At 39.1% G+C, this 136,087-nt stretch overlaps 15 protein-coding genes and 4 long non-coding RNA genes across 28 annotated transcripts; 8 read left to right on the forward strand and 11 right to left on the reverse strand.

Moving 5' to 3' along the window:
* Positions 1–9,345: 9,345 nt before the first annotated feature.
* LOC121805271 (E3 ubiquitin-protein ligase RNF13-like) lies at positions 9,346–10,023 on the reverse strand. Its single transcript, XM_042205075.1, has one exon. It carries the CDS (start codon positions 10,009–10,011, stop codon positions 9,532–9,534), a length of 480 nt encoding a protein of 159 aa, XP_042061009.1. The 5' UTR covers positions 10,012–10,023; the 3' UTR covers positions 9,346–9,531.
* A 4,983-nt stretch (positions 10,024–15,006) lies between these two features.
* On the reverse strand, positions 15,007–15,492 carry LOC121792551 (RING-H2 finger protein ATL14-like). The gene has a single exon (XM_042190541.1). The coding sequence runs from the start codon at positions 15,490–15,492 to the stop codon at positions 15,007–15,009; it is 486 nt and encodes a 161-aa protein (XP_042046475.1).
* A 3,898-nt stretch (positions 15,493–19,390) lies between these two features.
* On the reverse strand, positions 19,391–22,341 carry LOC121801554 (probable enoyl-CoA hydratase 2, mitochondrial). Of its 2 annotated transcripts, XM_042201066.1 has the most exons (9): positions 22,295–22,341; positions 22,026–22,220; positions 21,050–21,219; positions 20,764–20,838; positions 20,509–20,599; positions 20,377–20,428; positions 20,182–20,285; positions 20,026–20,102; positions 19,391–19,673 (listed from the first exon to the last, which is right to left on the reverse strand). In XM_042201066.1, exons 2-9 carry the CDS (start codon positions 22,177–22,179, stop codon positions 19,503–19,505), a joined length of 894 nt encoding a protein of 297 aa, XP_042057000.1. In that variant the 5' UTR covers positions 22,180–22,220; positions 22,295–22,341; the 3' UTR covers positions 19,391–19,502. The 2 variants fall into 2 exon arrangements, with proteins under 2 accessions (XP_042057000.1, XP_042057009.1); XM_042201075.1 differs by having other exon boundaries at positions 21,077–21,219; positions 22,026–22,333.
* A 4,554-nt stretch (positions 22,342–26,895) lies between these two features.
* LOC121754803 (pentatricopeptide repeat-containing protein At4g18520, chloroplastic-like) lies at positions 26,896–29,800 on the forward strand. Its single transcript, XM_042150108.1, has 2 exons — positions 26,896–26,992; positions 27,631–29,800. Exon 2 carries the CDS (start codon positions 27,692–27,694, stop codon positions 29,525–29,527), a length of 1,836 nt encoding a protein of 611 aa, XP_042006042.1. The 5' UTR covers positions 26,896–26,992; positions 27,631–27,691; the 3' UTR covers positions 29,528–29,800.
* Positions 29,801–47,128: 17,328 nt separating this feature from the next.
* LOC121754811 (myosin-10-like) lies at positions 47,129–56,715 on the forward strand. Of its 5 annotated transcripts, none has more exons than XM_042150130.1 (11): positions 47,129–47,432; positions 48,336–48,448; positions 49,481–49,681; positions 49,783–49,905; positions 49,996–50,033; positions 50,109–50,202; positions 50,279–55,264; positions 55,348–55,452; positions 55,543–55,626; positions 55,705–55,847; positions 56,088–56,715. In XM_042150130.1, exons 2-11 carry the CDS (start codon positions 48,371–48,373, stop codon positions 56,365–56,367), a joined length of 6,132 nt encoding a protein of 2,043 aa, XP_042006064.1. In that variant the 5' UTR covers positions 47,129–47,432; positions 48,336–48,370; the 3' UTR covers positions 56,368–56,715. The 5 variants fall into 5 exon arrangements, with proteins under 5 accessions (XP_042006064.1, XP_042006047.1, XP_042006059.1 ...); XM_042150113.1 differs by having other exon boundaries at positions 47,129–47,407; XM_042150125.1 differs by lacking the exon at positions 47,129–47,432 and adding an exon at positions 47,507–47,536.
* Positions 56,716–56,926: 211 nt separating this feature from the next.
* LOC121801566 (membrane-anchored ubiquitin-fold protein 3-like) lies at positions 56,927–59,182 on the reverse strand. Its single transcript, XM_042201088.1, has 3 exons — positions 58,598–59,182; positions 57,538–57,708; positions 56,927–57,367 (listed from the first exon to the last, which is right to left on the reverse strand). Exons 1-3 carry the CDS (start codon positions 58,725–58,727, stop codon positions 57,312–57,314), a joined length of 357 nt encoding a protein of 118 aa, XP_042057022.1. The 5' UTR covers positions 58,728–59,182; the 3' UTR covers positions 56,927–57,311.
* Positions 59,183–66,300: 7,118 nt separating this feature from the next.
* LOC121792558 lies at positions 66,301–66,819 on the reverse strand. The gene has a single exon (XM_042190553.1). It carries the CDS (start codon positions 66,817–66,819, stop codon positions 66,301–66,303), a length of 519 nt encoding a protein of 172 aa, XP_042046487.1.
* A 2,358-nt stretch (positions 66,820–69,177) lies between these two features.
* Positions 69,178–70,791, reverse strand: LOC121801576. The gene has a single exon (XM_042201099.1). It carries the CDS (start codon positions 70,224–70,226, stop codon positions 69,624–69,626), a length of 603 nt encoding a protein of 200 aa, XP_042057033.1. The 5' UTR covers positions 70,227–70,791; the 3' UTR covers positions 69,178–69,623.
* An 800-nt stretch (positions 70,792–71,591) lies between these two features.
* On the reverse strand, positions 71,592–73,372 carry LOC121801587 (60S ribosomal protein L30-like). Its single transcript, XM_042201110.1, has 5 exons — positions 73,254–73,372; positions 73,009–73,114; positions 72,797–72,898; positions 71,915–71,983; positions 71,592–71,797 (listed from the first exon to the last, which is right to left on the reverse strand). The coding sequence occupies exons 1-5, from the start codon at positions 73,275–73,277 to the stop codon at positions 71,757–71,759; spliced, it is 342 nt and encodes a 113-aa protein (XP_042057044.1). The 5' UTR covers positions 73,278–73,372; the 3' UTR covers positions 71,592–71,756.
* Positions 73,373–76,761: 3,389 nt separating this feature from the next.
* Positions 76,762–80,140, forward strand: LOC121754841 (LRR receptor kinase SERK2-like). Of its 2 annotated transcripts, XM_042150137.1 has the most exons (11): positions 76,763–77,188; positions 77,279–77,411; positions 77,495–77,566; positions 77,676–77,819; positions 77,896–77,967; positions 78,032–78,103; positions 78,187–78,287; positions 78,505–78,639; positions 78,729–79,073; positions 79,154–79,557; positions 79,760–80,140. In XM_042150137.1, the coding sequence occupies exons 1-11, from the start codon at positions 77,122–77,124 to the stop codon at positions 80,072–80,074; spliced, it is 1,860 nt and encodes a 619-aa protein (XP_042006071.1). In that variant the 5' UTR covers positions 76,763–77,121; the 3' UTR covers positions 80,075–80,140. The 2 variants fall into 2 exon arrangements, with proteins under 2 accessions (XP_042006075.1, XP_042006071.1); XM_042150141.1 differs by lacking the exon at positions 77,896–77,967 and having other exon boundaries at positions 76,762–77,188.
* A 383-nt stretch (positions 80,141–80,523) lies between these two features.
* Positions 80,524–80,946, forward strand: LOC121792565 (chaperone protein dnaJ 20, chloroplastic-like). Its single transcript, XM_042190561.1, has one exon. The coding sequence runs from the start codon at positions 80,524–80,526 to the stop codon at positions 80,944–80,946; it is 423 nt and encodes a 140-aa protein (XP_042046495.1).
* Positions 80,947–80,948: 2 nt separating this feature from the next.
* On the reverse strand, positions 80,949–84,335 carry LOC121754854 (tRNA modification GTPase MnmE). Its single transcript, XM_042150150.1, has 10 exons — positions 84,068–84,335; positions 83,470–83,756; positions 83,240–83,378; positions 82,956–83,077; positions 82,613–82,816; positions 82,458–82,517; positions 82,163–82,301; positions 81,778–81,896; positions 81,432–81,650; positions 80,949–81,311 (listed from the first exon to the last, which is right to left on the reverse strand). The coding sequence occupies exons 1-10, from the start codon at positions 84,234–84,236 to the stop codon at positions 81,117–81,119; spliced, it is 1,653 nt and encodes a 550-aa protein (XP_042006084.1). The 5' UTR covers positions 84,237–84,335; the 3' UTR covers positions 80,949–81,116.
* A 1,518-nt stretch (positions 84,336–85,853) lies between these two features.
* On the reverse strand, positions 85,854–93,059 carry LOC121754868 (sulfate transporter 1.3-like). The gene is made up of 14 exons (XM_042150162.1): positions 92,244–93,059; positions 91,420–91,737; positions 91,288–91,336; positions 91,004–91,211; positions 90,740–90,914; positions 90,588–90,653; positions 90,407–90,513; positions 88,482–88,488; positions 87,586–87,702; positions 87,087–87,500; positions 86,808–86,998; positions 86,340–86,425; positions 86,170–86,246; positions 85,854–86,099 (listed from the first exon to the last, which is right to left on the reverse strand). Exons 2-14 carry the CDS (start codon positions 91,723–91,725, stop codon positions 85,956–85,958), a joined length of 1,947 nt encoding a protein of 648 aa, XP_042006096.1. The 5' UTR covers positions 91,726–91,737; positions 92,244–93,059; the 3' UTR covers positions 85,854–85,955.
* A 120-nt stretch (positions 93,060–93,179) lies between these two features.
* LOC121754865 (heavy metal-associated isoprenylated plant protein 24-like) lies at positions 93,180–94,032 on the reverse strand. The gene is made up of 2 exons (XM_042150158.1): positions 93,741–94,032; positions 93,180–93,603 (listed from the first exon to the last, which is right to left on the reverse strand). Exons 1-2 carry the CDS (start codon positions 93,892–93,894, stop codon positions 93,308–93,310), a joined length of 450 nt encoding a protein of 149 aa, XP_042006092.1. The 5' UTR covers positions 93,895–94,032; the 3' UTR covers positions 93,180–93,307.
* A 4,646-nt stretch (positions 94,033–98,678) lies between these two features.
* On the forward strand, positions 98,679–99,394 carry LOC121803964. Its single transcript, XR_006051103.1, has 2 exons — positions 98,679–98,839; positions 98,918–99,394. It is a non-coding gene; the product is annotated as an uncharacterized LOC121803964 (long non-coding RNA).
* An 807-nt stretch (positions 99,395–100,201) lies between these two features.
* LOC121754878 (exocyst complex component SEC6) lies at positions 100,202–108,200 on the reverse strand. 4 transcript variants are annotated; one of them, XM_042150171.1, is made up of 25 exons: positions 107,959–108,200; positions 106,512–106,550; positions 106,257–106,345; positions 106,054–106,144; positions 105,793–105,882; positions 105,631–105,710; positions 105,220–105,312; positions 104,812–104,838; positions 104,608–104,715; positions 104,343–104,451; positions 104,213–104,257; positions 103,782–103,837; positions 103,538–103,646; positions 103,235–103,375; positions 102,965–103,144; positions 102,445–102,528; positions 102,263–102,349; positions 102,115–102,159; positions 101,977–102,055; positions 101,686–101,755; positions 101,477–101,564; positions 101,298–101,387; positions 100,812–100,928; positions 100,665–100,727; positions 100,202–100,544 (listed from the first exon to the last, which is right to left on the reverse strand). In XM_042150171.1, exons 1-25 carry the CDS (start codon positions 108,088–108,090, stop codon positions 100,413–100,415), a joined length of 2,244 nt encoding a protein of 747 aa, XP_042006105.1. In that variant the 5' UTR covers positions 108,091–108,200; the 3' UTR covers positions 100,202–100,412. The 4 variants fall into 4 exon arrangements, with proteins under 4 accessions (XP_042006105.1, XP_042006116.1, XP_042006109.1 ...); XM_042150182.1 differs by having other exon boundaries at positions 107,352–108,100; XM_042150175.1 differs by having other exon boundaries at positions 106,512–107,832; positions 107,959–108,086.
* A 2,476-nt stretch (positions 108,201–110,676) lies between these two features.
* Positions 110,677–112,833, forward strand: LOC121754929. Its single transcript, XR_006040590.1, has 4 exons — positions 110,677–111,086; positions 111,160–111,232; positions 112,136–112,199; positions 112,642–112,833. It is a non-coding gene; the product is annotated as an uncharacterized LOC121754929 (long non-coding RNA).
* Positions 112,834–116,244: 3,411 nt separating this feature from the next.
* On the forward strand, positions 116,245–118,591 carry LOC121754915. The gene is made up of 4 exons (XR_006040586.1): positions 116,245–116,845; positions 116,919–116,991; positions 117,894–117,957; positions 118,400–118,591. It is a non-coding gene; the product is annotated as an uncharacterized LOC121754915 (long non-coding RNA).
* A 3,410-nt stretch (positions 118,592–122,001) lies between these two features.
* On the forward strand, positions 122,002–124,349 carry LOC121754922. The gene is made up of 4 exons (XR_006040587.1): positions 122,002–122,602; positions 122,676–122,748; positions 123,652–123,715; positions 124,158–124,349. It is a non-coding gene; the product is annotated as an uncharacterized LOC121754922 (long non-coding RNA).
* The last annotated feature ends 11,738 nt before the right edge of the window (positions 124,350–136,087 follow it).

The following is a 136,087-nucleotide window of genomic DNA, read 5'->3' on the forward strand; positions in this document are numbered from 1 at the left end:
GAAATTTTTTCCTTTCGCTTTTATCACTGCTTACAGTTCTGCGAAACAATTTCATCGTACTTGTCCTCGGTCTTATGAAGTAAACTTCTTTGACCGGACTTGGTCCTTGGTCTGATGAAATAAACATCTTTGACCGGACTCGTCTTTGGTCTGATGAAATAAACATCTTTGACCGGACTCGTCTTTGGTCTGATGAAATAAACATCATTGACCGGACTCGTCTTTGGTCTGATGAAATAAACATCTTTGACCGGACTCGTCTTTGGTCTGATGAAATAAACATCTTTGACCGGACTCGTCTTTGGTCTGATGAAATAAACATCTTTGACCGGACTCGTCTTTGGTCTGATGAAATAAACATCTTTGACCGGACTCGTCTTTGGTCTGATGAAATAAACATCTTTGACCGGACTCGTCTTTGGTCTGATGAAATAAACATCTTTGACCGGACTCGTCTTTGGTCTGACGAAATAAACATCTTTGACCGGACTCGTCTTTGGTCTGATGAAATAAACATCTTTGACCGGACTCGTCTTTGGTCTGATGAAATAAACATCTTTGACCGGACTCGTCTTTGGTCTGATGAAATAAACATCTTTGACCGGACTCGTCTTTGGTCTGATGAAATAAACATCTTTGACCGGACTCGTCTTTGGTCTGATGAAATAAACATCTTTGACCGGACTAAGCTTGTGTCCTAATTTGGCGAGTTTTATCGCTCGGATCGGACTTTCCGTTATCCTAATTTGGGGATCGGACTTTCCCTTGTCCTAATTCGGCGAGTTTTATCGCGTGGATCGGACTTTCCCTTGTCCTAATTCAGGCAAGTTTTATCGCGTGAATCGGACTTTTGTTGCAGTTCGTTTCAGACGAAGTGCTTGATTCTTAAGCTGAATTGTGGTCTTGTATCCTCTTTAGAAGCTTGGACTTCACAATCGTTGGCTTATTGCAGTTCGTTTCAGACGAACTGCTTGTTTAAGCTGAATTGTGGCCTTGTATCCTCTTTAGAAGCTTTGACTCACAATCGTTGGCTTGTATATGTTCTAAGAAGGGGATCAGCCTTCGAAGAACAAGATACCTTAGTAACATTTGTAAGAGACGACACGCACAGAGACAGACAAAACACACAGACAAAACGCACAGAGACAAACAAAGACCAAGCAAACCAAAGAAAGCACATTGACCGAACAGGACTCAAGACTGACTGGACTGTCTCTTACAAATGGAACTTTTTGAGGTTGGAAACGTACCATGTTCGGGGTACTTGTGCTCCTGACACGTGAGTCAATTTGTAAGACCCTTTGCCGAGGACTTCTGACACCCGATATGGACCTTCCCATGTGGGTTCGAGTTCGCCCAGCTTTTCTGCTCGGCTTACTTCGTTGTTTCTCAAGACGAGATCTCCCACTTGAAATTGCAGCTTTTTCACCCTTTGGTTATAATACCGGGCTACTTGCTCCTTGTACTTGGCTGCTTTTATGCAGGCCAATTCTCTTCTTTCTTCGGCAAGATCTAGTTCGGCTCTCAGTCCGTCACCATTCATTTCTGAGGAGAAATTGAGTTCGGGGACTGGGTATGCCGATCTCAACCGGAATCACTGCTTCAGTGCCGTACACCATCGAGTTCGGCTCTGGTGTGACTTCGGTCATTTCGCCTGCCTCTGACTCCGGCTGCTGTGATTGCTATGCTTGATGGTGCCGAACTGATTGCTCGGCACTTTTAAGCGCAATCTGCGAACACACTTGCTCTTTTTCGATCACCTCGGATGACCGCTATCCCTCCTTTGGTGGGGAAGGTGTTCGGCGAGGAAGCCTCTGATCGCTATGATCGGGCTTCTTTTTGTCTTCTCTAGATGAGCTGTCTAAAGACCGTTTTCGACGGTCTGCCTCATCGGCACGAGAAAACTTGTCCGCAATGTCCCACATCTCTTGAGCTGTTTGCGGACTGCATTCCACGAGCTTTCTGTAGAGAGCTCCGGGCAGGATTCCATTTTGGAATGCCGAAATGACAAGTAGATCGTTGAGATCATCTACTTGTAGGCATTCCTTGTGGAATCTCGTCATGAAGTCGTTGATCTTTTCGTCGCGACCTTGACGTATAGAAAGCAGCTGAGCCGAAGTGATCCGGGCTTCCGCTTTCTGAAAGAACCTCCTGTGGAAAGCCTCCATTAGATCTCGGTAAGATCTAATGCTGCCTTGGGGGAGGCTATCGAACCACCTTCTTGCGTTCCCGATAAGCAGCTCGGGGAACAGCTTGCACATATGGACCTCATTGAGACCTTGGTTCGCCATATTATACTGATAGCGTCCCAGGAAGTCATGAGGATCCACCAACCCGTCATAAGTCATCGACGGAGTTCGGTAGTTCTGTGGAAGGGGAGTTCGGGTGATATCGTCCGAGAACGGAGTCTTCAATGCTCCGTACATGGCGAACCCGACATCTCTTCGGTATGGAGGAGATGGAGATCTCCTGTGATTCCGGTACCGAGGAGGAACAGGAACATGTCGGGGTTGAGGATTCTTCTTCCTGGAAGACACGGCACTACTACTGCGGTAGTGACTTTCATGTCTGGATGAGGAAGGAGAACCCACCGTTTTCGTCTTCGGCTGTTGGCTCTTTTGCAGGAAAGCTAAGAACTCATCCTGCTTCTCAGCCAAGAACAGCTTGACAGCCTCATTCAAATCAGGCTGCTGGGAAGACTCGGTGTGTGGACCTTTTGAGCGGCTTGTTCCTTCATCGTGAAAACTGGAAGTAGATGTCTCCCGAGGCTGTTTTCCGGACCTGCGGGCTGGACTAGCTTCCTCATGGTTTTCACGAACGGTATTACGGGTAGTGTGTGATCTGGTATGCATTTTTTTTGGGGTGGAAAAAGGGTCAAAAATTCGCTTTATCACAAATTTGGTTCTCTGTTTCCCACAGACGGCGCCAGTGATGAATCCGCGAATTTCCGATGTTAGTAAATGCTGGTAGAGAATAAAGACTACGACACAATGAATTTACGTGGTTCGATTTACTGAAGTAAATCTACGTCCACGGGAAGAAGGGAGGGCAAGATTGTATTGCTTGATCTGGGATTACAGCTTACAACACAGACTTGCTATATGATATTTTATCTCTAGAGAGCTTAACCTTTTTCTATCTGATCTAAGTTCTATTTATACATTGAACTAAGATCGTGGCTTGCATCACCACTAATGATGGTTGTGGATGTCGTGGAGGTCATGGCCTAAGATCGTGGATGTAGCGTAGGTCATGGCCTACGATCGTGGCCTGAGTTGACACCACGTGGTAGTGGGTGTGTTGGAAGTTGTGGAAATCCTGTATGGGTCCACTAACTCCTTGTTCGGTCGAATACTGAGACCGAACTGCTTTGGTTGCCGATCTGAGAGTAGAGCTTGATGCCGACCTGAGAGCAGAGCTTGATTAGTTGGCTTTTACCGAGCTGTAGGCTGAGGCCGAACTCTTTGTTCGGTCGAATACTGAGACCGAACTGCTTTGGTTGCCGATCTGAGAGTAGAGCTTGATGCCGACCTGAGAGCAGAGCTTGATTGGTTGGCTTTTACCGAGCTGTAGGCTGAGGCCGAACTCTTTGGTAATGCCGAACTCATACTCTTCCTTGGGCTTTGGGCTGATGGGCCGTCATTGCTGTTGGGCTTGTTTAGTACGCACCCCATCAATGTTTAAAAAGTAGTCGTGATAAGCGGGTTTTTATTATTTAAAAAATAATAATCACGTTCTGGCCTAATTAATTGGAATTGTAATGATTAAGTAAAGTGATTTATAGTATAACTATAACTCAATTCTTACGTTACTAATCGCATTATTTATATTAACACATTTGTCAATCGCCCTCGAAAAAAAGTATTGGAAAATTACACGCGCCAGTCATATTACAATTTTTTAAATATTAATAAAATAAATTTTTTAAAAAATAATCACGTTGCTTAATAGTATTGTAGCACATCTCAAGTCCCGACTCCAAATCGTTCCATATCTTTGAATATCTTTGCCAGATGTAATAATCATTACTACTATTATGTTCTTTAACATAGAAAAATCGTGTTGAGAATATTTCGATTTCGACTCGATTTGATTAGGCTTGGTTGCGTGCAGTTACATAAATTAAGATAATTAGAGCATCCACATCCGTGCTCTTGCCGACGAGCACGGATGTGGGCCCGACCCCACTTTTTCTGCCTGCTCTTAAGCAAGAGCACAACACCCATATCCGTGCTCTTCCGCAAGGACGAGCACAAGAGTCCCACCATTCCATTATTCAATTTAAATAAAAACATTTTCACAAAATTAAAATGCATTAAAAATACTCGGAATAATATTACAAAATACATTACAAATTAAAAATTACATAATTAAAATCCTAAAAAATAAAAATTATATAATTAAAATCCTAAAAATTAAAAATTACATAATTAAACTTCTAAAAATTAAAAATTACATAATTAAATTCATAAAATTAAAAAACCCACCACTCGTGGCCGAATTTCGCCCACATGTGTTTGATTATGTCTTCTTTTAGCTCAACGTGGGTTCAGGTATCGCGCATTGTGTGGCTTGTTTCGATCCTCTCACCCACCGTCGTATGCACACCTTGGCGTGGGGGAGACCTCGCGCTTGAGCTTCCGGCTTCATCCTCGTCGTAAAAGCTAGCCGCCCTCGGTCCTTCGTATGCTATAATCATGTTGTGTAAGATAATACACGTGTACATGATGTCGGCGATATTTTTCACGTACCACAGCAGAGACGGGGCCTTCACAATGTTGAATCGGGCTTGAAGGACCCCAAAGGCTCTTTCGACGTCTTTCCGCATGGACTCTTGATGTTGCGCAAAAAGAACCCGTCTCGGGTCTTGCGGGTTGCTGAGCGTCTTCACGAAAGTCGACCACCTTGGGTAGATACCATCGGCAAGATAGTAACCCATGTGGTATACATTTCCGTTGACGGTGAAGTCGATCGCCGGTGCTACACCATTCAACACATCATTGAAGAGGGATGAAGAATAGAGCACGTTCAAGTCGTTGTTGGATCCGGCAACACCGAAATATGCATGCCAAATCTATAGGCGGTAGTAGGCGACCGCTTCAAGGATAAGTGTTGGGTCGCCGCCTTTGTGGCTGCTTAAGTGTTGCCCCCTCCATGCAGTCGGACAATTCTTCCACCTCCAATGCATGCAGTCTATGCTGCCAAGCATACAGGAAAAGCCATGGACTGTTTCGTGAAGACGAAGCAACCGTTGGCAATCATCGGTGGTGGGTGTCCGAAGGAATTCACCACTGAAAGCTGAACCAACGCTCTTGCAAAAATTTTTAAGACAAAGGATTCCAGTGGACTCACTGACATGCAAATACTCATCGAAGAGGTCGCCCGTTTGCCCAGTAGCAAGTTGTCGGATGGCACACGTACACTTCTGCAACGCCGAGAGACTTTGCCGACCGGCTGCATCTGGACCTGTTTGGAAGTATTTAACACGGGCGGACAATGTGTTGACAATACGCATGAACAAGCGCTTTGACATGCGAAAACGGCGCCTAAAGTAATCTTCCAGAAACCGCGGCTGGTCGGAAAAATAGTCGGCAACGAGCCTTTCGTGGGCTCTCTCCCGGTTACGATGGATGTAGCGGCGAGTTGATCTAGTTGGTTGAGGAGGAGGGGCGGGGGTATTCGCTGCGACATATGCTTCATAAGCGGCACGATGTTGTTCGTAGTATTCTTGTTCTTCACGCTCCGCTTCCGCAATGAGATGGGTGAAATCCATTTAAGATTTTGAGTGAGAGATGAAGGTGTAGATAAGTTGTATGAAAAATATGAATGAGAGATGATTTGATGTGAAAACTGGATGATGAATGTGTGTATTTATAGATGATTTTGGGGAAAAAAATAAAAAAATCAAAAAAATACAGAAAAACGGGCAAAAAATGGCCATTTTTTTGGGATTGTGAAAATATTTTTTTTTTATTTTATTTTCGATTTAAAAAAAATGATTTTCCAACTCATATATAGATTTTATCTTGATTCAAACATGTGTTTGGTAGTACTACTAAATATCTCAAAAGTCAGTGTTTGAATCAATTGCCCGTGTTAAAAACAACATTTTACATAGAGAAGCCCTCACAAGTCACAAGGGGATAAAGTGAATCAAGTATGCTATGTTTTCTTCAATTGAATTTGTGCATTCTATAATGTTTTTGTGATTCATGTGGAGATATTTTTCATAAATGGGTCAAAGAGTTGGTGCTCACATGAGAGTCGGAGAATAAGAATGAAGTCGCTTGTTCACACAGAGAAATATCCTGTCGGGTGAGGCATAAAAGTTTTTTCTAGAGAAAGGTGTCCAATCGAGTAACATTGTGTAGGAATTGGCACCCGACCGGATGTTTCATGTGACTTTTATCCATTCGGACTGTTTAATTAAAGACAAATATCAACTGACGGGGTGATGATTTGCATGGGTGAAGAAAAGTGAATCATAAACTTTTACCCAACCGCTGACCAGATAATTTATGTTACACGACGTTACCCATCCGGGTGATAATACAAGTCTCGTCATATATATTGTACTAACTTGTAAGGATCTTACCCCGCAAGTTACAGCATAGACCTATTAACTATTATAGATCTTTACTAAACTGGGTTTATAATACAACTTCATTAGAAATTAAAGAAGACAATATATCTATACTAATATAAAAGAGATTTGCAAATCATTACAAAGAATGAATCAAATATTTGTGGTTTAAATGTCGCATAGTCATAGAACTCTTTAAGAGCTCAACCTTTTACTGAGGATCACAGATGGATCAACACAAGTTGCCAAGATCTCAGGCCACACAATAATGGGCCTTAGGCCACCCGCAACGCGTTACGCGGGTGGCCCGTATTTCGTTCCTGCGTGACGGAACCGGGGTGGGACGCGTTGCAGCGTCTCGTCCCGTCACCAGCCCACCCCCAGCCCGTCACCAGTCTCGTTCCGCCGTGACGAAACGCGGGACGGCTCGCCACGCGCCGAGGCGACGTGGCACGCTCCCAGGCCATGCGTGACGCCCACTCGCCGTCCCGCGAGTGGGCATCGTCACGCTGAAGCAATAATTCATTTTTTTTTAATTCTGATTAAATAAAATAAATAAATAAATAAATAAAAATGTGAAACGGTAATATTACCGTAATTAGCCGTTTTTCCTTTTTTATTTTTTATTTTTTTACTCTATAAATACTCTTAATCCATCCTCATTTCACACACAACTACACATCTATTCTTCCCAAATCATCTCCATTTCCTCTCCAATTTTCATCTAACATCTCATCACAAAATGTCCGGCGACGGAAACTCCGGCGGTGGCGGCTCCGGCTCGTGGGATCTCAACGCGTTCGGCAACTGGGGGAACATGTACAACACATTGGGTGGTTCCAGTTCATCGATGTCGGGCACCCAGGGTTCGTCGACGCCGGGGGTACCAACCACCCAATTTTGATGTGGATGCATACACTCGTCCCTCCGCCCCGCGGTATTCGCAGGGACTCTCCCAGATTCGGGAGGATTATCCAGATCAACCCACTCCGGAAGAAGGCCGAGGCGGGTGAAGTTCCAGGGCGGAGGCGGACGAGGAGGAGGAGGGGGATCTAGGCCGGCATCCGTACGGCCCAAAAGAAACACTGGCGGTGTACAACGCCTGAATCAACAACCCTAGAAGTGCTTCTGGGAAAAGGTCACCGAGGCCTACCACGAGATTAAGCTGAAAAAGACCCGCCGCCGCACATATAAGATGCTTCGCGCTCACTTTGACCGAGTCGACAGAGAGGTCAAACGATTATGCGCCATCTACAAGCATGAAGCGGCTCAGTACCAAAGCGGAGCCATGGGAGCCGACATTCTGAGGTCGGCTTTGCGGGTCTACTTCGAAGACACCGGCAAATAATTCAAATATGCCGATGTTTGGGAGATCGTCAGGGACGAGGAAATGTGGGCTGGCGGTGTGCGGTCCAGCTCGTGCTCGACCTCGAAGCGCACGAAGCACACGGCGAGTGGCCAATACTCGTCTGGTGAGGGCGGTTCGGGCAGCGGGCCACAAGAGTTTGCCTCGCGGGATGAGGAGACCCCGACAAACGATGCCGGGGGGTCCTCCCGTGGGCGCCATCGGCCGCAAGGGAGAAATGCGGCGAAGGCGGCTAGAGGGAGGAGGGGCCGAGCCGAATCAAGCTAGGCGAGCTCGGGCTCGGGCTCAGGGGGACCCTCGAACTCCCTTATGTCCATGTACATGACCGCCACAATGGCGGACACTTCCCGCTTTACGCCCACCCAGTACCAAGCCTGGCTTAACGGAGTTACGTTTATGGCGGCACAACTTGGCATTCCGCCTTCCCAAGGCTTCGGTGCACCTCAACGCCTCCTCCGGGAGATGATTCGCCGGCGGAGTAGTTTTTATTATTTTCTATAAAATTGTATTTTAAATTATGTCATTTTTAATTTTTTAGGATTTTAATTATGTCTTTTTTATTTTTTTAATTTTAAGTTGTATTTTTTTTATGTTGTAATTTTATTTTATTTTAAATGAAGTGTGTTTTTTTAATTGAATTTGGTTGGAAATAAAAATAAAAAAATGAAATTGAATGAATAGTAATTTAAGGGACGGTTAAGGGACGGAGGGTTGCAGGTTCCTTCCCTTAGTTAAGGGATGGAGTAAAAAAGTACAGTGGGGCCCGCGAATAATAATTTCAGGGACGGATAAGGAACGATATAGTGACATGGTTGTGGATGAACTTATTAATTAATCTACCTTCCCCACTTTAATTTGGACCATAAAGATACGAGATTGATTACTATATATTTTGGTCTATATGATACAATTTTCATAAGAATTTTTAACAGTGTAGTGGATAACTGATAACCAGTTATTCAGATTATTTGAATTCATATATCATAGAGAAAATTAATTTGTCATATATTTAATTTATAGTAGTATGTAGTACATGTTCCTATACATAATCGATAAAATTTTAAGTACCATTTTTAGCAATATCACAAATAAAATAAACCTATATTAATGTGCGTGAAAAACATGGTTTTTGAAAATGTCAATTCCGGCCGATTATAGTACTTATATTCTTTACTCTTTAGGCCGAATAACCAATTTTATTCTTACAATACTACTACACGTGTGCAAAACACCTCAACATAACTGTATATATATATGAGTATATGACGTAATGACTTTTTTCTATTCTCACCCAAAATTCCGAGTACACACAAGTGACAAGACACAATATTAAATCTAGACATTTAACTTAAAAACCATCCACCATGGAAAAAAAATCGGTCACCAAAATATTCAGATTATGTCTATATATATTAAATTATAATTGACACATTTATAAATGTATCGACAATTAAAATCGAATACAATATTTATTTTATATTTTTTGCAATGCATATATGCATGCATAAATTTACACAATCATAACTAATACTCCCTAGTATATGTATGAATGATTAAAAGAATTAAACTAACAAATTTCAACTTAAAAATATCCATTATTACATCTCCCAACATTCAAAGCATTCAACAACACTAGAGCAAACTCCTTCTCAACAAAATCATCCTCCTCCTTCGCTAGCAGCCACCGGTGCTCCGCCGCCACCGCCTCCGGCACCACCTCCGCCCGGCAGAGCGGGCACGTCGAGACGTACCCCTTCAGCCACCTCTCCACGCACCGCCGGTGGAAAGTGTGGCCGCACGCTGCCAACTGGCAGCACTCCTCCACCGCAAATTCCGACAAGCAGACGCTGCACTCGTCGGAATCCGGCGGCGGCCGGAGCAGCTGCCTGCGGCTGCTCTTCACCTCCGCGGCGTAGCGACGCCGCGCCGTGAAAATTTGATAGTATTTGACAAAAATGCATAGTGATAATATGCCTAAATGGATTAATTCCGGCATAATTTTGAATAAGAAAATCGAAATATATTTGTTGGGATAGGAAACAAGTTTTGCTATAGCTCTCATAACTTTACGATCAAAATAATTTTGTGGAATCTATGTTTGTTGATGTTTGAAAACTAGTGGATATATAAGCAGGTTTTCAAATTTTTTAAAAAATAAACACGTGCAAGTTCAGACCCAAATGGATTACAATGATTGACTGAAATGATTAATTAATTTACTACTAAGTCAATTCTCATGTTACTAATCGCCTTATCGCTATTATATTTATACATTTGTCACTCTCCCTCGAAAAAAATAGTACTCCGTATAGTAGAAAAATCAAACGCGCCGTTCACATTACAATTTAAAATAACAGTAATACATAAATTAAAAAAAAATTAATCACGTTTCTCAATGATAGTAGTATATTGTAGCCTATCTCAAATCCCAATTTCAAATCGTCCCATATTTTTGAATATCTTTGTCAAATGTAGGAAGTTTATCGTCATCTTTGAAAATAGAAAAATATTGGTTTCCTATTTCATGTCATAGATGGCTCTTTTTTTATTATAAACTATAGACATGGATCAAATTACTAACCACTCTGTTAAGGATGAATGCATTTCATGTTACTCAACTAGACTCATTGATAGGACCGATGTTAGAACCGATGTTGATACTATCCTTGAAATTTACATATAACAAAATAGAAGTACAAAGAAATATGAATACCAATAATATGTCTCAGTGTTAGTATTTACTTTGACTCGATTTGATTAGACTTGGTTGCGTTCGATTATATAAATGTATATAGGGAATAAATAATATATAATAATAAGCATTAAACGAGAATAATGCACCCATAAAGCATGTAACATATGGGTCCTCTTCTAATGCTTATAACACCATAATCCAAAAGACCAAAACTAAGACTAGATCTACACCCTTGGATTTTGAAATGAGTGGATGAGATTAAAGCTCACAAATTTCAATAAATAGTAGACAAAATATCAACAAAAGGGTAATATCGTCATTATGTTATCATATGATAATTTTTGTGGGTGTTTTTTTACATCAACATAGTGTATTACAAATATCAACAATATGACATGAGAATATCAACACAAGTACAAGAAAATATCAACACAGTTTTATTGATATTTTACCTCCACTATATTGAGATTTTGCATATACTATATTGAGATTTTTTTTGCATTTGTTGATAAAATCTGCTTATCAACATGTACGAAAATTGAAATATAATTTATCAAATTTCATCATCCGAACATCGTCGGAACACATTCAATTGAGATCTCGTTGGAATCCTTATAAAATTATCTTTAGTTTGATATATTTTTTGCGAAAAAATAATTTAAATCGAGATAGTTACGTAAATTTAAAGTTGTAAGATGATTTTGATCAGAGAAAATTGACATTAACACCCTTTAAGTTTATTTAATAATTTTTTTAATTTAAAATAAAATCTATGTGACATTATTTCAACCACTAGATCTCTTAATCTAATGACTAAGATTTAATCTTAATATATAATTACTAATTAGTTAGCAATTGATCTCTCCTATGCAACATATATAACTTCTTATATTAAAATATCTATTAACGACTTGTATTTTTGTTTAACTAACTAAATAGTACTACTACTAGTTTTAAATAGTAAGTATATCATTTCAAAGTAAATAAATTAGTATATCATTTCAAAGTAAATAAATTAGACTAAGATTTAATCTTAATTTATAATTACTAATTAATTAGCAATTAATCACTCATCTTCAACATATATAACTTCTTATATTAAAATATCTATTAACGACTTGTATTTTAGTTTAACTAACTAGCTAGTACTACTACTAGTTTTAAATAGTAAGTATATCATTTCAAAGTAAATAAATTATATAATACGAAATAAAAGTTAGTACATAAATACACATAATAGTGGAAGATGAATTCTCGAATTATTAATTCAACCAATCACCGTCTGTGAATTACTGAGGGCCAATTTCCGTGGCCCAAGTTAAAAGCCCATAAAGGCAACCCATTATCTAGCTGCCCAAACCCGATACCCATCTTTCATCTTTCATATCTGAAGTAATTTTTACTTTGTATTTTTTCAGTACGTAAGTACTCCATTAAATAGAAAGTATTGTGATATTATTATTATTATTATTATTTAGTTAGTTAATTATGGATTTACATATTTTTTCATATCTTTTGTCTTGCTCATTAAGTTAGTATCTCTATTATAAATATGACTATTGGTATTCTCATTATTCAATCAATGAAATCATAATTATTTGTCTTTTATCTTTATCTAGTTTTCCGTTTAGAATTTTCGATTGTCGACACAGCACGATTTCTCTGCGACTTTCTTTATCTTTTTCACTTGATAAGGGTTTTTCCCATATCAATTGGTGCTTTCATCGTGTTCTCGTCCTCCAATTATTGTCATGATGTCACACAACTAGGTCGATTATCAGTCCGGACAACCCGCTTACACAGATTGGCAGCAGCCGTATCAATTCCACGCTGCCCTACAGCCGCTACCATACCATCCGGACGGACACCATCAACGTCACATCTACCACGCCCGACAGCCCACTAGTTGGGACCCACCATGGCTACGCCAGATCACACCATATCAGCAACCGCCGTCCTACCAGCCAGATATGTACTCGCCACCACCACCCGGACAAAGTCCTACCTGCTGGGACCCACATGCCTACTGGGAGACACCGGGACAACGTCCATTCCATGAGGTCTTAGCATACGGTCAGCCGCTGCCCCCTACCAGTAACTCAAGTTGGAATCAGCCTGCGCCGCAACATCCAGCCACAGCAGCGGCAAACCCGATTGAAGCGATGCTTGATCAATATTGGAGGCATGCAAAAGGATGGAGTATCGCCTTGATGCAATCGACCGCCGCATCGACAACTATGCAGTGTATGGCAGTTTGAAATCCATGAATGAGTTCATTCTTGATGAAGTTGTTGTCAATTGTCCTCTGAATTTCAATATGGTGATGATTGAGGACAATAAAGCCAATGATAGTGGTGATCAACCCATGGATGCTGCTTATCAGTCCATGAAATATGAAGAAGACACTCCTAATATATCAGTAGAGGCGAAATCGAAATCTGCTACTATGAGGCAGAAAGAAAAACTCTATGTGGAGGAAGAAAAACTCTAAGATAAGAGTAGCAGCGAAGTCATGCTCTTCAACAACAAGTCCTATGCCGGAGATGAGATGCTAATGGTTGCCCCGCCCCCACTCGACGTGACGATCTATCTGTCGTGCATCCCCGATATCGTTGGAGAGGAAGAGGCATTGGTAGATGATGAAGATGAGTATGGTTCTACCAAGGAAGTGAAAAAGATGGTCGCATCGCTCAATGTTGCTCAGGAAGAACATATTGAGTTGATGACGTGGATTAAATCCAATATGAATGGAAATGTTGTTGCTTCAATACAAATCATTTGTGGAGGAGCTGCGAATGATGTCAACTACATGGAATTGGCTTCACAGCCCAATCTGGATGGTTTCCTTATTGTTGCAAAGTTGTACGAAGGGAGAAATTCACTTGTTCTGTGCTCATTTGATCCCGGAGGTAATGCCTCGCAAAGCTTCTGTAATCTCATCGTTGCTTCTTGATTTTCACCTTGAGGACAAGGTGATATTTTCCATATCTTTTGTCTTGTTCATTAAGTTAGTATCCCTATTATAAATAGAACTATTGTTGTTCTCATTATTCAATCAATGAAATCATAATTATTTATCTTTTATCTTTATCTAGTTTTCCGTTTAGAATTTCCGATTGTCGACAGAGCACGATTCCTCTGCGACTTTCTTTATCTTTTTCACTTAACAAGGGTTTTTCCCTTATAATATTGTAATATTGTTTTAATTAGTGAGACGTATTCCCAACACCATCACCATCACAATGTAAATTAATTTTCATACATATATCAAATTATTAATTATCAAGTACGAGCATTGTCTAAAAGGTGCAAGTGTAAAAATTCACCTAGCTAGCAAAAACAAGGCATTTGTCGATAATGTCGTGTCACGCCTGAATCCGACTTTCCTTTAATATGGGTGGGTGCGAAGCGTGAATCATTTTGATCATAAATTAGTTAGTGTCTTAATTCATATCTAGTTACCTAGATTGAAGAAAAATTTCAGAAATAGTGGTAATAAAAATCTCGTAATTATTTGTTGTCGTATTTATACAATTTAATGCAGTAATACCGAAAAGAATAGTTGACTGGATGTTTGATTGGACCAGATTTGAGTATATACACATTTTGAATGATGCAAAATGTTATCCAAATGATCGAAAATGGATATGAATATATCATAAATATCTTGTCACCTATTTGTAACTTTTGTACATAATTTCATTTTCGTGGGCTCCGATCGTCACATGCTCTATCGTAAAAGAACTTCTATTCAGATATTTTTCGATACTCAAGCAAAATTAGTCAAATTCTAATTAAGCTTATTAAATTAAAAAAAAATTATTTAATTATAAAATTTCAACTTTTCTCAATTATTTTATCAATATATAAACGACGTCTTTTAGTGGAAACGATATAAAAAGTAAAAAAAATACATGTTTTTACATATAAATATTATTTTGAATATTAGAAAAAGACGATACATGAAATCTTAGAATTTGATCAGATTATATAAATTAAACAACAATATCACCCTTATTTCATAAATTTGGTTGTGTTTCAACGCCCAGATTTTACTCCTTTTGTACAAAACATTAAAGTTACATAATTGCAACATTAAAAACCGAATTTAATCAAATAAAGTTGAATAGAGAGGTCGTTGGTGATCACTTATTTTAATAAATCCATGCATATAATTGCACATACACAATTAAATATTCACGAATGATAAAAAAGGATAAGGCAGCTCAATGATTAAGATTCCTTGCCAGCCATATTCATCTATACACCAATTTCATTTACAATTTTACATACCAATCTCTCAAAAATAAAAATAAAAATAAAAATAAAAAAAAAATACAACAAAAATCCCAAATAAATTAATCAACTAAAAATCCCATGATTACATCTCCCAACATCCAAAGCATTCAACAACACCAAGGCAAACTCCTTCTCAATCCAATCATCCTCCTCCTCCTCCGCCACCCTCCGGTACTCCGCCGCCGCCTTCTCCGGCACGGCCGCCGCGCGGCACAGCGGGCACGTCGGCGCGTGGGCGATCAGCCACCGCTCCACGCAGCCGCGGTGGAACGCGTGGCCGCACGCGGCCAGCTCGCAGCACTCCTCCCCCTCCGCCGCCAATTCCGAGAGGCAGACGCTGCACTCGCCGGAATCCGGCGGCGGATGCAGCCTTTTCCGGCTGCTCTTCACCGCGGCGGCGTAGGCGCGGCGCGCGGTGAAGAGTTGGAAGTGCTTGTAGAGGATGCAGAGGGCGAGGATGGATAGGTGGATGGATTCGGGGAGAATTCGGAGGAAGAAAATGGAGAGGATTTTGTCGGGATAAGAGATGAGTTTTGCTATTATGCCCATTATTTTGCTATTATTTAGGATGAACAAAGGATTGTATTTATAATGTTTGTGGGGAATGTGATTTAGTGGAATCTTTGATTGTTGAAAAGTGGTTATGGTTACTATGAAACTATTTGGGTTGTGTGTTCTAGTGGATGCTACTAGGGGAGTATGTTTTATTTGACTTTATGAGGAGAAGTTTCTAGGTTGTGTCATTTAGTATAATAAATAAAGATTGCTTGATTAATGTTGTAGTTTTTTTTGTTGCAATTGTGTCATGTCTAAATACAAGAAAAAAGAAATGTGGAAAATGTACTTAGAGTGAAAGTTAAGTATTTTAATTTCATCACCCTCTCATGGGAAGGTCTTGGTATGTTTCATAATTTGTTGTATTCTATATAGGCATATACTCACTATTCGTGTTTTTTAAATGATTATTGAAAATTAAATATTAAGTAAATTATACATAAGGAAAATTATCAAACAAATCACATAATTGTCAAATTCTGGTCAATTTCATACTCTTTCCGTCTCATTATAAGTGATTAACTTTCCATTTTGGATTGTCATATATAAGTGATGATTTCTTTTATTTTTCGCAAAAAACACATTTATCGTTCTTACTTTATTCTCTCTCTTATTTTATTTTCTCTTTATCTTTCCTACATTTTTCTTCTCTCATATTTTATTCTCTCCATCTAGTCTCGTATTTCCAAAATCTTGAAAATTATGGACTATCATAAAAGATGAAAATTCCGCTTATCCCATTTGCTTCTTTTCAATGAAATATGAGATGGTGTGTTAGCCGATTATAAACACGCTACACACCATATAAATATGTATCCCCTTAAAGATGACAGTTACATAGTCATAACACTTCCACGTGTGTAAGAGCATTAGCAATGGGGCGCCCTTAGGCGCGCCCTATGCACCGCCACGTCATCATTTTTATCCTCCTACCCTCCCACCTGCAGTGTGGTGCCCTAAGGCGAGCCCTATGCATTTTATTTTATTTGAATATTTAAATAACTACAAAAATTGGGAAAAAACTTCATTTCATTTATAAAAATTAATACATTACAATAAGAATTAAAAAATACGCAAACTCAGCGACGGCAGTTACGGGCCCACACTTCTTCAATCATGTCGTTCATGAGCTGGGATATAGAGGAGTTAGAACTAGTGTCGTAGTCGTGGTTCATTTTGATATGTGAGAGAGGTAGAAATATGAGAGATGAGAGAAATGAGAGAGGCGAGATGTTCGTATAACAAGTGAATGAGAAACGAGGTTTAAATAGACAAAATTCGAAAAAAAAAATCAAAAACGCGTGCGATCGTCCGCCGAGCCCGCAATGGTGCCCGATGCCGCGGACGATGGCCTATCGTCCGCGACCATCGTCCGCCGAGCCCACTATGCTGCCCGATGGCGCGGATGATAGGCCATCGTCCGCGCTTCTTCCGCGCCCGAAGCTTAGGGCATGGGCATAGGGCGCGCCCTTTGGCGAGCACCCACAATGAAGGCATCGTCCGCGCCCGAGGACGATGGGGCGTGCCATCGGGCGCCCCATTGTGGGTGCCCTAATGCCGATTGCCACATTATCACATATTTCACCGGAAATTCGGTGAATGAGATAATTGCAAAATATTCATCATTCGTGATTAAGTTTATGATTTTATAATGTATGGGGCAGATCGGACAATCTATCGTGATTTATTTGCTCTATTATATTACTCCATATTACTGAAATTTGAAATAATCAACTCTAATAATTAAATGCTAACCAAAAAATTGGTGAGTTTTGTTTAAGAATGATTAAAATTCAATATGGGATTGAGAAATCAAATTGATTAACTATAAATAAACTAGCTAAAATCAAAATTCCTAGAGAAATTGCAAATGATAGTACTACTAATTGTTGGCCAGGCAAACTGTTTCGACTATTCAATGAACACAGATCAACTAAAGACTGCTAATTAAATGTTATAACCATGTTGGTAAGAATTATCGATGGTCAATTTTGCCAACCTTGTTTCTTGAAATCGCCCAAGTTAATTAATACTACTAGTTAGAACTTAAGATTATCTTAATTTTTTAATTGTTTTTGGTAGTTCAAAAACTCCAAAAATTCTTTCTTATCAAGTTGTTGGGATTTCGTTTAATTATTTTGAAAGCACATGCAATAGTTATGTTGAATAGTTTCTTCAATACTCATGTAACTACAACTGGGACGAAAACATTTAAAAAATAAAATGAAATAAAATCAACACATTTGGAAATATTTTAATTAGTGGATAGATAAGTTCGAATTGGAGTAGGTTCGTCTTCATCTAAATATTTCATATATGACCATCGTCATCAATTCTTGTATTGATCATGTTATTGTTATCCTATTGTATAATTGTGTCTGAAATATTGAATTCTGCAACTTGTTTTGTCCTTTTTTTCACTGTCCTATTAAGACAATTTATTATCGTCTCCGACATGTTTCTTATATCACGTACGATAGGATAATTATAGGAAAAAAACAAATGTTTTTTTTTCTCTTGAATATATGTTGACAATTTCACTAGAACCCATTTTGAATAACTAAGGAATTATTAATGATGTTAATCATTATTTTTTAACAAAACAGTACCTGTCCATAATTAATGTCCTGGTTAGATTTGATTAAATATATATTTTGTATTTTAGAAAAACAGTCTCGTAAATATATATAGTCACCATTTTAAACTTTATTGTTTGGGATGATCAGTATAATCCATCTTCAAAATTTTGATGTAATTGCAAATCGTGAGCTCACATGTTTAGGTACATAACAAGTATATCTTTCATTTCATTTACATATGATCATCCCTTTGTTATCAGATTGGAATTAATAGTACTCCAGCTTTTGATACAATTCATTGTAAATAAATAAAAAAATTATCTTACCGGATGTTTGATTGGATAGGAGAAAAACATTTTGCATCAAACATCTCATCACATGCTAAATTGTTGTTAGTGGTTAGTCCGTCAGTGAAAAATGGAGAGTTTAGAAATAATACGAGTTTTAATATGAAATTAATAAATTATAAAATAATATTCCCTCAGTCCTAGCTAAAATGACATATTTCTTAGCCGACACAAGATTTTAGGAGTTATTGGTTAAAGTGTTTAATTGAAGAGAGAAAATGTGAGTGTAAGTATTAAAGTAGAGAGATAAAGAAATATAGATATTTTAATAGGAGTGAGAAAAAGTGGTTGAGTGTATTAATTGGAGAGAGAAAGTTTTCAAAAAAAGAAATGTGTCATCTTAATTAGGATAAACTAAAAAGAAAAATGTATCAAAACATGACGGAGGGAGTAGAAAAAAAATGATTGAAGTAGTAATTGTTAATGAAGAATAAGGTTCGTGTCATTAGAAAAAAGAGTTAGATTAAAGTGCACAGGCTTGATGTGACTGGAAAAAAATAACGAAAGTGGACTAAGGAGTATTGATTGTTAGGCGAGAATAGCCCCTTAGATAGGACATTTTATGATCAATAATAGGTTTGGGACCGGTTTGCCCAATTCAAATGATAATACCACATTTATTATTGATTGTGATGTTTCGTAAAATTGGTCTTATTTTGAAATTATCTACTTCTAAACTCGTGAATTTAATTTTAAATTCATCAATTAAGGACTGATAAATCATTTAGGCAAATTCTTTTAATCTAATTATCCTTTTATCCTCGTAGTTTATTTTGTTATCTTTAGGTTGTTTTTTCTTTGTTGGTGTATTTATCTTGGGAAAAAATGAGAAAAGAAAATATGTATCATTGTTAAAATTGTGATAGTGCAAAATATTCAACTCCTATAATTTGATAATTTAATAAATATTCACCTGCACATTAAAATGTCCAACAATCTAATTTTAAACTTATTAGTAAAAAAAAATTCGAAGGAGAAGTGCATTTTTATAGATTTTGAGCTTATCGAGCCCCAGTCTAAGCCATCGATTTAAATGATGAATTGTGATTTATACAACAATATTTGTGCAAGAAGCATTTCATCGACCTATATAATTAGGTTTTCTTTTCTCAGCAAATGCAGCCAAACCTTCCAAACGATCCTTGGTGTGCATGATCTGTTCATAGCACTCTTCCTCCAACACCAAACCCGAGTCCACCTCCATTCCTCCATCAATCGCTCGCTTTGCCATTCTTATCGCCACCGGTCCCTGCAGCAAGAAAAACTATAATTAAAGTAGCCATTGATCCAGTGACTTCAGTTATGTGTAAAATGATTAATGTAAGAGACTACTGTGTGTTTATGTGTTGGCCTCGGGGATAAAATGGTTCATAGTTGAGGCGAAAAATCTCAGGTCCAAACGAAGGTTTTTAAGTATTTATTTATCCAACGACATCAGTGTTGTTAACATAGAAGTAAAAGCCCGTTTCTTGGAGTGGCATAGTGATAATATAGCGCGTCTTTACAACAGTGCATAACACCAACTGAAGAAGAATGTTTAATGTGCATCTCTATGATGGATAGAAGAGACAGAAATATCAAGATTGGAATTGGTTGGGTACCTTCTGATTTATAAGCCGAGCAGTTTCAAGAGCTTTCAAGTGAGCCTCGCCAGCCAGGACACAGTGATTAACAAGACCTGCAATGAAATCTTTCGTTAGTATGCCTCGTTTATGGAGCAGCATGCTATTGAAACCTTAAGTCAAATATTTATATACCCATGGATAGAGCGTCTTTGCCACCAACTATCCGACCAGTGAAAATAAGTTCCTTTGCTGTCGATTTTCCAACCAATCTAGGAAGCCTTTGTGTTCCCCCAGCCCTGAAAGAGGTTTTTCTCCGCATTTAAGATATAATAGCAGCCAAAAATGTGTGGTAGTGAAATGACACAGCACCATGGATATGAGTCATACCCGGGAATGATTGCCAGCCCAGTTTCCGGTAATCCTAGCAAAGCATTTTCCCCTGTTCGATTCAATACGTAAATGATCAAGATATTGCAGCAATTTTCCAGTGTATGTTTGGAAGCAAAGATGCAGACTGACCACATATCCGAAGATCACAAGATAGAGCCAATTCAAGCCCGCCTCCCAAGGCAGCACCTTCAATGACGGCTATCGTAGGAATACACAGTGCCTGAGATAATAATAATAATAAAGGATGGGAGACTAAGATCAATAGACACTCACAAACAAGCACTTTGGTTGAATCTAAGCCTTGATACTAAGTAATCAACTAGAACAATTGATCCATCATATTATGAAAATAACTTGCCACGAAAGAACAAGGATAAGCATCACCTCCAAGTAGGAGAAAGTGGAGCGCAGTGAGTTCACAAAATCCCGCACTTCAGATGGACTCATTGTCTTCCTCTCCTACAAATTCACTTTTTAAAGGAAGTGAATTCTTGAGCATATAAACCAGAATCATGCTAATAAAAAAAAGAGCAGAGTACCTTAAGTTCATTCAACCAACAAAAAAAACAGTCTTATAGTTCTAAATTCAGGTTAGAAAGGGGATAATCTACTTCAAATTAAAACTATACCGTTTATTAAGTTTTTACTAGTTAAGTGTGGTCCAGATTACCTTCAAATCGGCACCTGCACAAAATACCTTGGGGACAGAACTGCTGATCATCAAAACTTTTGCTGTCTGGTCTCTGTTAACAGATTCAAGGGTATGCCGCAATCCCCTCAGCATGTCTCTTCCAATAGCATTTTTCGAGCTAGGCCTTTCCAAGTTAACCTCCCAAATCCCTGTAGGTAATAGATGGCTGTTAGAAGCCAAATAATAGCTAAAGAAAAGCACCTAAGCTCAAAACATCCCTAACGTCAAGACCATGAATCATCAGCTAAAGTTTTCGCAAAAATACATCTTCTCCAGACTGTAATGCAGCATTTAAAATACAAAATCCTCCCTTCCCCTAGAGCTTTGGAAACTCCATCATTAAATGGATATGAACTCTAGTTATTCCATTCTACTTGTACATCACTTTCCCCTTAAAAATATCGAGTTATTCTATCAATCGATAATTAAATACTACTAATATTTATACGGATTTTCGAATTATTTTACTGATACAACATGCATCTTCCACTCTTCCTCTTCGTATGCTTCGAGAAGGAAAAGTAACACGATAATACTACCAGAATCAATTTACTGTAGAAAATATGTTACTTAATGAACACATTAAGAAAATGATCATTTCTAACACCCTTCTCCAATAGGAATCTTCAACACAATTGTTCTTCATATCCCAACTATATGCTCAGAATCACAAAATTTGATCGTTGCAAAATTCTGGTTCAAAATTCATAAAATCTGTTGAATTAACACACCGTCTTAAACATAAAATGACTATCTCAAACGAATATCCGTTGATTAACCACTCCAGCAAAAAAGATATTGATCTGCTCAAACCAACTAAACTGAATTCACTAATAATAGTATCAACATCAAACTCGATCACAAAAATTCCACCGATTCACCATTTAAACAACACCAAAAATGAAGAACAAGCAATAAATATTTCATCAAGTAGCACAATATAACAAACATTTACCAGAATCAGAATCAGCGAGTTTCTGCAGTTTCACGGACTCCGAAACAGACTGCACCAAGAGCGTTCTAGCACTCTGGAATCTGAACAGAGGCGAAATAGAGCTCTGAAACTTGGGATTCTTCAACGATTTCGATGCAGCGGCAAAAGCTACCATTTTTTCCAATCCAGCGACGAAGCTAGGGATGTGTGGAACTCCTAAACCAAATCCACAAGTGAATCAAACGCAATTCCAGCTCAATTTAATGATTGAATTATAAGTTGAACAATACCAAACGGAACTAATACTCGCAGTGAAGTTGGAAATTTTGATAGAGAAGATTGAAGATGATGCAGATGGAGATTGGAGTATTTATTTATAGAAGTCTTAAATTTGGGCCTATGATTGGGCCGATAACTCACATTAACAGATTAGTCAGCCCATTATACATCGGGCTGCGATGCGAAGGCCCTGTTTGTGAGTTTTGATAAATTATTGAGCTCTGGGAAGGAAAATATGTGAAAGTAATTAGCTGCGTGAGGAAATAACTTTTACACTACCTTAGTTTTATAACGAAATATAAACGTAATAATTTAGTGGAGCAAGAGGTCTATTTATTAAAAAATAAATTGTGTCTATAAATCGTGAATGTCCAAAATTGACAAAATTAGTCATTACGAACTGAGGATGTATCTTATATCCACTTTAGATATTTTTTAAGGCAAAATTAAGATCTCTATCATTGTTTACGAAAAATAGTTTTATCCGTGGATGAAATAAATTTTAATTCAAAATGGTGAAATGAGAGGTTAAAAAAATAATTTATATATTAGTATTATTTATTAGTAGAAAATGAGATTTACCTTACTTAAAAAAGGGACATTTATTATAAATAGAAAAACATATTTTATTTTAATGAATTAACAAAACTAGAAAATTGTAACTATTTTTTTGGACGGTGATTATGAAATAGTAGAACGTAATAAATGCTTTAATATGTGCACACGAACTAGGTAAAGTATCCAAATAAATCAAATGTATCACAACCAAATCTCTATTTGCCAAACATATAAGTATATCTTCGCATTTGTCATTCCTTTTCCATATTATCTGCCCCAGATTAAATCTCATTTTGAGTTGAATGTCAAATAGTATTGGGGCATACGCAAGGTCTAAGTTCTCTCGCATGTAACATTACCAATTGACCTTGTAGTCTGCGTTGAACAAGATATATACTCTATGACATGAACATGGGCAATTTAACTTGTTTAACTGAAGACAGCTTTACAATCCCCGGCATTTGCTCTATATAACCGTCCTCCCACTGAGACGCTGATAGGGGTTAAGTTCCCTATCGAGAGGTTTGTAGAGCACGCTAAAATTGAACGGAGCAGAAGAGATAATTCCCTAGTTGAAGTTCTAGGGTTTTTGGAACAAGAATGAGAATAGAAGTTTATTTCATATTTATCAATGAATGAAAATACGATATAGAATTTTAAACCCTAACATATGTCTTGCTAATCAAGAAACATAACTAAAATAAAAGATTACAAAAGATATAGAGAATAAATAAAGATAACCAACTAAAATCAAAGATACGTTAAAATATTGGAGATGATCTTCGGCGAGATTTGCTAGATCGAGGAACCTATCAGACGCATACCAAGCAGCGGGACGTTGCTTCCTCATTCGTAGCCGACTGCAGATACTCTCTTTCTAATGCCAATAATGAAGAATCCAACATATGAACGGACATTCCATTAACATCAGACAAATCCTGCATCAGATGGATAACAAAATCAGGGGATTAGCATTTCTATCAACAACATACATTGTGTACATTTTTAAAAAGAGCAAAAACCTACTTCTCACAGTTTCATGCAGACGCTCACTCATGAACTCAGAAGCTTGGTGACCACCGTACCCATCATAGATTCCGACGAATGTACCATTAGGACCAAATGGAACCAAACTCATTCACCCCGACTGAACCTGGATAGAGCTCTGTGCTGTGATTCTGTATTTCACAGCTGCCATAGAGTACTCCCCCCATTGGTGGCATTTTTCAGTAATATTCTCTATATTCGGTAATATTCGTTATACCGGCATACTTTAGGTAGACCGCGGTATAAAAAAATTTATACCGTTACCGTATCAAAAACTTACAGTACGGTGTTGTACTGTACCGAGAATTACGGTTTACCCAAAATTCGATAATTTTCGGTGCAATACAATCAATATACTACCATTTTTGGGTATTTATGCCCCCCCCCCCCCAAATTAGATGGGTTAAGATTTGTATAAGATCGCTGCATGGCTCAAGATTTGTTAGACACGTTAGGACTACCAGGTCAAGATTTGTTAGATGGGTTAGGACTCTGCCCATAACTACCAAACACTTTCCAAATTACAAATCCGTCGTATATATGGACTTGGGTCCAAAAATTCTATTTAATAAATTTTGACTAATCGTCGTCATGTTCAAATATTTGCTATATGGATTACGTATGTAGAATTTTTTACTAGATAAAACATTCATACATATATGGGTTAATAGGTGTGGGCATGCAATATTTTAAAGGGATTATTGATTTTGTCTTTACATATTATAAAGTGGGAATTAGGCACTATAGCTTTGTAATATTTTATTCTTTGTTTCTTATATACATCTTTTTTTTTTGGGTCCCAACTTCCCTCGCCTATTGTGAAATGAAATTTGACTAAAATGTGACTTCACCAAAAATTTAGCCATTGAATTTGGATCAAAACCCAACTAATCAGTCTTTAGGATTATTCAACTTTAAAAAAATCAATTCTCGTCACACATATTTCTCCAATTTAAGTCTGGTAACACTTGTATCGCATGCTCAATTTGGACAAATATCTCTCTCTCTCTCTCTCACACACACACAGAGTGAAAAGGAAAATGTGTGGTACAATCTATTTCCGAATATTGTCAAAACAATAATGATAATGCTATAAAAGGATTAAAGTAATTGTCGTACTGTATATGAAGAAACAAGGAAAAGGGACCAAGGTTATTGCTTCACATTGTGCTTAAATTTCCCTCTTCTTTCATCATTTATGCACCATTTTGATAAATCCAACCTTGATGTATTAATGCCTACATATGTTATTTTATATCAACTCTTTCTTCTTGTTTAGATTTGAAAATGTTTTGTGTTGTGTGTTAGTGATGTAATTCTATGTTGAAATATGTATTGCCTGTTGTGGAGAAGTGTGGTGTAGTCATTCAAGAAACTACTAGTACTATACATGATTATGCTCCATTATTATTGATCATGCTTATGTAATTTAGTGGAATCTCCTATTCAATTAATCAAGAGGTTAGGTTGTTGGAATCAATAAATTAATTAGGTTGTTAAAATGAGTTTTGTGTTTGGTGATTGGTTATATTTCTTGTCTTAGAAGACATTTGTGACTCTTGATTTTTTCAATCTTTTGACAAGGGCAGCTTGTTGTTTGGTCTAGTTCATCACCAATGTCGCTAAGATACTAAAATGGTAAGCTCACACTCTTAAGATCATCTACCTTGGTTTATTATGCTCAACCATGTTGTAAACTGCATGGAGCTGGCCAACTCACAAGCTCAAGCTCATCTACCAACCTTATGATTGGGGACTCAAAAATTAGCCTATTCTTACTTGTTGGACTTCAACTCCAGATATTTTGATCATTCAAACATCAAAGATTTACTTATTGGGAATAATTTAGTTTTTCTTTTCTACTTCACTAGAATACAAGGCTCTTATATTTATATTTTTCTAATACAAATCTTGATTTATTTGTTGTTTGGATATAAATAGTTAACACAATTTTTGTGATTTTAAATATTTCAGATTCATGCATAGTATACATTTTATGAATTTCTGAATTACAAGTTTCCAAAATTCTTTGAAAAAAGCTATGCTGGTGATATGATCAATTGCTAACTAATTAATAATTCAAAAATAAGATCAATTCTTAGCCATTAGATTAAGAGATCCAATGGTTAAAATAATGACAAGTGTATTATATTTTAAATTTAAATAATTAGTAAATAAATTTAAAGGGTATTGATGTCAATTCTCTCTTATCAAAATCACCTCAAAACCTTAAATTTACGTAACTCTCTCGATTTAAATTATTTTTCGCAAAAAATATATCAAATTAAAGATAATTTTATAAGGATTCCAACAAGATCTCAATTGCATATATTCCGACGATGTTCGGGTGATGAAATTTGATCATTTATATTTCAATTTTCGTATATGTTGATAAACAGATTTTATCATCAAATGCAAAAAGAAATCTCAATATAGTGTATGTAAAATCTCAATATTGTGTATGTAAAATATCAATAAAAATGTGTTGATATTTTCTTGTACTTGTGTTGATATCCTCATGTCATATTGTTGATATTTGTAATACACTATGTTGATATAAAAAAAACCCATGAAAATTATTATATGATAACATAATGACGATATTACCCTTTTGTTGATATTTTGTCTACTATTTATTGATATTTGTGAGCTTTAATCTTATCCATTAATTTTAAAATCTAAGGATGTAGATTTAGTTTTAGTTTTGGATTATAATGTTAAAAGCATTAGAAGAGGACCCAGCCAGAGTTGATGTACATCATAAAATTTTGCTCATCTTGTATTTAATGTGACCATGTAAATGACAAAAACAAAAATAAAGGAATAAAATAAATTTAGTCAAACGAGATATATCATTCGGATTTTGATAGACAAACCAAAATTAACAAGTAAAATATTAAAATCAGACCTTTATTTTGACGGCCCGGTGGTAGGCCCAATTTAGTTGTTAATTACCCAATTATAAGCCCAAATTGAGACAAATAAAATATCTTTCACACAAATGGAAAAATGCAGCATCACTCTATTCCCGCTGTCTCTCTCCCTCCATTTCCGCTTCTTTCTTCTTCTCTCTCCAAATTTATCTACACTCTATACGCATATTGGTAAGTACGTGATTTTGTGCTTGTGAAATACTTCATATTTGGGATAAAAAAGCTTCGAAACAAGGAAACCGTGTAATTTTGGCTGTTTTTTTTGGGATTTCATGAAATATGTTTCCAATTTTTTTCTGTCTTCAACTGTATTTGCTTCACAGTGAATAGCACAATTAGTTTCTGCTGTGTTTTTGTGGTTATGTAGTTATCCTATGCTTGAATTGAGCTGGAATTGCGTTTTTTTACTTGTGGATTTGGTTTAGGATTTCTTTGAATTTCTGTATGTGCTGTGAATTTGTGTTTTGTTTAAAAGATAAGGATTGAATTTAAAGACAGTTTATTCGAATTAGCCAGAAATATGTGCTTCAAGTTTGTAGATTGGTTAGGTGAACGTCTTTGGACTTAATATTGTGTGAATATGGCCACGGTAACAACTGGAAGGTTTAGAAATTTATTTTTTTTAGAATTAATTTGGGATTTTCTTTGAATTGTTTGTGTTTAATCTTGCTTGATTTGGACTAACCTAGCTATGTTCGGCGTAGTTAGTTCAATCTTTCTGATGATGCCGCTGCTTTTGAGGTTGTGAACATAGAATTATTGTGTGATTTGCTATATTTTGATTGGTGTTATGCATTTTCTTTATACAGGAAGAAGGTGCAGTAGATTATATAGAATCTCATCTTGGGAAAATCTAATACAAATATTTCAATGTTCTCTTCATCATGTACAATTACGCTGTTGCCGTGTGTATTTTTACGTCAAAATCAACCAATTTGCACAGTTGATGCTCATACATCGTTGAATATTGCCAATGGCAAAAGGCATTCTTGGAAAGTAAAAGGCTGCAGCAGTGTTAGCAGCATTGATGGCCTAAGTTTCTCATTATCTGAGGATTTGGATGGTGACAGTAATGTGAAATTGGATGATACCAACCCCAGTAATCGACACATAAACTCAATTACGATAGGCCGTTGGGTTCAGTCTTGTTCCAATGTACGCGAGGTTAAGAAACTACATGCTGTTGTTAGTAGGAGGATGAGAGATCCAGTAGCTTATGTTAATAATAACTTAATCAGTATGTATGCTAGATTTGGGGAGCTTGTGGCTGCTCGTCGGGTATTTGATAATATGTTGGATAGAAATGTTGTGTCTTGGACTGCAATGCTGAATGGCTACCAGAGACATGGTTTAGGTGATGAAGCGTTGAGGTTGTTCCTTGAGTTTGTTAACTCTGGTCTATACGGGAATGCGCAGACATACGTCTGTGTACTGAATCTGTGTGGCAGGACGTTTAACTATGAGCTTGGAAGACAGTTGCATGCTTCCGCAGTAAAGAATCAAGTAAGTAATTACATCTTAGATTGTACTATTTTGCATTTTTATGCTCAGTGTGGTGATTTGGGTAGCTCTTTTGAAGTCTTTGACCGGATGCAAAATCGGGATTTGGTTGCTTGGACGACAATGATCACAGCTTGTTCACAGCATGGGCGGGGACAGGAGGCTTTTGCATTGTTGTCACAGATGTTATCTGAGGGACTTGACCTTAATGAATTCACTGTCTGTAGTGTATTGAATGCTTGTGGTGAAGAGAAAGAGCTCAGATTTGGTGAACAGTTACATGCTACTGTCGTTAAGAAGGCGTATGATATTGATGTTTACGTGGGGACGGTGTTGGTGGATTTGTATGCAAAGTGTGGGAAGATTGAGGAGTCGAAGTCTATTTTTGATGGAATGAAAAGGAGAAACGCTGTCACTTGGAATTCTATTATAGCTGGATATGCTCGTAATAACCTTGGTGACGATGCCATAAGACTCTTCCGTATAATGAAAAGATTAAGGGTGCCTACTGACAACTCGACCATGGTCAGCATCCTTAGAGCTTGTGGCTTACTCAAGGCTTTATCGACAGGTAAAGAAGTACATGCGCAGATTTTCAAGAATTTCGAACCTAGCAATATCTTCATAGGGAGTGCACTTGTATGGCTGTATTGTAAATGTGGGGATTACGCCTCTGCGGCCAAGGTTCTTCAAAACCTCCCAGATAAAGATGTGGTTTCGTGGACTGCGATGATTTCTGGCTGTGCTCGCCTAGGTCACGAGCATGAAGCCCTCGAGTACTTAAAGGAGATGCTGGGTGAAGGTGTGGAACCCAACCCGTTCACGTATTCTTCAGTGCTGAAAGCTTGTGCGAATCTGGAAAGCGTAAGGCAGGGGGAGCTCATTCACTCATCCCTAAACAAGACGCCTTCATTGTCCAACGTGTTTGTTGGGAGTGCTCTGGTTCATATGTACTCGAAATGTGGACATCTTTCTGAGGCGGCTCAAGTCTTCGACAGCATGCCTGAGAGGAACTTGGTCTCGTGGAAGGCGATGATCGTAGCTTACGCGAAAAACGGGCGCTGTGGAGAGGCTATGAAGCTCATGTATCGAATGCAAGACGAGTGCATTGAGGTAGATGACTACATCCTCTCCACTGTTCTTACATGCTGTGGTAAGTGGGAGAAAGGGGAGTCGTTGCCTTCGGAAAACTGTCTGCAGCCTTAAAAATCTTACAAGATTTTAAGTAAAGTTTTAGCATCATGGATTTGAAGGGTGGGTGGTCAAGAATGCAACATCTGTAGCTCGAGATTTTCGGCTTAGCACGGTTAGGCTTTTCATGTCGTGATCGAAGTTGAGGGATGAAGATGAAGAAGTTGCCTTCTGTTTGGATGAATTCCTGTTGAATGATGTTTGTCTATAAATGTGAATATGGGTTTTATTTGGCAAAATTTGATGCAAAAGTATAAATCTTGCTGGATTCTTGTGTTACAAATGTTTCATTAGATGCAATAGAATTTCCGAAACTGGCAAGATCAAGATTCAAGCTGTAGACAATCTCATTTTGGAAAATGAAATTATGATTCTCTCTCACTCAAGATTGCCTGAATCAGACAATGGAATCCAAAGAAAATAGTGCAAGCCTTGACTTATTACAATAGAATCCAAATCAAAAAGCAACTTCGAAGGACCAGTGACGCCCAAATTTGCTTGCTTCCCACGCCCTAACTAATCAATAAATCCAAGTTTGTCCCAACAATTAATATAAATATAAATATTGCTCGATATTAATGAAAAACTATGAATTATTTTTGTTATTCTGGATTCTATTTGTTGTTTTTCATCATAATTTTTTTTATTACTATGAATTTATCTAGTCATTAGTTTCCATAAGAAATCAGGCTTCCAAAGCTAAATCCCAATTCATAAATAATAAGACAAACGAATCCCAAAAAAATACTCCCTCTGTCCCCGAATAAGAGTCGCTAATTTCCATTTTGGGTTGTCCCCCATTAACAGTCACTCTTCATTTTTACCATAAATGGTAGTAGGTCCCACATTCCACTAACTCACTCCACCCACATTTTATTATAAAACCAATATAAAAATGTGGGTCCCACATTCCACTAACTTTTTCAACCAACTTTTCTCTATATTTCTTAAAACTCGTGCCCGGTCAAAGAGCGACTCCTATTAGGGGACGGAGGGAGTAATGTTTTCGTATTAATAAAATAATCCTAGTAAAAAATCAACTCCTACGCAAACTAGAGACTATCACAATATTATAGTGGCATAAATTAAGACCATTTTGCTTGCCTCCCACGCACTAAATAATTTATCTAGACCATAACAAATCCAACTTAGGATTTTTATATTAGTTAAGTTGTTATCAAATTAGACTATAAAAGGATCATCCATGTTTTCGAATTGAAACCATCAATATATGTTCAAGTTTTTAGAGATTTTGAGTTTGTTGCTTCGTTTTGTCGGAGCGAAATCGTAAACAACGTTATCGACTAATATCGGGTCACAATGTCGGCAGTTTCCGGGCTAACAGAAGTTCACGTGATGAAGAAACTTCACGAAGAGAAGATGAGGAAAATGGATGAATCAAAAGTGAAATCAGGTTATGAAAATGATGAGAGATGTGAGAAAAGGGAGATAAAATGTTGTTTTTCTTTGTTTAGCTTCAAGAAAATTCGTCCAACTAGAGCTTCTGCAGAGTCTTGAAATCGACTACTTATTGCAATTTAATTTGGAATTTTGCTTCATGTTTGAAGAATGTTTGTAAAAATTGTTGTTAAATTATGTTTTATAGATGTGATTTCCTAGTTTTAATTTTATATACATTAATCTTCTTTTTGTTGGTTTCTGGATTACAAGAGATAAAAACCGGACCCAAAAGAAGGAATACAAAAGAAATAACTGAAACGAATTCTAAGGAAAAATCGAAACAATAAACCGTAAAATAAGTTAGCCGAGTCGATGAGTCATCTTTCCGCAAGACGAAATACGCCCTGGTAGTGCTCTCGGATTGACGTGCTGTCCCCAAAGATAAAACGGCTACGTCTCTGATGAAGCAGCACCGCTATTAGAAGAGCTCCGGCGAACTAGATGAAGGTTAGGGCAGAGCTTCGACAGAAGAACAATGCAAGAGAGGGAGAGAGCTTATGTTTTGTATGCTTGTGAAGTGGTGTAGAGAATGCAAGAGTATGTTTGCCTATTTATAGGCCAAGTACAATGCATGTGGAGGTGGAGTCAAAGCACCCATCAAAGCAAATTGTAATGGTCGGCGGTTACAAACGTTACAACATCAATCATGGAGCATGAACCTGGACGGATATACCTAGACACCTCTCACGTAGTTGTTCATTCCAGAGATGTATCTGGACGACCCAATCAATGTGCACGCATTCTACAAAGCTTTCTCCGTATGCTCATTTGTTACATTGTTTTGTCTACGTGTCCAAAGTAGATAAATTAATTAATTAATCAATTTCATATCTCCATATATCATGACATATTTTAATATATTATTTCTCACTCACCGGGAATCGGTTTAGAGAAAGTGAATATACCACAATCATCTACTCGAAGCGTAGATCGATTATAATTTATTTAATTATTTCAAAATTAAATAATCCGTCACTTGTACGACCAGGTCCAATTGCGTTGGTCGGACCACGATTCAAACACTTTTTACAAAATGCTGAAAATACGTAAGAAAAAGAACATTATTTTAATTTAACTTATACTCCTATCCTTTTAGGTGCAAGTGATATGAGAAAGCTCCTAGAGATCAATATATAGTTGCGATTTGCCCATCACTCTAGATTTTTGTAGTACTACTATATTTTAATAAAGAATCTCAACTATTAAAAAATTTATAGGAGTAGTATTCAAGAAGCACCACGACGTAAGTGTTGGCCTCATATCTCTCGAATCCAACTTGAAAAACACAAGAAAATCCAAAGAGTATGTAGTAACACAGTCTTGACCTTATTACAAAGAATCCAAGTCAAATAAAACAACTCCTCCTAAAAAACCAACTTCACTTCGTCCATATATAGTGACCTAAATTTTCTTGCTCCCCAAGTCCTAAAATCTCTATAAATAGCACAATTTTGTCCCAAGAAACACTATTTCTATTACATATACACAACCAATTCTTCTTCTTCTTACAAATTAACAGCAATATCTACCATGTCGATGGCTGATTCTGGGCTCGTGGAGGCCTACATGATGAGGAAGCTTCACAAAGAGAAGATGAAGAAAATGGAAGCTTCCAATTATGAGCTCAAATCAAATGAAGGAAACCAAAACAAAAGTGATGATAGGTGTGACAAGAGTGGGAGTGGCTGCTTTTACTTGTTTAGCTTCAAGAAAGTTCATCCCAACACTCCTTCTGCACATTCTTGAAAAATCAAGAGTTGGTTTAAATTTTTCATTTTTTTTTATTTTGTTCCTTTTAATTTAGATTTTGTGTTTGTTGGTTTCATGGTTGCACTAATGAAAATCCATATAACTGCTTCTGGTTATATATAAATGGAGTATGTATATATATGGCTGCGATTTGCTTCTTGAAATTATAGTCATAAAATTAAAGAGATACTACTTTTCTAACTTTTCCTTTGAACACATAGAGATAATGAAGAAAAATCGGAAACTATATGTATGTATATATAGGATTGTATTCAGTGTCAAACTAGTTTTAAAGACCGAACTAGAGACCACATATCAATCATCCATTTTTCTAATATAGTGGATAAAATAAATCAAGCAAATGATATACTTTATTTTCAGATCGTTTTACTTTATTTTATACAAACTTCATTATTTGAACCCTATACACAATATATATGTGGGATGAATCCAATTTTGATTCTGTAACATACCTAATTTGAAGAACTCGAAAACCTTTTATGTATATGTACATACAGTGTCATGATTTCGAAAAAAATCTGTTATTTTTCTTTTTTTTTCTTATACTAGAAGACAAAGAGATATTGAAATTCAACCATATAACTATACTTTACAAAAAAGAAGAGTTCATAAGCATGAAATGTCTTTATTCACATTGACATATGTACAGTTGCGTCACGAGGCTAAAATTGCTACTTCATCGCAAATATATATAGTTAAACACCAACATAGTAATATACATGCTTACAATGATCTTGAATTCATTTATTTTACTAGAATGCTCTAATATTCATTGAAATAAAATGTACTAGTATGTATACATTTGGCTATATCATCTATAATCTTCCTTGTTTGGCTATAGGTCGTGTCTTGTTTAATTTGTACGATCCATCAACTTCACTTATATATAATATATTATGCTTGGGGATTTAATTAATGATTGATTTGAATTGGTATAAAACTATTTAATTCGCTTTCGATCTATCCTAATTTCACATCGAGACAAATAGAAAAAGAAAAATGTGGCTCCTTTGAGTGCGGGACAAGTCGATGATGCGGCTGCATATCACATCAAAGGTTCATATAATTAAGAAATTTATTTGATAATTCCAAATCGTATAATAATATTAATAATGTTATCGAATTAATATTATTCTCCAATGATTTGAACCGTGAATTTAGTAAATGGGCATTAGCATATACTGATATACTCGGGAGAGGTTATTAGTTTCGGGTTTTCAGTTTTAAGTATCAACATTAAAATAATATACTTGGAGACGATTTCCAATTTTTCTGATTTTTTTATATAATGTAATAAATTTAATTCCTCAACTAAAAATTTAGATGTCTGTTTTTCGATCTAATAATATATATCTTGCGTACCGACAAACAATAATATGATATATATTTGTTACGGCGGTGTGCCAATTGCTTTTACCGGTGTCCTTCTATGCTGATCCTTCGTTGCTTGTTGTGCTTGCACTACAACAAAAAACCGTTAATGACTATTTTATAATACAATTAAGGATGCTAATTTGTGTTCAAAATATGCTAGAATATATTCTTATTGTTGGTGTTTCAACTAAAATTAGATAGTGCAAATTGAAGCGTCCTAAGAAAGCAAAAGATTAAGTTAATTTTTCCTTAATTTAGGAATGTTTACGTTTGCTTCCTAAATCATTGTTATTTTTTAAAAATCTTCAACGGAAGTAATTGCATCTCGATTTTTTTTCCTTCAAAAGTTTTTTTTAGTGTTTTTCTTATGGTAGACTTTTGGTTCGTTAGTGATCTGATTTGAGTATTTTCTTTTTATAAAAAAATATATAACTAACCTGATGCAAAGTATATTCCTCTAGTTAAAATAGTGATTGTATAAAATCCAAGAAATAGTGAGCCAAAGTCATCTCAAATCAATAACACCCTCCCTAACTCTGTGTACATATTTAATACTAGTAATTTTTTTCTTTTCCTTGAAGCAACCATATCTTTCCCACAAAGAAGTCAATATAAAGAAAAGAGTCCATAGCCATATTCCATATTTAATCGTGACACCCAACAATTCATTTTCTCTAGGGATTTCTATTAAATTTGATATGACTTGGATATTAATAGTGCCCTTATATGTCTATAAATAGTGTCTATTATCATATTTTATTTGGACCCAAAAATTTGTTGAGTGCCAAAAATAAGTGGACAAAGCAATTGATGGCTCTGGCATAGTGGACCAAGAATAAGATGATAATAGGGTGTCCCATTGCATTACAATTTTCAATTTTTTCATAGTAAATTCCTGCCATATGCACGTGCTAAAGGGACAATCTGCACCCCGTTACATATACTATGTAATTAATTTTACCATAAATAACTTCTATGGAAGCAATTACTATAATCAATCAAGATATTGAATGTAACGATTAGATATCAGCAGTCAGTCAATTATGAATCAAAGAGTTTTAAAATGATCATTAGTTTAATTAGTTTAGAGGCAATTGCTATATGAATAAACCCATATTGTCGATTGGATAGAGTTTGTAAGAAAATAAATAAAAAATACTAATTTTTGTTAGAAAAGTGACCAAAACGTCACTCAAATCACTCAAATATATATAATAGTCACAAACACGCACACTAAAATACTCCAAAATATAACACTTTATTTTCAAAATACAATCTTACACACTAACATTCTAAGTACCACTTACTATGTACTAAAGATATAGTTTATCCATATAGTGAGATCTATCTCATTCAATTTGATAACTTTTGGAAACATATGGAGTATATATCTTTTTAAATTTTGTTTTTATATTTATTCGATTTGATTTATGTGGTTGATGGGGTACGAACTAAACCCTAATGGCAAGCCCAATAACAGTGACGGCCCATCAGCCCAGAGCCCAAGAAAGAGTATCTGTTCGGCACCAAAGAGTTCGGCACGACCCAAGAGTTCGGACTCAGCCTACAGCTCGGTAAAAGCCGACCAGTCAAGCTCTCCTCTCAGATCGGCAAGAGCTGATCGGTAAAGTCCAGCAGTTCGGTCTCAGCATTCGACCGAACTAGGAGTTAGTGGACTCATGAAAGGCCTCCACGACCTCCGCTATACCCACGATCTATTTAGTGGTACGAAGCAGTTATTGAGCAGTTATTGCTCACCCACGATCTTGTTAGTGGGGCTGCAAACCACGACCTTAGTTCAATGTATAAATAGAACTTAGATCAGATAGAAAAGGGTTAAGCTCTCTAGAGATAAAATCATATAGCAAGGCTGTGTTGTAAGCTGTAATCCCAGATCAAGCAATACAATCTTGCCCTCCCTTCTTCCCGTGGACGTAGATTTACTTCAGTAAATCGAACCACGTAAATTCACCGTGTCGTAATTTATTTTTACGAGCCTTTATCATCATCAGAAATTCGCGGAATCATCACTGGCGCCGTCTGTGGGAAACAGAGAACAAAATTTGTGATAAAGCGAATTTTTGATCCATTTTTTCCACCCAAAAAATGCATACCAGATCGCAGAATACCCGTATTCCAGCCCGTGAGAACCAGGAGGAAGCCAATCCATCCCATAGGTCGGGAAAACAGCCTAGGGATAAATCCACCACCAGTTCTCATGGCGAAGGAACAAGCCGCTCCAAAAATCGTCCCACTGAGTCTTCCCAGCAGCCTGATTTGAATGAGGCTGTCAAGCAGTTTTTGGCTGAAAAGCAGGAGGAATTCTTAACCTTCCTGCGAAAAAGCCAAAAGCAGCCGGAGACGAAAACGACGGATTCTCCTTCTCCCTCCGCACAAGAAAGTCACTACCGCAGTAGTGTCGCATCTCCCAGGAGAAAGAATCCCCGTCCCCCACATATTCCAGCTCCTCCTCGGTACCGGAATCACAGGAGAACTCAATCTCCTCCATACCGACGAGATATCGGATTCGCCGTGTACGGAGCACTGAAGACTCCGTTCTCGGACGACATCACCCGAACTCCCCTACCACAGAACTACCGAACTCCGTCGATGACTTACGACGGGCTCGTGGATCCTCACGATTTCTTGGGGCGCTATCAATATAACATGGCGAACCAGGGTCTCAACGAGGTCCACATGTGCAAGCTGTTTCCCGAGCTGCTCATCGGGAACGCAAGAAGGTGGTTCGATAGCCTCCCCCAGGGCAGCATCAGATCTTACCGAGATCTAATGGATGCCTTCCACAGGAGGTTCTTTCAGAAAGCGGAAGCCCGAATCACTTCGGCTCAGCTGCTTTCCATTCGTCAAGGTCGCGACGAAAAAATCAGCGACTTTATGACAAGATTCCACAAGGAATGCCTGCAAGTAGACGATCTCAACGATCTGCTTGTCATCTCGGCATTCCAAAATGGAATCTTGCCCGGAGCTCTCTACAGGAAGCTCGTTGAGTGCGGTCCGCAGACAGCTCAGGAAATGTGGGACATTGCGGACCAGTACTCCCGGGCCGATGAGGCAGACCGTCGCAAACGGTCGTTAGACAGCTCATCGTCCCGAGGAGACAGAAGGAAGCCCGATCATAGCGATCAGGGGCATCCTCGCCGGACTCCATTTGAAAGAATTCAAAGGGCTCCGGTGCAAGACAGATTGGGACCTCGTCTCAATCCCGAGAAGCCGCCCGCTCAGTTCGTACCGCTGAACAAGCCGAGAGCGGAAATTTTCGAACTGCACTCTGACCTGTTCGAAAAGCCAAAGCGGATGACGAAATCAGCCGCGCGCCGACCACAGGATAACTACTGCTCCTACCATCAAGACCACGGTCACGATACTGAGGAGTGCAGAAACTTGGCTGCAGGTATCGATGTTCTTGTGAAGGCAGGGACATTGAAAAAATACCGAAGTAAGCAGCCAAAGAAGAATAAAAAGCAGAGTGGTGCGAACTGCGCTCCTCAGGATCCGAAAAGGCAGCCGGATCCCGAAGACGATGACGAGCCGCAATATGATGGAGTAATCCAGACTATTGACGCGCTCCCTGCCGGGAAGACCAAGTCGTCCCTAAAGTCAGAACGCAGAGGCTCCAATCGAGAGGAGCCAACGCATAAAAGGCTGAAGCAGGACGAAGTGATTACGTTCTCGGCTGCTGATCCCGTCCCGGCCATCTCTCCTCACCAAGACGCCATTGTCATCCAAGCCGGAGTGGCAAACAAACTGATCCACAGGGTGTTTGTGGATACAGGAGCGTCGGTTAGCATTCTTTTTAAAGAGTGCTTCGACAAACTAGAAGTGGACCCAGCTCGGCTCAGTCCGGCTCCGCTTCCCCTGAAGAGCTTCACCCAGGAGGACACCCGCCCTGAAGGTATTATCAGCCTTCCGATCACGGTGGGGAAAGCGCCTACTAGCTCCAGTACGATGATTGAGTTTTTCGTGGTGAAAGCTCGGTCCCCGTACAACGTCATCCTGGGAAGAGACTGGCTCAACACAGTTCGGGCCGTTTGCTCCACCTATCACCTCACCATCAAGATCCCTACTAAAGGAGGGATAGCGGTCATCCGAGGTGACCAAAAGAGAGCAAAGGAATGTCTGCAAATTGCGCTTAGAAGTGCCGAGCAGTCAGATCGGCACCACCAAGCATAGCAATCACAGCAGCCGGAGTCAGAGGCGATGACCGAAGTCATACCGGAGCCGAACTCGATGACAGTTCAGCTGTACGAAGACGATCCATCCAGAACGGTTAAGATCGGTTTCGCGGGAACGCCCCTACTTCGGGAAAAAACCATCCAGCTCCTCAAGGAGTATAAAGACGTCTTTGCATGGTCTCCGTTGGACATGACCGGAGTGCCCCCCGAGGTAATCACTCATCGGTTAAATATTGATCCTTCAGTCCGGCCGATAAAACAGAAGCAAAGACTCTTTGCGGCAGAACGAAGTCAAGTCATCCATGACGAAGTCCGTCAATTATTGAAGGCGGATGTGTTATTCGAAGTGAAGTATCCTTCGTGGGTGGCCAATCCTGTCATGATCAAGAAAAAGGAAGGAGGATGGCGGATGTGCATAGATTTCACCGATCTAAATAAGCACTGTCCCAAAGATTGCTATCCCCTTCCGAACATAGATAAAAAAGTAGAAGCTTTGATAGGCTTTGAAATTTTTTGTTTTCTTGATCTGTACAAAGGATACCATCAAGTTTTAATGGATGAGATTGACGCTTCAAAAACGGCCTTCATTACTGATTTCGGCATTTTCGCTTATAAAAAGATGCCATTCGGTTTAAAGAATGCCGGAGCCACTTATCAAAGGATGGTAGACAAGCTTTTTCGGCACCTGATTGGAAAGGAGGTCGAAGTGTATGTTGACGATATAGTCGTCAAAAGCAAAAGCACTTCGGAGTACGAGCACAACCTCAAGTCCACTCTCAACGTGCTCAAGAAAGCCAACCTCAAACTTAATCCCCAAAAGTGTACCTTTTTGGTAGATTCGGGAAAGTTTCTGGGTTGTTGGGTTTCAAAGGACGGACTCAAGGCAAACCCCTCAAAAGTTCAAATCGTTCAGAACATGGCAATGCCGAAGTCCATACATGACGTGCAAAGGCTAACCGGATGTCTAGCCGCACTGAATCGATTCCTTTCCCAAGCAGCCGAAAAGCAACTGCCGTTCTTCAAGGTGTTGAAAAAGGCACCAAAGTTCGAGTGGGGAGCCGAGCAGAAAAAGGCCTTTGACGAGCTCAAAAGTTATCTAGCCGAGCTTCCTATTCTCTCTGCTCCAACCGAAGCCGAAGTAATATTCTTATACTTAGCGGCATCGGATCAAACCATCAGCGCGGTGCTTGTACGAGAAGAAGGCCTAAAGCAGCTTCCCATCTATTTTACAAGCCGAGCATTAAGAGGTCCAGAAACCAGGTATCAACCACTGGAAAAGATTGCTCTGGCATTAGTAAATGCAGCAAGGAGACTGCGGCCATACTTCTATGCTCACAAGGTATGCGTCTTAACTGATCTGCCACTTCGGCAAGTGTTGACCAAACCAGAAGCATCAGGCAGAATCGCCAAGTGGGCTATAGAGTTGGGAGAGCACACAATTGAATACCTACCTCGGAAAGCCATCAAGGGACAAGCCTTGGCAGATTTTCTTGCAGAAGCAAAGTTCGATCAAGCAATTCCTGTTATTGCCGAACAGAAGAATTCTGCCAATGCCGAACTAGCACAGCCCTTGGAATCCGAAGTAGAGCCGCCGGACTGCTGGAGCGGATTCGTAGATGGAGCTTCAAACAAGATGGGAAGTGGAGCTGGTATTTTACTTGTCGCTCCCGACGGACACGAGGTAACCTACTCACTTCGGTTCCTATTCTCCACTACTAATAATGAAGCCGAGTACGAAGCCCTCCTGGCCGGACTCCAGTTAGCGCAAAGTCTGCTCGTCAAATCTCTCAAAGTCCATTGTGATTCACAAGTCATAGTAAATCACATGTTGGGTACAAGTGAAGCCCGTGACGAGAGAATGAAGAAGTATTTGGACAAAGCGCAAAGCATCAGCCGAAGTTTCTCCTATTTTCGGATAATCCGTATTCCCAGAGCGGAAAATAGCCGAGCAGATACCTTAAGTAAGTTGGCCTCAGATCCGAGCTCAAAGGCGGAAGAATTAATGCATCGAAGCATTGATGAAGCCGAGGTACATTCAGTATCCAGCTCGCCGAACTGGATGACGCCGATCTTGCAGTATCTGGATCAAGGACAGTTGCCTGAGGATAAGAGAGAAGCTCGGAAGATTACGTGCCGAGCACTTCGGTACGAACTTCATGAAGGAGTCCTCTTTAGAAAGTCTTACCTCCAGCCGTTATTGCGGTGCGTAGGACCAGAAGAGACGGACTACATCCTCAGAGAAGTTCATGAAGGATCGTGCGGTAGCCACATCGGAGCCAGAGCTTTAGCTAAAAAAGTTCTGAGATGGGGATATTATTGGCCAACCATGGTACAAGAGGCAGTGCAGCTCGTCAAGAAGTGTACGAAGTGCCAAATTCATGCAAATGTCCCAAGGATGCCGCAGACCGATCTATACACTATGCAAAGCCCTTGGCCTTTCATGCAATGGGGCATAGACATAGTGGGACCACTTCCTCAAGCTCCTCGGCAAATGAAATTCCTTATCGTTGCCGTGGACTACTTCACGAAGTGGGTGGAGGCTGAACCATTAGCTACGATAACGAGCTCAAAGGCATTGGACTTCGTCTGGAAGAACATAGTGTGCCGATTTGGCATACCCCACATCCTCATCTCGGATAATGGGACTCAGTTCACCGACAAGACGTTCAAGAATTGGTGCCAAGAGCTGAACATTCAACAGCGGTTCACTTCGGTCTCCCATCCCCAAGCAAACGGACAAACGGAAGTAACGAACCGGATTCTGGTGAAAGGGTTAAAAGCTCGGTTAGAACAAGCCAAAGGACAATGGGTAGAAAATCTCCCTCAAGTCCTGTGGTCCTACCGAACTACACCCAAAACCTCCAACGGTGAAACCCCGTATAGTCTGGTGTACGGCACTGAAGCCGTAATTCCGGTGGAGATCGGCGTACCCAGTCCCCGAACTCTAAATTTCTCCTCAGAAATGAATGACGACGGACTGAGAGCCGAACTAGATCTCGCCGAAGAAAGAAGAGAATTGGCGTGCATAAAAGCAGCCAAGTATAAGGAGCAAGTAGCCCGGTATTATAACCAAAGGGTGAAAAAGCTTCAATTTCAAGTGGGAGATCTCGTCTTGAGAAACAACGAAGTAAGCCGAGCAGAAAAGCTGGGCAAACTCGAACCCACATGGGAGGGTCCGTATCGGGTGTCAGAAGTCCTCGGCAAAGGGTCTTATAAATTGACTCACATGTCAGGAGAACAAGTACCCCGAACATGGCACGTCTCCAACCTCAAGAAGTTCCACTTGTAAGAGACAAAGTCCGGTCAGTCTGTCTTGTGTCTAGTTCGGTCATAGGGGTACATGTTTTTATTTGTTTGTTTTTACTTGTACCTTTTACTTGTCGTTTTATAAAAAGTTTAAAGTTTTTTCTTTCGTCTTTTTCATTTTTTCTCTATGTGTTTTGTCTCTATGTGCTTGTCGTCTCTTACAAATGGTACCAAGGTATATCGTTCTTTGAAGACTGATCCCCTTTTTAGATCGATTATTAAAGACTATTGTGAGTCCAAGCTTCTAAGGAGGATATAAGACCACAATTCAGCTTAACAAGCAGTCCGTCTGAAACGAACTGCAATAAGCCAACGATTGTGAGTCCAAGCTTCCAAGGAGGATACAAGACCGCAATTCAGCTTAACAAGCACTTCGTCTGAAACGAACTGCAATAAGGGAAAGTCCGATCCACGCGATAAACCTCGCCGAATTAGGACGACCAAGTTCGGTCAAAGAAGTTTACCTCATAAGACCGGGGACGACCATGTCCAGTCAAAGAGGTTTACTGCATAAGACCACTTCGGTTAACTGGGAAAGTCCGATCCACGCGATAAAACTCGCCGAATTAGGACAAGGGAAAGTTCGATCCCGGCGACAAAAATCGCCAAATTAGAACACAAACCAAGTCCGGTCAAAGATGTTTATTTCATCAGACCAAAGACGAGTCCGGTCAAAGATGTTTATTTCATCAGACCAAAGACGAGTCCGGTCAAAGATGTTTATTTCATCAGACCAAAGACGAGTCCGGTCAAAGATGTTTATTTCATCAGATCAAAGACGAGTCCGGTCAAAGATGTTTATTTCATCAGACCAAAGACGAGTCCGGTCAAAGATGTTTATTTCATCAGACCAAAGACGAGTCCGGTCAAAGAAGTTTACTTCATAAGACCAAGGACCAAGTCCGGTCAAAGAAGTCTACTTCATAAGACCGAGGACAAGTACGATGAAATTTTTTCGCTAAGCTGTAAATACAGTGTTAGAAGCGAAAACAAAATTTCATTTTTCAAATCTTGTTCGGCATACAACTCCGCTACCCTACAAAATGGCGCTACGCTATTACAAAGGACTATTCTACTGTCCAGGGTTGCTGAAGTTAAGCCACCTATCTGCAAAACCCTCTGGAAGCCGAGTTCGGTTGTTCCGAGCAGATGAAGAATAAGCAGGTCGACGAGATGCTATCCTCGACCCAACGCCTCTTCCCCGAGCCCGAGAAGCCCTAACACCTCGGCGATGAAGAGTCTCTGCAATAATCATCTGCTGATCTTGCTCGCTCATAGTCACAACTCCTCGGCGAATTTCAGTCCGTCCCTGTCTTGACGATTCCGGTTGCTCCTGAGCCCGTTCTCGTCTTGACGTTTCCGGCTGTGCCGGAGTTCGTTGTTGACTGGGAGTAGGATTTTGAACAAGGGAACCAGAGGTTTGATCTGGAGTGCGAGCATCTGTTGCCACGATATGCCGAAGGAATCTTTCTATGGAGGGGCGCCGAGAAAGAACAATGTCGTACCGAGAAGCCCAGCGCCGTAATGATTTCACAACTTGTTGGCAAGCCGAGCTCTCCAGCGCATTGTTCCTCCGGAGTACATGATATTCCTCCCACAGTTCGTCAACTCGACTCTGAACATCTGATATGGTCAAGCCCCCGCGCACACGGATGTAATCCTCGTACGCAGTCCTCTCAGCAATGGTCGTATTCAGCTCGGCCTCCAGATCCTTCTTATCGGACTCTAAGTCCTTATTATCGGCCTCCAGCTTCACTAAACGAGCCAGAAGCTCGTCATTCTTCGTCTGATCGGCTATAGCTCTTTTCTCAGCTTCGTCTAAAGCCGAAGAGTACAGCCGTTTCCAGTGAAGTATCTCCATCTCCTTGAGTACAAAGCAGCTATATTAGTTCGGCAGATGTACCGAGCAGATAGTAAAATACTACAGGAATAAAGGCGAGTACGAAAAGCTATACGAAGACAAGTGTAGGGAATTTTTCATTCACAAGGAAAATTTTTTACACTAGGAGGGCTTCAAGGCCATTTTACAAGGAAGAAACTAGACTAAGAGAAGGGAGACGAAATCATACTTCGCCAGCTTCGTCTCCGGCTCCGTGGTCTGGTTCAGCTTCTTTCTCCTGAACTACCTCAGCCCCGGCCTCGTCTCCTGCCGGCCTCGCCTCCGCCTCCTGATCGGCCTCCTTCTCCGGATGCCCGGCCCGCTCGACTTCGGCCTCCAGCTCCGGCGGCTCGGCCTCACCCTCTCCGTTGTAAGTCGAAGCGGGTGAAACGGGTCCCACGGAGGCAAAGATAGCCTCCAGGTTCTCGTCCCGATCAGCTCGGCAACTCCGGACTCGGTCTGCAGAAAGCAGGACCGAAGATGAAGCGAGCTCCTCAAGGAGCGGCAGATTCTGAAGCCGAGCTGCTATCTCTCGGCTGTACAGAGGCAGCACGACGTCGGCCCCCTGCTCGCCCTTATCGGCAATTAGCCTTACCAGGCTACCGACAAAGGCCGAGAACTGGCTGCTCAAAAAGAGTTTCTCCGTGTAAACACGGAGAGCCTCCCCTTGGGCAACCACGGCAGCAGCATCGCTCCGCTTCGTCTGCTCTCGCTGGATGACGAGCTGGTTTTTGGCAAACTGAGCTTCATCCTGGGCCGAAATCCTAGCAGCTCTGGCCTTCTCAAAGTTAGCCTCAGCCTGTTCGGCCCGATGACAAGCAGCCGCCAACTTCCTCTGCATCTCGGCATAGTCATTGGACGCTTTGGAGAGTTCGACGGCGACGAGCTTGGAGAGCATATCGTTCCTCTGAAAATGAATAAAGAAAAAAGTCAACAAAGGGGCCACAAAAAATACAGGAAAAAAGCAAGGCCAGAAAATCAAGAAGAGAATTCACCTCGGCTAAGTCCGTGGGCCATAAAAACGGCTCACAGATATGTTCCGAAGGAGGCGCCAAGACCACGTCTTTCTCTGGCGCTCTCGGGGGCTTCTGGGTCCTCCCCTTCCCCTTTGCCGAAGTCGACTCCGGCTTCTTCGGATCCGAAGAGGTTTTTTGCCTTTTCGGAGTCCTCTCGGCATCAGACGCCGAGCTGGTGGTTTTCGGCCTCTCCGGCTCCTTGGACTCCGAAGATTTGCGGCTAGCTTTACTCAGCATGTACACTGCCAAAAAGCAAGAAAGCAAAGTCAGATTTTCTTTGTTAAAGCAGTAGAGCATAAAGATAAAGAGAAATCCTCACCCTCGGCCTCTTCGTCCGAAGACGAGATGTCGAACACGACGTCGCCCTTGACGAGCTCAGACTCCGTGTATTGTTTCCTAACTATGGGAATCTTGTTGAGCTCGCCATCGAGCTCGTCCAACGGTTCAGGCCGAGGGTGACGGATAACGGACTCCGGCCCTCTCCAGGGAAAACTAGGAGCCGCGGTCCTATCATAGTAGAAGAAGCGATTTTGCCACTTCGGCCACTTCGTTTTACAAAAGGCTCTAAAGGGCTGTAAAGGGATCAAGTAAAACCAAGACCCCTTCCTCTTAAATTGAAAGAATTTAAGGATCGCCTTCAAAGACAAATCCCTTCCTAACCTACGGAGTTCGGCAGCGAAGGCCGACAAGTGCCTCCAAGAGTTCGGAGTCACTTGGCCTAAAGGAAGCTGAAAAAAATCTAGTAAATCTATAAAGGCAGAAGGGAGGGGGAAACGAAGCCCGCATTCTAAGCAGGCCTCGTACACGGTGGCGTACCCCTCCGGCGGGGAGTCAGCCCTATGATCACCGTCAGGTACCACCGCCTTCCCCCCAGGAAAAAAGTATTTTTCGGGTAGGGATATCACAGTATCCTTACTCAAAATACTATGGAAATACTCTACAGTCTTCTCCCCGGACTCTTTCCGGCCAGAAGACCCCTTATCCCCTTTCCTACCGCTACCCGACTCCGAAGAAGAAGAAGACATTTTTCTTACTTTTTGAAGATGAAGAAAGTCGGAAGAAGCTCTTGAAAGCGGAAGAAAATTTCTCGAAAAAGAGAGAGTATAGAAGACGCAACAGCAAAAGTGCTTCAATGATGAAGAAAGGAGCATATTTATCAGATTCGGGAAAGATTTCGAGATCGTTGCGCCGTTTCGAATCCCACCTTTTCAGGATTCAACGGCCGGATTTTACTGTCGCATTTAATGCAGGCACGCGCAAGGCACGTCCCCTGACGTCAGCCTCCCCCTTACCATTATCCAGAATGCCGAAGTGACTCACCTAGCCGAAGTGATTCACTTCGCTTTTCGGGGGGGGTAGTGATGGGGTACGAACTAAACCCTAATGGCAAGCCCAATAACAGTGACGGCCCATCAGCCCAGAGCCCAAGAAAGAGTATCTGTTCGGCACCAAAGAGTTCGGCACGACCCAAGAGTTCGGACTCAGCCTACAGCTCGGTAAAAGCCGACCAGTCAAGCTCTCCTCTCAGATCGGCAAGAGCTGATCGGTAAAGTCCAGCAGTTCGGTCTCAGCATTCGACCGAACTAGGAGTTAGTGGACTCATGAAAGGCCTCCACGACCTCCGCTATACCCACGATCTATTTAGTGGTACGAAGCAGTTATTGAGCAGTTATTGCTCACCCACGATCTTGTTAGTGGGGCTGCAAACCACGACCTTAGTTCAATGTATAAATAGAACTTAGATCAGATAGAAAAGGGTTAAGCTCTCTAGAGATAAAATCATATAGCAAGGCTGTGTTGTAAGCTGTAATCCCAGATCAAGCAATACAATCTTGCCCTCCCTTCTTCCCGTGGACGTAGATTTACTTCAGTAAATCGAACCACGTAAATTCACCGTGTCGTAATTTATTTTTACGAGCCTTTATCATCATCAGAAATTCGCGGAATCATCAGTGGTCATCTTTGCTAATCTTCTTCATATCATTCTAATTCAATGGATCCAAAAGAATAAAAAAAAAATTAGTATCCATTCAACTCAACTTAACATATTTTCCTTAAAATTTAAAATTGAAAGCCCAACCATCTTTTGAACACTATATTTATGGCGATGCTATGTATAAGTTTTTTACTATAAATTATTGTTAGAAATGACCATTTCACAAATTTCGTTATTTCAAAAGTTTTAATACAACGTGATGCAATCCGCCAATATATTACTCCTACAATTCATTTTTTATCAAACAAAATGTTACTATATAATTAAAAATAATGCGGACATCCATCAATTTCTAAATGATTACTGTAATAATCACCATCATTCTCTAAATAATTAATGAATTTCGATTTTGTTTTTGTTTTTATAACAATATCTTCGCTGTAATAAAATGAAACATAAATAAGGAGAAAGAGTTAGTATCGGTAGATCTAGAAGATGAAGTCAACAATGGGACCTTCCGAAATTACTAAAATATCCTCGTTAATGACTTCACAATATCAGCCTTGAAAGGGGTAGTTTCGTAACAAATTAATTCCCAACAAGATTTAAAATAATTTGAAAGATGCAAACAAACAAAAATGTAATAAAAACACAAAACTAATTACTTTTTCCCTCCTTGTCATAATCCCTGCTTTTTTCCAACCAAATTAATATGGGATTTGAAAGAAAAAAAACATAGATTTGGTAAATACACAGATGCAATTTATACTCTCCAGCATTTCGAAATCATAACATTTCAAGATTCAATTTTTAGCCCACCGCCACTCACTGACTAGTGCTGTTCGAAAACATCACTTCTCCACAAAGATTCCATTTTTTCTTTCCAAAATTTTGTATATTAAGGTTCCCTATTTCGTTTTTACTTGCATTTGAAGCTGCCCACCTCAGATCCATGATTAGGTAGGCAGCCCACATCAAAGAAGGGGTATAGAGTTTTTTTCATTTTTCATGATTATAAATGGTGGAGAAAATGATTTGCTAGCTCGATTAAGTGTGAAATGTTACTAGCATTATTCGTATTGTAGAGATGTAGGTGAAATTTTGTGGTTATAATCCGTAAATGTATGTAGAATTTTTTTTTATTATTTGTAGAAATAAATGGGGGGAAATGGAATTATTGTTACTGTTTTTTCTCATGCTGTTGTACTTTTTGGGAGCAATTAAAGTTTATTATGCTGAATTTATTAAGCAAATTTTCAGTTTCTGAGAATCTCATTTTCAAGATTCTGCCTTTATATTCGAAGTAAGTTTCTTGATGGATTTGTTGCTGAATCTTGGTTGTGGGGAAGAATATTTTGGAGTTTTTGTGGGGTTCCAAGTTTTAATTTCTAGGGGGCTTTGTTTAAAGTTTCCCTCTTTTATGTTAATGAATGGATTATGGGGTAATCAAGAAGACCATTATGTTCCACAAAAAGGCGTTTCCTACTTTTTAGCTGAATCTATGCTTCAATGTTTCTATTTTAATATGATTTGGATTTGCTATGTGAAAAGTCGTCGCTTTATTTATTTTTGATTCCTGGAAGTTAACTGCAGCTTGCATTTAATGCTGATGAATAATTGGATATATTGCCTGGTTGATGCCAATCAGCTAGATATTTTTTCAATCCAAATTTGAATTTCTCAAGATTTAGGTTGGTTGTTGTGTTAGAATGATGAAATTGTTGTTTCTTTCTCGACTTTCCGCATTCTGAATGATGTTTGGTTTCTTTGTTTAGCCCGTTGATCTGATTAGAACTTTAGCTGTTAGTTTCCCAAGTTCCATTGTTTGCATTCTGCAGAATGTCTATTTTTCAGTATACGTTGTGTTGAAGTGAAGTGCGCGTGTCAGTGTCAGCAGGTGATGTTTAGTCCACGTGTGGAATAATGTCAAGAATATCAAAGTGGAAGCTTGAGAAGACGAAAGTGAAAGTTGTCTTTCGCCTCCAATTTCATGCCACACATGTATGATCTCTCTTCTAAGCTTTTACTATTTTTGATCTACTCATTCTTTGTATACACGAATGTTAGTTTTTCTGAGAGCCTATCATTTGGTTTCTGATTAATAGTTTTTCTTAGACATTAAGGCTAATATGTCTAGGACTGATTAATCATCAATCCGTCATGTTGGCTAAGGTTCATATGATGAGTCATGACTCGAGCTATTTCCCTTATGCTAGTTGCTGCAGTGGACTATCAATTAATAAAATAGCGATCTTCATTTTGTTGCGTAGTATATTAAGTGTCTTGCCCCGTAGTTTTGAGCAGAACCAAAAAAATAGGCAATGAATGTGGTTGTCTCATTTTAGCAGAATTAGCATATAATACTTTGGTGCACCTCTTAGATTATGCATTTTCAGTTAAGTGTTGCTGGATTTACTCTAGGTTTTCTACCATGAAATTGTACACGTTTAGCTGTGTTATCACACACATGTCTTTTATAACATTTTAATTGTGATAATGTAGGAAAACATGGGACGATATCCAAGCTTATTTCTAATTCGGTTTAGAGGTTTCAGTCAGTAAATCAGCTGTAAAATCCTAGCAGCCATAATGAACTCGAATTTGCTTGCATATACTTTTGAATTTGATTTTATGGTTTATGATGTACATTTTCAATATTGTCTCTGCACCTATCAAGCAAGAAATATGGAAAAGGCTGAAATTCCGTATATTTTTTCTGTCTTTGACTCTTTGTTATTTCCTAGTTGCACCAAAAAATAGATATGCCATATGCGTTAAGTGATTTGGTTATGTTTGTCAAGTCCACTACTAGCTTTGATTCATTTCTTTGCTCCAAGCGCCACCTTCTTGTCGAAATTGTGGTTTTCGACTTTTAGCTGCACTCAGTGTCCCATAACAAACCTACTCCACTTTTCTTGTTATTGGGGCAATGTTTTTAACGTGTCGACTACGACTAGGTTTATTTTAGCCTAAAAATCAGTACCTGCACGAAGCCGTTTTGCTTTAACGGATGCTTTGTCCATGATGTTGCAGATTCCACAGACCGGATGGGAAAAGTTGTTTATAACGTTCATCCCTGCTGATACAGGAAAGCCAACAGCTAAGACAACCAAAGCAAATGTAAGAAACGGAAGTTGTAAATGGGGCGATCCTATTTATGAAACTACTAGGCTTCTTCAAGATTCCAAAAGCAAACAATACGATGAGAAGCTCTACAAGCTCGTTGTTGCCATGGTACAGTTTCTATCTTTGTTCCGATATTTAGATTCAACCTTTACGATGGCTTCAACTTCTGCAATAATATGAGCTGTTATAATGCAATTTCACACCTACAGGGATCCTCACGTGCTAGCGTACTTGGTGAGGCTACTATCAACCTTGCTGATTACGTCGATGCATCCAAGCCTATCGTTGGCGCATTTCCTCTTCACGGCTGCAACTTCGGAACTGTTTTACATGTAAGAAAATAATGCATGCCATAGCCATTGAAAGTATGCTGAAATTTATTTTTCTAAGTATCTTATTTAACTGCCTTCTTTATCTTCCAGATCACCGTCCAGCTTCTGACGTCAAAGACTGGATTCAGGTACTGAACTATTATGTTGAAATCTAACCTTCAGTCCTCTTGCAATCCTTTAAATCATAACCATTTCGCGTCCAGGGAGTTCGAGCAGCAGAGAGAACTCAGAGAAAAAGGATTAGAATCGGGGGCTGATCACCATGGTGATGGAGTCATCAATGATCAAATGGATAAGGTTTTATAATTTATGATCAGTCTGAGTTTCTTCTAATCATTGGAAGATAACTTTTTTGGTTTTCCATCTTCTGCAGGTTAGTGCCAGGCCGAAATTTAAAGGAGATGCCAGCGAGCTCTCTTCACTCGAAGAAGAGGCGATTGATGGCTCCTCAAACACTTCAGGCAGTTTGTATGCAGAGAAGCAGGAGATGTCTTTCACAAGCGAGCTCGATGCAGCCAAATGTACGACATCCGGTGGTCCACGTGAGCTTTCTCCACATAGAGCAAAAGAAGATAATGAACTTGCAACGGCTTGTCTGGAGAACAGTCGACTTAGAGGCAGCTTGGAATCGGCTGAATCGTCTCTGTTCAACCTCAAGCTGGAAGTCAGCTCGTTGCAAGGCGTGGCAGATGAGTTGGGAGCTGAAACGCAGAAGCTTTCGCACGAGCTCACCGCTGAGATATCTTCAGCCGAAGAATTGGCAAAGGAAGTCTCGTCCATGAAATCAGAATGCCTGAAGTTTAAGGATGATATCGCCCGGCTTAAAGATTTGAAACTAAGCCCTCAAATTCCTCTAGTGGAAGCTCGGGTCGATGACGTCGTTCGGGATATGCGGCTTCAGTTTTCGAAAGGGATTTCTATAGTCGAAGGAAAGATAAGAGAACTTCAGAAGAAAACATACGACGGAGACACTAATTTCATTCACCAAGAGCTGGAGACATTGCTTGATTTTCTGCTCGATTTCAACCTTGGTAACGGTGAAGTGACGAAGATCAGAGAAACGAGCCAGCAGTTTGAGTCCGGAAACGGGTTTGGTTTGGATTTGTGTCCACCTGAAAGTGTTCTTCAGCATTTCAGTTCGAGCCCTCCAGTGTCCGATGTAATTAACCCTCTCGGACCTATTGATGCAATGAAGGCTCAAATTTTTGATCTCGTAAGGGAGTTGGATGAGGGGAAAGTCGAGAAGGAAGGCCTCACTAGAAAAATGAATCAAATGGAACTGTACTACGAAGCCCTTATTCACGAGCTCGAGGTTAACCAGAAACGCCTGCTGGAAGAGCTGCAGCTCCTGAGAAACGAGCATACAACGTGCTTGTACGCGCTTTCTGTCAGCAAAACTGAAGTGGAATCGCTTCGTGAAGAAACAAATCAGCAGATGCTACGATTTGTCGATGAGAGGCGTGGTTTAGAGGCCATTAATGAGGAGCTCGAGAGAAGGGCGACAATTTCAGAAGCTGCACTTAGAAGAGCCCGCCTAAATTACTCTATTGCAGTGGATAAACTGCAAAAGGATCTTGAGCTGCTTTCTTCACAGGTTACATCGATGTTCGAGGCTAACGAAAGCCTTATAAAACAGGCTTTACCTTCCCAACCGGATTTACAAGTTGAAGAAGACGATACCTCAAAATTAGCTTACAATCAACTTCCAGGTTCGAAGAAAAGATCTACAGGTGGAGATATTCTCTTAGAAGACTTGAAGAGATCCGTCTCGATGCAGGAAGATCTTTATAGGAAGGTTGAAGAAGAACTCGGTGAAATGCATTCAATGAACTTGAACTTGGATATATACTCGAAAGCTTTGGAACAATCGTTGTGTGAGAAAACGAGCGAGCTGGTGGAGGAGTTGAAAAGCTCGACCTCTTCTCAAAATCATCTTATGTTACAGCTGCAGAAGGCTACTGATGAGATACATGAGCTCAACGAGTTTAAATCGAGCAGCATTTCCCAGTGTAGTGAAATGGCTCTGCAGAACCAGCTTTTAGAAGATAAATTGGCGAGCATTTCGGAGGAAAATTATCTTCTTGCTGAGAAGCTGATCGAATTGGAAAGCACGTTTTCAGAACTCAAAAACTGCCAAAGCAAACTTGCAGCTTGTTTGTCTGAGAATGCAGAGCTGTCGTTTCAACTTAAGCAAGAAGCATTTGAAAACGAGAGACTTAAAGCCGAAGTAGATGAATTGGTTTCTTCGAAAAGGTATCTCGAGGAGAGTGTTGGGTTCGTGCAAGATAAGTTGGCCAATCTGTCGATATCGTACAATAAGCAGTTCGGTATGTTGGCTAGTTCCCGAAGTCTCGGCATGGAGAATGGGGATGTAAAAGATGCTGTGCTGCAGATCGAAGAAATCCAGCATAGCGTGTCAATGAAAAATATCCTGTTGATGGAAGAGAATGAGTACCTAAAAAGCGAGAAAGCCTCTGCCGACATGTCCTTGAGCTCTGTGAGATCCGAGATTCTGTCGTTGAAGCAGAAGTTCAAAAGTGGCATACCAGATATGGTGATGAAACTAGATGTCTCCAATGCCCTCATGGACAGGCTTCAAGCTGGAATCGAATCGGTGGCTAACAAGCTCGACTTAAGTTGTGAAATCGATGAGAGATATGCCGAGCAGAATGAAGTTCTTTTAGCAGATCTCTCTCTTTTCGAGGATCAGATGCAAAAACTGACGTGCAGTAACGGTCACCTCGCTCGAGAGATTTCGAACTTGGACTCTCTGGCAAAAGAAATCGGGAGGAGTCAGCTAGAGATTGCTGAGCTGATGCATGACAAGCAAGAACTTGCTGTGCGGTTACAGGAGAAAACCGATGAATCTATGAAGTTTTCATGTGAGGTTAATTCTCTGAAAGAAGATTTGAGCAGCTTGCATGATAAGTTGCATGATGGAGAAGCCTCGACAGGCGAACTTGAACGGAAAGTTCAATATCTTACTCTTTGTTTGAGCAAGGAGCAGGAAAAACTGCTGGAGTTTGAGCACCAGAAAGGTGAACTGGAACGAAAAGTGCAAGATCTCAGTCTTGGATCGAGCGAGGATCAGGAAAAACTGCTAGAGTTTGAGCAGCAGAAAGTTGAACTAGATCAAAAAGTTCTAGATCTTAATCTTTGTTTGAGCAAGGCCAAGGAAGATGGACTTGTGCTCGAGCAGCAGAAAGCTGAACTGGAACGTAAAGTTCGAAATCTTATGATTTGTTCGAGCAAGGATAAGGAAGAAAGGACGGAGTTTGAGCAGCAGAAAGCTGAAATGGAACAAAAAGTTCAAGATCTTACTCTTTGTTTGAGCAAGGAAAGGGAAAAACTGCTAGAGTTCGAGCAGCAGAAAGCTGAACTGCAACGAGAAGTTCAAGACCGTACTCTTTGTTTGAGCAGGGATCAGGAAAAACAGCTACAGATTGACAAGCAGAAAGCTGAGCTGGAACAAAAAGTTGAAGATCTTACTCTTTGTTCGAGTAAGGATAAGGTAAAACTGCTAGAGTTCGAGCAGCAGAAAGCTGAACTGGAACGAGAAGTTCAAGATCTTACACTTTGTTTGGCCAAGGTTCGCGAAGAAGGGGTAGAGTTCGAGCTCCAGAAAGCTGATCTGGAACGAAAAGTTCAGGATCTCATTCTTTGTTCGAGCAAGGATCAGGAAAAACTGTTAGCGTTTGAGCAGCAGAAAGCTGAACTGGAACGAGAAGTTCAAGATCTTACTCTTTGTTTGGACAAGGTTCGGGAAGAAGGGGTAGAGCTCGAGCACCAGAAAGCTGATCTGGAACGAAAAGTTCAAGATTTTACTCTTGGTTTGAGCAAGGATCAGGAAAAACAACGGGAGTTCGATGAGCAGAAAGCTGAACTTGAACGAAAAGTTCGAGACCTTAGTCTTAGTTCGAGCAAGGATCAGGAAAAACTGATAGAGTTCGAGCGGCAGACAGCTGAACTCGTGCACATTAGGGAGCGAGCATCACATCTTGAATTGGAGAAATCAAAACTTGCTCATCTTGTGGAAGAACTAAAGAAAAATAGTTCGTGCCAAGCTAGTCTCGAAAGTCAGTTGTTGGATATGCATGATTACGCACTTGCTGCAGACATTAAACTTACTTATATGTCAAACAAATACGAGACCGTATTGGAGGAACTGCAGAGACTTGCATCAACGGAGGTGCGCCTGAGGGATCTTCAGGAAAGGTATCACGATACAGAGTCGATGTTGAATCATAGTCGTGCAGGTGAAGCTGACCGGAGACAAGAGAAAGATAGCTTGCTGGCAAATCTCGAAAGCTTAAGATCTGATTTAGAAGTCTCCGAAGCTCAAAATAAGCTTCTTTCCGAATCAAATGATGAGATGAAGGATCAGCTCGAGGAGACCAAATACGAACTGACACGATTTCAGAAAACAGTTGCAGCTGCAGAGGAGGAAATGAGTGATTTGATTCTTTCGAAAGATGAATTGGAAGTTATGGTAATTGTGCTCAAAGGCAAAGTTGATGAACAGATTGCTCGTATAGCTTTGCTCGAGGGCTTCAAAGAGGAACTGGTGAAACTCCGCTCCCAGTTTAACGAGCTTTCGCATAAGCTTGCCGAACAGGTTTTGAAGACGGAGGAATTCAAGAACTTATCAACTCATTTGAAGGAGCTCAAAGACAAGGCCGAAGCCGAATGCGCTGCAGCTATTGAGAAGAGAGAGAATGAAGTCCCGGCGGCACCTACGATGCAAGACTCCTTGAGAGTCGCGTTCATCAAAGAACAATACGAAACCAAAAACCAAGAATTGAAGCAGCAGCTCTCTATGTCGAAGAAGCACGGGGAAGAGATACTTATGAGGCTACAAGATGCAATTGATGAAATTGAGACCAGGAAGAAGTCCGAGGCTGTGAGCTTGAAGAAGAACGAAGAGCTCTCGACTAGACTCTCAGCATTGGAAGCAGAGCTGCTGTCGGTGATCTCAGAAAAGCGTGAAAAGAGCAACGCCTATGACAGGACAAAGGCCGAACTGGAATGTGCTCTACTAAGCCTAGAATGCTGCAAGGAGGAAAAGGAAAAGCTCGGTGCTTCGTTGCTAGAATTCGAGGCTCAAAAATCTCATCTGGCCGATGAACTTGCATTGATGAAGGTACAGTTGGAGGATACGAAATCTTTAACGAATTTAGAAAAGATCGAATATGGCTCTGAGCTGGAAGTAGAGCTTGCCCGAAACGGGTCAACAGGAGATGCTTCCCCTGTTTGCTCGAAACAGGATGATCGGGAACATTCAGCTCCAACTGAGCCTATTTTAACCCCTGACAGTGGAAGTCCAGAATCGAGCGGACGTGTTCAGTTGCAAACATTTCGGGTACAGTTTTTGGCGACAGTTTCAAAGTTGTGTCTCTAAATCTGCATTTCGTACAATTTTACATTAGTAGTGTCATTGTGCAGGATGCTGCTCCGTACATGCTGAGCAACGGGAAGAATTCAGATGGCAACGGCGATCATTTGGGAGCGCAAAGATTGAGATCTAGCCTCGAGCATTTGCACGAAGAGGTACTTATTCTCTTGAAAACAAACTTTTATGCACATTTTATGTCTGAGTTTCTTACCAGATTGATATATCTTTCTCCTTTCTCGCTGCAGCTGGAGAAGATGAAAAACGAAAACGCGGTCTTCAACAATGGCGATGATCAAGATACGCAAAGAGAAATCATGCAACTGCATAAGGTGAGATCAATCATAGTTTTTTTACACTTTGCTGCAAATATGTATCTAAAATATGTTTCCTTCTTTGTCCTTTGGAAGGCAAATGAAGAGCTCAGAAGCATGTTTCCTCTGTTCGACGAGATTTCAAGTGGTGGGAACACGTTGGATCGGGTTCTTGCATTGGAAATCGAGCTTGCTGAAGCCTTGAAGTCGAAGAATAAACCAAACATCCAGTTCCAGAGGTAGGTCTTCGTACTGCCTATGAAACTTGTCTTGCACTTGCACTATATATGTATTTCTCGTACGAGCGAAATATTTGTTTTTGATCTCTGTGTCTCGAATCCTCGTGAGACGAACTGTGTAACCAATTATCGCGTGTTTTTGCTGCTTTTGTAATTGCTTTGTGCTTAACCTTTATACATCTGAGACCGGATTATTATGTTTAAACGGAACCTAACGTTTCTCGTTCATCTCTGCCTCAGCTCGTTCTTGAAACAGCACAGCGACGAGGAGGCAGTGTTCAAGAGCTTCCGAGACATCAATCAACTCATCAAGGAGATGCTGGAGCTCAAGGGTCGGCACGTCGCTGTCGAGGCCGAGCTACGAGAGATGCACGACCGCTACTCCCAACTGAGCCTCCAGTTTGCGGAGGTCGAAGGCGAGCGGCAGAAGCTCAGGATGACGCTGAAGAACGTCCGAGCATCCAAGAGGCTAGGGCCGTTGGAGCGGACATCGTCGATGGACCATCCTTCTCCTTCATAGGCGTGAAGTTCTGTGTCATTTCTCCCGCTGTTTTTTTTCCATCGAGTCGTGCATCGCTTGCGCCCCTCCGTGCATATGAAGCTGAACTAGTCGATGACCCGATGTCGTTGGCCACCGAGCCTCGACGAGCGAGGCAGCAGCGTAAATAGCTATTGCAGTGTCAAATGAGACTTTGCATAGATGTTTTGTAGTTTTGTCTTAATTTATATGCAACTTTTAAATCCATTTTGCCCCTTTTTGTGTTGTAATTAGCTAATGTATAGAAATGACTAATCCATATTTAACCTTTTGATGAACTCATTTTTTCTTTTTCATTTTAAAAATAGAATTAAAAATGGTTCATGTTTATGAGTCAAACTCTCAACTTGGTTGGAAACTACAAAGGGGTACTTTTTGACAACTACAACAACTTCAACATAACAAAAAATTTACCATTTTTTTCTTAATAATATGCAACTAACCCTTAAAGTATGTCCAATTTTACTTTGATGGACACCAAAAAACTTGATAATATTACTAAAATCCAACTAAAAAGCAATAAAAGTAAGCAGCAGTAATATAATATGAGCAATTCAACCCAATTATATTATATTTTCAAGTTGTGACAATATAGACAGTAAACAAATTTGAGTATACATAACACAATACAACTTCGAGATTCATAATGCAAATCAACCACAAACATGACTTGCTTTGCAGTGTGTTTAATCATACATTCTTTTCTCCTTATCATCAGAGAAACTTCTCTTAGACTCGACCACACTCTCCTGCATCGTCTCCCAACGATCTTTCTTCAATTTTATCGAGCACAAGAATAAAGAACCGAGACCAATAACTATGATGGAAATCTTTTCTCTCTATAAGCATGTGTAATGTTGTAAAATGCAATCAAGAACCTGTAATACAAACATATGAGACGAGGCGCTCTGCAGCAGCTCCGTCCGTTACAATATGGTGCAAAGGCACCCTCCTTTCTTCTGAGAATTTTCCTGCAATTTATCTGTTGCAATGTTCAGAACAGGCAACGAGTTTTTGTGTAAGCCCGTGAAATGAATCATTAACGATGAAAAGCAATCAAACTTTAAGAATGTAAGGGTCGGAAAGAATAGTAAATGCTCTCAAGATGAAATGAGTAACAAAGCAATGTATCGAGGTACAAACGAAATCTACCACTATTTTTGTCGGGAAGGGGGGGCCGCACGACAACATGCATTGTGATGACGCCTCCAGGAACTTCACTTAGAGGAAGCCGCGATTCAGCAAGTGTTCTGTTATTTTCAAGAATCCTTCCCGCGTTAATGAGCTTTATATCACTAACGGATTTTGGCCCGTTTTCAGAGTCTGCATAGTGGAGGTCTTTTGTTAGGATACGAGGCCATCATCAAGCAATAAATCACACAATACTTCAAAACATAGAAACTTCAAGCAACCGGTATAGATACGAAACTGGTATCAAACTCAAACTCAAACACAATCAAGAAATCATAATGAAAAGCAAAAATAGCAAGAATAACTTTCTATGCATCTGAAGAGAAAACTGGGAAGCTCTCCTTTGGAAAGTCAAGATAAACTATCAATGATCAATAATGCTTCTCTTATAGGCAAAGGAACAAAAATATACAACTAAATGAGAACTGTTTGAACCACACATCAGTTTATGATTTATTTGAACCATAATCAAATAATTCACGCAATCAACCCCGTCAACAGCCACAAGAGGCCGAGCTACAAATTAACTAGGAGAACCACAAAAGTCGTCAAACATTCTTTTTCTGTATGGATAATTGTCACCATCTTCTCTAAGCCTGGCAACAAGTCACATTACAATGATATAATGTTGTATAAGTTTAAAAAAATCTTTGCAGCAAACAATCCTCAACGCATTACGGCATATAATTCTGTCCATCGTAATAGAGCAAATGTACGATCAGCTAATCAAGTAAGAAGCGTTGGCATAAATTCACAACTAAGAAACAACAAGGCGTAAACCTCATAAAATCTTTACTTCCAACATCAAATGAAAGAAGAAGAGCTACTTCAACGCAAATTATATTCCCCTATTTCTTCACTCAAAATGCTAAATTTATATAGACAATAAAAACATCTTATCCACAATTCAAGAATCATAAAAATGAACAAGACAAACTACAATTCAAGCAGAAGCATAACATAAGGAAATCAAATCACAAGATTTAACACAAAAATCATAAGGAAACATATGATGCAGAACCTTTAGGCCATAGAGCAATAATCTTTTCCTTAAGAGAGGTCACAGTTGCACTAGAATTATACTTGCTTGGTCCAATGTCACTACCATCAGAAAGCCTAAATTTGAGCTCCACCAATTCATCCACAGCCATCAAAACAAATCTAGAAACAATCACAGCCTCAAATCCCCACAACCGACAAATCAAATCAAATCAAATTGAAGTCAAACTCCAAAACAGCAAGAAACCACCAAAGACTCCAACTTTAATGAAACCCAACAACAAGAAAAGCCCCAAATTCAAGAAACTAAGACCATAGCAAAGATCCCAGATCAAAACTAAAAATCCAGCCTTTGAAATCAAGAAACACAATAAACCAACACTATCAAAAACCCAGATCGAAATTGGCTAGATTTCTGTGGGAAAGCAACAAGTTTGGTACAACTAAAAAGGGGGGTTTTGAGTTGGAAGAATGGTTGAAAAGATTGGTGATTTAAGGGATATGAACAGTTGATTAGATAAAAGGAGGAGAAACTTGTTTTGTTTGATAATGGAAATGAATAAAGAAATGAATAGGTTTAGAAGAAGGTATAGATTTAGAAGAGGTCCAAATGAGATTCTTTACTGCTTTACCTGACTGAATCTGTCTGATAAATTTTAATCATTTTGATTGAGACATGTTTACTGTGGTAGGAACAAAACAACAATGGAGCTGGAGAAATTTGACTTAGAAAATTTGCAAGGGGTCCTCGCTTTTTAGGGTAGTTCTTTTTGGGCCCCGTTATTTTGGGGTTATTCTAATTGAGAAAAGGAGTTTATTCATTTCATTCCGAAAATAATCAAAATTGAAAATTCAATTCAGTTTTTTTTTTAAATATTTTGTTCGAATCAGATATTTTAAAAATATATTCAAGAATATTAGTCGACGTGACATATTGTTTACATGCATAGACGCATAGTTAATTTGTTTTAGAGGGAACATCATTTTTGGTCCACGAACTTTGCCAAAGTATCATTTTAGGTCCGTGAACTTTGAAAATATCATTTTAGATCCGTGAACTTTGAGTTAGTATCATTTGAGGTACTTTTTACTATTTCCAAGTTTTTTTGGACGAAAATACCCTCAATGCCTTAAAGTTAAAGTGTATATATTTTTAATAAATTTATCATATACTCATATTTTTTTATAAATATCTTACAATATATTTTTGACAAATTTTCTAAATATAATTTGACCTTAAATATTATCACTTAATTTTGTGACATGCAAGTAAAATTGCTTCTTCAATTCTTTATATTAATTTTTTTTAAATTGAATAAAGAACTTTCTTTAATAATAAAAAATTGAATAAAGATCTTTTTATAAATATCTTTACAATATATTTTTGACAAATTTTTTAAATATAATTTGACATTCAATATTATCATTTAATTTTGTGACATGCAAGAAAAGATCTTTATTCAATTTTTTATTATTAAAGAAAAGTTCTTTATTCAATTTTTAAAAAATTAATATAAAAAATTGAAGAAGCAATTTTACTTGCATGTCACAAAATTAAGTGATACTAATATTTAAGGTCAAATTATATTTAGAAAATTTGTCAAAAATATATTGTAAAGATATTTATAAAAAATTATGAGTATATGATAAATTTATTAAAAATATATACACTTTAAGGTATTGTGGGTATTTTCGTCCAAAAAAACTTGGAAATAGTAAAAAGTACCTCAAATGATACTAACTTAAAGTTCACGGACCTAAAATGATATTTTCAAAGTTCACGGACCTAAAATGATACTTTGGCAAAGTTCGTGGACCAAAAATGATATTTCCTCTTTGTTTTAAAATTTGTATTATTAATAAAAATATGTTGCCTAAAGCTCAAGTTGGGCATTTCATGACATGGAATAGTCGCCAAAATTGAGACAACGTGCAATCACAAGTCACAACTAATTAATGATTTTTTGCAATTAGGCAATGACTATGTCTTGATTCGTGTATTATATAGTACAGAAAATTGTGTAGAAGAATACTTATTGAGTATATATCTAGCGGGATATCTATATTATATTATATGATTAATTTGGTTAGTTTAAAAATTATTTTTAATATTTCTTATTCTTCCAAACTCATACTCCCTCTGTTTCTTCATGGTTGAGTCATTTTTCCATTTCAGAAAGTTTATTCATCGTTGAGTCATTTTCATATATAGTAATTATTTTCTCTTTCTAACTTTACTCTCTTACTTTTTTCTCTCTACTTTATGCAATTTCTACTTTATTCTCTCTTCCTTTTTCTCTCTCTTACTTATTTTATCTATTTATTCAACACACTCAACATCTCTTTCTTAAACTACGTGCCAAAAAGTTTCGCCTCAACTATGGTGAAACGGATGGAGTATTAGGGTGTCCACAATGGGGGAGCCGCGGCCCGCGGCTCGGCGCCCGGCCCCCCATTGCAAAGGCCGAGAGCCGGGGCGGAGAGGCGAGAAGCGTGGATGAGCCACGGCCGTGGCCTTCACGCGGCTGAGCCGTGTGAGCCGCGGCCCTCCCATTGCAAGCGCCGCGAAATATAATTTTTTTTTTCCGAAATTTTTTTATTAATATACACTCTCATTTCCATTTTTTCACTTCATTCTACACTTCAAATCCCTTCATTTTACACTCTCAAACACTACAAAAAAATGCAAGGTGGAGATGGTAATTCCCCGGGGTATGGAGACTCGGGATACGACAACTTCCCCAATCAGACGTGGAGTCCGCACTCGCCCCAATTCCGGGTCCAGCCATCCCAGCAGAGGAACTTGGTTCGCCAACCATCGGGGTTCGGGGACTACCGACCGAATATGGACGCGATCAACAACCCATCCCAGCAATTCCAATCCTCCCAATTCCAATCCTCTATTATGTTGTGTTTTTAAAATATTTTCGTTATAGAATTTTCCCCTATTAATAGTACGACGAAAATTTGTCTCTACTTCTCTCTTTATTAAATTATTTTTATTATCCAAACTATTAATCTACTAAAATTTAATAACATTAAATTAAATTAAAAAATAATATCAAAAAAATCAAAAAAAAAATTAACATTTTAGAGGGCCACATTTGGTGGCCCTTTGAATTTGCATTGACTTTTTTACATTTGCCATTACAAAGGCCACATGGGAGCCACAATTGGTGGCCTTTGAAGGCCACCATTGTGGACACTCTTGGCCAAAGCTTACTAAGAATATTTGGGTTTTTATGTTTATGTCATCTCATTGTCTATTTAGAATATTAGAAATAAAGTTATATTAAAAAATTATCTATCCAACTTGGAGATGAAAAAGAAACAAGGTTTTTGACGTCTTGGTATTTGAGGTTGATCTTGAGAGATGAACCTCTGTAGTTACTGAATCTTTTCTTCCTTGATACAAAGTTGATGCCTTGATCCTTAGGATGGAGATTTGTTGTTGTACTTGAGTTGCTATTGTTTTTGTTGGTTTAGTTATTTGGTTTGAGTGCTCGTTGGGTTTGATGTTTGATGGATTGACGTTATTATGCTAATATTTTATAATTTCTTACTTTTTGCGTCTTTTATATATATTTTTTAATTTTTTTATAATTACCAAGGGTATTTACTACCTTGTTGAGTGACTATTTTCTACGCTAATTAGTAGACTTTTTTGTTAGTCTCATTGAACAAGTTTGTATTGGCTGGGTTGTAACGTAATGTCCTAGTGATTGTTTGTTCATCTGTTTATGGTTAGGGCATCCGCAGTGGGGCGGATGTTCCGACGAACATCCCCGCGGACATCCGAAAAACACCTTCTACCACGTCATACGGACTTCCCACTGCGGATGCCACGTCATACGGACATCCCACTGCACAGTGACGTACATCCCCAAGGACATCCCGACGGACTTCCCACATTAATAAAAATTCACAAATTCACAAATTAAACAATTTACGTATTTAAACAATTTACTGAATTAAAAATTCGACACAAATACGGAGATCTTACAACCACTTTATTAAAAAAAAATATACATAGTAATTAAAAAAAATTATATAGATAAAAAAAACCGTCGGCTCACTCCTCGGATTCCCCGCCGCCCTCGTCGTCACTCCGCGACATGTCTCCGAACCCCAAATCGCGCCGCATACTGTTGGTGAGGGGTTTAAGCGACTGCTTGTAATGGGGGTCGATTGATTGGCGTCATTCAACCATCGCACGTAATAAGGTTTCATGTGCTGCGATGCGGGCGAAGGAGTCGTTCTCGGGATTGTTTTGGGTGGGCGCTGTCAATTGGGCCTCGGTGGATCCGCTGGCGCTTCCCCTTGCAGTCCGCGCCGCCGCCTTTTGCCCAACCGGGCGACGGCGTCGGTTCAGCGATATGGGTGTCGGGAATTCTGCCTTGGCGGGGGGAGTTCGTGGGAACCAGCACTGCTACTATACTCCCCGGAGGCGCTGATCTTCGTCCGCTTCGGCCAGCCAGATTCAACGCCGGCAGTGAACTTGGGCGAAGACTGCACCACAAGATAGACCTCCTAATATTTGAATTCCCTGAATCCCTTTTCACTGTCGGGGAACTTGTGGTGCACCAGAAGCTTCACATCCTCGGAAGACATGCCGCTGGTTGTCGAGCAGAGGTTGTTTGTGTAAATGCCGGCAAATCGGCTGAGCTGCCTCCTCAGCCGCTCCCACTGTTTCCGGCATTGCTCTCCGTTGTGAGGCTTCCCCCCTGGCGGTTTGAACTGGAGGTAGCTTTGGCTAATGCGCCACCACATCCTGTCGATGTGCTGGTTCGCCCCGACGTAGGGATCCTCCACTACACTGATCCACGCCTTCGACATCGCAATGCACTCCTCCATGCTCCAGATGGTCCTCTTGTTCCCGCTGGACCCCTCCCTCGCCTCACCACCGTACATCAGGACGGGCAAGGCATTGCCCCGTCCCCTGCCCCTCACTCCCCCCTCCTCCTTATCGCCGTTGGTGCGTCTGTGGGAGAATCCCGGATCGGAGATAGCCCCAACTCCTCCATCGAGAACGTGTCGATGCCAGTGAACTGAGTCTCGAGAGGAGTACTCGGGGGGTTGTCCGTTGACTGTAAATCCATATAGGGCCGGTAGACGTTGTCCACCGGTGATTGGGGGACCTCCTGCCTACTCCCCCCGCAGCCGCCGACGACCCCTGCATCATCCCCTCATCATCATACCGGGCATCTGGGGCATCATCCCCGACATTCCGGCATCATTCCCGGCATTCCGGGCATCATCCCTGGCATTTGGGGTATTGCGGCACTCACCCCGGGTATCTGGGACATTTGGGGCATCATACTATACCACTACGGGTACATGTTGTAGTACCCGAGCATCATCCCCGCAGCCATTTGAGGTTGGGGCATCAACCCCGGCATTTGGGGCATGGCGGCGGACACTGGCGTACTCTCGCCGCCGGGAAAATAAGGCGACTGTGACTCGCTCGTAGCGGGGGAATTGCTATCGTGATGCTTCATTGTTCTTCGAAAGAAAAGTATTTTAGAGAGAGATACTCGTTAATACAAGTGGTGCGAATGAAATGAAGTGCAACGAGACGTATTTATAGAATTTTTTTAAAAAATTAATGCAATAATCGGGACGTCCGCGCTGACGTTCGTGAGAGTCAACGCAATGGCGAACGTCCGCACGGACGTCACGACGGAAGGCCGCGGAACTGCGGTGTCCGCAGCGGATGTCCGTATCTGCCTCACATGCACACAATGGCGGACGTCCCGCGCTGACGTCCGGCACGCCGGTCTGACGACTGCCGGGACGTCCGCCACTGCGGATGCTCTTAGAGTATTTTGTAATTCATATAAAAAAAGGAAAGTATTGCTCATATACAAGACACAAACCTAGTTTACCTTGTGCGTCATTGCTTACATCATTTTCACCTAATTAGTATTCGCTACACGACGGCGCGTCTCAACACTTTCTAACTTCTAGTACTCCATAAAATTACTGCAACATTATTCGACGCTTCTCAACACTTTATCTTTCTATAAAATTAATGTAACATTATTCATCACACTCAGATCCAATGTATAAGCGGAATATATATTGTGTTTGCATTTTCTTTTAAATTTTTATTCTAATATCAAAGTTTATTTTTGACGTAATTAATTATTACTCACTCTGTTCCAAAAGAGTACGCACTTTTGGTTGGATACGAGTTTTAATGCATAATTAGTAAAGTAAAAGAGAGATACAAAGAAAATGTAATTAAAGTATTGTTAGTGTAGAATAAGTCACACCTCAATAGAGAGAAAATAGTTTCTAAATTAGAAAATACATATTTTTGTGAGACAGATTAAAAAGGTAATAGTGCATACTCTTGTGGGATAAAGAAAGTCCATCAATGTCATTTAATGCAACATAAATAGTCTTTTATGCAATCCACGAAAATCCATCAATATCATCCATCAATTTTGTTGTTTAATAACATTGTTTTGCTGCTTAAAAGTGTCACCTGACAGTATATGATTGAAAGGATGTTGTGATTCTAATTTGAGTTATTTTTTAAGTACATCATATGTGTAAGTATGCTTGTGTTCATAGGCACACACTTAGTAGGGGAGGGGTTTAAGTCCCTACCCACTTCTTTCTTTATTTATTTTTCAATTATTGAAGTTATTAGAATACTAAATTCAAACTATTGAAGACCCAATTACTGGAAATAAGAGAATTAAGAATGACAAAAGTTACATAAAGAAATAAAGAAAAAAAAAAGATTGCAAAAGATAGGTTCGAGAGAAAAAAATGTTAAAATTTTCATTTACACATGCTGTGTTGTAATGGAGTTTTAAAATTTGAATTAATTCCAATTTTGGATATATGCTGAACTGCCTACCAACATTTTGGCTTCGTTCAATCAAGTGTGCTAGGTCAATCTATTCTATCAAATTTTAATATTGTTGAACATTATTTTTTAGACGCAACATGCCTGCCATAACCAAACTAGTTAAATTAGACAATATATATCAAAATTTAAGATTTTGATGAGAAAAAAAGGTATATTGAAATTCATATACTCTCCCGTCACTTAAAAAATGAAATTTCTGAAGACACGCATATTTTAATGCACAATCGGTAAATTAAGAAATAGAAAAAAATTATTAAAGTATTGTTATCGGAGAATAGATCTCACCGCATTAGAGGGAAAATATTTCTAAAATAGAAAGTTTATAATTTTGAAAGAAAAACTTAAAAAGTAAATAGTTCATATTTTTAAGAGATTAGAGATATAATATATTGTGAACTTTATAAATTATAGTAGTAGTACTATATATTTAAATATCAGTTTCCCTTTGTTAATAATTAATTATAGCTTGAATTCATTAATTAAGCATAATTCAATGTGAAACGGAAGCTTCACTAAACTGTCTCCCACAATCGTATAGAACCTTTGTCTTAGCGGCAAGGAGCTTAGACATTATTGCATGAGGTGCCGAGTTCGAGCCCTCTAGGAGTTTTTTTGTAATTCCCCTCTTATCTAGGAGTTAATTTAGTTTTTTTGTAATTTCCTCTCTTATCTAGGAGTTAATTTTAAAAAAAAGGTCTCCCACAATCTGAAAATATTTCTAACGAATTAATAATTATTTAGATAATTGTGGACTAACATTTCTAATTAAACAAAAATAGAATATAATAAAAACATTGATGGAGTATAATTTTTTTTTAAAAAAATACTAATACTCTCATATTCTAAGTATGAACCGGCGGCCTAAATCCGGCCATCGCTACCCCAAAACCGCCGCAAGGCTCCACTTCGATATAAACCTCCGCCGCCACTGCCACCGGAGTACCAATTCTCTTATCCCTAGCTTCGATTTCCTCTCCGGAATCAGCCACATTCCCCGGAAAACCGATCTCCTCCTCTCCTCCTCCCTCCACCTCCTCCTCCGCCGCCGGAATCAGGCTGAGAACCAGGCGGCCGTCGAAGCGGTGCGCCTTAAAATTCTCGCGGCGCCGCGCTCTCTCCTCCGTGATCACCAGCCGCCCGTCGCTCGTGCGGTGCTTCCTCATCACCCACGGCACGTGCGACGGCTGATTGTCCGCACGCGCAAGCAGAGCGATCGGCGGCGGGTACTCCGTCGCGTCGCTCCGCCTGGTGCGCCGGGGACAGCTGCTCCCGCTGCTGCGGGAGGTGATCGGAGCTATATCGGATGTGAAATCGGTGCAGCTCTCGACGCCGAGGTAGTCGCCGAGTTCTTGATTATGCATGGATATTTGATTAGTGAAAGAAATGGAGAATAAAAAGAAAAATTTTGTTTTTTTTTTCGATGTATAAAGTTTTAATTTTATGGTTTGGAGCTAATAGGTGAGTGGAGGGGTTTTTATGGAGATTTTTTTGCATGGGTGTGTGGTGGGGTGGAAAAAAGAGTGATGCTGACAGCTATTCGTACATTGTATGCTGATACTTGAAAACGTGTAGACTCTATCTTAAACGAATTACATTTATGGTAATTAGTACATAAGTATATTAGTGTGGTTTTAAATGGTAACAGCGCTATGTGAAAGCTATTTGTCTAAATGCAGTTCAGTTTCAGTAATATAGATTGTGACAATAAATAGTAGTATCACATTAGTAAATATTAGGACTAAACCTATAGTAAAAGGGGCAAAATGTCTTTACTATACATGCCCATATTTATACATAAAATAACACGACAAAAATTGACAGTGCAAAGAGAGTACCTTATTCATCCACCATTAGTTATATCTTAGTTTTTTTTAGAATGTCAACCATTAAATATTTAGTTTCATTTTCACTATTTTTGATAATTAGACTATATAGTTCACTAATGCATTTCACTTATAAAACTATTATATACAAGTATGAGCCATTTTTCACTCATTTTATTTTATATTTTTGAAAATCTGTGAGAAATTAAAATGAGATATTTATTCGAATGATGAACAAATTTCAAGCCCTAAGCGTACGAACAGTTTCTTATTGGTAGCTGGTATTAAGCTCAAATTATTAAAAGTGGGGTAGATGAATTTTTGATCGGGGTGTTATATTTGAAAAATATTTGGTATTTTAGACTTTAGAAGTATATTTTTTTTGAACATGCATTGAAATATAAAATGAGATCCGGCCCATATAAATTACTACTACTACTACTATACAATTGACTATCTAAAATGAGATCCGGCCCATATAAAATTGAGATCCGGCACGGTACGGTATACCGCATACCGTATCACAAATTGCGATATGAGAAAATGTAATACCTATACTTTACCGAATTTTTCGGTATACCGCAAAACACTGTATCATAACACATAGGGGTGGCATTGTACGGTATACCGCACCGAGAATGTCATACCGCATACCGTACCGCAAATTGCGATATGAGAAAATGTAATACCTATACTTTACCGAATTCTTCGGTATACCGCAATGCGGTATACCGAAAAATTCGGTATGATTATTTCCGATACCGTAACCGTACCATCTATGTGGTATACTATACCGTATTGCGGTATATCATACTTTTACGTTATACCAAAATAAGGTATGGCATACCGAGTACGATATACCAAAATAAAGTATGGCATACCGTAATACTTGTGTTTCGTACCAAAAAAATTCTATTATAGCCAAATATTTAAAATATAATTTCACCTATTTAAATAATGTCCAAAAGATTAAAACTACACCACAATCAAATCTATACAATTGACTTGATTTGCATCTCTGCGTGTGTGTTTGGGTTGGGGGCAGCTGAACTAAAATATGAAAATAAGGTTAGGGATTTTAACATATTAACTATTTTTTATATAAATTTTAAATGCATAGGTATCGAATTTTTGGCAAATATCGTAAATGCGGTATATTGAGGTATACCGTGGTATAGGAAAATCTATACCTTTACTGTACCGAAATCTATGGGCACGGTATCATACCGTACCACAACTTGCGGTATACAACAAATTCGGTATTTTTTCGGTACGATAAGTGCGGTATTTCGATATTACGGTATATTTAGCCGGCCCTAAATTAACACATTTATAAAATTCCAAAACTGTATAACTAATAGAAAAATTACCATCAAAGAAAGAAACCAACTCATTCACATCTGAATGTATTAATCACTGAGATAAAAACACCATATCATAATTTTCAAACACATTTCATACAAATTCCAAAAATTGATAAGAAAAAATTGCAGTCGAAGAAAGATACCAGTCCCTACTCATCATCTTCTTCTCTCTTCCACCACTCTCAAAATCTTCAACCGCGGCCATATATGACATATCCGTTTTTCCGAGGTGTACAGAAACACACCAGGCGTCTCCGCAATGCTCATCCGATCATACCTCCCAACACCTCCACAACAACTTCATTAATCAAATTTAACTGATTTTACCCCATTATATTACCTACATCTCTTCAATCTTTCAGCAATTCACAACAAGAGCAAATATGATCTAGACACCAAAAAACTCATTATAATTTATAGCCATCCATCTTAAAAAATCTCTTGGAATAAACAATGAAGGAACCAAAATTATCAGATTTTACCACATTGGATAATCTACACCCCTCCAATCTTTTGCAGCAAGAACAAATGATTTAGCCACCAAAAGAAGCCTCTCAACTAAACTATCAAGAAACCAACATGATACAAGTATCATGAATGTGATCAAATGATCTAACTAGGCACCAACAAAGTCATATAGCCATTGTTGATTCGACAATTTACACAACCCTACTCAGACAACTCCAAACCTAAACAATCAAGAAATCGAAATGATCCAAGATTCACAACACTTCCATTGATCAAATCCACAAGTTTCCACTGTTGATTCAACAATTAGCATAGCCATACTCAAAAACCTCTAAACCTAACCAATCAAGAACCAATATGATCTAAGAATCACAACAACCAAACAGAAGCGCGACGAAATGATCTATCTAGCACCAAAAAAGTCACATAGCCATTGTCCATTCGACATACAAAAACTCCCAACCTAAACAATCAAAGAAGAATCACAACAACTGAATCAATCAAGTTAACTCATACACGACTAAACGAACTCCACGAATCACCAACTTCATCAACAATTTTATCTAAATACGGCGCCACAAATCTCTCGAAAAACTCCACATCCGTATACAGCACCATCGAAGCAATACTCGGCCAATTCTCAATCAAGCCCTTCTTCTCCAAAACCCTCAAAACCCCCAACCTCGGAATCAGCCTCTTCTCAATACTATACTGAAACACACACGGCGTCTTTGCAATCATTGCCCTATCATACCTCCCCGTCTCCAGCAGCACCTCCGCCACTCTCCTTATCTTCCGCCTCGAACAAGTGAACACCTTCGGCGAGCTCCTGAACGCCCGCATTATATCCTCCTCCGAATACCCTAGCTCGCGGAGAGTCCCCAATTTCAGCTCCCAGCTCTCGCTCTTCATCGAGCTCACCGCCCTCACCGCGTAGATGAAGCTCTTGGAGCCCCTCTCTGACCCCATTGCGTCCGCCTTCTCCACGAATTTCCTCAGATTCTCCGGCTTGTGGAGGAAGAGCTGCGGCGAGGTCGTGAGCTGGATGATCTGCGCCATCGGCACGCCGCAGCTTTTTAGGTACTCAACATTGGGGATTAGAGTGCTCTCCATGTCGCAGAGGAATGTCCCCGACGCCTTGAGAAACTTCGCCGCGACGGCGGTGGATCCGAAGACCTCAATCAGGGTGGAGACGGAGGAGGAGATTCGAGGCACGCTGTGGTTGAGAACACGCGATTGGCGGGTGATTATCTCGACGACTTCGGCGGAGGTGAACCCTAGGGTTTGGAATGCCTCGAATTTGCGCTTGATGTTGGAATCGAGGTTGGAGGAGAGGAAATGGGGGGAAGTTTTGAGGATTTTCTCTAATTGAGCGTTGGAGAAGCCGATTTGTTTGAGGAATGAGAGGACCGCGTCGGCGTTTTCATGGTTTCTGAGGCGGGATAGAGACGCAACGTGCGCGGCGGGGGGAGAAATTGTGCTTTTTGATTAGGAATTTAGAGAGTGCGGCGGCGTTTAAGGGCTGGTTTGCGGTCTCGGTGGAGAAGAAGAGAGAGAAGGGGGATTTGAGAAGAGAGGAATTGTGGCTGGAGAAGATGGAGACCAGATTCCGGCGTAGGATTAGAACCGCCATAGGAAAAGATTAGAGCTTTTTGAGCTATGAATTTATTTCATGGAAGATTTAAGCCGGGAAAATTGCGGACCTCTTTTTTATTTTAGAAAAGTACTCCCAATAGTTTAACTATTTCTTGAAATTAATTAATCTAATTAAACGAAGAGTAAATATTCAATTTTATTTTGTAGTATCACGGGTTAAAATTGCTCATGTTTATACTATTATTTTATTTTATTATGAACGCGGAGTAAGAGATCCGCATTGCCTCCTGGGCGAGCAAGCTACCTTTAGCTAGGAGCCGCTTTTCCTTCCCTTCTGCCCAACTCTCGAGGTTGCGAGTGCAATTTCATAACAAGTTGGTGCGTTCAAATAATCAAAAGAGTTTCTAACCCAATGCTCAATTGCTAGGATACTCCTACTCAAGAAAAGTGTTCCACTTGACCCAACCAACAATGTGCAAAAGAGTACGAGGCTTGATTCTCGGTGCTGTCGTTCTTACATACTTACAAGCACGACCTTCCCTTGCAAAGCTACGGGAGATTCAGCCCCCAAAGTTAGGTGTGACTGTGGGATTTTCATGTTGCTAGAATTTCACTAGAATTTCGCAATTGATCATTGCTCTTGTCCTAGAAGTGGTACAAAATGAAGCCTATATCGATTCAATTCTTCAATTGGCAAGGAAATAAGTGAGAAAATACTAATACTACTCCTATTAGACTACCATATCTTCAATCTAGTGGAATTTTCTTGATAAATCATTTTTTAATATGATGTATCTTAATTCCCCAATATTTTTTCTTGCTAGTATAATAAAAAAATATCAAAGTTATGGTTATTGCAACACGGTGATCAACAGAAACAGGTTGAAAAACATTCAATTTATATATTGGTAAGCCTTAACCATGATGAAGTCAAAACTCGAAAATAAAACTTGGTTCTACCACAACGATTTTCTAGCAAAGCAAAATTTCAAACATCAAAGGATCCTAAGCAACAAGAGAGAATAATGTAGTTCCAATCCTACGTCTTCAATGATCTCCGGGCAAATTTTTTATGATGTCGGAGTCACCTGAAAAATAAAATTCAGGAACACATCATGACTTGGATAATTCTGCTCAAGAGCTCGATTTTTACTAGGAATATAATCAATGGGCAGATGTGCATATAGAAAACATAAGTGTTATACCTGGGTCAACTATGCTGAGGCATGAAACACGGAAGTACTTCCCACATGCCGTCCCGAGATCAACATTGTCTACGCAGAAAAAGCCATAGGTGAGCAAAGAATGGAACTAAACAGATGTTCAATGCTCGATGGTGGTAAAAGGAATGAGGAAACAACTTTGGCAGACAAGAACATAGCAGCCGATCAACATCTTACCAATTAGTCAAAAGCAAGACATAAAGAACAGAACATGAATTAAGTTTCTACAACCGTGGAAAATTATCACAAGTTAAAATGATAGCAAACATCTATGTGAATGGAGTGCATCTCTTTTGGATGCAAATGCAAAAATGATCACACAATCAAATGTATTAGAGGAAAGAGACCTGTGGAACTGGATTGAATAGCATTCGCACTTCAGGCATTATACACAAGTCATTAAGTTACTACACTAGATATATACTACAGATAGCAACACATCAGGATGCTCGACAATAGTAAAATGCAAAAAAGGAAACAACTTGAGGGACATAATGAAATGTTAAACTGATCACAATCCACGTTCAGGATCCTATGTCTCTTTTAGATGCAAAAGCAAAAATGATCACACAATGAAATGAATTTGAGGGAAGAAACTTATGGAGCTGAAAGAAAAAACTGAAAGAAATGGGTCATCTAATAGAAACATCGTGCATTCGATACAAATTTCTTGAATAACTTAATGTTTAGCTAGCAAAAGATATGATTAGTTAAGAGAACTTACAAATAAAAGGCACAATAAAGAAAATTTCCTAATTCAGCTACAAATATTGCTAAAACCATTGGAATTCAACACCTCATACTTCATGAATGAAAATAATGTAAACCAACCTAAAATAAACTAAAAGGGGGGAAGAAACTCACTCCCATTGTAATGATGAACACCAATCTTAGCAAGCATTGCATAGTACTCAATCTCAGACTTCCTCAACGGTGGGCAGTTGTTGGAAATCAATATCAATTTACCTGCCATAAATTTTTCCCTAATTCATTATAACAGATTCTTCAAACAGCAATGAACATAGTTTGCAAAAAAATGAATAATATTCGTGCCCTAAAACAAACAAAAATGAAACCTTTGGAACTCCTGAGCGTCTTGAGCACAGTTTTGTATCCAAGAGTGAATTTCCCACTCTTCATCACAAGAGCCAGCCTGTTGTTGATGCTCTCATGAGTCTTCTTCTGCAATTTTCCAATTTTTAACCGAATCAAATTCCATTATCGCACATTAATCCAAATAGTTAAATCTATGGATAGCATCAAATACATATAACATTACACACATATATGAATGCTTAAATATAGAAAGTGGAAGGTGTACCGTCTTTTTTCCGGCGGCCACCATCGTAGAGACTGGGGAGAGCGACGGCGGCGATGGGAGGGATGGGAATAATTGGGTGGAAATTGGATTTGTGGGTAGGGTTTATTGAGTGGTTATTTGAATTTTAATTTAATTCTTAATGGATCTCAATTAGCCCAAAATTATTAATCATGGGCCTTCTGTGTAATGATTTTGGAGTAATACTTAAAATGGCTAATAGTCGAAAATGGAGTACTACATTAATTATAGGCCAATTACAATCTTTATCAATGAATTTGAATATGGTAGAAAATAGTAGCATTACATAAACTTTTAGATTACTAGTCAATTTCTCGAAAAATTAAATTTTACATAGAATGAATTCAAAGTGATATGCCAAAATGTTCAAAACAATGTTGCTTTAATATAAGGTGACATGTAAATGTATCAAAATGAATTTGTTTAGTCACAAAATATATTAAAAAAAAATCAAACTAAATATAAAATTAAAGTCCACCAATTAATCATCAAAATGACATTTTTTTGGATGTGTTGACTTGTTATTTCAATACTAACTGTCGTAGAATCTCATCATCATTTAAAATTGCACTAAACATGTATAATTTAATATCTCCATAATATACTTTAATGTTTAAATGTGGAAATTGATGTGTACTTTCTGACTATTAGCCTTAGTTAAAATTATAAAACAAATAGCATAGATTTTACCTCAATTATGTGGAACATAGTTAAGTTAGTTATGCCTAAATATATATGATAAATGGATAGTCAATTTCCCTACTTGGTTGATGAATTTGGCATCTTTAATTTGGACTATGAATTAATGAACAAAGTAGAGTTAAAAGAAAGTGATCTAGTTTTTCTTTCAACATTATTTGGACGCGCAAAGATCCTGTCCCGACTTTCGATTGGATCGCCGATCAAAGATCCTCAATGGACCGGCCTAAGATGTCGGAAGTGGTGAGGATGCTAAAAGGCGACGGGCAGCAGCTGGCCAAGAAATGGGACGAATGGCTGAAGGCCGAGGCTCATAGGCAGTAGGTCGAACTCGCTCCTCACCCAACTTCCGATTGGATCGCCGACTCGACCGAATATTTTCACGCGGTTGAGTTGTCCCGTCCAAGCTAAGATGCCTTCATAATTCTATTTTTTTGAAATGATTTGCATAGTTTTATAATGGATGCCCTTAGATGCAATTAAATTTATTTTTTTTTGTATGATGGAGGGAATATTTGAGCACCTTTTGTAACCAAGAAAATGAATAATTAGTTTACAACTAGATTAATGGAAATTTTACAGTGCAGTTAAATATTAGTTAAATTATCAAATTATTATTTTTTTACATTATGTCTTGATCTAAATTAAATTAAGATTAAATATTTGATCTATCGCAATTTTAACGATTATAGGGAGTACATGTTTTCCTTTCTCATATTTTCCCATAATAAGTAATACCAAGTTACTAAAAACTTTTAAAGATAGCAAAATAATCTACGACGATAAAAGGGTAATTAGATTAAAAGAATTTGCTTAAATGACTGATTAGTCTTTAATTGACGAATTTAAAACTAAATTCATAAGTGTAGAAGTTGACAGCTGTTTAATTCCATATAAGATAAATTTTACGAAAAATCACAATCAATAATATATGTAGTGTTATCATTTGAATTGGACATTTCACGACCAGACCGGTTACCAAACTTAATACTCCATTAACATAAATTGTCTTGTTTAATGGGATATTCTCGCCTTAACAAACAATTTATAACCCTGAATATTATTGTGTAGTTGTGAATTAATGTTACAAAATATTCATTATGTCCTAAAACTAGTCCAGCCATTTTTTTACGTCCTTACAAAATCAGATTACTTTAATTTTTGGTACTAGTATTTTTTTTCTAATGATATGAACATTATTCTCAACTAAAAATATTTTAATTATTTTTATATTTCCATATTTTTTATACTTTGTCAATTTCATACTTAAAATTTGTATTGCTTCCAAATTCTTTATTTTTATGGGACCGAGTTGACTAACAATTTACAACAATTTAGCATGGCATGTGAAGTGGTATTTGGAGCTGACGAAAACCGAATTTTCGTTGCGTGACAGCACAAAATTAAAGTTAATTAGGACTTAAATTACAAAAATATTCAATGAAAATAACACATTAATTATGCAAAATGTTTTTTGAAATCCACCGCAGAAATTTTCAACAAATTCAGAAATCAATCAACGCAAAAACACAATCAGAAAACTATCAAAAATCACAAAAAATTACTAGTGGTATCAATAAACATTATTCTCCAAAAATTATAGTAGGACTTATGTATGAAACTAGTGGTAGGTCGAACTTGGTCGTCACCCGACTTCCGAATGGATCGCTGACTCGACCGATTATTTACACGCTGTCGAGTTGTCCGGTCCAAGCTAAGAGCCATTCATAATTTTATTTTTTTAAATGATTTGCATACTTTTGTAATGGATTGCATGAAAACAAAAAATACTTTTATTCATTAATTTCACTTTTTACGTTGCTATCTCTCATATTATACTTCCTCCATACCAAGTCTAAGTGATACATTTATATTTTGCCACAAGAATTTAGGTAGTAGTGTGTAAATACTAAGAGTCTCTGCATTTTTCACCACGTTCAAATCTGGTGGTAAAGACTTGAATTGGGCTATAGTTTGTGTATTTTATGACTATTAGCCCTAATTAACATAAATAAAATTTATAAGACCCTTTACCTAATTTCTATGGAACATAAACATAGTATGTGATGGTTTGGATAATCAATTTCCCTATTTGGTTCAGAAATCTGGCATCTTTAATTTTGAATATGAGTTTATGAACAAAGTGGTTATGAAGAAAGGGGTGAAAAGTATGTACTTATAATATATTAGGAAAAGTTAATGTGTATAAATTATTATATGTGAATCATGTGAACTTGTTTTTAATCAATGTTATCTTTTATATATTATAAATAATTTGCACTGTATTACCCTACCTACTCTATTGTGCGGTGCCCCCATCACATTTTCATTTATCATTCCACTTATAAATATTTCTTAAAGCTTTATTTCATAAAGTATCAAAAGAGTTGTCCCACGTAACGATTTATGTCATAAAATTTTCCAAAAAATTAATAAAAAGGTCACAAAGTGAATCCCCACGTAACAATTTAAGTCGTAAAGGAGAATACTCAAAAATAAATATAAAGGTCACAAAGTGAATTGGGAAATAAGTGGAGTTAATATGGAAGATAAAATGGTAAATACAAATAGGTTCTATTAAATTTCAAATTCAACAAGATAATAATAATAATAATAATAATAATAATAATAATAATAATAAAATCTGCAATGAAATAAGTTAAATTAGACCATATTTAGCATTAAATTAGTTGAACATGTGAAAGTGAAATGGATAATTGCAAGATACGTACAATTTAATCTTGACATATATAAATATGCCGAGATACATTTCATGGGCCGAGAAATGATAAAAAAAAAGTAGTACGAGACCACTAGTTAGCTAACCTCTAATCAATTTTCCCTTTTTCCCACTGTTTTTCTTTTTCTCATATCTTTTTATCCATTTCTTTCCTGTTTCCTCCTTTTACTTTTTCATACGATTGGGGCAACTTTGTACGAAATTGAAAATGATTTGCTTGTAACAAAGGAAGTTAAAATTGACGAAGGCAGTGATATGACATGACACTATAACTCCACTATGGAGAAGCTCTATCAGTAAGTGTTGAAAAAGTAAAAGAAAAAAAAAATCAAAGCTTTAGCCCTGATTGAGGGATAATGGCATCTGTGTTTTAGCTATAGATACAGTTTCTTGTATGTATATGTGGTGGTGATGATGGAGAGATGGAGTGTGGTTTGGTTGATCTTGTTGGTGGTGCATATTTCTGCTAATACGGAAAGTCTGTGTTCTTTCTTTCATCTTTATTTGGTTTATTTCTTTTGGATTTTGTCTCGTATATCTTGTTTCTATTTCATGTCTGTCTGAATAGGTGATGCCTTGCAAAGCCTTAAGACAAGCTTACAAGATCCGAACAACGAGCTCAGAACCTGGGACCCGACCCATGCCGACCCGTGCACTTGGTTCCACGTCACCTGCAACGCCAACCTCATCGTGGAGAGACTGTAAGAATCTGTTCCTCCTCCTCCTCCTACTACTACCCCTCGTCTCGTTGGTCTAATCATGCTTCGTTCGACTCTGCCTTCAGTGATCTAGGGAACTCTGGTTTGTCTGGTGAATTAGTCCCACAGCTTGGCCTATTGAAGAATTTGAAGTACTTGTAAGCCTTGCCTTGTTTTGTGTTTGCATCGGCTCGTTTTCGTATCTTATTTCCAACCAATGCATAAACTTGTGTGTTAACGTAAAGATTCTCGATCATATTTTTACAGGGCATTGTATAACAACAAGATCAGCGGGGCAGTTCCTGATGCACTCGGAGACATAAATAATTTGGAGAGTCTGGACCTGTACATGAACAATTTTACCGGTTCCATTCCTGAAACGTTGGGGCTGCTCTCCAAGCTGCGTTCCCTGTAAGTCTAGTCGAGGAAAGAGATTTCTGTTTCTATTCAAAAACATAGTTTGCTGATATGTTCGTTGTAAGGACAGCCGGCTAAACAAAAACAGCTTCACGGGTTCCATCCCTATGTCATTGACCAACCTTTCGTCTCTACAAGTCTTGTGAGTCTCCCCAGTTCGTCTAAAATACTTGTTTTTCGGTTTTTATCATTGCGAATTCCTGCAGGGATTTTTCGAACAACCACCTTTCGGGTGTGGTTCCGGATAATGGCTCGTTTTCATTGTTCACGCCAATTAGGTATTCCAATCACTCAGAGATGTGTGTTTGTAGTTTCGATACCATATAAGTGAGAGTTACCATTTTACCTTTGTGCGTTGCAGTTTCGAAAATAATTCAAACCTGTGTGGCCCTGTCATTGGACAGCCATGCCCGGGATCGCCTCTGTTTTCTCCGCCCCCTCCGATTATTCCGCCATCCCGAGGTATTCCTAGTTTAACAATACAGCTTTTTTACATAAGTTTTAATACGAAATTAATAAAGTAGGGGAAAGTTAAAGAAAAAATAGTTAAAGGAGTGTCAGTAGAGTAATGTGTGGTGAAAACGTTTCTAAAATGGCAAAATGAAACTATTTTTTGGGACGAAGGGAGTACTAGACAGGCCTCGTAAGATTGAGTTGCTTTGTATAAATGTAAATGCAGGAGGAAATAGTATGACGGGAGCCATTGCTGGAGGAGTTGCGGCTGGCGCTGCTCTGCTATTAGCTGCACCGGCAATCGCCATTGCATGGCGGTGTCGGAGCAGAAAACCAGAAGAATATTACTTCGATGTACCAGGTCTGTCTCTGGTTTGATTCGAAAATGTTAACTCTGCGAATATGGAATAATCTTGTTGTTTCGCGTGCACTTATCCGATTGCGTTGCAGCGGATGAGGATCCCGAAGTACATCTCGGACAGCTCAAGAGATTCTCTCTTCGAGAGCTGCAAGTCGCGACTGACAGTTTCAGCAAGGAAAATCTTTTGGGGACAGGCGGCTTCGCAAAGGTGTATAAAGGACGTCTTGTCGATGGCTCGCTCGTTGCTGTTAAAAGACTCAAGGATGGGAGGACTTCCGGCGGAGAGCTCCAGTTTCTATCGGAGGTCGAGATGATAAGTTTGGCAGTGCACCGGAATCTTCTTAGACTTTATGGCTTTTGTATGAGCCCGACAGAACGATTGCTCGTTTATCCGTATATGGTTAATGGGAGCGTTGCATCATGTTTACGAACAGGTTTTCTACCTGCAACATTTTGTTGATCGGTAATACTTCGATTTTAAGAACCTAAACTCATCCATGTTCATCCACTGTAGAACGTCAACCAAATGAGCCGCCGAGGCCGTCGCTAGATTGGCTTACTAGGAAGCATATCGCCCTCGGTTCCGCACGAGGCCTGTCGTATTTGCATGAAAGCTGCGAGCATAAGATCATTCATCGCGACGTCAAGGCTGCTAACATCTTGCTAGACAAGGATTTTGAGGCAGTTGTGGGAGATTTTGGTATGGCTAAACTTATGAATTATAAGGATACCCACGTGACAACTTCTGTTTGTGGCACCATGGGACATATCGCTCCAGAGTACATATCCACCGGAAAATCATCTGAGAAAACCGATGTTTACGGATACGGAATTATGCTTCTTGAGCTGATAACCGGACGGAAGGCGTTCGATCTGGCTCGCTTTGCCAAGGACGACGATGTTTTGTTGCTAGATTGGGTACGTAATCTCCTTTTTTTCCCATTAGTTTCGAGTTACAATGGATACATAGAAATGATGCATTTTCATAAGTAAAATGAAACGAATATATAGATGCTAGGCCATTCCGTTTTGAGATATCATCTATGAGTTCTACGTTTACGCACTGCCAAACGAGAATTCTTGAATCTTTACAACGCTAAGTAGCGAACACATCATTCAGGTCAAGGGACTTCTAAAAGAGAAGAAGTTTAAAAAGATGGTCGATCCCAATATGCAGAGCGATTGCATTGAATCAGAAGTCGAGCTGTTGATCAAGGTCTCTGTCCTATGCACGCAAGGCTCATCGGTGGACCGGCCTAAGATGTCCGAAGTGGTTAGAATATTAGAAGGCGACGGGCTAGGCGATAAATGGGACGAATGGCTGAAGGCCGAGGCTCACAGGCAAGAGGTCGAACATGCTTCTCGCCTGAATTACGATTGGGCCATCGACTCAACAACAAATTTAGACGCGGTCGAGCTGTCCGGTCCAAGGTGACCTACATGTGTTATCAAATAATTGTACCGAAATTTATACTAGAAAAAGAGGAAGTGATCTTTCGTACATGTGTCACAAATATGAAGATGTTTCTCTAGCGTCGGGGGTTCGAGTCACTATAGTCAGGAGTAAATAGGGAACCGTTGCTCGGTTCAATATCAAATAGGAAAGACACCTTTGGAGAAATCGAGGTTAGGCTCAACTATCACAATAAACTCCAAACCCTAGGATTTAGGATATATCGTCAAATATCTTTAAAATATGATAATAAAAAAATGGTGAAAAGAACCAAGTAATTTTCTTCAACAAGAGATGGTCAAAACCGTGTCCAAATCCCAGCATAACCCAAACATTCACTATATAACTATGGTGTTTCGACAAAGATTGCTCGAGAAAGATCGATTTTCGACCTAAATTCTCAACTTTGTTTCACTATCGGCGCCTTCACTATGACGAGCGTTATCAGTCCTCTAACATTCTCCTATCGGGAAGGTGTGCGAGGGCAGCGGAAATTTGGACCTATTTCTTGTACGGCTATTACTAGCAAAGAGTTTATGCAAGAGATATCGGCTCTTAAAACTACGAGGGTGGATGCAGATCAATTGAAGAAAGCATACCGGAAACTGGCTCTCCGTTACCATCCCGACGTGTGTGACCCGTCCTTGAGGGAAGAATCCACGCGCATGTTTGTTGAGCTGCAGAAGACGTACGCGAACCTGCTGGATCAAGAATCTCAGAAAACGGATAGGTCAGAAACGAGGGGTAAGTGGGAAGGCCAGCTCTCGGAGCTGAGGAGACGGTCATGTAACAGAGACGAGCAGGGAGATGGGAGCTGGGGAAGCCGGATGAGGGCAAAGCAACACGGCCCATGAAATAACCGAAATTCGTTCATTATTTGAATTCTTTTCTTGCATAGCATCACAATAATTATTGTGTTTTTTGTAATGCAGACTATGACAAACTGATCTGACTAAGAAATGCATTTGTAATGAAGATGTGTCTCTAATACTCAATTTTCGTTTAAAAAAACCTCGAACCCCGACTATTTACCGATGCAGAATTTGCCGAAAATGTTTGACAGGACTTCTTCTGAGATGTCTTCTCCGCTTATTTGTGCAAGAGCCATGGCTGCTTCTCTGAGATCAATAGTCCAAAAATCGAGAGGGATCTCTTCCTCTATAGACGCCTGCAGCCTCACAAACGCCTCCCTTGCCCGAACGAGCTGCTCACATTGCCTCTGATAATGACCACAAAATTTATCATTTAATACGGACTCTCTTCCATTTTTTCAAGAATCGAGTCCAAGTAATGTACAATGGTGTTGCAAACGAGGATGAAAGTTTTGATAAAAACCGACCTGATTTACTGTCCATTTGCGACCCCCAGCAGGGATCTTGTTCAGACCAACTAGCTCTACGATTGCAGATTCCAAGTCGGAGATCCCTTTACCAGTCACGGCACAGGTGAAGACGTACTTGCTGAAAGATCTTGAGAGAGTGTCTACCCACGCACAAGATGAAACACAGTCGATTTTATTGACCACAAGAACCACTGGAGAAGTCGATGAAGTCGCGATCTGTATTTACGAGGGGAAAAGAAACACTAAGCATACGTGCAGCGTGAAAGAATGTTAGTCTATCTCAAATAATAATTCAAGAAACACCATCGACACGCCAAATAGCGAGAGAGAGAGTTCACGATACCTTATTGCTATGAATTCTCTCAAGAAGTCTGTCATCCTCGGAAGTCCACCCCTCAGCCGCACTTACTGTCATAACAATGACATCGGCACCCATAGCAACTGCTTCAGACCTCTCAACACCTTAAATAAACAGAGTACAGAACAATTGAGTACACCAGAGAAGGACATAAAAAGCATGTAAATCTTCGATATTTGAGGGATTCTTAACCAGGGAAACACAATGAAATCTTCAAGAATATACTGCTTAACTCAATATATTAGACTCATAAAGGAGTGAAAGAAACTTATACAAATCAAGCTGATAGGTAACATCACAACTGTTTTTCATTCAATTGAACTTCGACAACTTTCATCAGTAGAAAACTGTTGCAGGTTAGTTGACTTACCGATTTTTTCCACCACATCATCCGTGTCCCTTATACCAGCTGTATCAAGAAGTGTGACAGGAATCCCGCCAACAGTAACATTGGCTTCAACCACATCACGTGTTGTACCCGCAATATTGGTAACAATTGCTCGCTCACTCTGCATGCTAACATTTATGTACCGTTACATGATCAGGCATAGTAGAGAAATGGCCATAAAGGGATCAAGTCAAGTGCATTCACAGTTTTCATCAATTTCTATCACTGAAAAGAAGAAAAAGATTGAATACTAAAAATATAAGCCTCTGAATCATACCTTGCTCCAAGCATTAAGAAGGCTCGATTTTCCAACATTAGGTCGGCCAACAATAGCAATCTGAACAAGATCAGTGAACAATGTCATGTACAATTAATAAACAATTTCTTCATATGAAATAAAAACTATCCCGGTTATTATATTCCATATAATACCTGAACTCCCGACTGCAGAAGCTTGTCATAATTGGCAGTTTCCAGAGCACCATCTACTTCTTGCAGCATCTTATGTATCCTATCGGTAACTAGGTTAATGTCAAGGGGTGGCATCTCGTCATCAAAATCTAGACGGGCTTCAATCTCCGTAAGTAACTCAATGCATTGAGCTCTTAATGATTTGACCATGAAAGAGAAGCCTCCCTGTAACAGGACATAAAAATTCAAAGGTGTTCAGATGCCAACCATGACGATTGACGAGCCTCTACTTAAAGGATGAAGATCCAAAATCATTAGTTCAACCAAATTAACTAAAGGGATTCTAAGAAATATGAAACGTTACCTGTAATCCTGCCAATGCAGCATCTGCTGCAGCCATCGACTTAGATGTTACAAGTTTTCCCACATTTTCAGCTTGAGAAAGATCGAGACGGCCATTTAGAAAAGCCCGGAGAGTGAATTCGCCTGAGATACCGAAGGAATAATATCAATTCCATTCATAACATTAAGAAAGTGACACGACTGGCTTGGTCCAATTGCAACCAAACCAGTGAATTATCAAGGATATAGCGACAGATCATAGTTAGTCGAGATAAAAATTAAGATAAAAAGAAGACAGAATTTGACCTGGTTCCGCAAGCCTCGCTCCAGCATCTAGGCAAGCCCTTAACACACGTCGCAGACACACTTCACTACCATGGCACTGAAGCTCAATGACATCCTCGCGAGTGTAAGATTTTGGGGCCAACATGGGAACTACCAAAACCTAGTTGGAAAAATTAAAAGCACTCATATCATTACAAAAGTAGGACTAATCCACGCCCTCAATGTATAGATAACAAAAACACGAGGTGTACCTCATCAATGACGTTGCCATGTGAATCCAAAACCTCACCGTACTCAACAACATGGCTATTAGGCCACCAACGACCGCCCTTTCTCCTCTTTCTTGACATCGGTCTAAAAACTTCCCCAGCTATAGAGACTGCTGAAGAACCAGACAACCTGACTATCCCCACCGCACCGGCTGGCCCACCCAACGAAGTCACAATCGCAGCAATTGTGCTCGAACTCGGAACTGGCTCTGCACAGCTCACTTCTCCATCCCCCAACCTCTCATCTTTGTTCAGTACTAATGTGTTCTCTATCAAAATTAAAAAACAATAATTTGACAATGGCTTCATAATCAAGAAAAAACTAGTTCTTCATATACCACTGTAGTATTATTATCATCAACCAATCAAATATTCATGTAAACATAGATTCTAATTTTTATTGACTACCAAACATTTTCAGCAAGAAACGACATAATTAAAAGATAAGCTATCAACTGACGTTTTCTTCTTTTCCTCTTTATCTAATTCCATACTGGGGCATTACAAGATTCAACTTTTTTCACTCTACTTAATCAAACAGACAATTTTAGTGAAACGGCTGGCGTGAGCTGAGAGTTACCTTTGGCGGCGGCGAGTGGGCGAATGGAAGCAGTCTTGTGAGAAGTGGAGAAGAGGAGAGAGAGATTTCTGTGAAATGGGGTCGAGAATTTGGGCAAGACTGAACGCTGGAGAGAAGCGCAGCGTTGCAATTGAGAAAAAACACAACGAATTGAAGATTGCAGAGCCATCGATTTTGCGGCGTTTCTATTCGTAATCTGTAAATATATATACAGACTTTTTAATAGATTAAATATTTCATACGTTTATTTGAGTATTTCAATAAATAAACGGGAAATTTAAAGGAATGAGTCACCTTTGACTCGAGCCAAACCTTAAACTAGAAATACCAAAATCATTTTGTTAAAGCACACGATCAAATAACTTTTTCTATTCCAATATTAAATTTATTTTTTCAGCTTACAATTACAATTAAATAAATTAGTATATTAGGGTCATTTTTTAATGTTTATAATACCATAATCCAAAACTAAAACTAAATCTACACCCTTAGATTTTGAAATGATTGGATGAGATTAAAGCTCACAAATTTTAATAAATAGTAGATAAAATATCAACAAAAGGTAATATCGTTATGTTATTATATGATAATTTTCGTGGGTATTTTTTATATCAACATAGTGTATTACAAATATCAACAATATGACATGAGAATATCAACACAAGTACAAGAAAATATCAACACAGTTTTATTGATATTTTACCTACACTATATTGAGATTTTGCATACACTATATTTAAATTTTTTATTGTATTTGTTGCTAAAATCTACTTATCAACATGTACGAAAATTGAAATATAATTTATCAAATTTCATCATCCGAACATCGTCGGAACATATGCAATTGAGATATCGTTGGAATCCTTATGAAATTATCTTTAATTTGATATATTTTTTGCGAAAAAATAATTTAAATCGAGAGAGCTACGTAAATTTAAAGTTTTGAGATGATTTTTATTAGAAAGAATTGACATTAATACCCTTTAAATTTATTTTATAATATTTTTAATTTAAAATATAATCCATCCACTACCTCTCTTAATATAATGACTAACTAAGATTTGATCTTAATTTATGATTATTAATTAGTTAGTAATTGATCACTCTCAAGTATATTTAGTTTAATAATTATTGTACAAAATAATTTGAGTTTTCCTTGATATTGAAAACAAAAATGCAACTTAAATTCATCAAATTAGCGCAATTTTCACACACAAATACTCCAATTCATCCAAAGACATTTTTTTAATCAAAATTAACAGCCTAGCTATTGGAAAATTGGTTGAGGGCTTGAGGCTAAAAATCTCGAGTTCGTGGATCTTAAGAGCATCCATAATGGCGAATGTCTCGGCGGACGTCGGATCGGCGTGCCGGACGTCCGCGTGAGACGTCCGTCATTAGGCAGCATGCATACGGATACGGACGTCCGCTGCGGACACCGGAGTTCCGCGGCTTTCCGGGACGTCCGGCATTGCGTTCACACGACGGAGGTCCCGACGGACGTCCCGATTTTTTTTATTATTTTTTGTGAATGTCTGTCGGGATGTCCTTGGGGATGTCCGCCATTGTGTAGTGGGATGCCCTTATGACGTGACAGTGCAGTGGGATATCCTTATGACGTGGCAGAATGTGTTTTTGGGAAGTCCGTCGGAATGTCCGCCGAGACATCCGTCCCATTGTGGATGCCCTAATTTTGAATTTTGGTATATACTTCTTGCACCCTATTCATTTTTAATTAATCGAAATGTTCGGTTTGGTCAATGAAATCGAACCACGATCCACCTAGTTACACCCGACATTAATCTCTTCGATTAACCGATATTTTCAGTCCAGACAATCGAAATCGAACCGGTTTACACCCAACATTAGTCTCACTCTCCCAATGTCTCTAGACTTCATCACTAAACTTGGATGAACATGTCTGAACTGCATCAGCCACTGTCAGAAAAATCCTATCTTCACCAATCAAATCTGCCACGTCGGATGCATGTAATTTGTCCATCACAGTTGGACCAGGATTTGCAAGAACGAGCTGTTCAAACATTAAAAAAGAGTTAAAATTTATGATTCACAAAAAAATGTTAAAAAATGAGCCTAGTCACCTGAACTGATCTCTTCTGCAGGCTCCTGTGCAGGTCTTCGAGGGCGTGGATCCCGCTCGTGTCAATGTCAGTGACGGCTGCAACAACGTCGGAAAAACAAACATATTATATCGATCAACTCCAAGGATGAGAAGAAAAAAATTAGAGACGAATGTGAAATGTTCACTTACGAGACATTTCTACGATCAAAAACTGGATTTTAGGGAGGCACGTGGCACCGAGAAGCTCGTCCTCATCCGTTAGCCACCTAAGTAGCCTGCAAAAGACCGGGACGATGTGTTTTACTGATAATACGCGACAAAGTATTGAAAGCAATTCGTATTTAAGGTGCTAAATGCTAATACTCTTGTAGGCACAAGTGGTGCAATAAGTTTGACTAAACTAATTGGGCTGTTACGTTGAAACTACGCGACGGTATATTGAAAGTAGCACAACTAGAGCGGTCAAACATAGTCCAACATGATACTGAACCGGCTTGGACCGGCCCAGAAATTTCAAAGAGTAGGCCCACATGATGGATGGGCCTATACCGTCCAAAGAGTCAGCGCAAAAACTACACATGACTCAATAGGTCTAACCTGACGCGACAGGGTACTGAAAGCAAGTTCGTAATCGAATATACTATTAAATCAACTTACCTTTCTCTTATATAGTTAGAATTTGAGAAGTAAATAGCAGAATCAACTCTTATAATGAGAACTCCAGCAACCTTAGTTGCCTCTGGATACTGCTGAATATTCCTATACACATTTGTGCCTGGAATCTTCCCAAGTAGGGCTGTTCTTGGCCTAGTCACTTGCAATAGCAGCTTCGCGAACGAAATCGACACCTGTCGAGATGAGCACATACGCTATTAGGATTACCCGTTTTTTTTCAAACTCGAGACTTTTCGCCCTATAAACGACCCAACCACTTACCGCGATCAGGAGGCCGATCTCGACGGAGATGAACACGACGCCAAGAAAGGCTCCCATGCAGGCGACGAAGTCGAACCTGTCGATCTTCCATATCAAGATCGCTGCATTGTAGTCGATCAGGCCGATGACGGCCGAGATGATGATGGACGAGAGGATGGCATTTGGCGTGTACTCGAAGAGAGGGGTGAGGAAGAGGAGCGTGAGAAGCACGACGATGGACATCACTATGTTCGACACCGCGGTCTGGCACCCGGCCATGAAGTTCACCGCAGACCGGGAAAATGAACCTGTAGAAACGTAGCAGGACGTCATCGAACCGGCTATGTTCATTGCTCCAAGAGCAACCATTTCTTTGTTTCCATCAATCTGATAATCTTTCATTGCAGCAAAAGTTCTTCCAATTGCAACAGCTTCCTAAAAAATCAAAAGGGTATAAATTTCTTGTAATTCAATCTTCAAAAAAATCAAATAAAATCACAAAAAAGAGAAATAAACTCACTGTCAAAGCAACCATGCCAGCAACTATCCCAATCCTAAGGCCTTTAAAGGCATAATCCTTAGTGAAGTAAATCTCATCAACAGAAGGCCTATTTATTCCCTTCTCAATATGCTGCACCTGTTTTCCAACGACACGAACGCGTTCATTAACACGAAGGCTTCATCACAGCACAACAGAAACAGAACGAAAAGAGACCTTACAATCTGCACGCTGATGGATCCGCGAATTTCTGATGTTTGTAAATGCTGGTAGAGAATGAAGATTATGACACAAAGAATTTACGTGGTTCGATTTACTGAAGTAAATCTACGTCCACGGGAAAAAGGGAGGGCAAGATTGTATTGCTTGATCTGTTTTCTACAGCTTACAAATACAAACTTGCTATTTGCTATATGGTGTTTTATCTCTAGAGAGCTTAACCCCCTTCTATCTGATCTAAGTTCTATTTATATCTTGAACTAAGATCGTGGCTTGCATCACCACCCTAAGTCGTGGATGTCGTGTAGGTCATGGCCTAAGATCGTGGATGTAGCGTAGGTCATGGCCTACGATCGTGGCCTGAGTTGACACCACGTGGTAGTGGGTGTGTTGGACATCCTGGGGTCGGCGCGCGGCAGATTTCGTCATCCGCTTTGGCTTTTCGAACAGGTCAGAGTGCAGTTCGAAAATTTCCGCTCTCGGCTTGTTCAGCGGTACGAACTGAGCGGACGGCTTCTCGGGATTGAGACGGGGTCCCAATCTGTCTTGCACCGGAGTCCTTTGAATCCTTTCAAAAGGAGTTCGGCGAGGATGTCCCTGATCGCCAAAAGGAGTTCGGCGAGGATGTCCCTGATCGCTTTGATCGGGCTTCCTCCTGTCTCCTCGGGACGATGAGCTGTCTAACGACCGTTTGCGACGGTCTGCCTCATCGGCCCGGGAGTACTGGTCCGCAATGTCCCACATTTCCTGAGCTGTCTGCGGACCGCACTCAACGAGCTTCCTGTAGAGAGCTCCGGGCAGGATTCCATTTTGGAATGCCGAGATGACAAGCAGATCGTTGAGATCGTCTACTTGCAGGCATTCCTTGTGGAATCTTGTCATAAAGTCGCTGATTTTTTCGTCGCGACCTTGACGAATGGAAAGCAGCTGAGCCGAAGTGATTCGGGCTTCCGCTTTCTGAAAGAACCTCCTGTGGAAGGCATCCATTAGATCTCGGTAAGATCTGATGCTGCCCTGGGGGAGGCTATCGAACCACCTTCTCGCGTTCCCGATGAGCAGCTCGGGAAACAGCTTGCACATGTGGACCTCGTTGAGACCCTGGTTCGCCATGTTATACTGATAGCGCCCCAAGAAATCGTGAGGGTCCACGAGCCCGTCGTAAGTCATCGACGGAGTTCGGTAGTTCTGTGGTAGGGGAGTTCGGGTGATGTCGTCCGAGAACGGAGTCTTCAGTGCTCCGTACACGGCGAATCCGATATCTCGTCGGTATGGAGGAGATTGAGTTCTCCTGTGATTCCGGTACCGAGGAAGAACAGGAATATGTCGGGGTTGAGGATTCTTCTTCCTGGAAGACACGGCACTACTGCGGTAGTGACTTTCATGTCTGGATGAGGAAGGAGAATCCTCCGCTTTCGTCTTCGGCTCTTGGCTCTTTTGCAGGAAGGCTAAGAACTCATCCTGCTTCTCAGCCAAGAACAGCTTGACAGCCTCATTCAAATCAGGCTGCTGGGAAGACTCAGTGGGACGATTTTTGGAGCGGCCTGTTCCTTCGCCATGAGAACTGGTGGTGGATTTATCCCTAGGCTGTTTTCCAGACCTATGGGATGGATTGGCTTCCTCCTGGTTCTCACGGGCGGGAATACGGGTACTCTGCGATCTGGTATGCATTTGTTGGGTGGAAAAAAATGGATCAAAAATTCGCTTTATCACAAATTTTGTTCTCTGCTTCCCACAGACGGCGCCAGTGATGGATCCGCGAATTTCTGATGTTTGTAAATGCTGGTAGAGAATGAAGATTATGACACAAAGAATTTACGTGGTTCGATTTACTGAAGTAAATCTACGTCCACGGGAAAAAGGGAGGGCAAGATTGTATTGCTTGATCTGTTTTCTACAGCTTACAAATACAAACTTGCTATTTGCTATATGGTGTTTTATCTCTAGGGAGTATGAGTTCGGCATTACCAAAGAGTTCGGCCTCAGCCTACAGCTCGGTAAAAGCCAACCTATCAAGCTCTGCTCTCAGGTCGGCATCAAGCTCTACTCTCAGATCGGCAACCAAAGCAGGAGTATGAGTTCGGCATTACCAAAGAGTTCGGCCTCAGCCTACAGCTCGGTAAAAGCCAACCAATCAAGCTCTGCTCTCAGGTCGGCATCAAGCTCTACTCTCAGATCGGCAACCAAAGCAGTTCGGTCTCAGTATTCGACCGAACAAGGAGTTAGTGGACCCATACAGGATGTCCAACACACCCACTACCACGTGGTGTCAACTCAGGCCACGATCGTAGGCCATGACCTACGCTACATCCACGATCTTAGGCCATGACCTACACGACATCCACGACTTAGGGTGGTGATGCAAGCCACGATCTTAGTTCAAGATATAAATAGAACTTAGATCAGATAGAAGGGGGTTAAGCTCTCTAGAGATAAAACACCATATAGCAAATAGCAAGTTTGTATTTGTAAGCTGTAGAAAACAGATCAAGCAATACAATCTTGCCCTCCCTTTTTCCCGTGGACGTAGATTTACTTCAGTAAATCGAACCACGTAAATTCTTTGTGTCATAATCTTCATTCTCTACCAGCATTTACAAACATCAGAAATTCGCGGATCCATCACACGCCCTTCTCCTCAGCATTGCTAACGAAGACGATGAAGGTGGAGAGGATTACGGAGACAAGGGGAGAAATCGCGGCAATCCAGAAAAGGTTCTTGTACTTCTTCCCCTGCATGAGCACCGTGATTTAGAAACACCAACGACGTTCATTCGTGGATTAGAAATCCGAGTGTGAAAGCTTACAATATACTTTGCTGATAAGAGAAGCACCAGAAAACTTGTTCCAATGAGAATAGTAGGCACATTCCACTGCATAAACACAACTCACATAAGCTATTGCGAATCAACGAGAGAGAGAGAGAGCGCAAGCGAGCAAGAGAGAGAGAGAGGCTCACTCCATGAGGAGCTGAGCTCAAGATAGATTTGACAACAGAAATGATATCTGTGTTTTTGGTGAACTTTTTTATGCCTAAAAAGCCCTTGAGCTGTTGAAGAGCAATAGTGATGGCAGCACCACCCATGAATCCAACTATGGCAGCATGGGAGAGGAAGTCAATCAAGAATCCCAATCTGCACACACGCACAACGCACACGACATTCAGTCGATATATCGATGAATCGGTTACTTTCAGTTGGGGAAGCCATAGAAATTTGATTGCCTGAGAATGCCAAGGGTGGCTTGTGTGATCCCAGCAAAGAAAGTCGCGGTGAAAGCCAGCCTACGGTACACAAGAGGGTTGGCAACGGGATCAACCTCATCTTGCAGCAGAGTCCCCAGCAGCAGAGACACAACAGCAACGGGGCCAATGGCTATATCCCTCGAGCTCCCCATCAACGCGTAGATCAAAGGCGGGACGAAGCTTGAATCTTCACAATAATCAAAAGTTAGTCACATCAAACTCGAAGGAAAAATGCACGAATTAGACTAATAAATGCCACTCACATAAGCCATACTGTGGATCCAAATTTGCAAGCTTGGCATAGCCAATGTCCTGTTGTTGCAAATTCAGTAACAGAAACATGACTAAAACGATGCAAACGATAAAGATCAGCGCGTTTATGAGTTGCTACATACTTGAGGGATGCAGAGGGTGGCAATGGTGAGCCCTGCCACTAAATCCCCTTTGAATTTGCTAAGATTGTAGCCTCTGCCCCACGAGAGAATCGGGAAGACAGCCTCGACTCCTAGGAGGAACTTACGCGGTCCTGATTGGTCCTTGAACGAGCGGAGAGGATCGTCTGCGAATAACGTCTCCTTGAGAGTTGCGGAGAACTCCTTCCACAGCTTCTGCTTTGGAGGAATGCCAACCTTGTATGGCAGCGACGGATGGCGCGAAGACTCCTCCATTTCTTCTTCTTTCTTCTTGTTAGGATCTCCCATCAAGATAACAGACTACACAAATACAAATGCAGCTATGAAATTATCAAAAATGTAAAATTCACGGCCTAATAAAATGCAAAAAATATCAAGAAACTCAAAATCACACTTTTCCATACACCAAATTTTGCATCTCAGATTCTTCAACACTTTCTACATACTAACAACTTCTTTTACCTCTTTTTGGAACCCTAATTTACACCTAAATCCACAATCATTGAACAATTCATGTTTTATGTGGAGAGGACTTAAACCCCTCACTGATCCACCACTGCAAGAATTCCTATAGAAACGTCATAGAATTAGGTAGAAATCTTATTACATCACAAAATGTACAAATAAAGTAGTGATACTCAACAAGCTACACTAAAAGTCCAAAATCAACATGTGATGGCGGATACAAAGAAAACTCAACATTCATCAAATAAAGAAAAAACATGTGATACATGCACATTTTATCAATATGGAGTACAGATTTTAAGAACTAATCCAATCTTTCTACTATAAATATATATTCTCACCAAGAAAATGTTCAAAAACCACACAAAGTGAATGAAGGGCTTTTAGAATAGCAACCCCACATCCCACCTAAGGGCAAAAAGGCCACTAAATAAATACTCCATCTTCAAAGGGCCATTCTGCAACATCAAATTCCCTCAAGAAACACTACAAATTGGCTGCTCTCACCCAATGAATCAAGCCCCCCCCCAAAAAAGCAATCAGGATTATTAATAAAAAAATTATGGGCCTCAACAATTTGGATCAAAGATCGAATCTTTCTTGCTTCTTTGAGCAATGCAACAAGCCCTCTTGGTTTCTTGATCAAATTTCTCCAAAGATTTCAGCTTTTTGTTGAAAAGTGGAAGGGAGATTCAAGATTTTGGGGAATCGATTAATTAATAGTGTTGGGAAGCAGCAATATATCTGAGTCAAGACGTTGAAAAGGAGTGAGGAAATAGTTCAACTGCAACGTCCGAGGATGAAGGGTTGCCAGCATCTATTTATAATAGTTTTGCCAATTGAAATAAATCTATATTATTTGCATGCATGTAGATGGAAATTGATATTGAATTATGATTTGAAATGGTCGTGTTCTTGATTTTTTGTAGTTGTAGTTGTATGAGGACGGATTATTGTGTGAAATTCCAACATTTAAGACCAAAATCCGTATTTATTTTTTGTACAATTCAATCTTTTTGTAATATACTTCTATTTAGAGGATTTATCAAGGTGAATAATGAGAAAATACATTGGTTATCACTCTCACAGTGACAGCAAATCACATACATGGAAATTTTTTCCATCAACCCAAAATAAAGATATGTTTGAATTGTTTAACAATGGTTAAATGTTTTATTGGAAAATGGATATTTAAGTGATTTAGATTATTATTAGTAGATGTTTTTGTGTAATAGTAATTTATATGGAGTAACATTTAGGTAAATTTAAAGACTACATAAATTTAAAGTTCCAAGTTTTTATTAACACACTATATATTATAATCGACCCTAATAATTTTAGAGCTGGCCGATATATATCAATATTCGTATTCAAACACAAGCATTTTGCTATCCGAACAAAAACCCTACATGACCACGCAAGCGTGGGGGTTGTCGTCGCTGAACATGAGAGCATATTTTTCCTCGACCGGGTTGAAGGTGCCGACGCCTGGCTCGTCGGTACCGCGCACGTGATTGGCCGGCGCCTTCTTGTCATAGACGCCACTAGCGTAAGGATGCGCAATGAGGCCGTACGGAACATACGGCCACGGCTCCGACTTCTTCCCGGTCGATTTCGCCTTCTTCAACACCTTTTTAGCATCCACAAATCCGTACACTGTTGCCTTCTGTTGTTTCCAGTCCACCGTCACTGATTTTGCTCCTGCAACAATTTTTTTTATTTTTTCAATGAAAACGTATAGTAAAAATGAAATACGATAGGTAATAATGATGAAAATTTTTAAACTGAAAAATGAGACATTTATTAACAGACGCTCGAAAGGGGATAAATATATATACCTTTCATGCCGGAGAGGACATTTTTTATTCTTTCCCCACAGCCTTCACAATCCATTCTAACTTTGAGATCAACGGTGTTGAGTTGCTTTCTCTTCTTCCTCTTTGTGCTGCTGATCAAATCAGCTATGTAATCAAATGTTCCTTCAACTCCCATTTTTCTTCTTCTCTAATTACTAACACAAGTACTATTTCACTTTGTTTAACTAATAGGTTGAGGAAATAAATTTAGAGGGATTTTGGAAATTGGGTATCAAAATTGTTTTGTGAAACACTGAGATTTTTGTGTTGTGAAAATGGAGTTGTCTTTGCATGTCTTTTTATAGGATTTGAGGAGCCATGAAAATGTTATACTACTTTTTTTAAAAAAAATAAAATAAAATCTAGAGTTGGATATATTTGGCCTACCTACATTCCAAGTCATGAGATTCTTTTATTTATTATTTTAATTTATTAGTAGAATAATTTATATGGGTATTGTTTGCATGAAGTATTTTGATGGAATGAACAATTTTCTATATCTAATGAGTCATGAGGATGGATGTATGTGAAAATTATGATTTTATTCAACATTTTCCATTATGGATTATGTGGCCACATATGTGTAGTATGTAATTATATGTACTCCATATTTGTGGAATGTTTTAGTTGTAAGTTGCATAAAAACTAAGTGAATTCTACAACCGTAAATAACCGTTACTACTTTTTATGCAACTAAGTATCAATGTCTTAATTTGGATTGTTTTTATTTATCCATCATAGTATCACTCAAAATAAAACAATCACTATAATAAATTATAGATATGTTATGGAGTTGCATTATATACCATCTTGCTTGTCATTTATCGATAACACAAAGTGAATACTACAACCGTAAATACTACAATCGAATTATAAAAAAAGGTTTACAAAAAATTTTAAATTCAAGTTATTTTCTGAAACTCAAATTCAGAAGTTAAAAACTATAGCACTAGTCAAGAATTAAAAAGTACACACACTTCGTCCGGACTAAAATGACACATTTAATTTTTGGAGTTGTCGGTAATGTGTTTAATTGGAGAAAAAAAAATATTAGTGTAAATATTAAATGGAAAGAGAAAGAGAATTGCATATTTTAATTTGAGAGAAAAAATGTTCAATATATTATTAAAGAGAGAAAATTAATTTATTATTCTAAAAATATAAATATGTCTAATTGAGACAAACTAAAAAATATATATCGTCTTAAAGTTGGGAAGAGGGAATAATATACTATAGACGTACTACAAATTTGATAATAAAAATATATATATATATACTACTAATACAGTAGTAGAATCTAATGGGACTTGACTGCCTTAGCCACTAAGAATTTGGGGTCGATAGAATATTAATTGGTTTTACTTTACCATCAAAATAAAGAAATAGATTCATCTCCGCCACGTGGCATCGGATCACTTCTGCCACGTGGAGATCTGTGATGATCGGACGGTTACGAGGTGAGGACTATCTTTATAAGATATTCGTCGCGATTGTCGGTTTTCGAAAGGGCGGTGGCAAAAGAGAGGATATGTATAAAAAGGAAAAGATAAATATGCTAAATGCTACTATATCAATTTACTCCATATTTTATTTTGTTTTGTATAGTATGCAGAAATGTCACGTTTACATAATTTAGAATTTATATTTTAAAATATTTTTCTTGTTATTGTAGTGGACCTAGTGGTGTGACATTATAAGCTAGAACATTGTACTATGTATTTATTATATACACTCACTATTCATTTGCAATATTATATATAAATAGCTCATCACATTTACAAATCACACAAAGTCAAAGCCTATAATCTATATTTTTCCATTTGGCTATAAAGATGGTAATTAAATTGGGTTTTAATTTTTATTTAAATTCATAAATTTGCTAGTCTTAATGATAATCTTTTAGGTATAAAAAATATTATTAGTGGTATTTATGATATAGGTGTTCACATGTCAGAAATGTGATCGCATATTTCAGTCAATTCAAGTATATCATAAAGTACTATATAAAGTTGATTAATTGTATATACGAATATTCAAGATAAAATACCAAAAATTATTCCCACACGATTGATCAAGAACCAAACCAAAAGCAATGGACATTGGACCACCTAACCAAAAATCGTTTCGCCACTTTTGGTAGTAACTTTTTTCATAATCAAGGTACTAAATATTTATAACATTCATAATCTAAATTAATTATAAAGAAAAGGAAAATGAAGTACTTAAAAATTAAAATTACCATAACCTAAAGTGCTAGATGGATGTTTGGATTAATTTTAATGTCCACCATCCCTAGTTTTTACAAAGTGCATTTTTATTTTTTATCTCACAACATAAAAATACTACTATTAATAATACATATTTTGAAGTGAATAGACACATAAGTATATAAAAAGAAAAATAATGCTTGTGGTTGTAGGCTTGTATCATAAAATAAAAAATAAATAATAAATAAAAACACCCCAAAATACGTAAATGAAGAGCCGGCGACCTAAATAGCAAATTAATAAATCAAATTAATTTTCTTCTGATGTAATGAATTTGGTTTCATACTACAATAGTGAAATGAAAACCACTCAACATTTAGTTTTTTTCTTCTTCTTTTTGTGTACCACAAAAAAGGGTTACAAATGCTACACAATTTATTCACAAATGTGACACGACAAGTCAACAATAGCAACACTACAATAAAATCAAATTTGTTTATTCATCAACTCTATTAACAAAAAAAGAATGTTACATGTGATATCCAATATGAAATCCACAGCATTTACAGACTGATGCCCAGATGCCATTATCCCATCACACAAACTGGACTTTTGAAAACCCAATAAATCCAAATGATTGCTTTTCTTCTTCTTCAATGTGTTTGGATAAATATGTAGTACTCCACTGAATACCTTGTCAAGCTCTCTGCAAAATTAGTAATGATATAACCAATAAGAAATTAAATTGACATAACTCATCTATGTTTGGAATTCTATGACCAAAAAGTCGAAAATAAGAAATTAAATCGATATCATGTTTGGTAGGAAAGATAACCCATCTATGTTTGAAATAAAAAATGTCATTTTTGGCCATAAAATTCCGAACATAGAGTTATCTACTCTACCATACATACTACTTCTGATCAGCTAAGCTGTGTTATGCAAGTATTGCATCAATTTTAATTTGATTAAAATATTTATAATGTTAAAAAATAAAAACTACAGAAGATCGTGGTTCTTGAAAAAAAAAATCGTTATGCATATATCTGACAATTAGTAAAAATGATGCTCCTATATAAAATTATTTTTTGGACAATATAACCCTTTATGAAATTTACAATTTAGTAGAAATGATATGGAGTATAGCAAATGATTTTTCTGACAATTTATTTACAATTTCGAAATGAAATAGAAGCCGTGGAAAATGACGGGACAGTATATTCATAACCCCGTTCAAAGACATGCAACTTTCAATATTCTTTTCCTCAGAGATTAATTGTGGGGCAGATTTATCTATCATTTCTAAGCAATAGAAACAAAATGTAGTTTGGTTGCCGTGCTTCTTTATTTTATTACTTACTATTATTATTATTATTTGAGAAAAATAATTACTCTCTCCTGTCCCACTTTAGGAGTCCTTCTCTCTTAATTTATTCTCTCTACTAAAACAACGCTACATAAAATTTATTTGATTGAAGTATATACTACACCGGAGTAGTATATACGTCAATCAAATAAATTTTAAAATGGAAAATTATTGACAAAATATGAAAGTTTAGTCAAATTTTGGTCTATTCCATAAATTTAAAACTTAATCAGAAAAATCATGAAATTTAAATTTGATCATGGAAAAATTTTAAGTAAAATTTTATTTGATATAGCAACTAAAAAATTATATGTAGATTTCATCGTCAGTAAGTTATTAAATGATGACTTGTATTCATAATCAAAACGAAGTTGTTTTGCCACAAAACATCATCACCTCTTGTTTAAAACTTCATGATTTTTTTCAACCGATTTTAAAGTTTTGGGACGAACTAGAATTTGTCAAAATTTTAGTGATTTAATTTATCTGAAAATTTCCTTTAAAAATATTACTCGTATTTCTATGAATTAGAGACTATGCATGAATTTTATGAGTAATGCTATGCAGCCATAATATGGCCAGCCACTCGAATTTTATCACTTGGACCAACCTAATATTATAAAGAATAATGCTAAATGACCATAATGTGGTCAGCCATAAACATAAAATATTAATAAAAATTTATGCATTTAATGCTATTTTACTTGAAATTAGTTCATCTTAAAAGTATCAAATTTTCTAGACTAATTTATCCATGTTGCATAAATAAGGACTAGAGTACAACTAATAATAAATAATCTTGGAAATATTATATTGTGTATGTGTACGTTTCTTTTGTGTCATATTTCTTTCCATTTTTTCTTTTTTCTTTTTTACTTTTAATTATGTTATATTATTATTTAATTTGTATTATATAACTACTTTGAAATTAGAATATAAATATATTCATAATATTAAAATTATATAATTGGTATTTAGCTTCACTTACAAATGAAGTAATTTAAACTATATTATATTTAGCATTAATATTTAAATAACTTATAAATAATAGGTATGATATGATTATTTCCAATACAACATACATATAATTTGACATAAATTGTGCATAAATTATTTCGTAAATTGTGCATAAATTATTATGGAGAGAGAATGTTGTAAATTTAAATTTGAAGTGAAAAATTGAAAAAAGGGTAATTAAGTAAAATTATCTTAGCACTAACTATTACTATTAATTTATTATATTAACTTTTATAATTATTTATAAAAATGTCATTGTGTGGCTGGCATAACATTACTCTATTATAAATTAGAGATGCAAAATAGATGGACATGTGTTACCATGTTAATGTGTGTGTGTTTCCTTCTTTATATACATACATGTCCAAACATATTTAAGCAGACACAGCTGCATTAAATATCACACCACCTACTCATCCATAAATTTCAGACAGAGAAAGTTATGTCACAAAAAATGGAAGTGAAATCCGAGGTCAATGAGCAAAAGAAATGTAATGAAGACTACTTTTTCTTTCAAAATCCATGCAATTATTTTCAAGAATTCATGAGGGCTGTGCTCAACTGTCTAGGTCTCATCCATGACGGCGGCAACGACGACGAAGACAGTGGTCAAGGCCAGGCGGATCCGCCTTCCTCTGCCGCGGATCCACCCGTGGCAGTGGTGGATCGGGCTAGGGCACCACCGCGGCCGGTCATAAGCGGTGGCAGTGGCCCTCAGACCAACACAAACCCTAATTAATTAGGTTCTTTTTTATTTGGTAATTTTATGTGATTTTTCTTCTAGTTTTTTTTATTTTGTAAGTTATGTTTTAGGGTTTCTCTCTCTCTCTCATACACTGTGTTCTAGAGTGGGGTTTTGGTTTTGGAAGTTAATACTTGTTTTTCTCTGTTTGTTGTTAGTGTTTGTATATCAAGATTCCTCATGATATGTTTGTATGTCACTAGGCTACATGCATGTTTATATGTAATTAAATTAATTAGTTAATGTGTTGAATTATTGTTTTGATTAGGCCAAGTTGCTTTCTTCTTGCCTATTGTGATGGTTATTGTGATGTACTTATTGTTTTTGAATGTTCTTGATGATATCATATGTAGATATCGAAATAGTGTTTTTTGTTTAATGATATACTTGCATTCATTACCTGACATAAAATAGTTGTCATGACTTGAATGAATTTATTCATTAATGGGGAATATACCAGCGGCAATTCATTCACAATCCATTTACAAAATTAATTATTTTCTTTATAAAAATTGGTAGTGATATAAAATTATAAATCACCAGCAGATATTTTCCGTACTAAATTATTTGTAGTAGTATATACAGTGCCTTAAATCAACTATATCAAAATTTATAAATTAAATTAAATTGAAATGGAGTACTAAGTTTTGCTATACATCCCTAGTTCAAAAGTTCAGTTAGCACACTCTTTATGAACATTTAATAAATTAATTATCGCACACCCTTGATCAATGAGTCGAGTACTAAAAATTGTACACTCCCTCCGTCCCCCAAAGTTTACCCCAATTTGACCCGACGAGGATTTTAAGAAATTGTTTGACTTTGTATTAAAGGAAGGTGTGTTGTGGAACAAAGGTCTCACATTGAGGAGATTAAGAGTGTATTTAATGTTTGTTTTTGGTAAGATTTCAAGTAGGACAAACTTTGTGGGACAAACAAAAATAATAAAATTGGACAAACTTTGGGGACGGAGGAAGTATCATATACTGCTTTACATCAGTAGAGGTTAACAACTTGAGTCGAGATCATCTCACATTTTTTTAAAAATACTTGGTTTACATTTTCAATATTTATTGCGTTTATAATATAGACATACATTACCTATCGCAAATTTTCAAAATATATGTTCTAACATTACCTTGAAGAATAGCCAACACAAACGAATCATTCCACGAAATCCAATCTTGTTACTACAAGCGTTGCTGAAAATAATACAACATATATAATAAATCAATAGATACACTCATATATAAACAGGTAAGGTTGGAAGAAGGTTGCAGGATAACTGCTCGGCTCGTGACATGGAAAAACTGATAACGGAACTAGGTGAGCTTTCGCCATAGACGGCCTCTGGAAGCCGACAGGGCCTTCAGTTTGGGGAAGACAAAGCCCGCCTTTGGAGGATTGCCATCAACGAGAGAGTTTTCATAGATTTCTCTGCACTCTTGAACAACCTGCACCACAGAAAAAGCAACATCGACCTAGTAAGGAAATGAATCGGGTTGCTCGTCTTGGAATGATCAAGAAAAGCTCATGTAGGCTGGATTGGTGTGGTTTAGCTCAGTTTTGCTTACCTCCTTCGCGTCTTTCCTTGGTATGCCTTCTCGTAGGCTCACCAACTTGTCGACCACTTCTGGCTGCAGTGTCGAAAGCGTTGACATGAGAATAGAGACTACAAGCGACTATGTATGATAAGCATAACATAAGTAAATAGCGCTTACTGGACAGTCTGGTTGATGTTCAAGGATGTTTGTGTACACGAGCGTGAAAGAATCCGGGCTCTCTGCTGAAGCAAGTTCTCTCAAGTCAACCAGAACCCTTACTCTATTTTCGACTTTCTGCAACATATTATAGTGTGCCATAAAATAAGTCAAACTGCATGGAAATATCTCACTAATCCAATAATCTATGCAGTACTATGTCTTTCCTATCACACAGAAGAGTGGGAAGATGTTGAGCAAAATCAAGATTCATAGCACTTAATATGTCAATGAGATGGTGAGCTAATATCACTAAGAAGTAAGACCTGAATTGTGTTATTTATCTCGCTCAATGTAGAGTTCGGAGACGCATTTAAGTTTTATTTCTTTGAATATTGAATCTACTTACTGCATGGTGTGTGCATTAGTCCTCGTTGATTTTATGTATTTAATCTTTTACTTGAGAACAGCTTATTCAATTGAGCATTGGGTTGCAGATAAACTTACAGAAATACTAATATACTCGCGGAAAAAGTCCATGAGAACATCTTCGTCAAGTTTCATCCTTTCGATGGTCTCTTCTTTAATGTAATTTTTCTGCAGAACAGACACAATGAAGTTAAATCTCGGAATGACCAGACTGTGAACAGTCTATTCTCCATGTGAAACGTTCCCACGATAGCAACCTGTACAAGCATATGGTCGACGTAGACAACAATTGTTTCTTCCAGGCAGGCCTCAACAAATCGCCTAAATGATCTTTCTTCAATGTACCTTCACATACGATGACAAACAATGAGACAGAAAATGATTGCATAGTTGAGAATATATAAGAAGTGAATTGCTGGATTTGAACGTATTCAGCCACATTTAAAATAGCATTTCAGTATCTTACATTTTGACATCTGTAAAGTAATCACCAAACGTTGCAACTAGGTACTCAGTTACTTGTCCTTCCAGCCAATCTGAAATAAGAACAGAAAAACGATGTTCACAGTTGCACATACCAATGAGAAGCAATTTTGTCACGTTTTTGTGTACTTTTATTTTCTTTTGCAGCATCATCAACAGATAATAACCCCACTAAAGCCATGTTTTGCAGACACTACTGATTCAGGAATGAACTCTTGAACAAATAAGTAGGGAAAGTTCTCAACGACAGGTCATCAGCAGTAAAATCTATTACCTTTCTGATATAGCTTTATAAGCAACTCCTGAACTCCTGGATCTTCAAAAATGACACTGACAGTTTCATGAACAGCTTCCTAATGACAATTAAGAACGATCAGAATTGTGATATATGAGTAGAAAATTATCAACATACCTTTGCAACCTCCAGGAAGCCTTTGCAAGTGTCCTCAAAATTAACCTGTAAAAGTTTGTGACGAGATGTCAAGAATGATCAATGAATCCAGGAAACATCCCAACATTAAAAGAAGAGTGGAAGGAATACAAGTTTTAAATATGGACACCTGCTCTGCATAATTTTGAGGGAGAGCTTCAAGGGTGCTCGAGCTCAGCTCCATGGCAAGATCATAGCACCGAAGGTTGTTATTAATCTGTCATAATATGATCCATCACAGGATATAAGTACACGACTCAGACAATAATTTGGGCAAATATTATATACAATGAACCGGCATTCTTGACATACCATTGCACATAAAGCTTCTAAACCAATTTCAGAAGCCGGTTCTTCCAATGTCTTCCTTTCAGCTCCTTGAAAATCAATCATGACCTGAAATTGGTTGGAGGCCACAACAAAAGTTTCATGAGGAAATGGAAATCTCACATTTAAATAAGAGAGTGTTTTAAATAACATGGGAATAAGCTTTTGCTAGGATAGGGAGATCAATGTTGCAGGGCTGGATATAAGAAGAAACTACAACATCTGGAAAGATACTTTTAACCAAAAAAAGGATGAAATTCTTTGTTTGATCACTTAATTATATTCAGTTAATCAAGATGGAAAAATCATGTTTTATCCTACCATCTTTTCAGTTAATAAAGTTGCTCAAGACAGACTTGAGTATCCTTTTCCTCAACATTTTTCTACCATACTATCTATCTCTTAGAAAATCAAAGGAAAAAGATTGAATACAGGTGTAACTCCCCCCCCCCCCCCTGAAAAATGGCCTATATTATAAGCATGGCACATTCTTTAAGTTGTCTACCTGAATGATGGCCAAAGCAATTCTGTATAACATGACATCCGTGCTATTATCTCGTACAATTTGTACTTGCTCTCCAAGAATGCGAAAGAAATCAACAGCAGCTGGGGTGTAAAGCTTCCCATCGTCTGTTTTCTTTGGTGGCTGGACCTTATCAGCATCAAGTATATTCAAGTACCATTTCTACAAAATAGGATGACTTTAATTGATTAATTGACCAGAAAGGTAATTTGATATCATTGAAAGCAATGGAATGCTCTCTAGTCTAGTTACCCTTGTTGTGGCTTGCATTCGTTCAACATAAGCATTCATAAGGGGGTCCATTGCACCACTTTCAGAACAAACTTGAGCTAGAGAGTCGTCAACACCTAGTCCAATTAGATTATCTTGGTACTCAACTACCCATCCAGTTACCTAATATTAGAAGAAGACATTCAGAGATTAACAACAGCTCCAAGCTTATCTCATCAAGCAATGATGTGTAGCAGAGCACGATTTTAAGAATTAGTTAAACAAAAAATTATCCAGGATATAATATTTGTTTAATATCAAGAACTACAGATGCGGATAACATGCCTTTAGAATATCCATAGTTGACAGATCATTAGCTCTATCACTCAGTAGTCGTAGCCAGTGAATAAACCGCTCTGTGTATAGGTTCACCATGAGCTGGAATATTTCATATCTGAAAGCGAGGAAATTTGAATTAAGAAGCAGATTATCACAAAAAACAAAGACATTATTGCCCAGCAAAGCTTCAGAACTACAGCATTATCCCATTTAACAGAGACTGTTGTGTCTACCAACATAAATGGCAAACCTTGGGGGAAAGCATGGAGCAACATAGTCATAAATATCTCCAAGCTCTTCACCAATCTGACGTCACGGGAACAATAACAGAACTATCAGCTAATTTCCAGAATTTGTGTAAAACAATGCCAGCAAATATAAAAGTGAAAGTGGCAAGACATAAGTTCAGCAAAAAATCAATTACAAACTTCATAATTCTAGAATATTCACTAGTTTCATAAGTTACTTTAACACGTAGATTTTGAATTTGAAGATACCAAACTTTAGTTATTTATTTAGCTAATCCCATAAAGAATATATTAGCTACTTCAAAAATAATAAACATGATATTTTATGATTTTTACTGCAAAATAGAACTATTTTAATTTTCCATATCTAACTAAATTAAAAAGAGTAATGGACTGACTCCCAGACAGACCATTACAATAATAGATGAAATACCTTTTTAGCCTCCTCTAAAGCTCCTTTTAGGTCCTGAATTTCAAACTGAAAGAAATATCACTATCAGCAAATGAGAACTTAGAAAATTCAGGACTTGCATTATGTAACAGAAGAAGGATGAATCATCAACCTCAGAGAGCAATCGGTTAAAACGCGATTCAACAGACTTTTTTATTTCCTCATAACATTTATCCTTGTAGCCTTTGCCTTGAACTTTCAACTTCTTCTGCCCAAGATTCCTAGAAGATGACATTGTAATTGTAGATTTTGTAATACAAAATAAAAGGATAACATAACATAAACAACACCACGCAGCCCTAACATGCCCAAAAATTGGAACGGGAAACTAAATAATGAGGCTATGAGCAGATGAATCAGTTTGGCCAGGTAAATACTTGGCATTTCTGCGAGGATTAGAAATAGATTCCAATGCACCATCTCCTTCTGCCTCAGCTGCTTCTGTAGCTAGCTGTTGATCCAGGGTTTCTTGCATTTCAACAACCCTTTTTGTTTTCAAATAATGAAAAAAGATGCATTAATACCAAGATGGACCCAGCCAAAAATTCTTTTATCAATTACACTGAGAGTCTCACACATACCTCAGTGCACGAACAAGTGTTTGTGGGCTGAAAAGAAAAATAATAATAGATGAGTGGCATACAAACACGCAGAATAAATTTCAGGATAATTACAGAAGTGAAAGACGTAAAAATGGAATGTAGACTGTAAAATTTAATAAGGTTTTTACAATATAAGATGATAGGAGTAAATTTAATTGTGAAGCTAATTAATGCCACACATCCCACACTTGTGTCTATGAGCAGTTTATTTAAGCAAGTTGCTTTTGTCTATAAATGAAGGTTCATATTACACAATTCTTTGTAGAAGTGCAAGAACAAGTTTGGGACATTTAAAACTGTTGATTATGCATCCATTGATTCAAACACAAAAGCAAAAGAACCAGATAAGGGCATCCCAAAGAAAGTAAAACCATAATACTGGCACACCTGTCTTTAGCAAGTTGAAAGAAGTTGCAAATATGACCCCACAAAGTCTTCTCAAATGTCTCCCATGTACGATCTATATCTTCAAAGTACTCCCTGTAAAATGTTATAACTACTTTATTACAAGTACATTGCTCATCTTTGAAAGTTCTGTGAATAAGAATATAGTATGAGATAAACTGCTTCTCATATTCAAACATAAGGCGTCATAACTTCAAAATGTAACTTTTTTCTGCATATTGAGCTGGTTGAAAGGTTTACCCTCCAAGCACACTGAACATGATAATGAGGATTGGCAATTTGTAACTAGTAGCTAAAAATACAGATTATTGATACAAAACACTGTTAATAATGGGAAGAGTGTTAGTCAAAACAGGATTCCTCTACACAATACATTCAGATAAGCTTTCTGACCTCAGCCGACCAATCTCATCTTCATGAGATGATGCAGCAGCTAATGCGAACCTTCGTTTTCCATCCAGAGCAGTTAACCTCTATATTCCATTTAACACAACCGAATAAGTAACAAAGCTTTTGAAATTTACGATAACAATCAAGCCAAGAAAAAATCACGACCTCGTAGGTATTGATAAGTTCTTTGTCATCACTTAAAGAATCACGTGCCTCAGAAGCCTCAATAGAGATTGACATCATACCCTCAACATCCTACAAACGAGCAATCAAGTTATATCACAAAGATTAAAAAGAAAATATTGAATTTAAAATGCTATCCATTAACACTAACATTAAAATACTAAAGGAGAGCATAAGCCTCTTCAGACCAGGGAATTAAGGGTAACCTACATATTCATAAAATCACATCTGTCACGCACTCACCTTCAGAGTGGTGTTTAGGTTATTCCTTGCATTACTGAGGAGCTTTATTTGGTCATGATTATCAATCAATGTTTGGCATTCTTGACATAACCTAATAAATGAAAATCCAAGATCATCATAAAGAATAAAAAGGTCATGCATGCCATGCATTCATTCACCTATGAATGGAGAGCATTCATAACCATGATAGATTGTATTCGTACTTTTCAATCTCAACAAAATTATCTTTGAGATGACTTATTGTTGTCTCAGACAAGGACAGTGACTCAAGACCTTCTTGTGCCTGCTCAACCTGAATTTGATATTCAGAGAGAAAAGTTAGATGACTGTTAATAGACCAAGGAAAATGAGATTGTGCAGGCTCCACAACGATATGTCTCAGAGAGCTGAAGCGGAAGCTATTAAACTTCTACTACAGTATTTTTATTTAAAAAAAGGTTTACAGGTTCAATTTATACCTGTTCGACAACCATTGTACTGAGTTGTGCATCATTTGCCTGAAACCAAACCATACAGAAATGTCCATCACCGTGTGCAGGATTAATCTTCATTTTAACGCAAGCTAGAAATAATGAAAAGAAACGAGAACAAACAGAAACTAACTAACGAATTTCTTAACTTCTAATGATTCAGAAAAGAAGCACAATGCAATATATATATAAAATAAACCTCTCTGAGAAACTCTTGTTGGATAAAGCAGTGACAATCACACGCAGACTAAAGTGAACAAGGGTGCAGATTGCTAGACATGATTGAGGTCTTAAACAAGATTGTGTTGCTCATCAGGGCAAACAAGGCCATTTGATCTTCATAGAGAGTAGAGACTAAAAGCAGGGAGACCGAGTTCCAAGCTGGAGCAACCGACTAAAATATCTTATGAATTATGATCAAGCTGGCTTTCTAATTCTTTAAACAGTCATAAAAGCTGAAGGCTGAACACAGTATCAGCATAGAATCTAATTAATTTTAAGCAGTAAGCATAAAATGAGAGTGGACGGAAAGTTAGTTTTATTATAAACTATAAAGCTATAGTTAAGAACTTAAGACTTAAGAGGAAGAAATAAGAACAAAAATCAAAAAAGGAAGAGTCTATTCCTTGTCAACTTATTTAGATATAGAAAATAAAATATCTTGAACTACATTACACCTGAAGGGACCCCAAATTCCTCCCTTGTACCTCTACAAATACCTTGCCTGAATTTGACGCGGTTCACTATCACATTTTAAATGCTAAATTTAAGCTACAAACATATACCAGCAGAGGTTAGTTCTGAACAAATCCGTACAGTCATACGTACCTGAACTACAATAACCGCGTCTGAGTAAATTTCTAAATCCTCGTCCAGCATCACAAATGTGCCATAAGGAAAACACACAACCTCAAACTTATAATCAAATTAACCCAAAAACACACCAGCATCAATATCCCGATCAAACACCAAGCAGCCAGAAACTCACCAAAACCTTTTAAAAGCTCATTTATCCAAAAAGTTGTCACTTACAACAAACTAAGATAAGATAAACGAAATACTCAACATCCACAGCGTGCTTTCCTTCAATAAGATAACTGTTAATGGTGCAAAACAACCCAAGATGCGTGATCATAATTCGTATTCATCGAACAATGCAATGCAATGGCAATATAAATAGTACTACTAACAAAGAAGTCTCCCCAAGTATTCCATCAAAATTCGAAACTTCACATCCTCAATAAGTCAATAACCAAATAAAAAAAGAACTCGTTTGGCTTCCTCAACTTCAATTTCGAAGCTCCACAACCTAGATTCATTCAAACCAACACGATTGACAAACACTATCCATAAATCTCAACTCCACGAACTCATACACAAGCAGATAAACCTGCAGAGCAAAACACGAAACCAAAATTAAGCCTCCAAAACTAACCTGTTGGCGCGAAATGTAATCAGCTTTGATCGAAGCGATGGACAGCAAATGCTCCGGCAGCGACAGCAGTTTCGCCACCTCCCGCACCGCCACCTCCTTCGCCTCCACGCCTAGATCCTCAGCCATCATCATTCCTCTCCGCTCTAGCTCAGATCCCTCCGATTAATCGGAGCTGTGCATCAAATTCCCTCTTTTTCAGTTGGAAATTTCCAAAATAAATTAGTCAAAAATGGTCTTAATCGGATCGCGTAGGGAAGAGACAGAGAAAGAACAGTAGCGACTTACTTCATATGGATCCGGGTCGGGCTCCCGATTCGGCTTTTATTAGGCCCAATCATTCTTAAAATGTGTAATTAGCCCAATATGTAAATTTATTAGTACGATAATAATGTCGGCTTTATTTACTTCTCTCCGTCCACTAAGAGCATCCACAATGGCGGATGTCCCGACGGACGTCGGACCGGCGTGCCGGACGTCCGCGCAGGACGTTCGCCATTAGGCAGCATGCATACGGATACAGACGTCCGCTGCGGACGCCGGAGTTCCGCGGCTTTCCGGGACGTCCGCCATTGCGTTGACACGACGGACGTCCCGACGAACATCCCGATTTTTAATTGTTTTTTGTGGATGTCCGTCGGGATGTCCTTAGGGATGTCCTTCATTATGTAGTGGGAGTGCAGTGGGATGTCCTTATGACGTGGCAGGAGGTGCTTTTGAGAAGTTCGCCGGGACATCGGTCCCATTGTGGATGCCCTAAAAATAGTCTCATTTGACTCTTTAGGGATGTCCACAAAAATTTATCACATTTTTAAAAGTGGGAAGTTTACATCTCTTATTTTAACTACTTTTTCACTATTTCTATCCACTTTTTCTCTATCTCTTTATCTTAATGTACCTATTTTTTTCTACTCTTTCTCTTAATTTACCTACATTTTCTCTTCATCTCTTTTACTTTATCAATTTAAAATATGTGTCGTCCACAAATGAGACTATTTTTTGTGGACGGAGGAAGTACTATTTGATATTTCTGATTTTGTACTCCTATATATTTAAAATGTCTGTGTGAAGAGTGTAAGTTTGAAACATAAAATTGATATTTTTTATTCTCTTAAATTAGAATTTATGATTGAGATAAAACTTTGTTAAAACTTGGAATTGTTTAAAATACACGTTAGAGTTACAATTTCGGAAATGAGTAATTATTTGCAGAAAATTATACTATATGACTCAAGATAGTAGTATATTGAAAATGATTTGTAACTAATTTTGCACCTAATTAGAGAGGCTAGGAGTAAAATTAAGGTTTGATTTTTATTTATCAACTCCTTACCAAACAGAGAAATTGCATACAAAACTAGTTTTGTGTTCTTAATTGTCATCTTTTTAGCTTGTGAATTTTGTACACTTAAAAAACAGTGAAATTTTATATGAGAATAAAGCTCCACATACAATATTACAACACTCATGTGATAATAATATTACAAGAAAACATTAAATGCCTTTATATATAAAGATGCACTAGTTTGGTTGAAACTCTACTGACATCTATTAATCTGTGGCAAAGAATTTAAAGCTGATAATATGCCAGAACATCTCTTGCTTTATTAGTCTCAAATAATCAATTAACTAAGTAATCAATTATGTCATATCCAAATGCTATTTTACTCAACAGGGATAAAAGTCTCATCCCAACACATCTTTCATCAAAAATGAAAAAATTCGAAGAATATCACCAAATCACAAAGTTGAAAACACATGCAATATTGGTACAACAAAGCAACCAGACATAAATTAAAGTGACCATGTAATAAAAGAATAGATTTTACCTCTAATCACCATAAATCATGACACCTTATAAACGTAACATTAGATAGAATTTGATCAAAAATATCAGTCAAAACATTCTTCTATTGAGATTAAATATCACACTACGACATGTAAAAAAAATCAACTTTGAGCAATCTACTTTATATCATAAATAGAATTTTCAATCTCTAAGAACTTTACTCTTAACAATTCTATAAATTGCACTTCAAAACAAAAAAAAAATCACATACCAAAAAATTTGGTTTTCTCACACCATGTTTTTCAAATATCACTACTGCATTTTACTTATCTTGATCTTTGCAACCTCCATCTGCATAAAAGCTTCCAAGATTCGACGCTACCGCTTCGTCGTGAGTGCTTCTTCTCGTTCGTTTTCGTGTTTGTTTTTTAATTAAATAATTTATTGCAGGTTAGGGAAGCTTTATATGAGAGGTTATGTGAGAAAAAATGGATTTTAACAGTGAATGGGAAATTCCCAGGCCCAACTCTCAAGGTTCATGCAGGGGAAACCATCATAGTAGAAGTATTAAAAAAAAAAAAAAAAAAAAAGTATTCAGTAAGGGAAATTACAATATTACCCTTCACTGCAGAAGTATTCAGTAAGGGAAATTACAATATTACCCTTCACTGGTAAGTCGTTTCTCCTCGCTCATCCCTAATCTTGATCCATGTCCAAATCGGTCTTTTTTGACATTTTTCAGGCATGGAGTGAAGCAGTCTCGGAATCCGTGGACTGACGGCCCCGCGTACGTCACCCAGTGTCCCTGTGGGCTCAAGGCTTATTGCCTTGGGACTTTGCAAGCGTGCAGACCTGGACTTGTCTGATGGCGCAACCTGAGATTAATTTTCTGTAATACCCCGACTTTTTTTTCTATCTTTTTTAGTTGTTCTTGAAGGGACGTCGTTTGTGTAGCCGAAAAAAAAAATTTCCTTCAATTCTTTTAGATGTTGATGGAATAGCCAGTGTTTTTTTTTTTTTGAATTTGGGCTAGGATCTTTTTCTTTAGTTGTATGAAGCCCAATTGTTCAAATTAAATGAAGTCATTTGTGAAGCCCAAAACCAATTCTTCCTAATTCTATTTTGCAGCCCAATTTTACTTCAAATCTTTTCACCTCCCAACATCACACGGTTCACCAACATCCCTACATCCCTGAAAAATCTCCAACCAAAATATGTCATCTCCGTATATTTGCTTCAACTGCACAATGCAGTTTCCTCATTCCTCCAAAACAAAAGAAAAAAGAAGAGGCACACTGTGAATTCAACATCCATTCTGCCGTATTTTCTTTCTTCCACAAAGGTAATTTCTCTTCAATCACATGAATAGGAACCTCCATATTTTGATTCCATAATATAAATTCTTGAAATCACAGTTGAGAAGAAATAGTTAGAGTAAGAGAGCCGAGAGTCCTTCAAATTGTTTTCCTGCAACTCTTTGCAATAAAGGTATATTTCTTTTCCTAAATTCCACTGCATATCACCACGATAGTACACCCATGAGAATTTAGTTCATCCTTGAATGTTCTTGAAACTGTTGAATGATGTGTTTTGATAAAGATTTAATCTTTAATACTTTTAGTAGCCTTCTTTTTACCTTCGAGCTCAATTCTTAAAGTTCCAATGTCTGCCCAAAAATGTTTGAATTGAACATGTTAGAAAAACTTAATAAAAGATTTAGATTGGGGGAAAGGGAGAGAGAGATCTCACCTGTCGTGAACGGACAGTGGCTGCGGCGACGGAGGCCGAGCGTGACAGGGGCAGCGGCGGCGATTTCCAGTCGCACGCCGGCGAGCTGGGGCGGCTGGAGCAGCGGCGGCGAGCTCTTACCGGCGAGACCGAGAGAGAGGGAGAGTTGTGACTGGAGTGGGATTTTTTTTTTTTTTTGTTCCTGTGAATTGAGATTTAGAGAGATCTATGGTGGGAACTGAGATTTTTTGCTCCATGGAGTGTGTTTGTTAGGAGAGGAAGGAAGAAGAGATGGGAATTTTTTGCTTTTAATTTTGGGTTAGAAAAATATGTATATACACGTATGGTGTAGTGGCAGGGAGTATAATTATTTTTTCTTAATCTTTTGTGAGTATCATGATTCAAGCCACTTTATTTCTTTCAGTTGGGCTACCTTAATTATTTGGTTTGGGCCGGGTCAGAATTTGTTTAGTTTGGGTCAAATTAAATAGTGTTGGGCAGTTTCCTTGGCGATGAGCTAAATCAGAAAAGTACGAGGACTTTATGTTATTTTGACGAAAAGTTAGAGGATGTTTTGAGCATACACAAGTAGGATGCATGCATTGTTTTAAATTAAATTATTGTGTAAAGTCTAATTTTTGCATATCATATTATTTTCAAAAGGGTGAACTTTTGCACGCCATTTGAGGTTGGGACATAAAGTTTGTTGAGGAGCTAAGCTTGCGAGGTGGGCTCTCTTTTTAAATAAGGACTATGTCCTAAGCATATTTATTTTTGCGAAATATGTTTGTCATGCCATATTTTGTGTTGCTATGAGACCTATCTGAAGTGGCTTTTGCTATGTATGGTTAATCGAATTCGGGTCTGACTAGGGAGTGAGTCCCTACTCAGGCTAGTGTACACCCCGTAGATCGTGCGCTGTCTCTTTGAGTTGGCCGGTCTAGTGGCTTGGAATGTGGCCACATTCCTTGTCATGTATGTTCAGATATGGTATGGTGATGTTGATGATGTTGGTGAAGTGTTTTAGTGACTCGGGTCCTTTCAAAGTTAAAACCCCGAGGTCACTTGTCAATGGCATGATAAATATTTTTTATTGAAAATGTTTTCGGCATGAGTCCACTGAGTGCATCAAGTACTCAGCCCTGCATTTCTTTTTAAAAAATGTGCAGGTTGAGCTGTGACTAGCGCGGTGGGTGTTGAGCAGAGCTGTTGAAGATTTGCCTTTGTTTTAAATTTCCGAATATATTGTGTCTTCATACATAATATTATTCTTCTCTCGAATGCTTCCGCTAAATATTGTTTCGTTTGAGTTCGTGTATTGTTGAGATATTTTCAGTTGGAGTTGTTGATTGTTGCAATGATACCCTGATTTTATTCGAGCTATTCTCAATTGTTTCGAGCTATGGTCAAAGTGTGTTGTTTTTCCCTTTCTTCCCCGCTTCTTTAATCTTCCCCTAGTCGCGATCAACCGTGTTTTCTATCCCTAGAAAATGCGGGCGTGTCAGAGTGGTATCAGAGCAATTTTTCTTTCCGCTCTGGACCCGAGAGTCTTTTTTCAGTCTTAGTCTAGATTCGATTCGCTAGACTAAAATAACGTTAAATTTTGAAGGCTCAACATCCCGCTTCGCCACGCTCAACCAAGAAAGAGGTAATATATTTTTATGTGAAAATTTTTATGAGAAAGTTTCGGGGAAAGGATGACGAGAAAATTTTTGAGAAAGAAATAGGGGAAAATTTTTATAAGAAGGAAATAGAATCTTTCTGTGAGGGATTGATTTCGAGTTGAGAAGAGTATTTGCTGATGTTTGAGAAAAGAACGAGTTTAGATGAGGGACGATGGATTGTTTGTTTTTACATGAAAGATGAAAGTTGATGTTCAAGTATGTTTTGAGTTTTGAGTCAAAACTTGTACTTCAAAGTTGAAAGTGAGATGTTGATTTTTTTTAGAAAAGTGTTAGTTTTGAAGAAATGTTTGTTTTGAAAGTAGATGTGAAATGTGAAAGCGTTGTGTTTTGGGAAGCGAAATGTTGTGTATAATACTTGTTATCTGGAGTATGCATGACTTTTAATGTGATAGTTTTTTTTTATCTACGAGATGATGAAATGTGTTGTGAACCTAGAGTGCCTAAGATGTAGGCCTAGTTGACTGTGCGAACTGTAGTTATAAGTTGAAAACTTTCCTATTGCTTTTCTGAGCAATGAAAAGGAATGAGAATCTAAAAGTTGGGGCGAACCCCTATTTTGTCAAGATTTGAGGCAAGTAGCTCAAGAGTGGGGATGGAGGTCGGTGGACCATGGATTTCTTTTTTCTTCTATTTCTTGGAATGACGCGAACTGTTGAAGCAAGCTTAATGTGTGAAACACGTATTAATTGATGGTCTATTGGCGTTGAAGTATGAGGTATATTATGAAATTGTTGGTGGGAGTGAAATATGATGCTACGAACTTTGTATGCGAACATAGAGTGCCTAAGAAGTATGATAGATTGAGTCATATCGAATTTAGTTGTTGACAACTGCAATATCACTTTTCCGAGTGATAGGACAAATGGAAATATGTGGTGTGAACTCGAACTTTATTAAATGATTACAAATTCAGTATTGTTTTTCCCTAAATGACAAGAACAAGGAGAATGCGAAAAGACGTAGTATATGATAAAGAGTTTAAGAAAAGAAGAAGTGCAAATTGAGGAGAAGTTCCAGACGAGAAAATGTTCGAGGCAAGAAAAGATGTGAAATGATGTAATCCTACAACGGAGGTAGATATCATACCTGCGATCCAATAAGATAAATCCAATCTTATGTCAAAAGTGGCGATGCGATGAAAACGACCGTTATAGCATGTTGAGAGCGTGAGTATAACTACAACGTTTTAAGAGAATGACTGTTATCACGTGCAAAGAATATTATGAAGATATGGCTTTCGACTACTGTTATTAGTTGTAATGACACGATGAATCTCAACTTGGAGTCCAAGGTTTCTTAGAACGATGTTACCATGTTCAGACTCACGAAAAATGGACTAGGGAGAGCGACCTTCGTAGCTAGAATAAATGATTTTAAATCAACTGTACTTACTTGGATTCTAAGTTCTTTTCGATACGTATTGAATAACCGTGAGCCCTTGCCTATTTAATCACCTTGGTTGAGTCTTGCTTTGCAAGAAATGCCCATTATTTTTTTTTCATATATCGAGTCATGACTCACTTTCAGTTCTTGAAAATTGGTGCTTGCATTTGTAACTTTGGACATCTTGATTAGTAGTCTTCTTTGATTCATCTTTCGTAAGGAAAATATTTTGACCTTATGACCTTCCGTCATTGAACTTCATTCCTAAAGTTGTTTGCAGTTATGACCTTCAAGTATGATCACATCTCCCATACATGTTTCTTCAAAGGATGGAATATCTTTTTGTAACTTTTGTACACCTTTTTATTTCGTAACTACGCATGCGGCAAGTTCTTCCTTGCAGAAGTGGAATTCTTTTTAGCTCAGTTTCACTTTATATATTGTTTCATGCTCAATGATTTTTTCTTTCTGCAACACCAAGTTAAGGCTATCGTGTTCTCTTTTTCCTTAACGTGTTTGATCTATCTGATTTTTCCTAAAAAGTTATCTTCACGTTGGTTGCAAACCTATGAATCCATTGATGTGATTTCATTATTCAATAACATGATGCCGTCGAACCATGATCAGTGCTACTTCATGACATTTGTCTATGCTTCTAAACCCTCCCACGATTGATCATCTCATGTCATGACATGTTTGAGCCATCATTCATTGATGCCGAAATTTTGCAAATTTGATTTGACAATTGAAATATCTTATTTGGCAGCCTACTATAGAATTTGAGACTTAATTCAGTCTCATCCTGTTTTCATGACCTATCTCATATTCTTTCGAGCTCTCATCATAAGTAAATTCTCAAGCTCTATGGATTTTATTTGATACCGTTTAAACCATTTAATTCTCAGAATGGATGTGTCAAGTTCAATGGGTTTAGTCCTTGCTTTGTTTACAACCCAATTTTCTCAAGTTGGTGATGAGATTAAGAAGAGTCGAGCTAGAAATGTTGTTCTTGTTTTCTTGATTAATTCTGCAGCCTTTCTGATTAAGACACTTTCAGCAGCGTTGCTACAATTTTGAAATCAGTTCATATCCAAGTAAGACTGTTTGATCAATTTTCGAGTTCTTGATACTAGACTTAGAGGAAAGGGTGAGGTTGAGCTTTTCAAATGCACACGGGGAATAAGTTTCTATAATCAGACATGCGTAAAAGTGATACACCAACTAGAGGCATCGATATAACCAAGAACACGAGGTGTTAAATTTTCAGCTTCTACGTAGCGCTTATAACGAGCTGCTAAGGGATCGGACATTGAGCTATACATGTAGATATTAGATCTTGAGAAACAAAATGTGGTGAAAATGCTTTTACAACAATAACCTTTTAGTGCTATACGGGATATCTATATAAGTGGTTGATTGATACGAGATTAACGAATGAGTGACAGAGTATTTACGAACAGTGGTATACAATAACATTATAGAGGAAATTCTGTTAACTACCGTAAGGGAAATGAAATGGAGCCCTACGATCAAGAGCAATAGAGCTCGTACTCATATTTTGAATTATGAAAAAAAAATCAATGCTATCATAGATTGGATTGTGCAAGAGTTGAAAAATAAATTCGTTGAAACCGTGAAAGTGATGTATGTGAAAACATCGTGAATACTTGGAAGTCGTTTGAGAATTGGATGACAAAAGAAATTTTGGGGATGATACTATTTCAACTATAGTTGTTAATTATTAAGCGATACGAGGAAACTGCTTGGAAATCGGATTACAAGTTAATGGAGAAATATTTTATTCGAATGATATAAGCAAATTTCGGGACGAAATTTTTGTTAAGATGGGTAGATTGTAATACCCCGACTTTTTTTTCTATCTTTTTAGTTGTTCTTGAAGGGACGTCGTTTGTGTAGCCGAAAAAAAAAATTTCCTTCAATTCTTTTAGATGTTGATGGAATAGCCAGTGTTTTTTTTTTTTTGAATTTGGGCTAGGATCTTTTTCTTTAGTTGTATGAAGCCCAATTGTTCAAATTAAATGAAGTCATTTGTGAAGCCCAAAACCAATTCTTCCTAATTCTATTTTGCAGCCCAATTTTACTTCAAATCTTTTCACCTCCCAACATCACACGGTTCACCAACATCCCTACATCCCTGAAAAATCTCCAACCAAAATATGTCATCTCCGTATATTTGCTTCAACTGCACAATGCAGTTTCCTCATTCCTCCAAAACAAAAGAAAAAAGAAGAGGCACACTGTGAATTCAACATCCATTCTGCCGTATTTTCTTTCTTCCACAAAGGTAATTTCTCTTCAATCACATGAATAGGAACCTCCATATTTTGATTCCATAATATAAATTCTTGAAATCACAGTTGAGAAGAAATAGTTAGAGTAAGAGAGCCGAGAGTCCTTCAAATTGTTTTCCTGCAACTCTTTGCAATAAAGGTATATTTCTTTTCCTAAATTCCACTGCATATCACCACGATAGTACACCCATGAGAATTTAGTTCATCCTTGAATGTTCTTGAAACTGTTGAATGATGTGTTTTGATAAAGATTTAATCTTTAATACTTTTAGTAGCCTTCTTTTTACCTTCGAGCTCAATTCTTAAAGTTCCAATGTCTGCCCAAAAATGTTTGAATTGAACATGTTAGAAAAACTTAATAAAAGATTTAGATTGGGGGAAAGGGAGAGAGAGATCTCACCTGTCGTGAACGGACAGTGGCTGCGGCGACGGAGGCCGAGCGTGACAGGGGCAGCGGCGGCGATTTCCAGTCGCACGCCGGCGAGCTGGGGCGGCTGGAGCAGCGGCGGCGAGCTCTTACCGGCGAGACCGAGAGAGAGGGAGAGTTGTGACTGGAGTGGGATTTTTTTTTTTTTTGTTCCTGTGAATTGAGATTTAGAGAGATCTATGGTGGGAACTGAGATTTTTTGCTCCATGGAGTGTGTTTGTTAGGAGAGGAAGGAAGAAGAGATGGGAATTTTTTGCTTTTAATTTTGGGTTAGAAAAATATGTATATACACGTATGGTGTAGTGGCAGGGAGTATAATTATTTTTTCTTAATCTTTTGTGAGTATCATGATTCAAGCCACTTTATTTCTTTCAGTTGGGCTACCTTAATTATTTGGTTTGGGCCGGGTCAGAATTTGTTTAGTTTGGGTCAAATTAAATAGTGTTGGGCAGTTTCCTTGGCGATGAGCTAAATCAGAAAAGTACGAGGACTTTATGTTATTTTGACGAAAAGTTAGAGGATGTTTTGAGCATACACAAGTAGGATGCATGCATTGTTTTAAATTAAATTATTGTGTAAAGTCTAATTTTTGCATATCATATTATTTTCAAAAGGGTGAACTTTTGCACGCCATTTGAGGTTGGGACATAAAGTTTGTTGAGGAGCTAAGCTTGCGAGGTGGGCTCTCTTTTTAAATAAGGACTATGTCCTAAGCATATTTATTTTTGCGAAATATGTTTGTCATGCCATATTTTGTGTTGCTATGAGACCTATCTGAAGTGGCTTTTGCTATGTATGGTTAATCGAATTCGGGTCTGACTAGGGAGTGAGTCCCTACTCAGGCTAGTGTACACCCCGTAGATCGTGCGCTGTCTCTTTGAGTTGGCCGGTCTAGTGGCTTGGAATGTGGCCACATTCCTTGTCATGTATGTTCAGATATGGTATGGTGATGTTGATGATGTTGGTGAAGTGTTTTAGTGACTCGGGTCCTTTCAAAGTTAAAACCCCGAGGTCACTTGTCAATGGCATGATAAATATTTTTTATTGAAAATGTTTTCGGCATGAGTCCACTGAGTGCATCAAGTACTCAGCCCTGCATTTCTTTTTAAAAAATGTGCAGGTTGAGCTGTGACTAGCGCGGTGGGTGTTGAGCAGAGCTGTTGAAGATTTGCCTTTGTTTTAAATTTCCGAATATATTGTGTCTTCATACATAATATTATTCTTCTCTCGAATGCTTCCGCTAAATATTGTTTCGTTTGAGTTCGTGTATTGTTGAGATATTTTCAGTTGGAGTTGTTGATTGTTGCAATGATACCCTGATTTTATTCGAGCTATTCTCAATTGTTTCGAGCTATGGTCAAAGTGTGTTGTTTTTCCCTTTCTTCCCCGCTTCTTTAATCTTCCCCTAGTCGCGATCAACCGTGTTTTCTATCCCTAGAAAATGCGGGCGTGTCAGAGTGGTATCAGAGCAATTTTTCTTTCCGCTCTGGACCCGAGAGTCTTTTTTCAGTCTTAGTCTAGATTCGATTCGCTAGACTAAAATAACGTTAAATTTTGAAGGCTCAACATCCCGCTTCGCCACGCTCAACCAAGAAAGAGGTAATATATTTTTATGTGAAAATTTTTATGAGAAAGTTTCGGGGAAAGGATGACGAGAAAATTTTTGAGAAAGAAATAGGGGAAAATTTTTATAAGAAGGAAATAGAATCTTTCTGTGAGGGATTGATTTCGAGTTGAGAAGAGTATTTGCTGATGTTTGAGAAAAGAACGAGTTTAGATGAGGGACGATGGATTGTTTGTTTTTACATGAAAGATGAAAGTTGATGTTCAAGTATGTTTTGAGTTTTGAGTCAAAACTTGTACTTCAAAGTTGAAAGTGAGATGTTGATTTTTTTTAGAAAAGTGTTAGTTTTGAAGAAATGTTTGTTTTGAAAGTAGATGTGAAATGTGAAAGCGTTGTGTTTTGGGAAGCGAAATGTTGTGTATAGTACTTGTTATCTGGAGTATGCATGACTTTTAATGTGATAGTTTTTTTTTATCTACGAGATGATGAAATGTGTTGTGAACCTAGAGTGCCTAAGATGTAGGCCTAGTTGACTGTGCGAACTGTAGTTATAAGTTGAAAACTTTCCTATTGCTTTTCTGAGCAATGAAAAGGAATGAGAATCTAAAAGTTGGGGCGAACCCCTATTTTGTCAAGATTTGAGGCAAGTAGCTCAAGAGTGGGGATGGAGGTCGGTGGACCATGGATTTCTTTTTTCTTCTATTTCTTGGAATGACGCGAACTGTTGAAGCAAGCTTAATGTGTGAAACACGTATTAATTGATGGTCTATTGGCGTTGAAGTATGAGGTATATTATGAAATTGTTGGTGGGAGTGAAATATGATGCTACGAACTTTGTATGCGAACATAGAGTGCCTAAGAAGTATGATAGATTGAGTCATATCGAATTTAGTTGTTGACAACTGCAATATCACTTTTCCGAGTGATAGGACAAATGGAAATATGTGGTGTGAACTCGAACTTTATTAAATGATTACAAATTCAGTATTGTTTTTCCCTAAATGACAAGAACAAGGAGAATGCGAAAAGACGTAGTATATGATAAAGAGTTTAAGAAAAGAAGAAGTGCAAATTGAGGAGAAGTTCCAGACGAGAAAATGTTCGAGGCAAGAAAAGATGTGAAATGATGTAATCCTACAACGGAGGTAGATATCATACCTGCGATCCAATAAGATAAATCCAATCTTATGTCAAAAGTGGCGATGCGATGAAAACGACCGTTATAGCATGTTGAGAGCGTGAGTATAACTACAACGTTTTAAGAGAATGACTGTTATCACGTGCAAAGAATATTATGAAGATATGGCTTTCGACTACTGTTATTAGTTGTAATGACACGATGAATCTCAACTTGGAGTCCAAGGTTTCTTAGAACGATGTTACCATGTTCAGACTCACGAAAAATGGACTAGGGAGAGCGACCTTCGTAGCTAGAATAAATGATTTTAAATCAACTGTACTTACTTGGATTCTAAGTTCTTTTCGATACGTATTGAATAACCGTGAGCCCTTGCCTATTTAATCACCTTGGTTGAGTCTTGCTTTGCAAGAAATGCCCATTTTTTTTTTTCATATATTGAGTCATGACTCACTTTCAGTTCTTGAAAATTGGTGCTTGCATTTGTAACTTTGGACATCTTGATTAGTAGTCTTCTTTGATTCATCTTTCGTAAGGAAAATATTTTGACCTTATGAGCTTCCGTCATTGAACTTCATTCCTAAAGTTGTTTGCAGTTATGACCTTCAAGTATGATCACATCTCCCATACATGTTTCTTCAAAGGATGGAATATCTTTTTGTAACTTTTGTACACCTTTTTATTTCGTAACTACGCATGCGGCAAGTTCTTCCTTGCAGAAGTGGAATTCTTTTTAGCTCAGTTTCACTTTATATATTGTTTCATGCTCAATGATTTTTTCTTTCTGCAACACCAAGTTAAGGCTATCGTGTTCTCTTTTTCCTTAACGTGTTTGATCTATCTGATTTTTCCTAAAAAGTTATCTTCACGTTGGTTGCAAACCTATGAATCCATTGATGTGATTTCATTATTCAATAACATGATGCCGTCGAACCATGATCAGTGCTACTTCATGACATTTGTCTATGCTTCTAAACCCTCCCACGATTGATCATCTCATGTCATGACATGTTTGAGCCATCATTCATTGATGCCGAAATTTTGCAAATTTGATTTGACAATTGAAATATCTTATTTGGCAGCCTACTATAGAATTTGAGACTTAATTCAGTCTCATCCTGTTTTCATGACCTATCTCATATTCTTTCGAGCTCTCATCATAAGTAAATTCTCAAGCTCTATGGATTTTATTTGATACCGTTTAAACCATTTAATTCTCAGAATGGATGTGTCAAGTTCAATGGGTTTAGTCCTTGCTTTGTTTACAACCCAATTTTCTCAAGTTGGTGATGAGATTAAGAAGAGTCGAGCTAGAAATGTTGTTCTTGTTTTCTTGATTAATTCTGCAGCCTTTCTGATTAAGACACTTTCAGCAGCGTTGCTACAATTTTGAAATCAGTTCATATCCAAGTAAGACTGTTTGATCAATTTTCGAGTTCTTGATACTAGACTTAGAGGAAAGGGTGAGGTTGAGCTTTTCAAATGCACACGGGGAATAAGTTTCTATAATCAGACATGCGTAAAAGTGATACACCAACTAGAGGCATCGATATAACCAAGAACACGAGGTGTTAAATTTTCAGCTTCTACGTAGCGCTTATAACGAGCTGCTAAGGGATCGGACATTGAGCTATACATGTAGATATTAGATCTTGAGAAACAAAATGTGGTGAAAATGCTTTTACAACAATAACCTTTTAGTGCTATACGGGATATCTATATAAGTGGTTGATTGATACGAGATTAACGAATGAGTGACAGAGTATTTACGAACAGTGGTATACAATAACATTATAGAGGAAATTCTGTTAACTACCGTAAGGGAAATGAAATGGAGCCCTACGATCAAGAGCAATAGAGCTCGTACTCATATTTTGAATTATGAAAAAAAAATCAATGCTATCATAGATTGGATTGTGCAAGAGTTGAAAAATAAATTCGTTGAAACCGTGAAAGTGATGTATGTGAAAACATCGTGAATACTTGGAAGTCGTTTGAGAATTGGATGACAAAAGAAATTTTGGGGATGATACTATTTCAACTATAGTTGTTAATTATTAAGCGATACGAGGAAACTGCTTGGAAATCGGATTACAAGTTAATGGAGAAATATTTTATTCGAATGATATAAGCAAATTTCGGGACGAAATTTTTGTTAAGATGGGTAGATTGTAATACCCCGACTTTTTTTTCTATCTTTTTAGTTGTTCTTGAAGGGACGTCGTTTGTGTAGCCGAAAAAAAAAATTTCCTTCAATTCTTTTAGATGTTGATGGAATAGCCAGTGTTTTTTTTTTTTTGAATTTGGGCTAGGATCTTTTTCTTTAGTTGTATGAAGCCCAATTGTTCAAATTAAATGAAGTCATTTGTGAAGCCCAAAACCAATTCTTCCTAATTCTATTTTGCAGCCCAATTTTACTTCAAATCTTTTCACCTCCCAACATCACACGGTTCACCAACATCCCTACATCCCTGAAAAATCTCCAACCAAAATATGTCATCTCCGTATATTTGCTTCAACTGCACAATGCAGTTTCCTCATTCCTCCAAAACAAAAGAAAAAAGAAGAGGCACACTGTGAATTCAACATCCATTCTGCCGTATTTTCTTTCTTCCACAAAGGTAATTTCTCTTCAATCACATGAATAGGAACCTCCATATTTTGATTCCATAATATAAATTCTTGAAATCACAGTTGAGAAGAAATAGTTAGAGTAAGAGAGCCGAGAGTCCTTCAAATTGTTTTCCTGCAACTCTTTGCAATAAAGGTATATTTCTTTTCCTAAATTCCACTGCATATCACCACGATAGTACACCCATGAGAATTTAGTTCATCCTTGAATGTTCTTGAAACTGTTGAATGATGTGTTTTGATAAAGATTTAATCTTTAATACTTTTAGTAGCCTTCTTTTTACCTTCGAGCTCAATTCTTAAAGTTCCAATGTCTGCCCAAAAATGTTTGAATTGAACATGTTAGAAAAACTTAATAAAAGATTTAGATTGGGGGAAAGGGAGAGAGAGATCTCACCTGTCGTGAACGGACAGTGGCTGCGGCGACGGAGGCCGAGCGTGACAGGGGCAGCGGCGGCGATTTCCAGTCGCACGCCGGCGAGCTGGGGCGGCTGGAGCAGCGGCGGCGAGCTCTTACCGGCGAGACCGAGAGAGAGGGAGAGTTGTGACTGGAGTGGGATTTTTTTTTTTTTTTGTTCCTGTGAATTGAGATTTAGAGAGATCTATGGTGGGAACTGAGATTTTTTGCTCCATGGAGTGTGTTTGTTAGGAGAGGAAGGAAGAAGAGATGGGAATTTTTTGCTTTTAATTTTGGGTTAGAAAAATATGTATATACACGTATGGTGTAGTGGCAGGGAGTATAATTATTTTTTCTTAATCTTTTGTGAGTATCATGATTCAAGCCACTTTATTTCTTTCAGTTGGGCTACCTTAATTATTTGGTTTGGGCCGGGTCAGAATTTGTTTAGTTTGGGTCAAATTAAATAGTGTTGGGCAGTTTCCTTGGCGATGAGCTAAATCAGAAAAGTACGAGGACTTTATGTTATTTTGACGAAAAGTTAGAGGATGTTTTGAGCATACACAAGTAGGATGCATGCATTGTTTTAAATTAAATTATTGTGTAAAGTCTAATTTTTGCATATCATATTATTTTCAAAAGGGTGAACTTTTGCACGCCATTTGAGGTTGGGACATAAAGTTTGTTGAGGAGCTAAGCTTGCGAGGTGGGCTCTCTTTTTAAATAAGGACTATGTCCTAAGCATATTTATTTTTGCGAAATATGTTTGTCATGCCATATTTTGTGTTGCTATGAGACCTATCTGAAGTGGCTTTTGCTATGTATGGTTAATCGAATTCGGGTCTGACTAGGGAGTGAGTCCCTACTCAGGCTAGTGTACACCCCGTAGATCGTGCGCTGTCTCTTTGAGTTGGCCGGTCTAGTGGCTTGGAATGTGGCCACATTCCTTGTCATGTATGTTCAGATATGGTATGGTGATGTTGATGATGTTGGTGAAGTGTTTTAGTGACTCGGGTCCTTTCAAAGTTAAAACCCCGAGGTCACTTGTCAATGGCATGATAAATATTTTTTATTGAAAATGTTTTCGGCATGAGTCCACTGAGTGCATCAAGTACTCAGCCCTGCATTTCTTTTTAAAAAATGTGCAGGTTGAGCTGTGACTAGCGCGGTGGGTGTTGAGCAGAGCTGTTGAAGATTTGCCTTTGTTTTAAATTTCCGAATATATTGTGTCTTCATACATAATATTATTCTTCTCTCGAATGCTTCCGCTAAATATTGTTTCGTTTGAGTTCGTGTATTGTTGAGATATTTTCAGTTGGAGTTGTTGATTGTTGCAATGATACCCTGATTTTATTCGAGCTATTCTCAATTGTTTCGAGCTATGGTCAAAGTGTGTTGTTTTTCCCTTTCTTCCCCGCTTCTTTAATCTTCCCCTAGTCGCGATCAACCGTGTTTTCTATCCCTAGAAAATGCGGGCGTGACATTTTCATGCGCAACCTGAGATTAATTTTCCTGTGGGCTCAAGGCTTATTGCCTACCTGGGATTAATTTCCCTGTGGGCACAAGGCTTATTGCCTTGGGACTTTGCAAGCGTGCAGACCTGGACTTGTCTGAGGGTAGTCAACTTACATGCCCGGGAGCGTGCAGACCTGGACCTGTCTGAGGGTAGTCAACTTACATGCCCGGGACCCGCCTGAGGGTAGTCAACTTACGAGCCAAGAGGAGGCTAGTTCGGACGTGACCGAGAATGTTTCTATATTCAAAATGGGACTATTTTTTGTGGGCATCCCAATGACAAAATAGGCAATTTTTCGTTGACGGACGAGTATTATTTTCACTAATTAAAAATTACTATACAACATAATTATGAATTATATAGTGTAAAAATTAATTATAATACAAAAATTATAAAGTTTAATAGAGTTAGTGAACCATAATTAATAATCTCAATCTGAAATATATATAAAAAAAAACTAAAGGAACAAAATTATTAGCAACTAATAAAAATTGAAAGTGTGACAATAGAAGTGAAATAGAGAATTTCATATATTTTACGAACCTTGCAGATAGATTCGTTATGAAGGTGGACCATGGCAAGACGCACCTCTTACGCATAGTCAACGCCGCCATGAATGAGATCCTCTTCTTCGGGGTGGCGCGCCACGCCCTCACATTGATCGCGACCGACGGTTGCTACACCACTCCGCTCACCAAAGACTACATAGCGATTAGCCCGGGCCAGACAATGGACTGCCTCCTACGTGCCGACCAGGCCCCGGGCCAGTACTATATGGCCACCTAAGAGCATCCGCAACGCGTGCCGTTGCGGTGCCTTATTTCGTTCCGGAGGAACGGAACCGCGGCGGCACGCGTTGCAGCAGCCCGTGTCGTCGCCATTCCGTGCCGATGCCGTGCCGGGTGCCGTTCCCGCGAGACGCGGCACGACACGTTCCGCCACGCGCCGAGGCGACGTGGCGGCCTCCCATTCGACGCGTGACGCCCACTCGCTGCCCCGCGAGTGGGCGTCGTCACGGTGACGCAATAATTCGATTTTTTTTTAAAAAAAATCGAATTTAATAAAAAAAATATTTTTATTTATAAAAATTGTTTTTTATATTTAAAAACAATTTTTACAAATAAATGAATACTAGAAATTCGTATTAGCCCATATATATTTGATGGGCTTGCGAATTTATGAAACTCATTCTTGGTTGTCTCTCTTTTATAGAGACATCCTTGAATGTTTTTTGTTCCACTTTCGATGTGGGACAAACTCATCTTGGTTGTCTCTATTTTATAGAGACATCCTTGAATATTTTATGTTCCACTTTCGATGTGGGACAAACTCATTCTTGATTATCTCTATTTTATAGAGACATCCATGAATGTTTTATGTTCCACTTTCGATGTGGGAAAAACTCATTCTTGGTTGTCTCTCTTTTATAGAGACATCCTTGAATGTTTCATGTTCCACTTTCGATGTGGGACAAACTCATTCTTGGTTATCTCTATTTTATAGAGACATCCTTGAATGTTTTTTGTTTCACTTTCGATGTGGGACAAACTCATCTTGGTTGTCTCTATTTTATAGAGACATCCTTGAATATTTTATGTTCCACTTTCGATGTGGGACAAACTCATTCTTGATTATCTCTATTTTATAGAGACATCCATGAATGTTTTATGTTCCACTTTCGATGTGGGAAAAACTCATTCTTGGTTGTCTCTCTTTTATAGAGACATCCTTGAATGTTTCATGTTCCACTTTCGATGTGGGACAAACTCATTCTTGGTTATCTCTATTTTATAGAGACATCCTTGAATGTTTTTTGTTTCACTTTCGATGTGGGACAAACTCATCTTGGTTGTCTCTATTTTATAGAGACATCCTTGAATATTTTATGTTCCACTTTCGATGTGGGACAAACTCATTCTTGATTATCTCTATTTTATAGAGACATCCTTGAATGTTTTATGTTCCACTTTCGATGTGGGAAAAACTCATTCTTGGTTGTCTCTCTTTTATAGAGACATCCTTGAATGTTTCATGTTCCACTTTCGATGTGGGACAAACTCATTCTTGGTTATCTCTATTTTATAGAGACAACCTTGAATGTTTTATGTTCCACTTTCGATGTTGGACAAACTCATTCTTGGTTGTCTCTATTTTATAGAGACATCCTTGAATGTTTTATGTTCCACTTTCGATGTGGGACAAACTTATTCTTGGTTGTCTCTATAAAATTGTATTTTAAATTATGTCAATTTTTATTTTTTTAGGATTTTAATTATGGCTTTTTCTATTTTTTTGAATTTTAAGTTGTAATGTTATTTTAATTTTATTAAAGTGTTTTTGTTTTAATTGAATTGAGTTGGAATTAAAAATAAAAAATGAAATTGAATGAATAGTAATTTAAGGAACGGTTAAGGAACGGTTAAGGAACGGAGGGTTGCAGGTTCAGTTCCTTAGTTAAGGAATGGAGTAAAAAAGTACAGTGGGGCCCGCAAATAGTAGTTTAAGGAACGGTTTAGGAACGGTATAGGAACAGCGTTGTGGATGGCCTAACCCTACACAAATGGATTCGACAACACGACCGCGACCGCAGTCCTCCAATATTCCCATGCCCGCCCCGCCCCGCCCGAATTCCCCAAACTACCCCTTTCCAATGACACATAAGCCGCCCTAAACTACACCTTTAGCATCAAAAGCCTAATGTCCAAACTCCACCCTTTCATAGTCCCTCAAAAGATTGACAAACAAATCATCACCACCGTCGACGTCAACGCCTTCCCTTGCGGGCCCGGGGAGACCTGTGGCGGCCGCAACGAGACCCGCCTCGCGGCTGCCATGAACAACGTCAGCTTCGTGGCCCCGCTGATCGACATCCTCGAGGCCTACTTCTACCAAATCTCCGGCATATTTAGGAAGAAATTTCCCTCATCCCCACCTTTTGTGTTCAATTACACATCCGATTTCATCCCATTTGAGCTACAAATCCCTAAAAGGGGCACCAAAGTTGCAATGTTGAGGTACAACTCCAACATTGAGGTCATTTTCTGATGGGGTGCGTACCAAACAAGCCCAACAGCAATGACGGCCCATCAGCCCAAAGCCCAAGGAAGAGTATGAGTTCGGCATTACCAAGGAGTTCGGCCTCAGCCTACAGCTCGGTAAAAGCCAACCAATCAAGCTCTGCTCTCAGGTCGGCATCAAGCTAGAGTTCGGCCTCAGCCTACTGCTCGGTAAAAGCCAACCAATCAAGCTCTGCTCTCAGGTCGGCATCAAGCTCTACTCTCAGATCGGCAACCAAAGCAGTTCGGTCTCAGCATTCGACCGAACAAGGAGTTATTGGACCCATACTGGATTTCCACAACTTCCAACACACCCACTACCACGTGGTGTCAACTCAGGCCACGATCGTAGGCCATGACCTACACTACATCCACGATCTTAGGCCATGACCTACACGACATCCACGACTTAGTGGTGATGCAAGCCACGATCTTAGTTCAATGTATAAATAGAACTTAGATCAGATAGAAAAAGGTTAAGCTCTCTAGAGATAAAATACCATATAGCAAGTCTGTGTTGTAAGCTGTAATCCCAGATCAAGCAATACAATCTTGCCCTCCCTTCTTCCCGTGGACGTAGATTTACTTCAGTAAATCGAACCACGTAAATTCTTTGTGTCGTAGTTTTCATTCTCTACCAGCATTTACTAACATCAAAAATTCGCGGATCCATCACTGGCGCCGTCTGTGGGAACCCGAGAACAAAATTTGTGATAAAGCGAATTTTTGATCCATTTTTTCCACCCAAAAAATGCATACCAGATCGCAGAGTACCCGCATTCCTGCCCGTGAGAACCAGGAGGAAGCCAATCCATCCCATAGGTCTGGAAAACAGCCTAGGGATAAATCCACCACCAGTTCTCATGGCGAAGGAACAGGCCGCTCCAAAAATCGTCCCACTGAGTCTTCCCAGCAGCCTGATTTGAATGAGGCTGTCAAGCTGTTCTTGGCTGAGAAGCAGGATGAGTTCTTAGCCTTCCTGCAAAAGAGCCAAGAGCCGAAGACGAAAACGGAGGATTCTCCTTCCTCATCCAGACATGAAAGTCACTACCGCAGTAGTGCCGTGTCTTCCAGGAAGAAGAATCCTCAACCCCGACATATTCCTGTTCCTCCTCGGTACCGGAATCACAGGAGAACTCAATCTCCTCCATACCGACGAGATATCGGATTCGCCGTGTACGGAGCACTGAAGACTCCGTTCTCGGACGACATCACCCGAACTCCCCTACCACAGAACTACCGAACTCCGTCGATGACTTACGACGGGCTCGTGGACCCTCACGATTTCTTGGGGCGCTATCAATATAACATGGCGAACCAGGGTCTCAACGAGGTCCACATGTGCAAGCTGTTTCCCGAGCTGCTCATCGGGAACGCGAGAAGGTGGTTCGATAGCCTCCCCCAGGGCAGCATCAGATCTTACCGAGATCTAATGGATGCCTTCCACAGGAGGTTCTTTCAGAAAGCGGAAGCCCGAATCACTTCGGCTCAGCTGCTTTCCATTCGTCAAGGTCGCGACGAAAAAATCAGCGACTTTATGACAAGATTCCACAAGGAATGCCTGCAAGTAGACGATCTCAACGATCTGCTTGTCATCTCGGCATTCCAAAATGGAATCCTGCCCGGAGCTCTCTACAGGAAATGTGGGACATTGCGGACCAGTACTCCCGGGCCGATGAGGCAGACCGTCGCAAACGGTCGTTAGACAGCTCATCGTCCCGAGGAGACAGGAGGAAGCCCGATCATAGCGATCAGGGACATCCTCGCCGAACTCCTTTTGGCGATCAGGGACATCCTCGCCGAACTCCTTTTGAAAGGATTCAAAGGACTCCGGTGCAAGACAGATTGGGACCCCGTCTCAATCCCGAGAAGCCGCCCGCTCAGTTCGTACCGCTGAACAAGCCGAGAGCGGAAATTTTCGAACTGCACTCTGACCTGTTCGAAAAGCCAAAGCGGATGACGAAATCAGCCGCGCGCCGACCCCAGGATAACTACTGCTCCTACCATCAAGACCACGGTCACGATACCGAGGAGTGCAGAAACTTGGCTGCAGGTATCGATGTCCTTGTGAGGGCAGGGACATTGAAAAAATACCAAAGCAAGCAGTCAAAGAAGAATAAGAAGCAGAGAGGTGCGAACTGCGCTCCTCAGGATCCGAAAAGGCAGCCGGATCCCGAAGACGATGACGAGCCGCAATATGATGGAGTAATCCTGACTATTGACGCTCTCCCTGCCGGGAAGACCAAGTCGTCCCTGAAGTCAGAGCGCAGGGGCTCCAATCGAGAGGAGCCAACGCATAAAAGGCTGAAGCAGGACGAAGTGATTACGTTCTCGGATGCTGATCCCGTCCCGGCCATCTCTCCTCACCAAGACGCCATTGTCATCCAAGCCGGAGTGGCAAACAAATTGATCCACAGGGTGTTTGTGGATACAGGAGCGTCAGTCAGCATTCTTTTTAAAGAGTGCTTCGACAAACTAGAAGTGGACCCAGCTCGGCTCAGCCCGGCTCCGCTTCCCCTGAAGAGCTTCGCCCAGGAGGACACCCGCCCTGAAGGTATTATCAGCCTTCCGATCACGGTGGGGAAAGCGCCTACTAGCTCCAGTACGATGATTGAGTTTTTCGTGGTGAAAGCTCGGTCCCCGTACAACGTCATCCTGGGAAGAGACTGGCTCAACACAGTTCGGGCCATTTGCTCCACTTATCACCTCACCATCAAGATCCCTACTAAAGGAGGGATAGCGGTCATCCGAGGTGACCAAAAGAGAGCAAAGGAATGTCTGCAAATTGCGCTTAGAAGTGCCGAGCATTCAGATCGGCACCACCAAGCATAGCAATCACAGCAGCCGGAGTCAGAGGCAATGACCGAAGTCATACCGGAGCCGAATTCGATGACAGTTCAGCTTTACGAAGACGATCCATCCAGAACGGTTAAGATCGGCTTCGCGGGAACGCCTCTACTTCGGGAAAAAACCATCCAGCTCCTCAAGGAGTACAAAGACGTCTTTGCATGGTCTCCGTTGGACATGACCGGAGTGCCCCCCGAGGTAATCACTCATCGTTTAAATATTGATCCTTCAGTCCGGCCGATAAAACAGAAGCAAAGACTCTTTGCGGCAGAACGAAGTCAAGTCATCCATGACGAAGTCCGTCAATTATTGAAGGCGGATGTGTTATTCGAAGTGAAGTATCCTTCGTGGGTGGCCAATCCTGTCATGATCAAGAAAAAGGAAGGAGGATGGCGGATGTGCATAGATTTCACCGATCTAAATAAGCACTGTCCCAAAGATTGCTATCCCCTTCCGAACATAGATAAAAAAGTAGAAGCTTTGATAGGCTTTGAAATTTTTTGTTTTCTTGATCTATACAAAGGATACCATCAAGTTTTAATGGATGAGATTGACGCTTCAAAGACGGCCTTCATTACTGATTTCGGCATTTTCGCTTATAAAAAGATGCCATTCGGTTTAAAGAATGCCGGAGCCACTTATCAAAGGATGGTAGACAAGCTTTTTCGGCACCTGATTGGAAAGGAGGTCGAAGTGTATGTTGACGATATAGTCGTCAAAAGCAAAAGCACTTCGGAGTACGAGCACAACCTCAAGTCCACTCTCAACGTGCTCAAGAAAGCCAACCTCAAACTTAATCCCCAAAAGTGTACCTTTTTGGTAGATTCGGGAAAGTTTCTGGGTTGTTGGGTTTCAAAGGACGGACTCAAGGCAAACCCCTCAAAAGTTCAAGTCGTTCAGAACATGGCAATGCCGAAGTCCATACATGCCGTGCAAAGGCTAACCGGATGTCTAGCCGCACTGAATCGATTCCTTTCCCAAGCAGCCGAAAAGCAACTGCCGTTCTTCAAGGTGTTGAAAAAGGCACCAAAGTTCGAGTGGGGAGCCGAGCAGAAAAAGGCCTTTGACGAGCTCAAAAGTTATCTAGCCGAGCTTCCTATTCTCTCTGCTCCAACCGAAGCCGAAGTAATATTCTTATACTTAGCGGCATCGGATCAAACCATCAGCGCGGTGCTTGTACGAGAAGAAGGCCTAAAGCAGCTTCCCATCTATTTTACAAGCCGAGCATTAAGAGGTCCAGAAACCAGGTATCAACCTCTGGAAAAGATTGCTCTAGCATTAGTAAATGCAGCAAGGAGACTGCGGCCATACTTCTATGCTCACAAGGTATGCGTCTTAACTGATCTGCCACTTCGGCAAGTGTTGACCAAACCAGAAGCATCAGGCAGAATCGCCAAGTGGGCTATAGAGTTGGGAGAGCACACAATTGAATATCTACCTCGGAAAGCCATCAAAGGACAAGCCTTGGCAGATTTTCTTGCAGAAGCAAAGTTCGATCAAGCAATTCATGTTATTGCCGAACAGAAGAATTCTGCCAATGCCGAACTAGCACAGCCCTTGGAATCCGAAGTAGAGCCGCCGGACTGCTGGAGCGGATTCGTAGATGGAGCTTCAAACAAGATGGGAAGTGGAGCTGGTATTTTACTTGTCGCTCCCGACGGACACGAGGTAACCTACTCACTTCGTTTCCTATTCCCCACTACTAATAATGAAGCCGAGTACGAAGCCCTCCTGGCCGGACTCCAGTTAGCGCAAAGTCTGCTCGTCAAATCTCTCAAAGTCCATTGTGATTCACAAGTCATAGTAAATCACATGTTGGGTACAAGTGAAGCCCGTGACGAGAGAATGAAGAAGTATTTGGACAAAGCGCAAAGCATCAGCCGAAGTTTCTCCTATTTTCGGATAATCCGCATTCCCAGAGCGGAAAATAGCCGAGCAGATACCTTAAGTAAGTTGGCCTCAGATCCGAGCTCAAAGGCGGAAGAATTAATGCATCGAAGCATTGATGAAGCCGAGGTACATTCAGTATCCAGCTCGCCGAACTGGATGACGCCGATCTTGCAGTATCTGGATCAAGGACAATTGCCCGAGGATAAGAGAGAAGCTCGGAAGATCACGTGCCGAGCACTTCGGTACGAACTTCATGAAGGAGTCCTCTTTAGAAAGTCTTACCTCCAGCCGTTATTGCGGTGCGTAGGACCAGAAGAGACGGACTACATCCTCAGAGAAGTTCATGAAGGATCGTGCGGTAGCCACATCGGAGCCAGAGCTTTAGCTAAAAAAGTTCTGAGATGGGGATATTATTGGCCAACCATGGTACAAGAGGCAGTGCAGCTCGTCAAGAAGTGTACGAAGTGCCAAATTCATGCAAATGTCCCAAGGATGCCGCAGACCGATCTATACACTATGCAAAGCCCTTGGCCTTTCATGCAATGGGGCATAGACATAGTGGGACCACTTCCTCAAGCTCCTCGGCAAATGAAATTCCTTATCGTTGCCGTGGACTACTTCACGAAGTGGGTGGAGGCCGAACCACTAGCTACGATAACGAGCTCAAAGGCATTGGACTTCGTCTGGAAGAACATAGTGTGCCGATTTGGCATACCCCACATCCTCATCTCGGATAATGGGACTCAGTTCACCGACAAGACGTTCAAGAATTGGTGCCAAGAGCTGAACATTCAACAGCGGTTCACTTCGGTCTCCCATCCCCAAGCAAACGGACAAACGGAAGTAACGAACCGGATTCTGGTGAAAGGGTTAAAAGCTCGGTTAGAACAAGCCAAAGGACAATGGGTAGAAAATCTCCCTCAAGTCCTATGGTCCTACCGAACTACACCCAAAACCTCCAACGGTGAAACTCCGTATAGTCTGGTGTACGGCACTGAAGCCGTAATTCCGGTGGAGATCGGCGTACCCAGTCCCCGAACTCTAAATTTCTCCTCAGAAATGAATGACGACGGACTGAGAGCAGAACTAGATCTCGCCGAAGAAAGAAGAGAATTGGCGTGCATAAAAGCAGCCAAGTATAAGGAGCAAGTAGCCCGGTATTATAACCAAAGGGTGAAAAAGCTTCAATTTCAAGTGGGAGATCTCGTCTTGAGAAACAACGAAGTAAGCCGAGCAGAAAAGCTGGGCAAACTCGAACCCACATGGGAGGGTCCATATCGGGTGTCAGAAGTCCTCGGCAAAGGGTCTTATAAATTGACTCACATGTCAGGAGAACAAGTACCCCGAACATGGCACGTCTCCAACCTCAAGAAGTTCCACTTGTAAGAGACAAAAGTCCGGTCAGTCCGTCTTGTGTCTAGTTCGGTCATAGGGGTATATGTTTTTATTTGTTTGTTTCTTACTTGTACCTTTTACTTGTCGTTTTTTTTAAAAAAAAAAAAAAAAAAAAAAAGGGTTTAAAGTTTTTTTCCTTCGTCTTTTTCATTTTTTTTTTCTCTATGTGTTTTGTCTCTATGTGCTTGTCGTCTCTTACAAATGGTACCAAGGTATATCGTTCTTTAAAGACTGGTCCCCTTTTTAGATCGATTATTAAAGACTATTGTGAGTCCAAGCTTCTAAGGAGGATATAAGACCACAATTCAGCTTAACAAGCAGTCCGTCTGAAACGAACTGCAATAAGCCAACGATTGTGAGTCCAAGCTTCCAAGGAGGATACAAGACCGCAATTCAGCTTAATAAGCACTTCGTCTGAAACGAACTGCAATAAGGGAAAGTCCGATCCACGCGATAAACCTCGCCGAATTAGGACGACCAAGTTCGGTCAAAGAAGTTTACCTCATAAGACCGGGGACGACCATGTCTGGTCAAAGAGGTTTACTGCATAAGACCACTTCGGTTAAATGGGAAAGTCCGATCCACGCGATAAAACTCGCCGAATTAGGACAAGGGAAAGTTCGATCCCGGCGACAAAAATCGCCAAATTAGAACACAAACCAAGTCCGGTCAAAGAAGTTTACTTCATAAGACCGAGGACGAGTACGATGAAATTTTTTCGCTAAGCTGTAAATACAGTGTTAGAAGCGAAAACAAAATTTCATTTTTCAAATCTTGTTCGGCATACAACTCAGCTACCCTACAAAATGGCGTTACACTATTACGAAGGACCATTCTACTGTCCAGGGTTGCTGAAGTTAAGCCACCTATCTGCAAAATCCTCTGGAAGCCGAGTTCGGTTGTTCCGAGCAGATGAAGAATAAGCAGGTCGACGAGATGCTATCCTCGACCCAACACCTCTTCCGCGAGCCCCAGAAGCTCTAACCCCTCGGCGATGAAGAGTCTCTGCAATAAGCATCTGCCGATCTTGCTCGCTCATAGTCACAACTCCTCGGCGAATTTCAGTCCGTCCCTGTCTTGACGATTCCGGTTGCTCCTGAGCCCGTTCTCGTCTTGACGTTTCCGGCTGTTCCGGAGTTCGTTGTTGACTTGGAGTAGGATTTTGAACAAGGGAACCAGAGGCTTGATCTGGAGTGCGAGCATCTGTTGGCGGGAAATGCCTAAGGAATCTCTCGATTGCGGGACGCCGGGAAAGAATGATGTCGTACCGAGAAGCCCAGCGCCGTAAGGATTTCACAACTTGTTGGCAAGCCGAGCTCTCCAGCGCATTGTTCCTCCGGAGTACATGATACTCCTCCCACAGTTCGTCAACTCGACTCTGAACATCTGATATGGTCACTCCCCCGCGCACACGGATGTAATCCTCGTACGCAGTCCTCTCAGCAATAGTCGTATTCAGCTCGGCCTCCAGATCCTTCTTATCGGACTCTAAGTCCTTATTATCGGCCTCCAGCTTCACTAAACGAGCCAGAAGCTCGTCATTCTTCGTCTGATCGGCTATAGCTCTTTTCTCAGCTTCGTCTAAAGCCGAAGAGTACAGCCGTTTCCAGTGAAGTATCTCCATCTCCTTGAGTACAAAGCAGCTATATTAGTTCGGCAGCTGTACCGAGCAGATAGTAAAATACAACAAGAATAAAGGCGAGTACGAAAAGCTATACGAAGACAAGTGTAGAAAATTTTTCATTCACAAGGAAAATTTTTACACTAGGAGGGCTTCAAGGCCATTTTACAAGGAAGAAACTAGACTAAGAGAAGGGAGACGAAATCATACTCCGCCAGCTTCGTCTCCGGCTCCTTGGTCTGGTTCAGCTTCTTTCTCCTGAGCTACCTCAGCCTCGGCCTCGCATCCTGCCGGCCTCGCCTCCGCCTCCTGATCGGCTTCCTTCTCCGGATGCCCAGCCCGCTCGACTTCGGCCTCCAGCTCCAGCGACTCGGCCTCACCCTCTCCGTTGTAAGTCGAAGCGGGTGAAACGGGTCCCACGGAGGCAAAGATAGCCTCCAGGTTCTCGTCCCGATCAGCTCGACAACTCCGGACTCGGTCTGCAGAAAGCAGGACCGAGGATGAAGCGAGCTCCTCAAGGAGCGGCAGATTCTGAAGCCGAGCTGCTATCTCTCGGCTGTACAGAGGCAGCACGACGTCGGCCCCCTGCTCGCCCTTATCGGTAATTAGCCTTACCAGACTACCGACAAAGGCCGAGAACTGGCTGCTCAAAAAGAGTTTCTCCGTGTAAACACGGAGAGCCTCCCCCTGGGCAGCCACGGCGGCAGCCTCCTTCTGAGCTTCCCGGTGCTTCGTCTGCTCTTGCAGGATGAT

The sequence above is a fragment of the Salvia splendens genome, chromosome 1, assembly GCF_004379255.2.
Source record: "Salvia splendens isolate huo1 chromosome 1, SspV2, whole genome shotgun sequence".
NCBI lineage: Eukaryota > Viridiplantae > Streptophyta > Magnoliopsida > Lamiales > Lamiaceae > Salvia > Salvia splendens.

Bases quoted from the DNA above. Each gene is read 5' to 3' on its own strand.
- LOC121805271 (XM_042205075.1), bottom strand. From the start codon at position 10,011: ATGAGAGCTATAGCAAAACTTGTTTCCTATCCCAACAAATATATTTCG.
- LOC121792551 (XM_042190541.1), bottom strand. From the start codon at position 15,492: ATGGGCATAATAGCAAAACTCATCTCTTATCCCGACAAAATCCTCTCC.
- LOC121801554 (XM_042201066.1), bottom strand. From the start codon at position 22,179: ATGGTAGCTTTTGCCGCTGCATCGAAATCGTTGAAGAATCCCAAGTTT. The intron at 21,220-22,025 runs GTAAATGTTTGT...TATTACCTACAG, and splicing joins ACTCGCTGATTCTGATTCTG to GGATTTGGGAGGTTAACTTG. The intron at 20,103-20,181 runs GTATATAAATAT...ATTTCATTGCAG, and splicing joins CAAAGACGCTCTATCCATGG to GTCTTGTTAATCACTGTGTC.
- LOC121754803 (XM_042150108.1), top strand. From the start codon at position 27,692: ATGTTCTCTTCATCATGTACAATTACGCTGTTGCCGTGTGTATTTTTA.
- LOC121754811 (XM_042150130.1), top strand. From the start codon at position 48,371: ATGTCAAGAATATCAAAGTGGAAGCTTGAGAAGACGAAAGTGAAAGTT. The intron at 50,034-50,108 runs GTACTGAACTAT...TTTCGCGTCCAG, and splicing joins ACGTCAAAGACTGGATTCAG to GGAGTTCGAGCAGCAGAGAG. The intron at 50,203-50,278 runs GTTTTATAATTT...CATCTTCTGCAG, and splicing joins TCAATGATCAAATGGATAAG to GTTAGTGCCAGGCCGAAATT.
- LOC121801566 (XM_042201088.1), bottom strand. From the start codon at position 58,727: ATGGCTGTGGATGAATTGGTGGAGCTCAAATTTAGGCTTTCTGATGGT. The intron at 57,709-58,597 runs GTTCTGCATCAT...TCCACTATGCAG, and splicing joins TATTGCTCTATGGCCTAAAG to ACTCTGAAAACGGGCCAAAA. The intron at 57,368-57,537 runs GTAGATTTCGTT...ACATTGCAACAG, and splicing joins CCTTCCCGACAAAAATAGTG to ATAAATTGCAGGAAAATTCT.
- LOC121792558 (XM_042190553.1), bottom strand. From the start codon at position 66,819: ATGCATAATCAAGAACTCGGCGACTACCTCGGCGTCGAGAGCTGCACC.
- LOC121801576 (XM_042201099.1), bottom strand. From the start codon at position 70,226: ATGGAGAGCACTCTAATCCCCAATGTTGAGTACCTAAAAAGCTGCGGC.
- LOC121801587 (XM_042201110.1), bottom strand. From the start codon at position 73,277: ATGGTGGCCGCCGGAAAAAAGACG. The intron at 73,115-73,253 runs GTACACCTTCCA...GGAAAATTGCAG, and splicing joins TGGCCGCCGGAAAAAAGACG to AAGAAGACTCATGAGAGCAT. The intron at 72,899-73,008 runs GTTTCATTTTTG...AATTTATGGCAG, and splicing joins GACGCTCAGGAGTTCCAAAG to GTAAATTGATATTGATTTCC.
- LOC121754841 (XM_042150137.1), top strand. From the start codon at position 77,122: ATGATGGAGAGATGGAGTGTGGTTTGGTTGATCTTGTTGGTGGTGCAT. The intron at 79,074-79,153 runs GTTTTCTACCTG...CATCCACTGTAG, and splicing joins TGCATCATGTTTACGAACAG to AACGTCAACCAAATGAGCCG. The intron at 79,558-79,759 runs GTACGTAATCTC...CACATCATTCAG, and splicing joins ATGTTTTGTTGCTAGATTGG to GTCAAGGGACTTCTAAAAGA.
- LOC121792565 (XM_042190561.1), top strand. From the start codon at position 80,524: ATGACGAGCGTTATCAGTCCTCTAACATTCTCCTATCGGGAAGGTGTG.
- LOC121754854 (XM_042150150.1), bottom strand. From the start codon at position 84,236: ATGGCTCTGCAATCTTCAATTCGTTGTGTTTTTTCTCAATTGCAACGC. The intron at 83,379-83,469 runs GTACACCTCGTG...TTTTCCAACTAG, and splicing joins ATGGCAACGTCATTGATGAG to GTTTTGGTAGTTCCCATGTT. The intron at 83,078-83,239 runs GTCAAATTCTGT...TCGGTATCTCAG, and splicing joins AGCGAGGCTTGCGGAACCAG to GCGAATTCACTCTCCGGGCT.
- LOC121754868 (XM_042150162.1), bottom strand. From the start codon at position 91,725: ATGGGAGATCCTAACAAGAAGAAAGAAGAAGAAATGGAGGAGTCTTCG. The intron at 90,915-91,003 runs GCAATCAAATTT...GCGTGTGTGCAG, and splicing joins GCCACCCTTGGCATTCTCAG to ATTGGGATTCTTGATTGACT. The intron at 86,247-86,339 runs GTAAGTGAACAT...ACGTTGTTGCAG, and splicing joins TTTGATCGTAGAAATGTCTC to CCGTCACTGACATTGACACG.
- LOC121754865 (XM_042150158.1), bottom strand. From the start codon at position 93,894: ATGGGAGTTGAAGGAACATTTGATTACATAGCTGATTTGATCAGCAGC. The intron at 93,604-93,740 runs GTATATATATTT...AAATTGTTGCAG, and splicing joins TGTCCTCTCCGGCATGAAAG to GAGCAAAATCAGTGACGGTG.
- LOC121754878 (XM_042150171.1), bottom strand. From the start codon at position 108,090: ATGATGATGGCTGAGGATCTAGGCGTGGAGGCGAAGGAGGTGGCGGTG. The intron at 101,388-101,476 runs GTTGCTATCGTG...TCTGTTCTGCAG, and splicing joins TCGACCATATGCTTGTACAG to AAAAATTACATTAAAGAAGA. The intron at 100,728-100,811 runs GTAAGCGCTATT...TCGACACTGCAG, and splicing joins AACATCAACCAGACTGTCCA to CCAGAAGTGGTCGACAAGTT.